Here is a 140,601-nt window from a genome sequence, read left to right as displayed (position 1 = left end):
GGGCAGAGCACTTGCCTAGCATGCCTGGGGACCTAGGTTCAATGCCCAGAATTGCAGGAAAAAAGAAAAAGGCTGCCGAACGTGGTGGTTCAAGCTCAATCCCAGCACTGCAGAGGCTGAAGCAGGAGGATCGCCGTGAGTTCAAGGCCATCTGGAGCTGCAGAGTGAAACCCTGTCTCAAAAACGAAAAAATAAAAATACAAAATAAAAGAGGAAGAGAAAGAAAAGGAATGGCAGAGAAGAAGGGAAGGGACTAAGAAAAGAATTCTCTTCTGTCCCAGGCTCGGGACTGCGTTGGAGCCAGACCACAGGGCTCTCATTTTCTGCAGATTTTTCCGCCAGAGGCAGGAAACGTTGTCCCCTGGGAAACTCCGAAATAGCTGAGCTCCAGTCCGGCGAGGCTGGGGGCGGAGGCCGCGGCCAGCAGGGATTTACACCCCTCTCTGCAGCGCCTGGAGCTGAAGAGGGCTGCGGCTGGCGCCAGTCAGCCTGGGTGTGAGCCCCCCGGCCGCCCGCCTGCCTCTGCGCCCCTCACTCAACAGGGATAGGTTACGGCAGGGGCATGGCTGCGTCGAGGCGTTCTCAGCTCACCGCCAGGACTCTCTCTTCCGCCATGCCAGGCCCCTGGCTTCTACCTCACCCAGGCAGTGTGAGTCCCCCATATCCAAGCAAAGAGAACCCCACATCAGGAAAAGGTGAACCCAACATTCAGGCTTCCACCCTCACGGAGTTAGTAACCCCAGTTTAAATAAAAAAAAAAAAAAGGAACTCTCATAAGGCCAGCTAAAAATTCCAGGCTTGGTTGTTATTGGCTGAGAGGATGCAGTTCTCTGATTGGTCAGTCCTACCCTAAGGCTGGTGCTACCCCCACCCAAAACCTTTGGACTGAGACCCAGAAAAAGGAGAGATGGGGGATGGGTGTGGTAGAAATCGATATCAGATAGCCACTAAGGGGGTTCACAAGGGGAAAAACTAAAGTGAAGGCAATTTGGTGTTTATTGAGCATTCAGCATGCTCCAGACACTTTACTGAATGTTTAAGCTGCCTAACAGGGCCTATCCGGAGGCAGAGGCCACCAGAATCACCCTGGCTCCTATACCCTGCTCCGTGCATCGGCCCTCCTGCACCCTGGGCCCTCCTGCACCCTGGGCCCTCCTGCACCCTGGGCCCTCCTGCACCCTGGGCCCTCCTGCACCCTGGGCCCTGCTCCTGCCCCCATACACTGGCCTTGTACCCTGGGCCCTGCACCCTGGACCCTGCACTCTGGGCCCTGCACCCAACCCCCTTCTGATTTCAGCCTCCATAGATTAAAAGATGGCAGAAATGGACTACAGAAACTTGTTTGCATATTTGAAAGAGGTTTCAGGTCCTCACCACTGGCCCTGTCCCCTAACACTGCCTGAGGGCACGGGTCCCTTTAGGTACTTGTCCAGGGTCCCACAGCAGGAAGAGTCTGGTTCTGGGGCTGCCTGCTCTCACCAGTGGGGCCAAGGAAGGAGTCAGAGGTACTCACACCCCAGAGCAGACTACCTTCCAACAACCTTGAGGACCCCAGGCCACATCAGCTGCCCTAGGTGTGGTGACCTCATCTGCTGTGGTGACACCGTCCTGGTGAGACAGGCCGCTCTAGTCACTGTGAAGCAGGCTCCTTCCTGGCCTCCAGAAACTTCCACCTAGTGTGAATGAGATGCATCCAGATGCTAGCTTTACCACTGCCCAGAGACAGGGAGGTGCAGGATTATCAGTCTACTCTCCATAGGGGAAACCGAGGCACAGAAGGAGGTGGCATAGTAGGTTTCCCAACCCAGGCCTGGAGTTGTGGCCCTTACTGCCAACAGGTAGGTGGCAAAGCCGGGATGGACAGAACCCCACGTCAACCTTGTTGGGACAGAACTGTGTCACTGAGCCACACCTCAGCCCTTAGAGCCACAGCCTTGGTCCTGGCCCAGGGCCCTGCAGACAACCAAGGTCAACTGCCTTTATCACCACTGACCTTGTGGCTGGTGACAGCTGCCTGAAAGTGTGAACCAAAGTCTCCAGTATTCAATTCTAAACAGTCACCCTGTTAGAACACTAAGGGACACTGAGGGGCAGAGCCAGTGTGTGCGGTAGGCAACCCTGGGGTCACTTGTAGCCTCTCAGGGCAGCAGCATCTCACCCAGCCGGAACACCCCCACTCCACACACACACACACACACACACACACACACACACACACACACACACACACACTCGAGTCCCCTGTGAGGCTGAGGCTGCCTCCGTTGGCTCCACGCTGGCTGCAGGACATTTGTTATAGTGTCAGCTTCAGGTCCCACCCCGATGGGGGGCCTCAGGCAGGGGGCTTCCTGGTGCTGGGAGGGAGGAATGCACCCCCCGCCCTCAGCCCCATATGGCCTGCATCCTGGCCCATCTGCTTTCCATTGCCCAGCACCCGCCAAGGGGCTGCCGCAGCCCGCCTGCAGGGGTGTGAAGTTTATGTGGCCGGGTTTGGAGCCGGTGGTGACAGGGCCACACACACACATGCAGACATACACTGGACATGCCCTACCTTGCTATATGTGAATGTGTCAATCAAGTACCTTCATATTCTCACACTCACATCACCCAGTACCAGAGGCTGCTCCAACCCGAGACCCCCCAGCTCAGACGTGAATGCCAGCAGCAGCCACAGCACTTACACACACACTCACTTACTCACACACTCACTCACTCACACTCACACACACTCACACACACACTCACACTCACTTACTCACACACTCACTCTCACACACACTCACACACACTCACACACACACTCACTCACTCACTCACAGTAGTTCACTCCAGAATACATCTCTGTACATGCAGAGGTGCCCACTGACACACCCACCGACACACAAATGTGCTCCTCACTCACACCTGTCTGCCACGCACATCTCTACACCAGCATACACACACTTAGCCAAGCCAATGCAACTCAAAAATAGTGAGTGACTCACACACAGGCCCAACTCAGAGCAGCTGCCAGCTCCTGAGCCTGTATGAGGCCGCTTCTACCCGCCATTTTCACTTCTGTGTCTCCCACACCCCAAACCTGTGCGAGCCCAGAGTCCCACACCTGCCTGACACATATCATACCCCCTCAGGCCTCCTCAGGCCTTCCCAGGGCTCTGGGCTTCTCCTCCTTCAGGAGAGACCCAAGGCTGCAGCAGTGCCCCCAGGGAGTGTGTGCAGAGCCAGGCTCGGACTCAGGCCTAGTGGTGTCTTCACCAGGCACTTTCTAACGACGCTTAGGAGATTCTCCTCTGTTTAAGGCAGAGTCTATGTAGACCAGGTTGGACTTAACCACACAGCAATCCTCCTGTCTCAGCTTCCCTAGTGCTGGGATTACAGACATTAGATACCAGGTCCAGATGAAAGGCGCATCTCTTCCCCTCTTAGCAGACTGGGACAAGCTTCACAGGAGGCAGACTGTGGCCTGTCACTCCACACCCCACTTCTGCCGTCTCTGCATGTCTGAAGAGTGTCCTTCTCCCAGGTCCAAGTCACTCTGGGGCTGCTCAAGGGACAGTGTGTGCTATCTGGATGAACTGAGGAGCGGACTTAGGCCCAGATCTCAGCTCAGCGCCTTGTTCCCAGAAAGAGAATTACAGCGTCGGGGAGGCCCTGCCACACACTCATCCAGGCTGGAAGCTGGGAATTTCTGAGCTAGCCCAGACATAGTCCAGCCAGCTGCCCCGCCAGAAGGGAGCTGGAGCCTCCTTTACAATGTGTGAGAATTCTCACTGGCGTCAGGCAGTGTGGCAGGCTCTGGCTCCCAAACCCCACCCGGCTAGGGTGCTGGTCCTGCAGCTGAAACCTAGCTTTCCCTTGCTAGGAGGCCAGCCTTCCATCCCTGTTCCTCCTCTCGCATGGCTCTCTGCCTGTCTGTAACTCAGGAAACCTGTCCCTTGCCAGCCAGAAACCGAGTTGCCAGAAAGAAAGGAGACAGCGTTGGCCTCCACCCCTGGCATTGTGCAGTCACCAATTTGTTTTTCCATTTATGAGCACCTACTGTGTGCCAGGGCGGTGGAGAGGCTATGGTGCTTTCTTGGCCCCCAGGCAGGTGGACGAGTCAGGTAAGAAGCTAGTGTATAATATGTACATAACATGACCTGGTGAGGTGGCACATGCCTGCAGCCCCAGTCACCGAGAGACAGTCAGGATAGCTGGAGGCGCTCATATCTACGATCCATACTATCCCTACTGCAAGTGGGAAGAGAGAGGATTCCCCAGAAGCTAATGGCATCCGATGGCCATGAACAAGGAGGATACACTGTCTCAGACAAGGGGGAACCTGGAACCAAAGCCTGACGCTGTCCTCTTACACAATATTGTACCCATACACATGTATACACATGTGTGAAAACACACACACACACACACACACACACACACACACAGTTAAACAGAGTTGGAGAGATTGCTCAGTGGTCCAGCACCCACATCAGGTGGCTCACAAACCACCTGTAATTCCAGCTTCAGGAGGATTCAGTTCACCTGCACACACATGCACATACTAACACAGTCATTTTAATCTAATGAGACATTAAAAATTTTAAAATGTTAAGTTAGCTAGGCGGTGGTGGTTCACGCCTTTAATCCCAGCACTCGGGAGGCAGAGGCAGGTGGATCTCTGTGAGTTCGAGGCCAGTCTGGTCTACAAGAGCTGGTTCCAGGACAGTCTCCAAAGCCACAGAGAAACCCTGTCTCGAAAAACCCAAAAATAAATAATTAAATAAATAAAATGTTAAATTAGCCAGGCGTTAGTGGTACACCTCTTTAATCCCAGCACTCAGGAGGCAGAGGCAGGCGGATCTCTGTGAGTTAGAGGCCAACCTGGTTTACAAAAGGGAGTTAGTTCTAGGACAGCCAGGGCCACACAGTGAAACCTTGTATCTTGAAAAACAAATAGTTTAAAGTGTATAATGTAATACAGAGTGGTGACCAGCAGAAAGGCTAGAACCACGGCATGGGGGGAGGGAGCCAATCCAGTTTAGAAGACCCCTGGATCTCTGTGAGTTCGAGGCCAGGCTGGACCAACAGCCTCCAAAACAATACAGAGAAACCCTGTCTTGTAAAACCAAAAAAAAAAAAAAAAAAAAAGAAGACCCCTGGAGACTGTGAAGTGAGCGCTGGGCTGTGGTGAGTTAGCAGGGGTGAGGACCTGGTTCCTGGCACAGAGCACAGCCCGACCAGTTCCAGAGGACCACTGGTTTCCATCTTGTTAGGATTTTTTAAAATTTAATTTTGTTGGACAGCGTCCTACACTGTAGCCCAGGCTAACTCAGAGCTCACTTTTTTTTATATTTTTATTTTATGTGCATTGGTGTTTTTGCCATGGGTGTTGGGTCCCCTGGAACTGGAATTACAGACAGTTGTGAGCTGGTGTGTGTGTGTGTGTGTGTGTGTGTGTTAGGAATCGAACTCTCAACCCTGAAACCATCTCTACAGCTCCCAGACTGGCCTCTTAGGGAAATTCTGCTTCATCTTTCTGAGCACTGAGATTGCAGGCAAGTACCACCAGGACACCTTACTTTCTACCTTCCTCCAGTGTAATTCTGGAACAGGAATTTGGAGGGCGTCTTGTTCACACACACACACACACACACACACACACACACACACGACACCTCCATCCTGGGCTCACCTGCCTTCCTCCTCCTCCCATCCTCCCACTCCTCCCAGCCATGCTGTTAATAGTACAGGCAGACACACACGTGCCAGCTTGGACATATGTCTTGGCACCCAAGAGCTATGGTCTAAATGTGGTTCTTTGTGCAGTGGTGTTGGGTGAGGGAGCCCGATACCGGTTTATGTGATGAGGACTCTGGGATTCATGTCTCTGTCGGTAGGGTGGGGCTTCTCTTTGTTCTTCTCCAGAGGTGACCCGGCACAAGGACCTCATGTGGAGGCCACCAGAATCATGAACAGAGCAAGTGTCTTTGATTTATACATAACGCTGCCTCAGGCATTCCGTTCCAGCAGCGCAATTAGATGAAGAAGTGAAGGGATTCTTCTGTGCACCCCCACCGGGCAAAGGGGCCCGCGGCGTCCCGGGCTGGTGGATCATTCTCCCTTCTCTCAGCATGGCCGGGCACTCAGCTCCATCCAGACCTCAGTCCTACCAATTACTGGGCAGGCAGTGGCCGCTCCCACCCACCACCCTGATTTCAAGTGTGGCTCAGCTTCCCAAGTCTGCGGGTGCCACCCTGAAATCTAGCTGTGCCAGTAAGTGTTTGGGAGGTGGAGGTCAGGAGGATCAGGAATTCAACGTCATCCTCCTCTACACAGCCAGTTAGAGGCCGGCCTGGGCAGTCTCCAAAAACCGAGAAAGCAAGCAGGCAATGCGGATGCGCGGCTGTGTCACTCGGCGAGTCGGCCGCGGCTGTGCTGGCCACCCTGTCGACATCAGCCCTCTCCTCTCCCGCCTCCACCTGCCGGCGACGCCCCCGCGCCTCCCGCCTGCGAATTTTCCACGCAGGGTTAGGCTGGCGGCGCGCTGTCTGCGGCCCATAAAGGCGGCCGTGTGCTGCATTCGTCTCGCTGCGCCGCGGGCGGCCCGGGGCCGGAGGGGGCTGCGCTCTGGGACCCCACCGCTCGCTGCCTCTCCTCCCCTCCCCTCCGCTGGCCCTGACAAGCCTGGGGTTCAATGAAGAGTAAGTTGTCACACACACACACACACACACACACACACACACACACACACACACACACACACACACCAAGAGTAAGGAGCGGTGGCCATCTCCAGTGAAACCAGCACTAGGGAATGGGGACGACGAGAGGATAGAGGGGATCCCGTCTGCCTTGGGTACATTGCAAGTTTGAGACCAGCCTGGGTTACAGGAAACTTTGTCTCAAAACTGACAAAAAAGAAAGGGAACCTGGGAGGGAAGGAGGGGAGGAGGGAATGAGAGGAATGAGAGACTCCCAGATGGCTCAGTGGGTAAGGTCGCCAGCCTTATCCCTAATGACCTAGTAGGATCCACTCCTGAAAATTGTCCACTGGCCTCCACACTGGTGCCCTGACACACAGGCCCACACACACGCACGCACACACATGATAAATAAATAAACAAATATAAATAAATAAATGTAAGAGAAAGCAGTCACCCGGGAGGCCATGGGACTTCTCTGTGGTACTCTGTCAGGTACCATCAGAGATCAGAGACTGGAGCAGAGAACAGGTCACCCAGCCTCCTGCAGTGACACGTTCCCTGGGAGAGCCAGACATGGCCAATCAACACCTAAAAGTGGTGCCAGATGGCAGTCAGGGTTGTGGGAGGAGGCGGCATGTGAGGTGCTGAGAGGGACCAGAGAGCTGGGGGACATTCAAGAGTTCCAGAATGGTCAGGGGACAGCTGTGGAAAGACTGCAATCAGAGGGCATCCAAAGGTGTTCTGGGAAGTGAAAACACCCTGTGCAGAGGCCCTACCATTCATTCACCACCGGTACCTTGAAGCCTGGCTACTCCAAGCATCTCTCAGTCCAGCTGCCCAGACAAGGGAAGAGACCTTGACAAGGTCCTCAGCAGGCTCCTGATCACTCTCTCTCTTTTCCTCTTTTAAGTTTTTTGTTAATAATTTTTTATTATGTCTGCATGCATGCCTGCAGGCCAGATGAGGGCATCAGGTCTCATTATAGAGGGTTTGAGACACCCTGTGGGTGCTGGGATTTGAACCCGGGTCCTCTGGAAGAGCAGCCAGTGCTCTTAACTGCTGAGCCATCTCTCCAGCCCCTCTTTTCCTCTTTTAAGTCAGCCTTTCACGTATCCCAAGATGCCATCCACCTCACTGCACAGCCAAGGATGACCTTGAACTTCTGATCCTCCTGCCTCCACCTTGAGTTACAGTAGGATTGAAGGCATCTGCCACCACATGGGATGTATACAGTTCTGGGCTAGAAACTGGGGCTCCGTGCATACTAAGCCACCACTCTACAACTGAGTCATCCCCAGGCATAAGAAAGGGTGTTGCTGTGTAACACAGGCTACCTGAGATCCTTTCTCAAAACAAAACCCTCAAAATTCAATAAGGACCGTTTAAAATGAGCATAAGATTTGAATACTATCTGTCTTCAGTAATTGAGATAGGTGAATTGTGTTGTAAATAAGTCATAGAAAAATGCTGAGGAGTATCATGCATTAGGAAATGCAAGTTAAGATCATGAGATAGGGGCCGGAAAGGTGGCTGAGTGGTTAGGAGTCCTGGCTGCTCTTCCAGGGAGCCCTGGTTTGATTCCCGGAACGCACTTGTTGGTTAGAAATCACCTGTAACTCCAGTCCCAGGGGACTCTGTAGGTTTCCATGAACAGTATACATATACATGGTGCACAGACATACATTCAGGCAGGACACCTATACAAATAAAATTAAATTTAAAACTATGTTTTGTTTGTTTTTTTTTTTTCGAGACAGGCTTTCTCAATACTCATGTCCACTTGTCTCTGCCTCCCGAACCCTGGGATCAAAGGCGTGCACCACCACCACCCAGCTGAAAAACAATTATTAAAAGCCAAGTGGTGGGCCGGGCAGTGGTGGCGCACGCCTTTAATCCCAGCACTTGGGAGGCAGAGGCAGGTGGATCTCTGTGAGTTCGAGACCACCCTGGTCTACAAGAGCTAGTTCTAGGACAGCCTCTAAAGTCACAGAGAAACCCTGTCTTGAAAAACCAAAACAAAGAAAAAAAAAAAAAAGAAAAGAAAAAGAAAAAAGCCAAGTGGTGATGGCACATGCCTTTAATCCCAGAACTCAGAAGGCAGAGGCAGGTGAATCTCTGTGAGTTAGAGGTCAGTGTGGTCTACATAGGGAGTTCCACGACAATTAGAGTCACACAGTGAGAACTGTCTGGTAAAAACTGTATATATACAGTTTTTACGCCCAGCCTGAATTCTTTATTTAAGAAGGTGCCTGAACTGGACTTGGTGGCGCACGCCTTTGATCCCAGCACTCGGGAGGCAGAGGCAGGCGGATCTCTGTGAGTTTGAGGCCAGCCTGGTGTGCAGAACGAGTTCTAGGACAGGCTCCAAAACAATACAAAGAAACCTTGTCTCAAAAAACCAAAAAAAAAGAAAAAAAATTCAGAACCTACAGTTTCTGTGCTATGACCACCACTAGGTGTTGGTCTCAAAACAAAACAAAGCCAAGAAGAGGCAGACAGATCTTTGTGAGTTCTGAGGCCAGCCTGGTCTACAGAGTGTGTTCCAGGACAGCCAAGGCGAAACAGAGAAACCCCGTCTCAAAAATCAGAAAAAAAAAGGGGGGGGGGGGGAAGAGGGCTTGGGGCAAGACATAGCTTGGTGGGTAACCTGAAGACCTGAGTTTGGCTCCTGGATCTCACAGTAGGAGAGAACCGACTCATTTAGGTTTTTGCTTGATCTCTACATACATGAATTGCATGTGAGTGCCTGCACTCAAGCATACACAATAATAAAAACTTAATACTAAAATGTTGAAAACTAAAAAAAAGAAATGTAGTTGTGTTTCTTCTGGGGTGGAGGAGTCCTAGGTCTACGACATCAGTCCAAACACCTTCCATCCACCCTGCCATGGCCCTGTCCCCCCACCACGATCCAGTCCTGTCTAGTCACAGAGACACCCGAGGTCCATTCTCACTCAACTGACTGGCCTCTGTCATCTTCCACTTCCTTCGGGTGGCTCAGTGGCCTCAGCCTGTTTTCCACGTGAAGCCTAAGGGACTGTGTCACCCTCCAAGTGAAATCCCCTGGTGGCTTCCTGTGGCTTAGAATAAAATCCCAATGCTAGGCCTTGGCTATGACCCTTCTGGGCCTCTAGGTCCAGCCAACCCTGTCCGCCTCTCCATTCACACTGACAGAATGGCTGACATTTCTTTTTTCGTTTCCTTTTTCTTTCTTTTCTTGTTCTTTTTTTTTTTTTTTTTTTTTTTCGAGACAGGGTTTCTCTGCGGCTTTGGAGCCTGTCCTGGAACTTGCTCTGTAGACCAGGCTGGCCTCGAACTCACAGAGATCCACCTGCCTCTGCCTCCCAAGTGCTGGGATTAAAGGCATGCGCCACCAGCGCCCGGCTTCTTGTTCTTTTTTGAGACAGGGTCTCACTATACGTAGCCTTGGCTGGCTGGAACGCTCTACAGAGAACCAGGCAGGCCTGTAACAGCTCACAGAGATCCACCTGCCTGTATCTGGAAATAATGGTGTCTGCTACTACTCCTGGCTTTATTTATTTATTTATTTATTTATTTATTTATTTATTTTGGGTTTTTTTTTTTTGTTTGTTTTTTTGAGACAGGGTTTCTCTGTGGCTTTGGAGGCTGTCCTGGAACTCCCTTGGTAGTCCAGGCTGGTCTCGAACTTACAGAGATCCGCCTGCCTCTGCCTCCCGAGTGCTGGGATTAAAGGCGTGCGCCACCAACGCCCGGCTTATTTTGGTTTTTTGAGACAGGGTTTCTCTGTGTAGCCTTGGCTATCCTGGAACTCCTGCTATAAACCAGATTGGCCTCAAACTCAGAGATCCACCTTCCTCTGCCTCCCGAGTGCTGGGAATAAAGGCGTGCGCCACCACCACCTGGCTGTTTTTACTTATTCATTTATTTTTATTCATCTCAAACTTTATTATGTGTATGTATGTGCACGACAGTCCTGTAAAAGGCAACTTTCAGGAGGGTGTTCTGTGTTCTCTCCTTCCGCCATGTGCGTCACTGAAATCAAACTGAGGTCTACAGGCTTGGTGGCAGACACCTTTATCTTCTGAGGCATCTCATCCACCTCATTTTATTTTGTACTTGAGACAGGATCTCCTGTAGCCCATGCCTTGAACTTTATGTAGGAAAGGACAGCCTTAAACTCCCCATGCGCCTGCCTCTGCCTTTGTAATACTGGGGTTCCAGGCATACACCACCATGGCTGCTTTATGAGGTGCTGGGGATGGAAGCCAGGACTTGGTACATGCTAAGCCGGCATTATGCTGACTGAGCCACACCCCCCAGCACCCTCCTCCTGTTTCTGGTCACCCCAGGCCTTTGCACCAACTGGTCTCTGTGATCTCTGCTGAAGGTCTTCAAGGAAGTCTCCCTTCAGGCCCCTCTCCTGTGCCTGGTGTTTTTCCTGTGTTTCCCAGGGTGCCTGTGTGCTGCAAGTCCTCTCATGATGTCATGACAACCACAATTCTTAGGTTCCAGAGCCAGGCTGGCTTGTGGCACGATGCTCAGTGACATCGTTTGTGTCACACCAGCTGGGAGTCCAGGTGGCTCACATCTGGTTCTTTACAGCCCCCACTAACCAGTACCCAGTTCTGAGCAGAGACCCAGGGGGACCCAGGCGCTGAGTTCCCACAGAGCCTCCAGGCCCTTAGGGAGAGCCCAGATCAGATTCCTCCTGGACAGTGATGGCCACATGCAACTACGTTTCTCCAAGAAGAAGAACAGCTCACCAGATCACACACTACACAAGGCATCTGAGGGAATGACTTCATACACACACACACAAACACACACACACACACACACACACACACTCTCTCTCTCTCTCTCTCTCTCTCTCTCTCTCTGTCTCTCACACACACACACTCACCTTGCCTCTTGAGTGCTAGGATTAAAGGCGTGCACCACCATCTCCTAGCCAACCTAGGGATATTATTGCCACTCTGTTTCAATAATAAAAAGGAGCCAGGCTCTGGTGGCACACTCTTTTAATCCCAGCACTTGGGAGGCAGAGGCAGGTGGATCTCTGGAAGCTTGAGGCCAGCCTGGTCTACAGAGCAAGTTCCAGGGCAGCCAGGGCTACACAGAGAAACACTGTCTCAAAAAAACAGTAAGTAAGTAAATAAATAAATACAAAGTGAAAAAGGACTCTGTGTAGTGGTGTGCAACTTTAATCCCAGCACTTGGGAGGGAGAGGCAGGTGGATCTCTGGGAATTTGAGACCAGCCTGGTCTACAGAGCGAGTTCCCGGATAATCAAGCATACACACATAAACCCTATCTTGGAAAAAAGAAAAAGAAAGAAAGAGGGAAAAGTGTAAAGGGCAGGCTAGAATCTCTCTCAATAGTATAACACTTGCCTAGCACGCCTGAGGACCCTGCATTCAACCTTAATACCACAAATAATAAATAAGTCAATAAAGACTGAGGATGCTTCCAAGAACGGGCAGTTAAATGTCCCCTGGGTTGTTTGCAGGTCACACAAACAGGCACAGGAATGTTCTCCGCAGGGTTTTCCCTAAGAGCAGAGGAGAAAACAACCCAATCGCTGATGTGTGGATAATATGTATCCATGCGAGGGAATATTATTCAGTCTTAAAAAAAAAACCAAAAACAAACAAAAGCCTCACCCGCAAAACCACCTGCCTGGGCCTGGAAACATGGGTAGTGAGAAAAGCCAGACACAGAGCGGGACATGCGATGTGTGTGACCCAGTTTATGACTCTATGTATAAGAAATGTCCTGAACAGGCAAAGCCACAGATACAAAGCAGATGGCTCTCCAGAGGCGGGGTGGGGGGGAGGGGGCAGTGGGGGTGGGCAGGAGAAGGGGAGGGCCTGCTCCTGGGTCTGGGATTTTGTTTACTGGTGATGGAATGTTCTGGGGTGGAGAGTTGGGCTGGTGACACAACCTAGGGAACATGGGAGAGCCTGCTGCATTGTGCCCTACCTAGAAAGCCATTAAAAACTCCAGTATGTCACCACTTCCTTGACAGCTGTGTCCTTGGACAAGTCCTTTGTCCCTCCTGACCTCAGTTACTGACTTCTCAAAGGGGCTGTCACCACCCACCTCAGGCCCAGCAGTGACTGAGTCACCAGCCAGGGCTGCCCTGCTCTGTGTGTGTGTGTGAGTGTGTGTGTGTGTGTGAGTGTGTGTGTGTGTGTGTGTGTGTGTGTGTGTTGTAGTCCCAGACTCCCAGAGACCCAGAGACTGAGGATGGACAGCCCAAGTGACCGTATCTCAAAAATCAAACAGGCCTGGGAGGGTTTAGCCCATAAGGAGACTGCCTCAAAAGTATGATAATCCAAATCCCCCCAAAGCCACTCAGATAAAAAGCCAGGTGTGGTGTGGTGGCACACCTGTAATCCCAGTGCTGGGGAGACAGAGACAGGGCATCCCGGGGGCTCCCTGGCCAGACTCTGTCTCAAAAGCTAAGGTGGAGCACAAGAGAGGGAGATATCTCTGGCTCCCACATGCATGCGCACCTGCAGGCATGTGTACACGCATACAGACACGCATGACACAAATCAAGCAGAAGCTCACACAGAATGGACTGCCTCCGTCTCTGTCACCTCCACCTGGTTTCAGTGTTACCAGAGCAACAGGCACACACCCTTCCCTCCTCTCCCCTGTACGTTTCTCTCCTTTTCTTCCTGCCAGGACCTGTTTGCTCACTGGGCACTGAAGATGCAACCCTCAGCCACTGAACCTCTGGGGAGGGGGGTTCACTTGAGTGTTAGCGACATGTCACCGCTTTCCTATGCTCTCGTTCATGCATGTTACTATTAATAATAATTATTTTTACATCCCAGGGGTCAAACTCAGGTCACCCACGGGTGAGTTTGCCCCTCTGTAACAGTCCTGCGGGGCTTGAGCACACAGGATCAGGACGAGATGTGTTCGATGTGTTCGTGGACCTTTCATCTTGACTCCAGTCACTAGCTGACTTGCGGAAGAAGGACTTTGAGGGCAGGGTCACCCAGAGAATGTCTGGTGGGACTGAAGTCTTCAAGGCGGGGTTGAGAGCCTCAGGAAAGCCCCCTGCCCAGCCTGGGCTATTTCCTGGGGTAACGGTGGGTTTCCTTGGGGGATCCCCTCCCCAGCAGTCTCCCGGGTAACGTGGGTTTCATTTCTCCTTGCTGCTGTCTTTTCTGTCTGTTGAATCGATAGAAAAGGAATCAATTTTGAGACACAGGCTACCCTGAGGCTGGCAGTGGGAAGGCTCCAGCCCGGTCAGAACCTCTCCCCAGGCCCATAAAATGGACATGGTGACATCTTTGTCTGCGGAGGCCTCTGTGCAGGCCCACACCTGCAATTCACTAGAGCCACTCTGGGAGGGGGAAGCAGACACTCAGGTCATGCCGCTTGCTGGGGCTCACACAGGGAATCAGATGTGAGGCTGGGATGGGAATCCTGCCAATCTGGCATCATGCTCTTTGCTGAAGGCCACTGGCAATCTGTTTAAAACAGGCGATTATTTGAAATACTATTACTTGCCTTATGGAGTTTGATTTTCTTGTTTTGTTTTAAAGATGGGGTCCCCTGTAAACCCAGATTAGCCTCAAATTCACTCTGTGGTGCAGGCTGGTCTTGAACTGGAGATTCTCCTGCTTCAGCCTCCCAAATGCTGGGATTGCAGGAGTGAGCCACCACACCTGGCTTACTGGGTATTTGCTTCCCTCCCTGAATGAAATGTAGAACAGGCCTCACTCTTCTCCCCTTCACTCTTGGGACCTAAACCCCCTGGTGCCTGGACACAGGCTGTGGCCTCCTCCTCAAGAGCTGACCTGGCTGCCAGGCTTGCTCCTGGCACCCTCTCCACAGGATCTCCCTCAAGAGGGTCAGCTCTCATCTCTTCCTCAGTCACACCCCCCCAGGGCTCCCCAGTGTGCCCTAGGACAAGGCCCTCCTGGTCCCAGCAAACCTTGCTCATCCACACCCTGGTGCCTGCTAACCCCATGACCTCTAAGGCCAGCACCCGTGGGGCTTTGCTTAGGGCGTCTCTCTCCCAGGAGTCACACAACACAATCCTCTGTCTTCTCCCCAGCATGCCTTCCTCAGGCTGGCTTCCTGACTTCCCACAGGGTTTGGTGAGTGAATAACAAAAATTGCATGGTGGTAGATGAGCATTACCGGGAGGCAGAGGCAGGAGAGTCTCTGAGCTCATGGCCAGCCTGGTCTACAGAGCAAGTTCCAGGACAGCCAGGGCCACACAGAGAAACCTGTCCCAAAAAAACAAACAAATTATGTGGTGGGGATGGAAAGATGTTTAAAAATATCAGTGTTTAAGAACACTTGTTGTGGCCGGGCGTTGGTGGCGCACACCTTTAATCCCAGCACTCCGGAGGCAGAGGCAGGAGGACCTCTGTGAGTTGGAGGCCAGCCTGGTCTACAGAGCAAGTCCCAGGACAGCCTCCAAGATAATACAGAGAAACCCTGTCTTGAAAAAACAAAAACAAAACAACAACAACAAAAAAAGACTTATTGCTCTTTCAGAGGACCTGGGTTCAGTTTCAGGGGATCTGACACCCTTTTCTGATCTTCAAGGGCACCAGACCTGCACGGCTACAGGGACATACATGTAGGCAAGATACCTATACACATAAAATAAAATAAGTCTTACTATTTTTTTTTAAATAAAAGGTCATGGATACTTTGGAAAGACCTGTCTAACTCTTGGCAGCTGGCTGAATGTTTTCTTTAATTTATTTATTTTTAATGCATTGGTGTCTTGCCTACATGTATGATTGTATGAGGGTATTGGATCCCCTAGAAATGGAGTTACAGAAAGCTGTGAGTTGTCATGTGGGTGCTGTGAATTGAACCTGGACCCTTTGGAAGAACAGCCCATGCTCTTTTTTTTTTTTTTTTTTTTTTTTTGGTTTTTCGAGACAGGGTTTCTCTGTGGCTTTGGATGCTGTCCTGGAACTCACTTGTAGACCAGGCTGGCCTCGAACTCACAGAGATCTGCCTGCCTCTGCCTCCCGAGTGCTGGGATTAAAGGCGTGCACCACCACCGCCCGGCACAGCCCATGCTCTTAACATACATGCCTGCAAAACACCGGTGCAAATAAAATAAAAATAAATAAATTATTACAAAAACAAAAAAGACAGATGCAGTAGTATAGACTTAACCCCAACACTTATGAGACTGAAGCAGGAAGATTCGAGTTCAAGGTCATCCTCACCTACTTAAGGCTGACTGAGGAGACCTTGCCTCAAAAAACAAAAAAGGGAAGGGCCTGGGGAGCGACAAGATTGTTCAGTGGATAAAAGTACTTGCCACTGAGCCTGATAATCTGATCCTTGTAAAAGTGGAAGACAATTTATGCTGTGAGGGTGTCCTGTGACCTCTGATCTCCGTTTGAGTACCATGGCACCTGTTTCCTGTGATCCCAGCACTCTGGAGGCAGAAGCCAGGAGGCTGCTTCAAAAGCCTGAGGCCAACCTTGTCTACTGAGTGACTCCCACACCAGCCAGAGCTACATAGAGAGCCATGTTCTAATTTCTGTTGCTGTGATACAGCACTCTGACCCACAGCAACTTAGGAGTGAGAAGGGTTATTTCAGCTTTCAGGTTACAGTCCATCTTTGAAGGAAGTCAAGGCAGGAACTTGAAGCAGAAACCGTGAAGAAGCAAGAGTTGCTGGCTCTATACCACACTCAGGATCAGCTAACTTTCTTTTTTTTTTTTTTTTTTTTTTTTTTTTTGGTTTTTCGAGACAGGGTTTCTCTGTGGCTTTGGAGGCTGTCCCGGAACTCACTCTGTAGACCAGGCTGGTCTCGAACTCACAGAGATCCGCCTGCCTCTGCCTCCCGAGTGCTGGGACTAAAGGCGTGCGCCACCAACGCCCGGCTCAGCTAACTTTCTTATATAACCTAGGGAATGGTGCCTCCCACAGTGGACTGTATTCTCCTACAATTAACAATCAAGACAACCCCTATACACACACACACACACACACACAGACACACACAAACACACACACAGGCACACACACACAGACACAGACACAGACACAGACACGCAGGCACACACACAGCTACATTGGGTGTTGGGTGGAGCTGGGGGTAGTTCAATGGTAGAGCACTTACCCAGCAGGCAAGGCGGCCCTGGGTTCCCCTCCCAGTATCCTCCATACCCACCAAGTAAAGACAAGTGCAAGTCCTAAGCACAGGACTCAAGAATGCAATTTTATTTGCAACAGACTCTTTGCAGAGCTTGTGCTGGGACAGATCTGAGTTTGACAGGACCCAAAAGGAGGAGATGCTCTCAGAAACCTAGATTCCAGGCAGGCTTCTCCCAAGGGCCCCAGAGGCTGCACTCTGAGACACCTTCCTTTGGGCTACGATCAATGACAAAGTCTCACTGTTTCAACCTGCCCAGGTCACAGTGTTTCCAGAGAAACTGTGTAAACCTGTGGCTCACCCAACATGAATGTCCAGAGAGGTTCGAGGCCATGTCAGGAGAGCAAGGTGAGGAGGGAGTTGTCACTCTCGTGTCTTGCTGTGGAAGCTTTTGCTCTCCAGTGGCCACAGAATCTCCTCAGCCCTCAGGTTTGTGATGATGTCCTTACCCACTCTATAGTCACCTATGACTCTGGCTCCCCAGTTGCAGAAGGCTGGGCCTGTAACAGGGGTCCTAGGAGACGAGTTCAAGTGTGTAAAAGATGCAGGCTGAGTTTGTCTTCATTTAAGACATTCAGAAGTAAAAAGACGCAAATGGCAACAGTAACTAAAAAATCAGGCTTCAAACCCCAGGACTGCTACTGATTGGCGGTGTGGCTCTGGGTTAGTCGTTCACTGTCTCTGTGACTCTGCCTCTCCTTAGGTCAGTTGTGAAAGTCTGCTGCATTAGTCTCAGTGTTTGACAAGACAGCCAACAGGTCAACAGGACAATGAACAGAGCAAGCAGACCAGACCCCCGGTGCATGGAGTGCATGCTCTGGCAGGGAGAGGGCCAACAGGGGCTGTGAAGAGGGAGATGTGTGTTGTATCAGATGTTAATGGAAAGGGCTAAGAAGCAAAATATGGCAGGAGGGACTGTGGTACAAAGAGGAGGAGGAGGGGTGGTGGGAGGTGACCCTGTGGTCCCCTGGGCAGTGTCCCTGCTGGGGAGGACACCAATGTCAGCCCCCGCCTGGAGTACCTGAAGGGGATCAGGGAGTACGGGGTCTGGGAAGGCAGTGGTGAGGCGACTGTGCAGGCCCCCGAGGGACGAGGAAAAAGAGACTTGTTTTTAGCTTGTTTTTGCCATACTAGGGACGACACCCAGGGCTTTGTGGAGGGTAGGCAAGTGTTCTTTTTTTTTTGGTTTTTTTCAAGACAGGGTTTCTCTGTGGCTTTGGAGGCTGTCCTGGGACTCGCTCTGTAGACCAGGCTGGTCTCGAACTCACAGAGATCCACCTGCCTCTGCCTCCGGAGTGCTGGGATTAAAGGCGTGCGCCACCAACTCCCGGTTTAGGCAAGTGTTCTATCAGTGAGCTGTGCCCTCAGCCTGTCTGTCTGTCTGTCTATCTATTTTTACATTTTACTTACTTTTCTTTTGTGGGCATTGGTGTTTTGCCTGCATGTATGTCTGTGTGAGGGTGTCAGGTCCCCTGGACCAGAGTTACAGACAGTTGTGAGCTGCCGTGTGGGTACTGGGAATTAAACCCTGTCCTCTGGAAGAGCAATCAGTGCTCTCAACTGCTGAGCCATCTCTCCAGCCCTGTCTACCTACCTACCTACCTACCTACCTACCTACCTACCTACCTATTATTTTTGGTTTTTCGAGACAGGGTTTTTCTGTGTAGCTTTGAAGCCTATCCTGGCACTCTCTTTGTAGACCAGGCTGGTCTCAAACTCAGAGATCCACCTGTCTCTGCCTCCCCGAGTGCTAGGATTAAAGGCATGTGTCACCAACGCCTGGCCTATTTTGGTTTTTCGAGACAGGGTTTCTTTGTAACTTTGGAGGTTGTCCTGGAACTCGTTCAAAAGACCAGGCTGAACTCAAACTCACAGAGATCTACCTGCCTCTGCCTCCTGAGTGTTGGGATTAAAGGTGTGTGCCCCGCCGCCGCCGCCGCCGCCACCACCGCCGCCACCACCACCCAATTTATTTATTTATTTTCAAGACAAGGTCTTACTGTGTGGCCTGGTTGGCATAGAACTTGCTACGTAGCCCAGGCTGGCCTCACACTCATAGAGATCCACCTATATATGCCACATATCAGGGTTAAAAGTATATACCATCACCACTTGCCAGGCATACACACCTTTAATCCCAGCACTCGGGAGGCACAAGCAAGCAGGTCTCCGTGAGTTTGAGGTCAGCCTGGCCTACAGAGCGAGTTCCAGGATAGATTCCAAAGCTACACAGTGAGACCCTGTCTCAAAAACAAAACAAAACAAAACAAAAAAAAACCAACCACAACAACAGGTGTATACTACCTCCAGGCAATGGTGGCACACACCTTTGATCCCAGCACTCTGGCGGCAGAGGCAGGTGGATTCCTTGAGTTTGAAGACAGCCTGGTCTACAGAGTGAGTTCCAGAACAGTCACTGCTACATAAAGAAATCCTGTCTCAAAAAACAAAAGCAAACAAGTAAGCAAATAAAATTGAGAGACTATAAATCAAGTTCTTCATGACATATGGACCGAGGACAGGCACCAGGAAAGCTGTAGTGGCCTGGGTCCTCATGTCTCCTCTCTCCTCTCTCTGTCTCTCATATTTTATGGGTGTGAATTCTTTTGCTGGCTCATATGTATGTGTATACCATGTGCATGTGTGGTGCCTGGAGAGTTCAGAAAAGCTCATTGAATCCCCTGGAACCATAGTTACAGACAGTTGTGAGCCACCATGTAGGTGCTGGGAATTGAACCTGGGTCCTCTCCAAGAGTAGTTAGTGCTCTTAAGTGCTGAGCCATCCCTCCAGCAACATTTTTTTTTATTGAGGACATAAATTCTTACCACATTTGCGAAATTGACCATTGGAAAGCATGAGAAAAAAGGTCGTTGTAGAGCCCAGCCTGCTGGGATCCACACATCTCAGTCTAGGGGACACTCCTGAGCAGCTGCCAGGCCACTAACAGGGCCCAGATGTACCCAGAGGTGGCTTTGGCTCCAGACCTGCCTGTTGGGATACTCACCCGGGGGTGGCTTTACAGCCAGTTTATTTCCTGGAATGACCCAGCCTGATCCTGCTGCCCTGGCCAGCATCTCCGCAGGCCTGTCTCTTGAGCTGCGGCCCAGAGAGGGGCTTGCTCTTGGGCAGGAAGTCAACTGACCAATGCAGTTGGGATGGTTGAGTCGGAAGGGCTCCATTTTGGGACCACCGTGGTAAGTGGGTTCTTGGAGGCAGAAGCTCAGGTTGGCTTCCAACTTAGTTTTTACAAATGACCTTGAACTCCTGAGCTTCCTTCCTTCCTTCTCTGAGTGCTGGGATTACCTGCAGGAACCATCAGGCCCCATGAATGCAGTGCTGGGAACAAGCCCAGACAGAGCCTTAGGCATGCTACTCCAGCCCACGCCCACTGAGGCACACCCCGTCCCGCTGCGGCAGCTAGTGATGGGTCAGCCCAGAGCCCCAGTGCAAGCTGAAACTGGTGACAGGAGGCAGAGCAGGAGCAGAGTGTCCCCAAGCTCTCCTGAGTTCATGCAACTGCATGGAGGCGTGGCTGCAGCAGCTTGACCAGGTGGCCGAGTGATACCAGGGACGAGACCAGGGACATGTAGCACTTATAGTACCACACACTGAATCTGGCACAGACGCAGATGTGTCCTGCAGCTGTCCTGCTGGGAGTGTCCAGCCCAGACTCAGCTGTGAGGAAGTGCCAGGACCACTCAGAGGGATGGCCCACAGAGCTCCCGACTTCTGGCTTGATCTTTGAGACCTGCTGCTATGTAGTCCTGACTGGCCTGGAATTTTGTCTTAGTTTAGTTTTCATCGCGGTGATGGACACCCTAACCAAAAGCAGCTTGAGGAGGAAAGGGTTGATTCCAGTTTCCAACATTCAAGTCACATCGCATCACAGAGAGAAATCAGGGCAGAAACCGAAGGAGAGGCCATGAGGGGCGCTGCTCACTGGCTTGCTCCCCTTGGCTCGCTCAACCTGCTTCCTTCTGGCACCCAGGACCACCAGCCCAGGGGCGGTACCGCCTATAGTGAACCGTCAAGAAAACACACTGCAGACAAATATCATGGGGCCATTTTCTCAACTGAGTTACCTTCTTCCCAAATGACTCTAACTTGTGTCAAATTGACATAAAACTGGCCAGTACAAACTTGGTTTCTACATCAGGCTGGTCTTGAACTCACAGAGATCCACCTGCCTCTGCCGCCCAAGAGCTGGGATTAAAGGTGTGCCCCCACACCTGGGCTATTGTTTTGTTTTCTTCCTTTTTGAGACAGGTCTTGCTCTGTAGCTCAGGCAGGCAGTGAACGCTTGACCTTCACCTTAATCTTCTTGCCCTAACCTTCCGAGCGCTAGCGTGAGCCTCACGGCCTAGGTGGCCTTGTACTTTAAAAAATGCCAACATCATAGACAGGGCTGTGGTGGAGCACGCGCCCAGTGTTAGGCGAGGGCTTTGTATCCCCAGAACCACGGGAAACCACAGTGCTTATAATGCCTTCGTTCAAACTGCAAAGGCGGAAGGCTAACACGTTTGAGGCTAGCCTAGTCTACACAGTGACACCTTCTCTTCAAAAAAGGGAATGGGGCCGGGCGTTGGTGGCGCACGCCTTTAATCCCAGCACTCGGGAGGCAGAGGCAGGTGATCTCTGTGAGTTCGAGACCAGCCTGGTCTACAACAAGAGCTAGTTCCAGGACAGCCTCCAAAGCCACAGAGAAACCCTGTCTCAAAGAAAACCAAAGGGGAAAAAAGAATAAATAAATGCTGGGTGTGGTGGCGCCGCCTTTAATCCCAGCACTCAGGAGTCAGAAGCAGGTGGATCTCTGAGTTCTAGGGCTGTCTGGTCTACAGAGTTCCAGGAGAGCCAACACTACACATCTCTAAAAACCAAAAACAAAGAACAAACACACACACACACACAAAAAAAAACTAAAAAGAAGAAAAAAATCCCAAACATCTCGTCTCTCCTTGGCCTGCTCCCTCCTAGGCCTTTTCCCTTCCCGTTGTCAAAAACTGCACATCTCTGTGAATAGTGCTTTGCTGTCCTCACCCGTCTGTTTGCCCACTGGAGCTCCCTCTGGGTCAGCGCCGTCCTCTCTCTCTCTCTCTCTCTCTCTCTCTCTCTCTCTCTCTCTCTCTCTCTCTCTCTCTCTCTCTCTCTCACACACACACACACACACACACACACACACACACACACACACACACACGAGAGTCCATTACCAGCCCCAAGTAAGCGAACCAGGCCCCAGGCAGGGTGGGCACTAAGTCAGTCCCCAAGGCTACCACAGCCCTGGTTCAGGCCATTTGTCACCTGCTATCTCTCACCTGACCCTGGCTTCTCCTTCCTCCCAAACCCTAATCTCTGCCCCCCCCCCCGCAGTGGTGGATCCCGGCTCCCCGGGGAGCCAGCCCCTGGCTTTCTGGTCTCGCTCAGGGGCAGCTCCTTCCAGGCCTGCAGCCTGCTCTTCCCCTGTGTCCCCCACCCGTACCTCCCCGACTCCATCACTCCATCCTTCTCATCGTCCTCCTCCCCCTCCGTGGAATGTCAACCCTCCTGAGGGCTCTGGATGCCTTGGTGGGAACCCCGCCCGCCCGCCCGCCTGCAGCAGCTCTCTCTCCGGCTCTCCAGCCTCATTCCATCCTGGCACCGAGGCAGGAAAGCAGGGTGTTTAATCCTTGTTTGTTTTCTGTCTCCCCCACTAGAACAGAAGTTCCTGAGTGCAGCGACTGTTCACAGGGCCTGGCACACCCCTGCTCACAGTACCCACTGAATGAGTGAAGGAATGTCTCCGAACAGTCTCCAGAGACAGACACTGTTGCCTCCGATTTCTAGAGGCAGAAACTGGGCCTGAGAGCTGAGGGAATCTGGCAATGAGAGGTGAGAGTCAGGGCCAGGAGCCAGGCCTACCTGACTCTCAGCACGCTCGGAGCGAGGCTGACCAAGTCCTAGGCGCAGGACCTGGGGCCAGGCCCTCAGCGCTGAGTCTGGTCCTGGAGACCCATCCCATCCCTCCAGGCCCGGGTGAAGTCACTCACTCATCAGCCTACTGTGGAGAAACCTTTTGGGGACACTGTAGGCCTTTAGCCAGTTGGTGCCCAGCCCCCAGCACCCACCTCACTAACCTCCCTTCAGGGAGGCCTGCCACAATTTGGCAATTGTTAGAGAACTTTTTTTTTTTTTCCCTTTTGGGAGGAAAGCTGTAAGTCATTAGGCTGCTCCCGCCTGCGGGTCACCATTTCCTGTTTAGAAGACTCATCTCTTCTTTGGAGCTGGAAGCTCCCCACCCCCCGCCCGGCTGGAGCTGGGCTATGCTGAAGCTCCACAGGCGACGCCTGCCCTGCTCCCCACAGGAAACTGGCACCTTCGTGCTCAGGGGGTGCCACTCATTTTCTCTGGGCCCCAGGAGGCCCTCAGTGGAGCTCACCAGCACCAACTAGCCTGAGGTGAATTGCCACAGTTCTGCTTCTGTGAGCAGGAAGCTGAGTGACCCCTACCCTTTGGCCTGGCTTCTCACCCCCTTGGCTCCAGCCAGCCCATTTCCTTGCATCAAAGGCCATTTGGTACCCAGCAGCCAGACGGAGGTGTGGGCCTGCTTGACAGGGAGGCCCTTGGGAACAGGAAAGACATCCTCCTTCAGCTGGGAGGGGCAACTAGTCCTGCCCCAGAGACCAGCCACAGTGGAGGCACACACAGCACAGCACAGGGCCAGGCTGTAGATAAGGCCTTGAAGCAGTTTCCTATGCTAGAGGGCGGAAGAGTGTGGGAACGCTTGCACAGTACCTGGATTGGACTACAGCCCAGTCCCCGAATTCCTGACACTCTTACAACTCCAAAGCACAGGCCTTAAGACCCCGACCAGTCTCTCCCGTAAGTCCCTTTAATGTGTCCCCTTCAACACCAGTTTTTAGTATAGTATATAAATTAACCACTTTATTGAGTATCAATAAACTATACACATTAACTATACAAAACGCTGCTTACAATATAAATACCTTTAAAATGTAAACATCTTCCTCCCAGGGCCACCTGTTGGGCCCCAAAATAGTTCTGGGAGACACGTAGGCCAGGCTGAAGCACCCCACTTAGCCCTAACAAGTGACAGCCATTACTCATGGTCCCTTCTCAGACAGTTAAACTGTGAAACAGGTGTCACCAGGGCAAATGGGGGTGGGCTGAAACAGCTGGCCCGGTCCAGGGGCACCTGGACATGTGTCCAGCAACCACCCCGCTGAGGCACAGATGAAGCCGGGGGTGGGGAAGACTATTGCATAGTCTATTGTACCTTGAGGAAGTTGGCCTGAAGGGTCCTTGGGGGAGGTAGGGAAGTAGGGGTCCCCTGAGTGGGGTTCAAGCTTCCCAGCCAGTGGGTTGGCTTTAGTCCTATGGCTCGAAGCAGCTGTGTCCAGAGGCTAACCCTCATGAATCCTGAGGGGTGGCTCAGGGAGGGAACCAAGGCACTTGACCCTCCATCTGTTGTCTGTGGAAAAGGCCACCAAGAGAGCCAAGCAGGAACCAGGGCCAGACATGGCCTCCACAGGTCCCTGGACCGAGGCTGGACGGAGTCCTGGTGGTGAGGGCCAGCTCCAGGGAACCAGGGAGATGCCGGAGGAAAGGGTGCTGAGACGGCAGGGTCAGTCAGCGTGGACCTCCGGAGCAGCCAGACTCCTGGTGTTTGTGAAGCAAGGACATCCGGGAGAAAGTGCGGGCGCATGCCTGGCAGTGGTATTTCTTCACATCTGAGTGGGTCTGAAGGTGGGCGCGCAGGTTAGAGCGGTCCGCGAAGGCTCGGCTGCAGTGGGAGCAGGAGAAGGGCTTCTCACCTGGGGAGAGACCACACAGCGGTTAGGAGGGTCTGCTCTTGATCAGCCCGGATGCACCTTGGGAGCCCGAGTATACCCAGGCCCGGGATACCTACTGTGCACAGGCCTGTACCAGGTGAGGTCTCTGGATTTCCTGTGTGTAGCCCTGACCACCAGATTTCTGAGTCTCCAAACTCCCTCCCAGAGTAGGGTCAACTCAAAGTCCTGTCCAGTTTGGCAGGCACTGAACACCTCTGATTATTGTCATCTGACCCTTCTGCAGTCCTATTAGAGATAGAGAAACTGAGGCACAGAAGGCAAAAGCAGGTTCCAGGTTGCCCTCCAGGCCTCCATAGCCCTTGGTCTTAACCACGGCCTTAGGCAGGGGAGGCTGTGGTTGGTGCTCTATTATCAGCCTTGAAGTCGTTCTGTGATTTACTCTGTCTGGGACACAGCTTGAGAGGCAGCCTGGAGAGGCCTCCCCACCCCCACCCAGAGCCAGTGAGGCCTCTCTGCACTCTGCCTGCAGCCCACAGCACTGCAATCCCAAATCTTGGCTATTTCCCCATTAGACCAGCAGGGAACCTCTCCTCAGCCCACTTTAAGGCCCAGCCCGTGGGCTTACAGGCTTACAGACACCCCATCGGCAAACCAGCCAAGACTATAGTGCACAGGGGCTATATTGTTTAACAACTGCTTGCAGAATTAATAAGTGTGTGTGTGTGTGTGTGTGTGTGTGTGTGTTTAAAAGTAAAAAGGACCCGAGTATGGTGGGCCACACTTGTGGTCTCGGCACTGGAGACAGGGAAGAGGGACTCTGGTTTGAATGAATCCAGACTAGCTAAGCAGCACAAACAAATACCAACAACAAAACCAAGTATCTGTGGCACTCCTACTATGTGCCAAGCGTGATGCTACAATGTGGACCTGCTGCTCTAAACAAAGCAAGGCAGCCCTCCCTCGAGGCCTGCTAGCCCAGAGGCGGTGCCCTTTGGTTAGATTCTAGTGCTGGAATTCAAGGGCTGATGAATGGCTCCTGGGTGTGCTGAGCCTCTGGGTAGAGGGAATCTCGGCAGGGTTCCTGTGGGACCCACCCACTCAGCAGGTATTCACTGAGCAGAGCTGCTTCCAGCCATCCTAGGGGGCACATACCCACAGAAGCCTGTGGCAACCCAGGTGGCACTCCGCAGGGCTGGGGAAGGGAACCAGTGTAATGGAGCCACAGGGACCCTCCATCACTCCTCGGCAACTCAGTGCTGCTGATGCAGAGGTCTGCAGGCCCCTACAAGTCAGGGGTGCTGACCTGACCCCTCCCAGCCACAGGCTGAAGCACTACCTGTCCCTTTAGCAGGGAAGGGGTGAATTTAAGCAAATCTTAACAAAGGGGAGGGGAGCGGACAACAGGGTGAGATGGAGTTGGGGGGTCTGAGGACATGTGCAGGAGTGTAGACCCCCACTCCTCACACATCCCCGACCCCCAGACGCCTTTACAGTGTTCCTGGCAAGTGTGAAATCGGCACCAGGCCGGCTGGGACAAAGGCCACCGAGGGGTGCACTGTACACGCGATACCCCCTGGATTAAAGGGGCCTGCAACGCAGTGAGCCAGCAGCTGCGGTCAGAACAGGTGCTGGGCACCGCTGCCCCATGCACCTGCTCTAACCCTGCAGGCCCCCACCCCCTGGGCCACCATTAAGACACACAATGGGACTCCCTGAGAACAGGGTGGTGCATTTCAACAAGGGTTTTGTCTGAGCCATGCCTTTACATCAAAACAAAGTCCCTCTGGATGCAAGGCAGCCTAGGACCCCTGCGGGCTTCAGCTCTCTCCAAAGCAGAGCCCCTTGGCTTAACCGCCATGCAGGAGAAAGGCCAGGCTGTTAGAACTTTACAGGTTAAATCTGAGGCAATATGCGTCCGGAGGAGGAGAACCGGGCGGCCATTCATGTATAAGGATGTCAGTGAGACCTGCAAACGGCACCCCCACCTCCCAGCCTCACCACTCCACCGCTGGCTGCTCACAACAGGAAATGCACAGCTCCAATGGCCAGATCACACCCTAAAGCCTGATAGCTGTGGCCCTTGAAACTTCAACACTCTTTCCAAAGATTACTCCTAACCAGGGATTCCCACCATCAAGGACAGGCTGTGCTGGAAGCCTTCCACACGTTCTGAGGTCGAGAGACCAGCAAAGTCATTTCTTAGCTTAGCATGGTCCCTATACCCAGGACTTCACTACGTACAAAACCCCACAAAGTGTTCTCAGGCATTTCAGAAATGGAAAGACAGAGCAAAGTCTCAACCCAGGATTCAAGGCTGGGTGGGGAATCTAACAATATCCTGAGCCAGTCGGTGGTGGCACACGCCTTTAATCCCAGCACTTGGGAGGCAGAGGCAGGTGGATCTCTGTGAGTTTGAGACCAGCCTGTTCTACAAGAGCTAGTTCCAGGACAGCCTCCAAAGCCACAGAGAAATCCTGTCTCTGAAAAACAAAATACAAAAAAAAAACCACTATCCTGTCTGGCATGACTCAGAGTCGGGAGCTGGGGGTGCTCCCTCCCTCCCTCCCAGCCCTAACAGCAAGGAGCAGGGTGCAGGGCAAGTTACATCTACTTTGCCATCTGCTTGGCAGCATCAAGAGCAAATGCTGAGTCCACCAGTGCCAGGGGCCAAGCACTCAGGGCGGCGGAGAGATGTGAGGCAGCTGCGGGAACACTCACCAGTGTGGGTGCGGACGTGGCCCTGCAGCAGCCAGGGCCTGGAGAAGGCCTTTCCGCAGGTCGTGCAAACGCAGGGCAGCGTGTGGCTTCGGATGTGCATCTTCAGCGCGCCCAGGCTCAGGTACTCCTTGTTGCAGTATTTGCAGTTGAAGGCCTTCCTGGACTGGGGGTCCTTGGCTACCGAGAGCCTGGCTAGCTGCTTGGGCAGTTGACCCAAGCCGGGAAAGGCGATGAAGGCCTCGGCCTCCAGGGATGAGGCCGAAGTGGAAGAGAAGGACGACGGCGCCGGCGAGGGCGGGCTGGGTGGCTGGGAGCTTTTGCCGCTGTCTTCATCGGACAGCGAGGTCAGCTCTGCCGCCCTGGGGCTCTCCCGCGGCGGGAGGGTGGCCCAAGCAACCGGTTGCACTTGGGGCACCAGGAGCGAGTCCCAGATGAGGGTGGGCAGCGAGGCGGCGGGGTTGAGGACCTCGGGCGGAGGGATGGCGGCCAGCAGGTGGGCCTGGTCGTAAGGCTGCTGGAAGACGAAGTCTGCGGGCAGAGAAGAGAGAGAGAACGGAGGGTCAGCTGGGCCGGTTCTCGGGGCGCCGGGTGGAGGGTCTCCCCGCCCCCCACCCGGACTCCGCGGGACCACCTTCGCTCGGGTCTACAGTCCCGGAGCCTCCCCGCCCTGGGCCACAGACCCCCTCCGTGGACCCCAACTGCCGAGACGCGGAGCTCCCGGTCCACCTGTCGCGCCCGCAGAACCCAACTTGTCCCTCCGCACCCTCGGAACCCCCCCGAGCCGCCCGCGTCCCGCACCCCGCCACGCACCCACACACGCGTCCTGCAACTCGCTATAGTTGGGCTTCCGGCGGGGGTCGGTCGGCTTCCTAACCAGGAAGGAGCGCGGCATGGTGGCCGGGGCGACCTAGGTAGCCGGGGTCACCGGGTCACGTAAGGCCGATAGGCGGCAAGTCCGCTCGCGAGGCCCGGCCGCGGCACTACGATTCCCCCTCGGAGCTGCAAACTCTTTAAGTAGGAGCGCTAGGGGCGGGGCCGCGGCGCTGACCACGCCCCTTTGTCAAGGCTGCGCCAATGGCGGGCGGCGGCGCGGCCCGAGACCGCGACAGGAGCAGGTGCGCCGGGGCTGGAGGGGCTCCCGCCGCGTGGCGCTGAGATGCGGCTTGGGTTCCTCCCGGGCCGGACCGGGCGGCGTCCGAGCGTCTCCGGCGCCCCCTGGTGGCCGCGCCTGGCCTCTGCCGAGCGCGGTGACCCCCCCCCCCCCCCCGCAGACCGGCGCCCCGAAAATGAGTTGATCCACTCCTGAGCACGTGCTCGGGGAGCGCCCAGTCTAAGTCAGGCTGAGTTCTGGAGCTGCCTCTACAGCCCTGAACAAAACACTCAGAGCCCTACGGAAGGATGGGGGAGACAGACGGGGTAAACAGAGGATTCTAATGCAAAGGGAGGCGTGCTTTGATGGAGAGAGGTGGGGACAGACAGCTGTGACTGTCAAAGGACGGTCACCTGACGGGGGGGGGGAACTCTATGACTTCCCGGGGAAGTGAAAAAAAACACGGAGGGGAAAGGCCCGAGGTAAGAGTAACCTCTGTCTGTCCGCCCAGCCTTTGAGAGCAGCTCCCAGGGGTGGGGGTGGGGTGGGCCGGCCCCGAGGGTCGGATTTGCTGGCCTCCGGCCCTCGAGGAGTTTGGACTTTGCCTTAAGGGCACTGGGGAGCCACGGAAGGACTTTCAGCTGAGGAGGGACCTGCTTAGAGTTGCGTTGTGAAACTCCACTGAGGGCGAGTGCGTGGCTGAGCTCCCGGCTTCCTGAAATCGTGTTGGAAGGGTCTCAGGAAAGAAGGGTACAGTCTGGCACCAGGGTGGCCCCGGAAGTCAAGCCCACACCCCACAGTATGGGGTTACAAGCACCTGTAAAATGGGGAGGGGGCTGCGGAAACCTCGGGCCCCACGCTAGAAGAACAGTTGAGTCTCCAGGCGCTGGGGGTAACAACGGTGGATAGAATCATCCTCCCAGCACGGGTGAGAGGGCGATCAGACAACAGACGAGCATCGCGCAGAACGCTCTGTGTTAATTGGTTCTTCCACATCTCTCCTTGAGTCAGAGGGAGAAGGCAGCCCCCACCCTTCCGTGCTTGTCTCGGTTCAGCAAGCCAGGTCTTGACCTTTCTCCCTCCTCTGGGCACAAATGGCCAGGGCTTTCCTACCACAGGACCTTGGCACCTGCCTTCCACCCTCTGCCTCCTGCTCTCTCTTCCCGATCTACACCTGGCTAGGCTTCCTTTCATCCTTTGTTTCATCCGCACCACCCCCCAGCCCCCAACTCCCGCCCCCAGCCTCCTTAGTAATGTGGGAAAAGAGAAAAAACAAATGAAGCCCACAGGGAAAGGCCGGTTCACACCCTCACACCTGCCACTTGGTCAAGTGTCATGGGTGCTGGCCAGTCACTTAGAAAAGGTGTGACTCATCCCGACAGGTGACAGGTGACTCCTCGTTCCCAGGAAGCCATCTTCCTAGGCCTACTGCCACCCAGGGCTTTGCGGTGAAGCTTTTCCTCAAGGGTGTCTGAAAACACCTAAGCCGCCTTCACCTGCAGACACATCCTGATTTAATTATCTAAGGCGGGGTTGTTGGCATCCGCTTGTAAGAGGACAAAACGACTGGATACCTCTAAGGAGTTACCAAAGCTAAGATACATGTGGCGCCCTCTACCCTCTCTCTCTCTCTCTCTCTCTCTCTCTCTCTCTCTCTCTCTCTCTCTCTCTCTCTCTCTCTCTCTCTCTCTCTCTCTCTCTCTCTCTCTCTCTCTCCCTCTCTCCCTCTCTCCCTCTCTCTCCTTCTCTCCTTTCCCCTCTCCCCTCTTCCCTGTTTTTGAAACTAGGTTTCTCTTTGTAGTCCTGGCTGTCCTGGAACTCCCTCTATGGTCCAGCCTGGCCTTGAACTCAGAGATTCACCTGCTTCTGCCTCCCCAGTGCTAAGATTAAAGGTGTGTGCTACCACTGCTCAGCTGACACCTATGCTTTTAGTATCAAAAAAGAAAAAGAGAAAGAAAACAGAAAGAACCAAAACAGCCCCCAAATCACTCAAATGTATATCAACAGAGGCTGGATTAATAACATGGACTGGCCGGGAACTCACTCTGTAGACCAGGCTGGACTCGAACTTAGAGATCTGCTTGACTCTGCTTCCCAAGTGCTGGGATTAATGGCTTGCACCACCACCACCTGGATATATTTTTATTTATTTATTTAATTTGTTTATTTATTTATTTATTGGTTTTCGAGACAGGGTTTCTCTTTGTAACATTGGATCCTGTCCTGGAACTTGCTCTGTAGACCATGCTGGCCTTGAACTCACAGAGATCCTCCTGCTTCTGTCTCCCGAGTGCTGGAACTAAAGGTGTGTGACACCACCACCAGGCTTATTTTTTATTTATGTTTATGTGCCTGTGTGAATGAATACCACATACGCAGATGCCCTCAGGGACCAGATTCCCCTGGCATTTGAGTTACAGTGGTAACCACTGTGTGGGTACTGGGAACCAAACCCAGGTCTTTTGTAAGAAATAGCCATTGAGCCGTGCAGGGGTGGCGCATGCCTTTAATCCCAACACTCTCGATACAGAGGCAGATGGATCTCTGAGTTCGAGACCAGCCTGGTCTACAAAGAGCTAGTTCCAGGACAGCCTCTAAAGCCACCGAGAAACCCTGTCTTGACACCCCCCACCCCATCCTCCACCACCTCAAAAAAAAAAAAGATCCAATGCTCTTAGTTACTGAACCATCACTTCTGCTTTTTTTTCCTACTTTTTGTTGTTGTTGTTACTTTTTCAAGATAGGGTTTCTTTGTGCTGCCTTGGTTGTCATGGAACTTCATGTGCAGACCAGGCTGGCCTGAAATTCATAGAGATCCGCCTGCCTCTGCCTCCCGAGTGCTGGGATTAAAGGCTGAGCCACCAATGCCCAGCCTTTTTTCTTTCTTTCTTTCTTTCTTTTTTTTTTTTTTTTGGTTTTTCGAGACAGGGTTTCTCTGTGGCTTTGGAGGCTGTCCTGGAACTAGTTTTTGTAAACCAGAACTAGCTTTTGTAGACCAGGCTGGCCTCGAACTCACAGAGATCCACCTGCCTCTGCCTCCGGAGTGCTGGGATTAAAGGCGTGAGCCACTAACGCCCGGCTCCAACCTTTTTTCTATTTTTGAGATAGGGTCTTCTTGACCTATATGCAGTGCGGGGGTCAAAGCCAGGGCTTTGTGAGTTACATCCAGAGACCTTAACTTCTTCTGCTGCTATTTTCGATATTTTTTACACAGGGTCTGGTCTCAAACTAGCTATGTAACCAAGGATGACCTTAAGCGCTTCATCCTTCCCCTCCCCCTCCCAGGTGCTGGCTCACAGGCCTCGGGAGGCCACCGAAAGCAAAGGTGTTTGCTTGGAAGGAGAGAATTAAGATTTGTTTCCCAGGCAAGTCGCACACCTTTAATCCCAGCACTCAGGAGACAGAGACAGGTGGATCTCTGTGAGTTCAAGGTCAACCTGGTCTACAGAGTGAGTTCCAGGACAGGCTCCAGAGAAACCCTTGTCTTAGAAACACACACACACACACACACATTTATTCAGCGGGGCTGGAGAGTTAGCTGTGGTCAAGATCACTGGTTGCTCTTACAGACGACCTGGGTGTTAGGATAATTCAGAGGGGAATTTGCTGGATTCATCCATGGCAGAATGCGTTCCAGGACAGCCTCCAAAACAATACAGAGAAATTCTGACTCGAAAAACAATAACAAAAAAAAAAAAAGAAGAAGAAGAAGAAGAAGAAGAGAAGGGAGACAGGAAAAGTCCTGTCTGCCCCAGGGGAACAGCAGGGAAAGAGAAGAGTAGTAAGTGTGTGGCTGGGGGGAGAGTCTATCTTTTTATTTTTTATTTTTTTTATTTTTTTGGTTTTTCGAGACAGGGTTTCTCTGTGGCTTTCGAAGCTGTCCTGGAACTCGCTTGGTAGTCCAGGCTGGTCTCGAACTCATAGAGATCCGCCTGCCTCTGCCTCCTGAGTGCTGGGATTAAAGGCGTGGGCCACCAACGCCCGGCTTTTACGTTTATTTTTATTTATTTTTTTATTTTTTGGTTGAGGGTCTATCTTTTAAAGGGGTCCTTTGCTCCTTTGTGCAGGCTTCGAAATTGGAACCCTGGGCTGACCAGGGCACTGCCTGGGTGCATTTTGTCAGGTGACAGAGAGGCAGGTTCAGGTCCTACACGGCAGCTCACAGCCATCTGTAACTCTGATTCCAGGGAGTCTACTGCCTTCTCTGGTCTCCACAGGCACTGCGCGTGCATGATACACAGAAATCCATGCAGGTAAAACACCTGTACCCATGAGTGTATACATTAATACATGCAGGTATATATATTTATACATGTGTATATATATTTATACACACACATTTAGAGAGGAAGAGCTATGTAGTCATGGCTGTCCTAGAACTTGCTATGTAGACCAGACTAAACTTGAACTCACAGAGATCCACCTGCCTCTGCCTCCTGAGTGTTGGAATTAAAGGTGTGGACCACCATGCTACCACACCCCCAGCCTCAACAAATAACTCTTTGAAAAGATCTTAATTTTCAAGAGGCTCTGTGTCAAATCTCGTGTCCCCACTTCCAGAAAATTCTCTTCTCTGAAGCTCACAGAACTGGCACCTACCCTCAGTGCCTGTTCACATCCCCTTAGGCCCTACTTGCAGTCAGAGCTGGGCTCAGGGCCCCAGGCCAGAACGGGGGGAGTGCCTCCAAGTCTAGGTGGGCTTCTCCAGGTGGAAGGTACCTAGCCTCTAGCAGCCTCAACTGTAAAACTAGGTGGCTAGCCTGGTGTGTCCATGCATACTCACATGCCTGTAATCCCAGCACTCAGCATTGACATCATTGTCACTGGCAGAGTCCAAGGCCAACCTGGGCTACAAGAGACCTTGGTGGCTGCTATCTCCTGACGATGTCAGAACAGGTGAGTGAGACTAGAGGCCCGTCCTGCAGAGGCACCTGCTACTCAGACCTACTTTCTGTAGACCAGGCTGGCCTTGAACTCACAGAGATCCGTCTGCCCTCTGCCTCCCAAGTGCTGAGATTTAAGGCGTGTGCCACCATCACCTGGCAGCTTGTATTTTGGTTTTGTTTGTTCTTTTTCGGGAGGGGGGATTTCGAGACAGGGATTCTGTTTACTCTCTCTCTGTAGACCAGTCTAGCCTCTGCTTGAGTGCAGAGATTGCAAGTAACTCTTTTGAGTCTCCCACAAGCTCCCTGAAGGCTCCCCCGCCGTTTTTTTTTTTTGTTTTTGTTTTTTTGTTTTTTTTGTTTTTGTATCTCGCCTGGGGTGCAGTCCTCCTGCGCCCCCTGCTGGCCAACATGGCTCCCTGCATCCCTGCATTTCCCCTTCCAAGGAGAGCAATCAGGGACCACTTAATGGTGGCTGTGTGTGTGTGTGTGTGTGTGTGTGTGTGTGTGTGTGTGTGTGTGTGTGAGTGTGAATACATGGCTGCATTTCTTTTGTTTTTTCGAGACAGGGTTTCTCTGTGGCTTTGGAGGCCGTCCTGGAACTCACTTTGTAGACCAGGCTGGCCTCGAACTCACAGAGATCCGCCTGCCTCTGCCTCCCGAGTGCTGGGATTAAAGGCATGCGCCACCACTGCCCGGCGGTGAATGCTTTTTTCCTTCTGAACCATCTCACACTTTCACTTTTAAACAAGATCTGGGTTAATTGCCCAGGCTGGGCCTGAATCTGTGATCTTTCTGCCTCAGTCTCCCAAAAGTCTGGGATTACAGCCTGTACCATGACACCCCATTCCAAACTTTTTATTCTGTGGATTTTGTTTAACAAGGGTACTTGGTTGGGAATTCAGATGACATTTTTTTTTCTGAGACAGGGTTTCTCTGGATAGCCCTGGCTGTCTTGGAACTCACTCTGTAGACCCAGGCCGGCCTTGAACTCAGAGCCCTGTCTGGCTCTGCCTCCCAAGTGCTTGGATTAAAAATGTGTGCCACCATGGAATGCCACTTTTTTTTTCTGCCACAAATAATGGAGCAATTTCAAGGAGTGATCCTGCCCATCTACCTAGCACTGTACTGCAGACGTAGCCAGTGTGTTCCGTAAAACTAAATGTCTTCCAAAAAGGTTAAGTTGAATTCCCTTCAGCAGGGAGTGGAGGATTCCTTTGCAAAACTTTGCAAAGCACGTGCTATTGTCTCCTCGCTTTTTATCTCTCCTGTCTGAGATCGGGCCTCTGGGCTGGGATTTGCACTTTGCACAGCCAGTGTTGGCTTCTTCTGGGGTTTGTCTGATCCAACCTGGGCATTTACATCCAGAGGTTCTCTTTTATTTTTGTTTATGTTTTGCTGTTGTTCTTTGTGTCTTTCATCTCATGCATCTCGATCCCATTCATTTTTCATTGCTGAGTGTCTGCCCTCTGCTCTTGCGGCCCCCACCCCTATAAAACCTAAGATGAAAGGGGGGAAATATCATCATGGAAGCTGCAGTGTGACACAGCAAGTCACGCAGTAAACCCTTCCATCCATGTCTTTCCTTGCAGGTGTTCATTGCAAAGAACCATTGGTCTGGTTCGAGGCCTCTGGTTTCTGCTATACTACTGATGCTGGGTCCTCACTGGGACTCCTCTCGGTTATCCTGTGTTCCCCGGTGTTGTGGAGATCCTGCAGCTTTGGGCCTGCAGGACCAGTCCCTTCCGTGCTCCAGCAGATCCCAGATGGGGTGGATGTTGGCGTGGGTCAACCCAGAACCCTGGTTCTGGGCCTGGATAGTTGCAGGGTTGGTCAGGCCAGCAGCTCTCCCTTGTCCCCACCCCGGGGTGAGCTCTCCGGCTTCGCCCTGGTGAGTTCGCCCCTTACAGAGCTCCAGGGCCAGTCTTCCTGCTTTCCTGACCTGGGGCTGGCTCTCACACACCTACATCTTCAGGGCCAGACAAGGACAGGGCCTGCTCTCACTGCCTTCTGACCTCAGGGCCAGCTCTCCCACCTGCTTCAAGCATTGAGGGGGCCATCTCTCCCCTGCCCATGCCACCACATGACAGATGAGTAACAGGGACAGCTCTCCCATGCCCAGAGCTGTTTCTCTTTCTTTGTATTCTAAACTACTTTTCAAGTCCTTTGGTCAACAAGTTGATAACTTCTTTTTCTTTCTTTTGTTTTTGTTTTTGTTTTTCGAGACAGTCTTGACGGTCCTGGAACTTGCTTTGTAGACCAGGCTGTCCATGACTAGCTGAAATCTGCCTGCCTCTGCCTCCTAAGTGCTGGGGTAAAAGGCGCGCGCCACCACTGCCTGGCTTTTGGCTTTCTTTTTCTTATTTATAGACAAGGTCTCACTGTGTAGTCCTGGCTGGTCTGGAACTTATAGATCAGGCTGGCTTAGAACTCGAGAGTTCAGCCTGTGTCTGGCTTTGTTGTTTTGTTGTTGTTTCCAGGAGAACTGGAGAGTAAAGCTAATCAGTCACCTCTGACATATGTCCCCAACCCGTTTCCTTTAAGCATGTGTGAGTGAAGTTTGAATGCCCCCGTGCCGCGTGCCTTTCCACGTTTACTGAAACGCTGGCAGCAAGTCCCTCCACCCACGGTTGTTGTCCCAGGGCCCCTCCTCTGACTTTCTATTCTGGGGAGTTCTCATCACTGAATTTGCTCAGGCTGACCTTTCCCATTGACCTGCCAGTCACTGGCCATGGATACAAACTGCTTTGGGCTGGCTTCTGGGTCAGGGGACTCCTACCAGCCTTCTCCTTCTCAACAGTGAAGCATCAGATGGGCATTGGTGGTGCACGCCTTTAATCCCAGCACTCAGGAGGCAGAGGCAGGCGGATCTCTGTGAGTTGGAGGCCAGCCTGGTCTACAGAGTGAGTTCTAGGACAGCCTCCAAAACAATAGAGAAACCCTGTCTCGGAAAAAACCAAACCAAAATGAAAAAACCCAAACAAACAAACAAAAAAACTGAAGCATCTATCTGCTGGGACCAGACTCTGTGGAGGAGGTCCCTACAGCATTTCAAACCAGCCCACAGGAGGCCACGCACCCTAAGGTCCTATAGCCCTGCAGGAGGAAGTTCCAGGCTCCACATTGAATGGAAGTGAACGCTTCAGCTTTGTGATCTAGGTGACTGCAGCACAATGGGTCCTTTGCATATGAGAAGGAGAAACTGTTAGGCAGGTAGAGACCTGAGAGGCTTTCCTGCTGGGACTAGAATGTGGTGAGGATGTCTTTAGGGAGGGAAGGTGGTGTGGAGGGAAGACCTTTGCTACACGACAAGCCTTTCTGTTAGTAAGTTGTATTTATTTCTGTGGGTACTGGGTAAGAGTTCTGCCTACCAGCTACAGCTTCAGACACATGGTTCAGGTGCTTCCTTGTTGCTGCTGTGATGTAATTGGCATGTGTATATATGTGCACCACACATGTATGCATGTGCACCACACATGCACGCATGTGCACCACACATGTGCACCACATAAGTATGTATGTGCACCATATATGTATGCATGTGCACCTGCTGCTATCAGAGGTCAGAAGCGGGTGTCAGATGTCCTAGAACTGCAGTTATAAATGGTTGTAAGCCTCCATGTGGGTGCTGGGAACTGAACCCATATCTTCTACAACAGCAGCAAGTACTCTTTTTTTGGTTTTTCAAGACAGGGTATCTCTGTATTGTTTTGGAGGCTGTCCTGGAACTTGCTCTGTAGACCAGGATGGCCTCGAACTCACAGAGATGGGCCTGCCTCTGCCTTCCGAGTGCTGGGATTAAAGGTGTGGGCTGCCACCACCCAGCTTAAAAGATTTAGTGTGTGTGTGTGTGTGTGTGTGTGTGTGTGTGTGTGTGTGTGTGTGTGTGCGCGCGTGTGTGTGGCCAGTGCAGGCCAGAGGCATCAGCCACCCTTGAGCTAGAGCTCCAGGTGGTAGTGAGCTACCCCATGTGGGTGCTGGAGACCAAACTCAGGTACATGTCTCACCACCTGAGCCATTTACAGCCCCTCATAGTGTTGATTTTGAAGTGGGAAGTTCACCACAGAGGGTTTGTTAACCAATTAAAAGTGTAGGGCCACAAGCCGGGCGTTGGTGGCACATGCCTTTAATCCCAGCACTCGGGAGGCAGAGGCAGGAGGATCTCTGAGTTTGAGGTCAGCCTGGCCTACAGAGTGAGTTCCAGGACAGCCTCCAAAACAATACAGAGAAGCCATGTCTCAAAAAAAAACAAAAAACAAACAAACAAAAGTGTAGGGCCAGGAAATGCTGGGCAGGTAACAGCACTCGCTGTCTGTTGACCGGAGTTTGATCACTGAAACCCATTTAAAGATGGAGGTAAGAACTGACTCCACAAAGTGTCTAGTGGTTCCCACAAGTGTACACCAGCACACACATCATATGTAGATATGATCATAATAAATGAACTTTAAATTCTAAAATAAGCAACAGCAGTTGGTGAACTCTTTCTGCCACTGCACCTTGGACACCCTCCTTGTGTGCATAAACTACCCCACTTCTGTCTCCTAGAAAAGCCAACAAGGACCTAAGGATACACAGCTCACACACACACATACACACACACACATCATACATACACACACACATACAATGCACACACATATACTACACACACGATGTACACATATATAATACATACACAATGCACACACATACAATAAACACACTATGCACACACATAATATATACACAAAATACAGACATATCCATCCATAAAACACACACATACACAGCCACACAACACACATACACTCCCTCATTGAGGTCCCTGTCACTGGGTATGCTCTAGCCTCAGGGACACTGCATCTAGGGCTCCCATCTGTACTGTGATCTTTCCCAGAATGTCACAAAGGGCTCACCAGCTCCCTCTGCAACAAGTGTGCCTGGGGCCACCCCTCCACCCTCCTCACTGCCTCGCTAGGGAACCCATCCTAGGCTGGGCTTACTTTGTTGTCACAACTGATAAACTCCAGTCAAGTTTGCCCCATGGCCATTCAGCTAAGACAGTCCCTACAGTGAGTTTAAGGAGTGTCTGAATTTGAAACCCTAGTTACCAGGTAACCTAATTAGTGTCAACCTCAAGAAAAAAACTCAGCACAGCACACGCTTGTAACAGTAGAGGCTGGAGGACCACAAGGACAACCACGTCTCAACAAACAAAAACCTGTCACTGCGTGTACATGGCATATAGACATACATGCAGGGAAAATACTCATATACATACATTTCTTTCTTTTTTTAAAGATTTATTTACTTATTATGAGTATAACATTCTGCCTCCATTTATGTCTGCATGCCAGAAGAGGGCACCAGGTCTCATAGATGGTTGTGAACCACCATGTGGTTGCTGGGAATTGAACTCAGGACCTCTGGAAGAACAGCCAGTGCTCTTAACCTCTGAGCCATCTCTCCAGCCCTACATACATTTCTTAAATATCAAAAGTGAAATGAATAGCTGGGTGATGGTGGTGCACATCTTTAATCCCAGCACTTGGGAGGCAGAGGCAGGCTGATCTCCTGAGTTTGAGGTCAGCCTGGTCTACAGAGAGAGAGAGAGAGTTCCAGGATAACCAGGGCTACACAGAGACCCTATGTCAAAAAGTCAAAAACAAACAAACGAAATCCACAGTGACTCTCTGCCCATTTCCACAAGGAGAGGAGTACATCTCATCACTGCCGGGATGTAAACGTTGACCAAGGTCTGTGTACTCCTTTGTGCAGGGATAACAGAACCTGGGGGAAACTCAGGAGCCCCAAGAAGCCCAGCTGCAGAGAGACAGGTAAAAAGCAATCCTGTTTAAGAACTTTTTCTTTTTTGTTTTTTTTTTCAATACAGGGTCTCTCTGTGTAGCAGCCCTGGCCTGGCCTCTTTTTTTTTTTTAAGATTTATTTATTTATTATGTATACAGTGTTCTGCCTGCATGTATGCCTGCAGGTCAGAAAAGGGCACCAGATCTCATTACGGGTGGTTGTGAGCCACCATGTGGTTGCTGGGAATTGAACTCAGGACCTCTGGAAGAGCAGCCAGTGCTCTTAACCCCTGAGCCATCTCTCCAGTCCCTGGGATGGCCTCTTTAACTCTGAGATCCACCTGTCTCTGTGCTGGGATTAAAGGCATGCATCACCACTGCCCGGCACAAACCTTCTCTTTTGTGTGTCTTTTGGGGTGCCCAGAGATTGAACTCAGGTTTCTCCTGCATTCAGTCAGGCATGCTATCGAACATTGCTGAACCACAGAGGGCAGGAGAAGGGATGCAGGGTGCTGAAGAAGCGAGGCTTTAAGCATTCCCTGCACAAAGTCCTGAGATCAGTCCCCAGAAACCCACCTCCCCCATAAGGCAACGGTGGGAATAAAAGGATGAATGTATTTGGGTTTAGGAGTTTGGGACCAGCCTGGGCCACATAAGCAGACCCCACCTGTCTCAAAGAGGGGGTGGTCTGGAAAGATGAGCAGAGCTGTGTTCCCAGCTCCCATGCCTGGCATCACAACCGTCTGTAACTCCAGCTCCCATGCCTGGCATCACAACCGTCTGTAACTCCAGCTCCAGGGTCTGGTCTGGACTTTGAGCACCTGCACTCATGTGCACATGTCACACAGGGGCACACACACACATGTCACACAGGGGCACACACACACATGCACACAGGGGCACACACACATGCACACAGGGGCACACACACACATGCACACAGGGGCACACACACACATGCACACGGGCACACACACACATGTCACGCAGGGGCACACATACACATGTCACACGGGGGCACACACACACGCACACTTTCAAAGTGAAGCTGGACATGGTTCAATACCAGCACACAGGAGGCTGAGACAGGATTGTCCAAGTTCAAGGCTAGCCTGGGCTACATGGCAAAGCCCTTCTTCAAAGAAAAACTCTAAAAAGAAGGGAGGGAGGGAGGAAAGGAGGCAGGGAAAATAACAGCCAGTGGCTTTCTTCTGAAAAAAAAAGTATTATTTCACAATTTCACACATATGAAATGGACATATAATTTGTATAATATATAAAAATGTACTTTGGTCCTTTGGTCTCATCTTTTTTTTTTTTTTTTTTTTTGGTTTTTCGAGACAGGGTTTCTCTGTGGCTTTGGAGGCTGTCCTGGAACTCGCTTGGTAGTCCAGGCTGGTCTCGAACTTACAGAGATCCGCCTGCCTCTGCCTCCCGAGTGCTGGGGTTAAAGGCGTGCGCCACCACCGCCCGGCTTTGGTCTCATCTTCTTTTAGCCCCTCTCATGGATAGTCAATGATTTTCCAAGGTCATAGTCTGCTCATGCCACCAGACCTGTCCTTAGAGCTGACCCTCGTTCTGTTCCTGCTCACAGGCCTTTGCTGGACCACAGATCTGCCCAGTGAACAAGCAGTTCAGAGATGCCAGTGTCGCCTCCAAACCTGGCTGAGGGGATGGGGTACCGTGGTAAACCAGGCGAGCCCAGCTGAGGTGTGGGTGTCCTGTGGTTAGGGCAGTGGTGCAACAATAAACCCTCGAGCCAGGAAAAGAGAATGTTCTGGAGGCTGTGAGGCTGAGGGCAGAGGGCCCAGGAGCCCTGCTTTCTGAGCCTGGGTTCCTCAGCTGAGGATGACCTTGACTTCTGACCCAGCCACTACCTCCGTGCCTGACCTACTGCACCCGGTTTATGCAGTGGTGGGGATGGAACCAGCTCCTGAGACCTGGTCTTAAAGTGAATGGAAGGGCTGTGTGGCCGGGGGAGGTACAGCTCTCACCAGGAGGAGCCCTGAGCTAACTGCACCCTTCAGCCTCTTATCTTAGAGATAAATTTGCCAGATACAACACAGATGCACAAGTTGAATTACAATTCCATATAGATAAGGAGTAAGTTCTCGGCATAAAACTACAGAGAACATCTTAGCTGAATCCAGACTTAACTGGGACCTTCCATAGTTTTATTTGTTCAATCTTGGGATCTATTTAGAAACTGGTTCTAATGCGACTTACACCTAGACACACAATTCTTGGTGGGTAGAGGCAGGTGCCCAGCCTGGGTTACATAGTGAGTGCTGGACTAGGGGAGAGAGGAGAGAGAGAGAGAGAGAGAGAGAGAGAGAGAGAGAGAGAGAGAGAGAGAGAGAGAGAGAGAGAGAGAGAGAGAGAGAGAGAGAGAGAGAGGAGAGAGAGAGAGAGGAGAGAGAGAGGAGAGAGAGATAGGAGAGAGAGAGGAGAGAGGAGAGAGAGGAGAGAAGGAAGAGAGAGGAGAGAGAGAGAGAGAGAGAGAGAGAGAGAGAGAGAGAGAGAGAGAGAGAGAGAGAGAGAGAGAGAGAGAGAGAGAGAGAGAGGAGAGAAGGAAGAGAGAGAGAGAGAGAGAGAGAGGAGAGAGAGAGAGAGAGAGAGAGAGAGGAGAGAGAGGAGAGAAGGAAGAGAGAGAGAGAGAGAGAGAGAGAGAGAGAGAGAGAGAGAGAGAGAGAGAGAGAGAGAGAGAGAGAGAGAGAGAGAGAGAGAGAGACAGAGAGAGAGAGAGAGAGAGAGAGAGAGAGAGAGAGAGAGAGAGAGAGAGAGAGAGAGAGAGGAAAGAGAGAGAGAGAGAGAGAGAGAGAGAGAGAGAGAGAGAGAGAGAGAGAGAGAGAGAGAGAGAGAGAGAGAGAGAGAGAGAGAGAGAGAGAGAGAGAGAGAGAGAGAGAGAGAGAGAGAGAGAGAGAGAGAGAGAGCATTTTACAAATGGCATACACTTGTCTCAGACTCAGATCTTGGGAGGTGGATGCAGGAAGGTCAGGAGGGGATCAGGGCCAGCCTGGACTACATGAGACCCTCGAAGAAATCAAGCAAACGGAAGAAAAACAAATAGTCCTGAACAGCAAGACAGTTCACTGAGTAAAAGATTAACCCGTACCAGCCTGACTACCTGATTTTAATCCGTGAAACTCAAAGAAAGGAAGAGAACGGTGGCGGCGAGTTGTCCCATGGCACTCACATGACCACCTGCACTCATATTAACCACCACACATTCGCCCCCCACATCCACATACACACACCACATACACACATATACATACATATGCATACAAGTTCAGGATGCATACACACATACATGCATATGCATATAATACATGCATATGAGCTCACACATGCACACATACATGCGTACACACTATGACACTCAGGGACCTATCAGCAGCCATGGCTGAGCCCCACCTTGCTCTCCAGGAATAGGCGCTAGTGGAAATCTTTGCTCCTAAGAGTCTGGCCCCATCTATGTTTGTCTGTAGGATGCGTTCCTGAGTCTCTGAGTCACTTTCTGCTGGGATTCCTGTGGCCAGGCTTGAGGACCCCTCACCAGAAAAGATCCCCATATCTCTCTTTCTCCTCTCCTCTTTCCACCTTGTACTTCTCTCTCTCTCTCTCTCTCTCTCTCTCTCTCTCTCTCTCTCTCTCTCTCTCTCTCTCTCTCTCTCTCTCTCTCTCTGTCTCTCTGGCGCTCAGTCTCCTCTCATTGGCCGGTGGGTTGCGACCCTGTTGACAAACCTCTATCTTCAAAATACTTACATTCTGACTCATAGTTACGTTATGAAGTAACCACGAGACTAATCTTATGGGGGGGTCTCCACCACATGAGGAACTGTACGAAAGGGTCCAGGCTTTCACTCCTCTCAGCCTCTCAGCTGTCGGTTCAGCAGCTCTGCACAGATCTGGTCGCACAGGCAAACATGCAGTGTTTATGGACTTGCTCCCTGCAGTGCTCACTACAGCAGTGTCAAACTGGAAAGCTCACTGAAAAAAGGAGTATCCTTGCCAGGTGGTGGTGGCACACACCTTTAATCCCAGAGGCAGGCGGATCTCTGTGAGTTTGAGGTCAGCATGGTCTACTGAGCGAGTTCCACGACAGTCCAAAACACCAAAAAAGTAAAACCACTCAAACAACAACAACAACAAAGTATCCTCCATTTGTGCCCAGCAGTGCCATGCAGCCCTTAACGTTGAAGCTTCAGAGCTGGGTGCAGTGACACATACCTGTGACCCCAGCAGCTGAGGCAGACACTGGGGATCCTAGGATACATGGGACACCTGAGACAAGACAGAACAGAAAAGGGCCTGAGGTGTAGCTCAGTTGGTAGGGGGCTTGCCTAACGTACCTCAAGCCTGTTTTTTTTTTTATTTTGGTTTTTCGAGACAGGGTTTCTCTGTGGCTTTGGAGGCTGTCCCGGAACTCACTCTGTAGACCAGGCTGGCCTCGAACTCACAGAGATCCGCCTGCCTCTGCCTCCCGAGTGCTGGGATTAAAGGCGTGTGCCACCAACGCCCGGCTTCAAGCCTGGTTTGATGCCCAGCACAACATACACAGATCAAAGTGATGCACACCTATAACCTCAGTACTTGGGGTTGAGGCATGGGAATCACAAGTTCGAGATTACCCTGAGCTACTTAGGGTTAGCTCAACCCCAGACACAAGAGACCTTGTCTAAAAAATAAAGAATTTTACTGAAACGATCTTCCTAGCTGTGTGTGGTGGCATGTGCCTTTTATACCAGCACTTGAGAGTCAGAGACAAGGTAGATCCTAGTTCGAAGCGTGCCTGGTCAACATGGTGAGTTTCAGGATCATAATAGAGAGACCTTGTCTCAAAAAAAGCGGGGAGTGGCTGGGCGGTGGTGGCGCACGCCTTTAATCCCAGCACTCGGGAGGCAGAGGCAGGCAGATGGATCTCTGTGAGTTCGAGGCCGGACTGGACCGACAGCCTCCAAAACAATACAGAGAAGCCCTGTCTCGTAAAAACCAGGAAAAAAAAAAAGCGGGAGTGGTGGATCTGGCATCCTCACATATAAATGTAGACAAAACACCAATGTGGCACATAAAATAAAAATATTCAAAAAATGGGGAAAAATACTAATTTGGGGTGTGTGTGTGTTAAGACAAGGTCTCATGTAGCCCAGATTGGCCTGGAACTTGCTATATAGCCGCAGATGTCCTTGGCCTCTGATCTTCCGCTTTCACTTGAGTGCTAAGGTCCCGGGGGTGTGTCATGTTGTGCTCAGTTTCCTAATTCTTTGTGTGGATTCTCACACTTCTAGAAGGAAGTCACTTCGGGAATCTCCGTTGTCAGATGCCAGTGGAGGAACAAAGAGGGCACACGGCTGGTGAAGGTGAGGCTGGGAAGGGAGGCCTTGTTAGACTCACCTCTGCATGCTTCCCAAGCCCCGAGGCCCCCCCCCCCCCCTCCTGGCCTGTATAATCAGAATGCGTTAGTAAAGTCCGGCAAGAGGTATCCAGGGACCACATGGAGGACCTGACAGGTCAAAGCCCATCTGGGGAACCCCCTTGGCTTGGTCTTGCATCTTCTGTGTCACCCAGCTTCAGTGCTTCAGGATAAGAATGCCCCTGCCTGGGGGGCCTGGGACACACCACCCCTTCATGCTTTCCAGCAGGCTGTGCCTGGCTCTCCCAAGCATTGAACAGTTCCCACAGAGAAGTGACCAGAGGGAATGGCCCCACATAGTTCATTTCAACTCTTGGATTTTTTTGTTCTGATTTTCCAGATAGTTTCTCTGCATAGCCCGGGCTGCCTTGGAACTCATGCTGTAGAACAGCCTGGCCTTGAACTCAGAGATCTGCCTGCCTCTGCCTCCAGAGCCACCACTGCCTGGCTGGAGACCGCTGCTCAGGAGCTCAAGTTTGATTTGGGAATAACGGGGAGCTGAGAAGCTAGAGTTCAAGCTGCTGTTCAGGTTAATTCCTGAGCAACTAGACAGCAGATGCAAGAACAGAACCTTGAGGCAGCGGAGATGCCTTTAGCTTGAGGCTGGCCAGTTGGGCAGGGAGTGGGGTGACGAGGGGCATGTCAGAGAGCCAGGCTGGCCCTCTGTTAACTGCACAAGGCTCTACAGCTCCAGGTCTTGTCTCTTCTGGACACTGAGGTGACGTTCAGCTCCTAATTCTAGCACTAAGGAGGTTGAGGTAGGTGGACTGCTGAGGCCAGCCTAGGCTGGGGAGAGCTTCTTTTCTCAACATAGCGAACAAACCCCAGAGCAGCTGTGATCAACGTAACTGATTCCTCCCAAATCACCCTGGAGCTTAACTCCCACCTCTGCTTACCCAGCCTTCAGGGGCAATCATGATGTTACTCCCCAATGCTTGCCGACACACTGCACGCCTTCCAAACACGCTTGAGCTGGTGAGACCAGCTCAGGTGCAACCAGCACACCGTGACTACTTCAGTGGTTGCTTCTTAGTCTGCTGTGTCCAAGGAGCCTCTCCTGGATATAAACCGGGCCATATCCCTCCAAACACTCAGTGCAAGGTCTCAGCCAATGAACCCCCCTGCAACCTGTCCAATCTGCCTCCTACCTATGGTCAGTCTCCTCCACTCCGACACCCCCCACCCCCACACCTTAGCAGTGTTTCTTGAGTAGTAACATTTTCTCACCATATGCCTCTGGACTCAGTTCAAGTTTTTTTCCCTTTGAGACAGTCTTACTATGTAACCCAGGCTAGTTATCTGCTTGCCTCTGCATCTCCAGTGCTGGAATGAACGACATTGTGTTATGATGCCTGGACTAATGTCGCTTTTGGATCTAGTATTACAAGGGATTTTATTCCCAGTGTCAACAGACCTCAAGGAAACAAATGGACATAAATAGAAACTGGAGTTCAAGATTCAACTGGAATGCAGTGTGGCACTTGGAGATGTTACAATGAGCCATTTTCAGCCACCTGGGCTGGGTGTTTCTTCTCAGAGTTAAGTAGGCAGAACAGGGTAGAGACGGATATGCTGAGACCTCTGGGTCATATTCGGGTCCCTATGTTATCAGGATGGGAACAAAGCCCAGAGGATCCCAGGCAGCATCAATGCACCATTCTGCACACTCCTTTAGATGGCTCATTACATACCATGACCCCATTCATAAGGGGTCAGGCACAGTGTACACACATCCAAACGGACCCAAGTTTGAGCCCTTGGAATGAGCCCCTTAACTGTCACACCTAAGTCTAGAGCCTGGCCTGCTGTGAATTCCCCACTCAGAAAGGAGAGGGGGGATATTTCTGCTGTTTTTCAGAAAAGACAGGCCCAGCTGCTGAAGCCTCAGAATTGACAAGAAGCCAGGCTGACTCAGAGGCAGACAAGAATGTTCCCCTGGAGAATAACCTTCCGGAGGCTGACAGGTCCAGACCTGGGAAAAAGCTATTTAATGAAAACACATCACAGCTTGCTGATTGGATAAATTATGAAATTTATTTATAGTTCACCTTTTAAAAGCCAGAACATAACCACCAAGCTTTCTGGAAAGCCGTTCTATTAGAAATAGTGGACGTGATGCAGGACACGAGGTTCCTGTTGCACAACTATGCCCTTCTCAGTCCCTCAGGTCAAGGCTGTGTCAAACTTCCCTCCTGGAGTCTCCTGAGCAAACCTTTCCAGGGGGTACTATGAAGTGGTAATGTCTGGGCCCTTCCAACAACTGACACCGGGAAAGTGATCTGCCCGTCTCTGCTGGATCTGAGCTAGCCTTTCCCTGGCAGGCAGAGGCCTCGGTGGAAGTACGGCGTCAAAAACAGACTATTGCACGCAGTCTCAGCTGGACCAGAGCCACACGACAGGAAGGACAACTTACCCCCAAAGCCCTAGGTCTGTCAGAGGGTCTGGTTCTGCAGATTGGCCAGCTGCCTGATGGTGCCCATACTGTATTTTGTAAAATGTGCTGGACTTGCAGCTTTTAGGGCTGCTGTTGACAAAGCCTCCAGCAGACCATCTTCCTTAACTTCTGCAGGGGCCTAACTTTCTTAACTTCCCAACAGGGGTTTTGAAGAGACACGTGAGGTATGACCCTGGCTTTGCCACAGCCTTTGCACTGAAAGGCAGGGTTTTAAAACACACACTTGAGCAAGGAGGTCCATATGACAGCAATAATGCTCAGGTTCAAGTTATCAAGCTGCACATAAACAGTCAGTGCCCCGCCCCCATCCCCCAAGGCTCTTTTTCTTCAGAGCAAGAGTATCAGCAGGTACACAACAGAGGGCACGTGACCCAGCCACCCGGGAACACTCATCAGTGTGGGAGAGAATCAAGTCACACCCCCACTTTCTGCCCACCTACAGATGAGTGCACCCCAGCTTCGCTATCCAACACTTCCATTCTGTTTCTACGGGGATACCCTATCCTAAAAAGGCACTGTCAGGCATTTAAGACAGAAGCCATCAGTTCTACGAATGTGCAGAAGGTGTAGGGAAACTAGTAACCAAAACTTCCAGCATCAGTTTGCGAAACCCCAAGGTCATTCAGGAAGAAGAGGGGAGCGCAGCCCTGGCCTGGTATACAGCAGAACCAGGTACCTCAGGGCCAGGGAAAGGAGTCCCTGTTTAATTGTGCTATTCATGGCCCGGGGAAGGGGCTGGCTGGCTGGGAGGACCTAAGAGATGAACACTGGACAGCAGGATGAATGTGAAACAGGAACATGCGGGAACAGAAGCTGGACTCTTCTTAGAGGCGGCAGTAGCTGGGGAGTGTGAGAGCAGACCATGGACAAACAAGGTTATCAGTGGGGAAGACAGTGCCAACAAGAGCCCAAAGGAAACAGGGCTCTGCCCTAGGGCCCTGTCACCCTGGGAGAAGTGATCCTGTCTGGTGCCATGGCTCATTTCCAGATCTGCATTACATGTGAGGTGCAGGAGTCAAGTGCTCACACCCAATGCGTAATGGAAGCTCTAGAATGAGTGGACCACGAGGACCCTGCTCACTGGTCAATGATGGATCGTTGCAACACCTGGTTCATCATGTCATCTTCATCAACGTCATAGTCCTGAGGACAGAAGACAGCAGCCTAAGTGACTGTTCGCAACCACAAGATTCACCTTCAGCAGGAGCCTAGAGGGTCTGGAGAAGGCTACTAGGGGCCCCAGGCCACTGTTTAGATGCTGTGTAACTGGGAAAATGACTTCATCTCAGTGTCTCTGCTGTGTCACCATTAAATAAAAATTAACAGCTTGGGGCTAGAGAGACAGCTCGGTGGTTAAGATTAGTGATTGCTTTTCCAGGGGACCCAGGTTCATTTTCATCATCCATGGTGGATCACACAACCACCGTTAATTCCAGTCCCAGTCCCAGTCCCACAGGATCTGGCCCCCCCCCTTTTTTTTGGGTTTTTCGAGACAGGGTTTCTCTGTGGCTTTGGAGGCTGTCCTGGAACTAGCTCTTGTAGACCAGGCTGGTCTTGAACTCAGAGATCCGCCTGCCTCTGCCTCCCAAGTGCTGGGATTAAAGGCGTGAGTCACCAACACCCGGCTGGATCAGGCACTTTCTGACCTCTGCAGGCACTGCACACATGTGGTGTACATAGATACATTCCTGGGGCTGCAGAGAGGACTCAACTGGTTAAATGCCTGCTAGGCCAAGCACAAGAATCCAAGTTCAGATCTCCACCACCCATGTAAAAAATTGAGGTGTACACCTGTAATCCCAGCACTCTGTAGTGGAGACAGGGATCACAGAGGCCTGTCCTACTTAACAGTCTAGCCCAAGTGGTACCCACCCACCCACAAAGAGACACTGTGCAGCTTCCCTCTGGGACCAGAGTTCTTCAAGCTTGAATAGTGCACATGCTGCTCCCACTCCCAGGAAATTGGGCAGCAGTGCTACCCCCTGGTGTGGGTCCAGACTCACCACAAAAGTGTCATAGGAAAAGCGGTGTCGGCGTTGGATATGCTCCATGAAGTTGGCGCTGCGGTAGCTGGGGTCTCCCCAGGGCATCGAGGCACATATGGGACAAACCTGTTAGGAGGAAGCAAGGTGCTGTGATCTGATGCCTGAGCTAAATCAAGCCCTCTGTGACCTCTGCTCAGCCCCCTTTGTGCTAGGACAGCTTTATTGGTACAAGGCCTGGTTACTCTTCTCCATAAACATGAAGCAAACCAGAAAACACTGTCTATTTAATTCAAGTAGCAGGCTCTTAAAATGATGGGTGACAGCCTGGCGGTGGTGGCGCATGCCTTTAATCCCAGCACTTGAGAGGCAGAGGCAGGCGAATCTCTGTGAGTTCGAGGCCAGGCTGGACCGACAGCCTCCAAAACAATACAGAGAAACCCTGTCTCGTAAAAACAAAACAAAACAAAACAAAACAAAAAAAAAAAATGATGGGTGACTTATTCCCAACAAAGTAAAATTCAGCCTTACAAGAATGAGAACAAAGTAATAAAGGCCCAAATAACAGGGATAAGGCCTAAAGTGTGCACATGCAAAGTCAATCTGAGCAGGCACAGAGCTCATGCCAGTAACCTCAGCACCAACGAGGCAGAGGAAGGAGGGAGTTCAAGGCCAGCCGGGCTACAGGAGTGATGTGGGGGCAACAGCAGAGCGTGCTGCTCTGGCTCAGGTCAGAGTGAAGCGGCACTGGGACACCGCGTGCAGCTCCCGAGTCTCCCTTGACTTCCGCTATGTTTGATAAGCTCGACAGACAGCAGCCTTCCTCACCTGCAGACCAGTCAGCTTCTTCCTTAGTCTAGGAGGCAAACACCGCTTCTTTAAACTCATAAAGGCCAAGTTTGCTTCCTTGAGTCCATGCCGCCAACTCCATTTCAGCAATTCAAGTTCACATACCCCTGCAGCCTTAACCAAGCCGTGACCACCTATTTATTTCCAGGCATTTCAGAGGTCACCTTTCACTTTGGAACCTGGAAGATCATCTTTAGCTGGAGCTGGCCTCCCCTTCTTGAACTGAATGCAGACCCCTGGATAGATGTTGGGATGGTCAAGTCTGGAGCATCAGCCATGAGCCGAGCTAGGTAAGGAGGCAGAGCTGCTTTCACCTCCCTTCTGACTGCTATGAGCAAGAGACCAGCTTGAATAGGTCTGGGAGCTTGGATCACCTCTACCAGTTCTGACAGCACCACAGCTTCTGAGTTGGCAAAATGGCTTAATGGTCAAGCAGTTGTCTATAATAGGTAAGGCCAGGGTTCAACCACCAGCACAAAAAAGAAATAAAAACACACAAAACTAGCCGGGCATTGGTGGCGCACGCCTTTAATCCCAGCACTCGGGAGGCAGAGGCAGGCAGATCTCTGTGAGTTTGAGGCCAGCCTGGTCTACAGAGCGAGTTCCAGGACAGCCTCCAAAGCCACAGAGAAACCCTGTCTCGAAAAACCAAAAAACCAAAAAACAAAACAAAACAAAAAAAACACCAAAAAACCAAAAGCCAAAAAACAAAAACAAAAAACAAAAAACAAAAAAAAAAACCCACACAAATTATCTATCTATCTATCTATCTATCTATCTATCTATCTATCTATCTATCTATCTACCTACCTACCTACCTACCTACCTACCTACCTACCTACCTACCTACCTACCTACCTTACCTACCTACCTACCTACCTACCTACCTACCTACCTGGGCAGTGGTGGCACACGTCTTTAATCCCGGCACTTCAGATGTGGAGGCAAGGGGATTTCAGTGATTTCAGGGCCAGCCTTGTTTAGAGAGTGAGTTCTAAGACAGCGAGGATTGTTATACAAAACACGCCTCCTCCCCCCCCCCCCCACCCAAAAAAAACCCCAATACATATATAGAACACAGTTAAGCAAATTTGGCAAAATGCTGTTAGGTGAAGGGTTAAGACGTCACTACACAGTCTGGTAATTTTTTGTTTTTTTGGTTTTTTTTTTGTTTTTACGAGACAGGGTTTCTCTGTATTGTTTTGGAGGCTATCGGTCCAGCCTGGCCTCGAACTCACAGAGATCCGCCTGCCTCTGCCTCCCGAGTGCTGGGATTAAAGGCGTGCGCCACCACCGCCCGGCCAGTCTGGTAATTTTTTGTATGTCTGACTTTTTACCTAGTCAAAGAAAAGGGAATTCTTACCACAGACTTGGTGTCCATGCTGTGTGATAATTTGCAGTGCTCCACAAGTCCTTCCTGATCAAAGTTCTTCTCAGGACAGTAAGGACAAGGAAAGGTGTACCGGTTTGGGACGTTTCTGGGAGGTGAGATACAGAAGAGCACCCTAAGAACCATCCACACCATCTCAACCACCGCACGCTCCAAAGAACCAAGACCACTGTGCATCAGAGTTGAGTGTTTTGAGTTTTGGTATCAGTAGCATAGCTAACACATGAAGACATCCCCCCACCCCAGAACCTCTCAACCTTATCCAATTCCCCAAATCCAAACACCTAAACCCTTCCGCAACAAGCATCCCACATCTTTCTGGGGGAAGAATAGGTCATTACCTTGGCTGAAGGGACGCATCCTTGGTGGTGGCCTTCACACCTTCCATGATGTAATTCTGGTATTTTGAACATGAAGCCACGTGGGCTCGGATCTTAGATAGGACGTACTTGGATAGAAAGAGCGGGACCAAGAGTTAGTAAGGAACTATTAAGAGGTGATCCCAAACCAGGGGCAGGAGAAACTGGACCACACACTGGGTTAGCAATCACACATGGGTCAGTAGTCACAGAACTCCTGCTATGCCAGTGGGCAGACAGCAGGCTGCGGTTCTTCACCATGCCAGGACGGCTGCCTCACTTGCCTATATCTGCTTTCCCTGTGAGGGCACTCTCACCGTCCGCTCTGCTCACTGACCGTCCCCAAATCCAGTGATGATTTAAAAAGCATTCCACACTCTATTTTGTGCATATGTGCGATCTTTGTGGAGGCCACACAAGGTGCTGGTCCTCACTTTTCTACCTTGCCAGAGATAAGGACTTTCACTCCTACATAAGACAGACTGGTTGTCACCCCACAAGTTTCTGCTGATTCTCCTGGGGATTGCAGATGATTCTGCTATTGCATCTATCCGAACTCAGGTCTCCGGAGTTAGGATTAGGCAGCAAGCACTATTACCTGCAAAGTCATCTCACTGGCCCTACACTCACATTTGAATTTGTCTCTTACTTAGGCACAGTGAGTGGTACACATCTGTGATGTCAAGGACTCTGGGAGGGTAAGGCAGGAGGACTACCAAGAGTCTCAGGTGAGCTTAACCCACACAGAGACTGAATAGTACTTTGGTCTGCCTCCAGCTGCATTTTTGTTGTTTTGCAACAGGGTCTGGCATTTATTACCCAAGTTGGCCTGAAGAAATCCTTCTCTCACCCTTCCCAGGAGAGAATATAGACATATGCTAACACACCTGTTTGAGAGCTCTTAAAGAATTATATAGAATGAAGAAAGGAGAGATGGGGGAGGGGCATATCTACCGTACAACCATCAATTTTTATTTTGTTTTGTGACAGGGTCTTATATAGCCCAGGCTGGCCTTGAACTTGTGATCCTCCTGTCTCCACCTTCCCAGTGCTGACATTACAAGCATGTGCCAATGACACAGGTTTACTAACCTTGCAAATGGAGAAAATTAAAGCATACAGGGGAGCAAAGTGTGCATGAAAAAAAGACAAAGATCAAGGCCAGTTTGAGATTCAAAATGAAACTCTAAGGAGACAAGGTTCTAATAATCCCAGAACTGTAGGCACCGGCCAGAACACACTGACTCGGCTGCCAACCTAGGAGCTGGAGCTGGCCCAGAGCACTCAGACTCGGCAGTTCACTGAGGAGCCTGAAAATAAATGTCAGAATGGGCTTGTATAAACATTGTAAGAGTCTCACTGTGCACCCAATACTAAACCCCTCTGAAAATATGGAGTGGAAAAGATACATCCATTCTATGGTCATCTACACTATGATGCTCAAAGTTCAGAATTCAAAGTTATTCCTAGATATACTGAGTCTGAGGCTAGTTGAGTCTGCAAGAGACCCTGATTTGTAAAAGATGAAAGAGGAGAGCTGTAGAGGTGGTTCAACGGTTAAGGACTGCTCTTCCAGAGGACCCAGGTTCAGTTCCCAGCACCCACATGACAGTTCGTACTGTCTATAGCTACAGTTTCAGGGGACCTGGCACCTTCACACAGACATAAATGCAGGCAGAACACCAATATACATAAAGTAAATAAATCTTAAAAAATAAATAGCCAGCCTGGTCTACAGAACAAGTTCCAGGACAGACTCCAAAACAATAAAGAGAAACCCTGTCTGGGGGAAAGGGGAACCCCCCCAAAAAAACAACCAACCAACCAAATAAATAAAAGGGAGGAGGGAAAGAAGCTTGCTAGGTAAGACTTCTCACATTTGTAATCTCAGCACTTCAGAGGTGGAGGCAGAAGATCAGTTTAAAGTCAACCTTGGCCACATGAGACTATTTAAAAAACAAACCACCAACTTGGGCATGGTGGTGTAAGTACTTAATCCCAGCACTCTGTAGACAAAGGCTGGTGGGTCTCCATGAGTCTCAGGTCAGCCGCATCTATATTTAGAGCTCTAGGATAAATAATCAGGACTACACAGAGTAACCTGTCTCAAAAAAATAAAAACAGAACAGAACCCCCAACAAACCAAGCAAGCCAGCCAGGGGTAGAACTGAGATTGCAGAAGTAAATGAAAGAGATAATGAGACTCAGCTGGCTGTGGTGACTCATGCTTATTCATGTTGTAGCTCTTGAGAGGCAGGTGGAACTCTGAGTTCAGGTTTGGCCTGCTCTAGATAGCAAGTTCTGAGCTAGCCAGGAATACACAGTGAGACCTTGTCTAAAAACAACAACAACAACAAAAAAAAAACAAACAAAAGATGACATACAAAGCTATCTAGGAAGTAAAACAAAAATTTCAAATATAAAAAGACAAAAGAATATAAGTAGCAGGGGTGTGTCCTCACTGTGTTTGTACACATTTACACCTAAAGGTACAAGGTGCTGAGCGGACTTTTAAATGTAAAACTATCCTCTGGCCTCAGGCTAGGTGCCAGGGTCACCAATGTGCAGGACCACACAGTCAACTGACCCACCTTTCAAGAGGGATTGGTGGAGGAACAAACAGGGGTGTTTTATTTATGTTTTTACTGTCTGCAATAAACAACTGGAATGACTTAAAACCAACAAGGAAGATAAAGTACTAGTTATCTGTGCTCCCAGCAGCAGTGAGCAGGGCAAGCAAGCACAGCGGTGCAGCCCTTGAGATGGCACAGGCAGGCACACCCACTGGTAGGTAGACACTGCTAATGCACTCTCTGCCTCACACCCCCGACTCGGGTCTTTCAAGGGTTAAAACAGAGCCAGTGCATTTATGAGCCCAGAGACAGGTTACAAAGCTTTTCTTTTTTTTTTTCTTTTTTCTTTTTTTGGTTTTTCGAGACAGGGTTTCTCTGTGGCTTTGGAGGCTGTCCTGGAACTCGCTTGGTAGTCCAGGCTGGTCTCGAACTTACAGAGATCCGCCTGCCTCTGCCTCCCGAGAGCTGGGATTAAAGGCATGGGCCACCAACGCCCGGCTACAAAGCTTTTCTTTGAGCTCAGTGCAGATTTTTCTTTTCTTGTTTTGAAACAGTCTCATGTATACTAGGTTGGCCCTGAATTTGGGATCCTCCTGTTACCACACACAGTGCTGGGATGGAAACCAGGGCTTCCTGCATGCTAGGTAAGCACTCTATTGAACTACACCCCGAGTCCCAGGTGTTTTGAGACCCTAGCTTCATTTTATATACATTTTAAAAGATCATGAAATACCCTTGTATTCTAATTAAAACAGAAAGCACATGAGAGTTTGCACTTTGAAGTAGGTCTTCGGTAACCTATGCTGGTTCAGGGTCCCTAGCTTTACTGCCTTTGTCCCCAAGTGCTTAGAATAGAGGTGTGTACTCCCCAGCCGAAGGTGGGTCGTTTATGGGGATGGGGGTTTATTTCTATGGATTTCAAAGGTAAAATTTATAAATCACTAAACCAAAGCTCATGAAAAAACAAACAAGCAAACAAAAAAGCCCAGCAAGGTGTGGAAAAACAAAACCCCAGCAGCACAGCCACCACAGAAGCAGGCATGCACTTGTGCTGTTAGTCACTACTCCAGGCTCTAACTGTTTTACCATCTCATCACCCAGAGACAAGGACTCTCCATGTTATGTCCACATACAGTCTTACGGCAGCCATGGCAAGAAGTTTCTGTGCTCTCGATCTGTCGCTCGAGCTCCACAGCTCGGACGCCAGGTGCCAGAGCGCTTCGACACACCCCACAGACAGGTTTCTTCGGCTTCAGACATTCCTGCAGGCATGCAGAGCAAAAGCTAGAACAAGACATACAGAGAACCTCTGTCATGCAAAGAGACAAGACAACAAAGTGGATCAACTCTTTAAAAGACACCAATGAATAATGGATTTGAACAGTCTATTTCCTACTCTTACTCAAATAAAACACTAATCCCATTCAGAACAGAGGAAAAACTGTAGCTGGGGCTGGGGACACTATGGAGAACACACGCTCACGCACTCACTACGTGGAGAAAGGCATGCTTGAGCCTTCAAAGCCTAGTTCCTGTCATTAGGGAGTCTTGGTGGGGCTTCCTGACCCCATTTTCTTGTGTGTCGAAGGAAGGTGTCATACCCACCTGGAGGACTGCTGGAGAATGGGCCATGTACAGCAAACACTTAACTGGAAATCTATCTAGCTCGTGTCAAACAGGAAAGGGAACTGCTGCTCTCAGGGGTGAAAGCAAAGCATGGGAACACACAAACACAGAGGAGCTAATTATAACCCCAAACAGGGCTCCTCAGACCTCAGAGGCAGCCTCTGGGCCAGCCTTAAAAGATCACAACTGGCTGACAAGGGAAGAATATTCCATGACCTCAGCTAAAAAATTATTTTCAGTTTATGCTTGGTGAAAAAAAGGAAAAAAAATTGTTTGGTCTCAGAACTTAAGAGGAAGAGGCAAGAGGCTCTTTCTGAGTTTGAGGTCAACCTAGTTTATGTACCAAGTTCCAGGACAGTCAGAGCTACATAGAGAGACCCTGTCTCAAAAAACAAAGCAAACAAATACCAACCCCAAATTCAAAAGTGTCAAGGGAACTTTACTCACAGGCAGGCAAATTAAACATGGGAGATATGGGAGGGAGAGAGGCTCAGGTTGACAATTCTCTAAGGAAACCAAATTCTAGAAAGTGTTTCTTGGCAGGTGGTGGTAGAGCACACCTTTAATCCCAGTGCTTGGGAGGCAAAAAGTTTTTCTCAAAAGCAGGTCCCAGTTTTTTTCCCCCTGGGGGGGGGCGTTTGAGACATGATTTCTCTGTGTAGCCCTGGTTGTCCTGGAACTCACTCTGTAGACCAGGCTGGCTTCGAACTCACAAAGATCTGCCTGCTCTGCCTCCTGAATGCTGGGATTAAAGGTGTGCACCACCACTGCCTGGCTAGATTAAAGGTTTAAAGCAAGATACTAATACCAAATTCAAGTTTCAGGAAATTGATTCTGGTGTACTGCAGACAGCAACACACTTTATTTTTTATTTTTTTAAGTTTTTTGGAACAGGGTTTCTCTGTGTAGCCCTGGCTGTCCTGGAACTTCTTTTGTAGATTAGGCTGGCCTCGAACTCATAAAGATCCACCTGCCTCAGATTCCCAAGTGCTGGGATTAAAGCCACCACTGCCCAGCAACAGCATGCTTTTTCAATATGAAGAATGAGGGGTAGACAGTGCAAACCTAACACGTGACTCCTGGCAAGCACTGTGTGCCACAGATTCGAACCACGATCCTGAGGCAAAGGCAGCGCCGGCTGGCTCACTGGGTGGGAAGACAAGGTGACTGGTGGGGCCGCACAACAAAGAACAGCTGTGAGGGCCCAGGGCACTGGACTACTCACCCACCCTGACAGACTTCACGCTACACTATCGAAACCTGATGGAGCCAGGGTATGTACTTAAAGCAGAGCTGAACCATGTTTACTTTAAGAAATCTTTACCATTTCTGTTAGGCAAAATTCTAGTCCAGGCTGGGAGATTTACCTGAGGGTAGAGTGGAGACACAAGTCTCTGCTTATGATGTCTGTCTGTCTGTCTCTCTCTCTCTCACACACACACACTCACACACACACACACACGTCTTTGTTATCTTTTCTTGAGACAGGGTTTCTCTGTGTATCAAACGGCCTTTGCTATCCTAGAACTCTGTTTATTGATCAGGTTGACTTTGAACACCCAGAGATCCACCTGACTCTGCTGGGATTAAAGGTGTGGACTACAATGCTATATTTTTAAATTGAAGAAAACACAGTAACTTCACATGGTGATGGAGAATAAGGGTAACACCACAGGGTGAGCACAGGAAGCACCTGAGGTGACACTGAATTGCAGGCCACAAAGGCCTGGACAAAGACAGTGCCACGAGATGACACCAAACACGAAGGAATGTGTCAAGTGAAGACATGAAGGCCGTTGGGACAGTGATGCGGCAGATCACACAAAGAAAAGGCAAGGCAGGCAGGCCTTTGAAAAAGCACATCCCCAGATAACTCAAGACAGCGGAGGAACCCAACCCAGCATGCAGACAGACACAGCTTCTTCAGTGGCCTGTCAGATGCTCACCAGCCTGGGTAAGACTGAGTTTCCCCCTGCCTAGCCTAGGAAGCAGCCAATAAGCGGACTGTGCCTGGAGCTTTCGGTTTCTACTTCCCAGCAATGGGGATGTTTCTAGTTCAGCCTTCCTGTCAGTGCTCTTTAGCATTGGGTATCTGCATCCAGAGGGTGTAGCCACTCAGGGTTTGACCCGAGTTTCATAAAAATCAAACGTTCCAACCACAGCTGTGGGACTCTCCAGCTCCACAGGCAAACATTAAAAATCAACTGAGTAGAGGCTGAGACGTCCGATGCTCTCACCAAAGTGTGTGACTTCAGACAGTATCAGACTGCTGAGTACTGGGCTGGTAATGCTTGCTATGCCAGTGATGTTCCTTGACCTCTGACCTCGGAAAGTTAAGGAAGCCTCCATTTGGTTGCTTTTCAACAGTTCACAAACAGCTCTCACACCGCTCTCCTACTGCAGAGTGACCTACATCATAGCTTGATCACTCATTAGTGCTTCTCTAAAGAAAAGTGTGTGCGTGCCTGCATGCAAATGTGTATGGCGCTGTCGAAGCTTCCACCGTGTGGCTCCTCAGGAGTAAATCATCATCAGGCTTGGTCACAAGTGCCTTCACTTTCTGAATCCTCTCACGGGCCACCGTTTACTATCAGCTTCCTGTAAACCTTTCTCTAGCCCAAAGCCGGCACACAGAGGGCATGCAGACACTCCCGTTAAGTTGACTGCCAGGTCTAAGGATGCCCACAGTGCGCAGCTCTGGATTACATTAAGGGGCAAAAAGGACATGGCATTCTGCGCTTGTGGTCCCTACGTGCTGCTCTGCGTAAGGAAAAGGCAAGCAAAGCCGCAGGAAAGAAGTGAGAGGCCGTGCTTGCGTGGTGGCGGGGAGGTGATGGGTCCAGGCTGCCTATGCCCGAACTCAAGCTGGAGGGTCTTGTTCCTGGAAGCAGCAAGCGGCTCGCGCTGCTGGGAAGGCCGGCCCTGTCTTGCCCAGCGCAGGCAGCGTTTCCGGACTGAACCAGACCTGACAACACAGCTGGGGATAGTCTGGCAGGTGAGGCTGACCCAACAGAGCCCTTCAAGTTCATTCACCTGGAAAGAGGGCCGCAGTGGGAATGTCTGTGGGTCCCAGAGGGTGCTGGCGTTTCGGGGTCACCAAGACCAATGCCCAGGTAACAATCAGTAAGAGGGGTCACAGAGAAAATGAAGCAGGTGGTCGTGTGTCCCCAGCCTCTTCAGCTTAGGGGTGTCTGGATGTGCAAGGGTGGAATTCGAATCAGGCTATAGGGACACAGCACCGAGGGGAAGCCCAGGTCGCCCTCGCTCAACTCCTGAACCGGCCGAGACAGCCTGGACAAGTGACATCGGGCCTCGGGCCACGGAAGCTTAAAGCCCGAATGAGCGCGCCTGGGTGAGCAGCCCGCACCCGGTCCGCGCGCGGCTAAGGCCGAGCCTCTCGACACTTCCCTTTTGTTCCGGGCTAGCCCGGCGCCCGCTGTCAAGACCTGCCGCCCGCTGAGAGTCTTGACCGCCTGGCGGTCACGCGCATACTTCGGATGCACAGCCCGCGGCGGATGGGGCGCGACGCCGAGGCTCGAGGGGACCGACCGGCCGCCGTGCTCCCGCGTCAGACGCCCCGGCCACCCGCGCTCCGCGCCCCCTCCCGTCAGGCGCCCGCCACTTACACGTGTCCGCAGGGCACCTGCACCGGCTTCTCGAACACTTCCAGGCACACGGGACACGTGAAGCGGCCGAGGGGGTCAGTGTCTGACTCGGGCTTCGCCAACTGCGCGGCTCCATCGCTGGCTTCCTGCTGCGCCGTCGCCATCTTGCCGCTGAGGACCGTCGCGCTGCCAGAGAAAGAGCCGCTGAGGGGGGCGGGACCTCCCGCGTCTGCGCACGCGCAAGGGAGGGAGGCGGGGGAGAAGGGCGGGGTCTACAACCCCAAGCGCCTGAAAGCCACCGCCCATCCAGGTAAGCTGATGGCAGCCTGGCGACGGTAGGCTCTCTCCAGGAGGTGACTCAGCCACTCCGTGCCCACAAGAACTCAGACCATGAGTGTTTATTGTTATTACAGTTGACCTTGGCCAACTCACCAGCTTGACCAGGCGAGCTTTGAACTTTCCAACCTCCTGCCTCAGCCCGCCACAGTTGGACTGCACCATCCGGTGTAGCCAGATGATTTTTATCACATTTCTCAAGATTTTTCTTGACTGAAAACGAGGAGGCGGTATTTTCTGTAAGGGGGTACATGTGTATCTCACATACTCATCTGGTGGTGGACACCACTTATCTTAATTCTTCCAGGTCTCTAGAGGTACATATTGCCCTTTCTCTATGGCTTGAATAGCCTGAAAAAATAAAATAATACAATAAAATAGGACAGAGGCTTGGACTGGAAGGAGGTATAACAGGAAGACACCGTACTGTGAACGACCAGCCAGTAACTTCTAGGTGCCGAGTTGTGGCAGCTGCTGGGTACTGGCAGTAACTGATTTCCAGTATCAACAAAGGGTCGGTTACCCAGAAAGTGTTGTCTAGGGCTGGGTGTGGCCTAGTAGGTGGAGTTCTTGCCTGGCATGCACACTGGGCCCTGGGTGGTAGTGCACACTCCTGATTCCCAGCGCTTGAGGGGGGAAGGCAGGAGGATGAGAAGTTCAAGGGGTGACAGGCTGCATGGAGCTTAGCATCAGGAGGCCTGGAGTGACAGGCTGCATGGAGCTTAGCATCAGGAGGCCTGGGGTGACAGGCTGCATGGAGCTTAGCATCAGGAGGCCTGGGTGACAGGCTGCATGGAGCTTAGCATCAGGAGGCCTGGGGTGACAGGCTGCATGGAGCTTAGCATCAGGAGGCCTGGGTGACAGGCTGCATGGAGCTCAGCATCAGGAGGCCCTCGGTTTGAGCCCCAGCTTTTAAATAAAAGATACCTGGCTCATAAAGAATGCGTAGTCTTTGCTTGACATCACATTCTAGTCTTGGAGGCATTCTTGGGGATACAGTTAATCCCAGTTTACTATCAGGGAAATGGAGGCCCGGAGTGGCTACATAGCTTGTTCCTGGCAGTTTTGAGCCACCTCATGTGGGTGCGGGGATCTGAACTCTGGTCTTCAGCAGCAAATGCTCCTGACTGCTGATTCATCTCTCCAGCCCCCTACTTCCCCTTTCTTCCTGCCAAGGGATGATACTGATATATAACAAGGACACTGAGTGTGGCTTTTCCTTGCTTGCTTCAAGGGACAAAGGTGCTTGCATTCTGCAAATGGCTCTTCGAAGCCTGGTGCTTGGAGGGCTGTACAGTACAAAGTAGAAGCCATGACCTCCAGGGACTGTTTTCAGAGCAATTAAATAGCATCCAGATGAGATTAAGATCCAACCCTGTGAACTATGTTTCCTTGGAGGTGGGTTGGGAAGGATGGATCCCCAGTAATAATAGCTCTTAGCCTTTGGACTTGTGGGTGGCATGAGGGCTTTGAAACACTGGCAGTTAGGTGTATATTTAGGGAGAAAAGGGGAAGTGCTGTGAAGGAGCCAGAGAACACACGTGCCTGCTTTGGGGCAACGGCGTTCTCCAAGTCAGTGAGTTCTCAATCCAGGCCTCCAGCCTCCAGTGAATTCAGGTTGAACTAGGTCAGGAAGCCTCACGGGGTAACACCTGCTGTAGAGCTCCTTGGCAGGCTCAGGTGAAGTTCTTCCCTCCTGGAATCTCATCCAATGGGCAAGACAACCTTCCGAGGGTTGGGGAAGTGGCCCAGTTGGTGGAGTGCTTGCCTGCCAGCCATGACCCAGCATGCCATAAACCAGGCAAGGTGGGGCGCTCCTCTAATTCCAGTTATCGGAAGGGAAAGGCAGAAGAGTCAGGAGTTCAAAGTCATCCTTGCCTGCACAGCAAGCCTGGGATCCATGACATCCTGTCTCCAAAAACGAAGACAATCAAACCAAATGAAGATAGCTTTGAGGAAGGGACTGTGAATACAGGTTAAGGAACCTCGGTTTGGAGAGATGATTCCACACGTGGTCTCACAGGAGACATACGCTCACAATGATGAGACAACCTACAAGCACTCAATTAGAAACTGGCTCGACAATGTGAGCACAGAGCTCAGCATTTATGGTCCTTTCAGAGGACCTGAGCTGGGTTCACAGCACCCACATCAGGCAGCTCACAACCAACTGTTTAACTCTAGCCCCAAGGGACCTGACCCCTCCTCTGTCTTTCATGGGCACCAGGCACAATGTGGCACACAGGATATATGCAGGCAAAACATGTATACACGTAAAAGTAAAATGAATACATCTTTAAAGAAATTTAGGGGCGCCGGGCGTTGGTGGCACACGCCTTTAATCCCAGCACTCGGGAGGCAGAGGCAGGCGGATCTCTGTGAGTTCGAGGCCAGCCTGGTCTACAAAGTGAGTTCCAGGACAGCCTCCAAAGCCACAGAGAAACCCTGTCTCGAAAAACCAAAAAAAAAAAAAAAAAAGAAATTTAGGGGTTGGAGAGATGACTCAGAAGAGAACTTATTGTTCTTGGAAAGGATCTAGTTTCAATTCCTGGTCCCCACATGTTGGCTTACAACTGTTCATAACTCCAGTTCCAAGGAATCCAATGCTCTTCTGACTTCCATGTGCACACACACGGTGTGCACACATACATGCATGCAAAGCACACAGAAAACAAAGCGAATAAATTTAATTGAAATTATTAAAAAATAAATCAAGGCTTATCCCCCAGAGGGAAGGTCCTTGCAAGATGTGTCAGGGGTATTTCATTCAACCAAAAGGACAGTCAGATTTCAGGACCCACACCTATGACGTAAACAGGCAGAAGCAGCAGAATTGCCTTGAGTTCAGGGACAGCATGATGCTGCATAGCGAGTACTCAGCCTTGGTTACAGTGTAGAACTCCGAAGGAAAAAGAAGCCTGTAACAAGCAGTGGGGTGGTAGAATGGCTATCAGCTCCTTTGCAGGGATGGGAACGAAGAAAGACGGAGGGTTGGCAAGGTGGGATGGGTGCTTGATGACCTCAGTTGGATCCCCAGGGCCATGGTGGCAGAAAGTGAGAACTGACTCCATCAAGTTGTCCTCTGACCTTCACACACACGCTGTGGTATGCAGAAATACTGTCCAGTCCCCGCCCAGTGCCCACCAACACAGTAACTAAATGTAAAAACAAAACAAAAAACCCCGCTAAGCTGGAAGGTGGCTGCACACACCTACAATCCCCCCACCTAGGAAGCGGAGGAGGCCTTCTAGGCCAGCCTAGGATACATAGCAGGTTTCAGGTGAGCAAGAGCTGTTACCAACCGACCCCAACAGTGACAGCTGCTGCTGAGTGCTTAGTCAAGTGCTTGTGGGGACCACCTGGTGTCAGTGGCGTCCAGTGGGTGCTGCTGTCATCTGGAAGCTAACAGATGAAGAGCCCGTGGCACAGAGACTTCAGGCTCTCTAGTGCTCATTATGCACTGTGAGCTAGTGCTCTGGAAGATGCCATTTCTACTGTGCCAGGCTCTGGACTCTCAGTACGTCATTATGTGCTTGCCAGCAGCTGAGATTTCATCTCCTGGTTCTTTCTTGTCTGACTGCTTTCTTCCCTTCAGGTGAAAGGAAGGCCAGACCTGTGCATAAGCTCAAAACCCAATAAACAAACTATGGAATTAATACTTGAGTACTGGGGGTTGAACCCGAGGCCTCATGCTGAGAGGCAAGCACCCTACTACAACAAAAAGCATGCAGGCTGCTCTCCCAAAGCACTCAAGTTTGGTCCATGACTGTCTGTAACTCCAGTTCTAAAGAATTTGAACACCCTGACTTCTTCTGCCTCTGTGGGCACTGGGAATGCTCACAGTGTATGCAAGCAAAATACCCAAAACAAATTTTAACATGTTTTTTTTGAAACAGGGTTGCTCTGTGTAGTCCTGGCTGTTCTGCAACTCACTCTGTAGACCAGGCTGGTCTTGAACTCACAGAGATCTGCCTGCCTCTGTCTCCTGAGTGCTGGGACTAAAGTTGAGCACTGCAACACCTGAGCAAGATTTATTCTTTATGTGCAGGTAGGTGTCAGAGTCCCTGGAACTGGAGTTACAGGAGATTGTGGGCTTCGCAATGTGGTTGCTGAGAACTGAACTTTGGTCCTCTGGAAGAACAGCAAGGGTTCATAACTGTTGAGTGCCTTCCCTGCCCCCTAAACAGATGACTTTTCACTGCTTAGGTCTCAGGCTGGAATTGAACTCCAGTCATTCTCTTGCCTCAGTACTAGGGCTGAAATGACTAGGGGAAACAGGCATCTGGACTATATTCCTCTCTGGTTGGCTTTGGATATTTACATGAACCTAAGCTCAGTGATACTGACCAATGCTTGTTTTGCTTGTTTTTGTCCCACAGCGTGTCTTTTCCTTGCCCAGCATGTTTTGAGGCATCATGCAGAGTCCCATCATCCCCTGCAGGTGCAGGCTGCTTAGGGAGACACTCCACTCATCATGCTGCTGTTTGGAGCCGACCCCCCCTCCCCCTTTGTTTGCCACTGAATCATACAGCTACCTGCACTTCTCCCAGAGGCCAAGAAAGCCCACTGCTGGGTCACAGAACTTCTTTCGGTTTTTGTTCTGCGTGCTTCTGTATTGTTGGAATCCTGCTAGTTTTGTGGGGGGGGGCATAATAAAAAATAGAAAGAGGTAGGTAGAGTGTTGGCTCCTAAAAAGTGAGGGTGCCTGGTGGTTGTCACATGATCATTATGTAACCTGCTAATCATTATGTAATGAAATTTGGACACCAAGCACAGAAGTCACAAGTCTTCATTTGTGTAGAGGATGAGAAATGTGCCTTTCTTGAGACCTTGGGTCTTTTCTGACAGGAAATGTCACATGTTTCCATCACTAGGGCTTTCCTCTTGGCTGTCACAGAACCACAGAGATGGAAGGGACTTTCTTAAAGCCTCATGTGAAAATGCAAGCTTGATACACTTGCTGCCAGGGCCTTTTGTCCCCTTTCCTTGTTAAGGGGATTGAGACAGGGTCTCGTGTAGCCCAGGCTGGCCTCAACATACTATTAGCAAGAATGGCCTTGAACTCCAGATTCTCCTGCCTCTATCTCCTGAGTTCAGAGATTACAGGCATATACCACCACTCCTGGCTTGAAAAAGATTTATTTTTACTTTTTAATTTGTGTATATGTCTGCCATGTGAGTGCAGGTGCTCTCAGAGGTAAAGCCAAAAGAAAGTGTTAGATTCCCTGGAGTTGGAGTTACAGTTGAGAAGCCTGATGCGGGAGCTACAAACTGAACAGTTTGTGCGTGCACTTAACCTCAACTTATATGTGGAATTACATCAGGCTTTCTGACTTTCTTTTGTGGGTGTCACCCTGGTTCTAAGAGTGTTACCCTGGTTCTCTACAACCAGAGAACACCAGCTGGATGGCTCCTGATGAGACTGCACAGGGCCCCGGGGGACACAGATGAAAAGGAGGGTGGGGCCTGGTGCGGCGTCATGCTGCCCAAGTGTGTGACCTGCAGGACTAAGAGCCGAGCTACAGCCACGGTGAGTGTTGTGGGGGGTCAGGAGGGGAAGGCTCTGGCTCTCTTAGCTGGAGGAGTCACAGAACTGCAGGAAGAAAGCAAGGCTGAGTTGAGGCTGGACGCCAGCATGTAAGACAGGGGGAGGAAGGGCGCCAGAAGGGTGTCCTAAACCAGGCAGCAGGTGGAGAGGCCGGAGGCCTGAAAAAGCCACGCGGTGGTGGTGCACGACTTTGATTCCAGCATTCGGGAGGCAGAGGCAGGCAGAGCTCTGTGAGTTTGGGGCCTGCCTGGTCTACAGAGTGAGTTCCAGGACAGTCAAGGCTACACATCCAGATTGCTTCGAGAAAACCCCGAAATTCCAGCCAATCAAAAATGATGCTCCATACCTTACCTGTGTCTGGCACTTGTCAAACTCTAGGGATTTTGGGGCAAATCAAAGCCCCGCCCCCTCTAAGTTAAAAACTTTGTGTATATGATTTTTTTTTTCCTGAACGTGTGACTGTGCACCACACGCATGAATGCCTCTTAGAGGCCAGAAGAAGGTGTCTAATTCCCTGTGTCTGGCAGGGTGTTCTGGGGAACTGAACCCAGGTCTTCGAGCAGCCAGTCCTTAAAGGCTGAGCTGTCTCCCCAGCACAGCACCTGGAGTTCATCTCTCAGGGAGCTCCCAGTCAATGTGGCAAGGAGGAGTTTAGAGAAACCTATGGAAAGTCGAGGGGCAAGCTGTCAGGACACAAGCCACTGTAGACTGTGTAGCTCCCGAAGGGAGATGGGAGGATTGCACCGGCCCCTCTGGTTTCCATGGTTACACAACTGAGGGACGCCGGCTTCATTCAGGAGACAGAGACAGGCTGAGCTCCACAAGTTTGAGAGTAGCCTGGGCTACAAGTGAATTACAGGCCAGAATACATAGTGAGCGCTAGACCAGCCTGGGCTACTTGTCTCAAGCAACTTCTTTAGGTCTTAGTCTGGGCTCACTATGTACTAAGCAGTTTCTGTGTAGTTCATTCTGACTACATCTTACTCGGCAGCTGCCATTAATTATTATTGCCATTATTACTGCTTTTAAACGATATTATGATGAGGCTCAGAGAGGTTAAGTGGCTTGTTCATGGTCACCCTGCTAGTAACCAGTTAAAGTTAACACTAGGAGCCTCCCCGTCCTGTGTGTCCATTGTTGGGAACTGAACGCAGGGAGCACACACCGGCTAGGCCAGGGTTCTAGGAATGGGTATAGCCTCAGCCTTCTATTATTTCCTTCTAGGCAGGAGCTCGCCAAATTGTGGATGTTAGCCTTAAACTCACACTCCTCCTGACTCTTCGGAATAGTTGAGATTATTGAGCCGCGCCCTGAGGTCCAATCTATGGATTAATGGGAATGATTGATTCCCATTATTGTTATCACTCGAGACAGAGTTTTGCTGTGTAGCGATTTATTTTTAGTTTACGTTATGTGTTGCTTGCATCTATGTATGTATACCACGTGCGTGACTAATCCCCGAGGAGGTCTGAGAGGGCATCAGATCCCCTGGAACTGGTGTTATGGATGGTTGTGAGCCTCCACGTGAGTGCTGGGAATCGAACCCGTATCCTATGAAGGCAACAAGTGCTCCAAAACGCTGAGCCCTCCCCTGAGCCTCCCTTCACGCCCCATCCGCCCCAACCTTGGTCGCCAGTGGTAACACCCACGGTCCTCTCTCCAGTCTCGGGTGACCTCCGCGTTGACTCTACCCTCCGCGGTTTCGTCTTTGAAATGGGATCGCGGGTCCTGACGTCACTCGGGCTCTCAAGCACTGTCCTGACCAAGGGGAAAGCCGGCCAGGTGGAAAAACCAATCCCCCGGCTCTGGAACCCGTTTCTATGACAACCCGGCTAACCAGCGTCTGCGGGCGGAGCGCTGCTTGTCACTTCCAGCTCATTTGCTTCCGGGTTCCGCTTGGGCCTCCTCGACTGCCCCTGAGGGGTGAGGTTGGGTTCCGCGGAGAAGCGCTCCTCCCCTCCTCCCGTCTCCCGCTGCCTCGTCCCCGAACGGTAGCCCCTCATTCCTCCTGTTCACCTGGGGGCCACCGGCTTCCGCCGCTCCTTCCCAGGCTCAGCGCGCAGCCTCGATCCGGCCTCTCGCAGGGGCCCTCCGTTGACGTCACTTCCGGGCAGAGTGCTTCCGGGCCGCCCAAGCTCCGGTACTGGTCTCGGTCCCTGGAGCCGGCGGGAGCGACGGGGCCGTGCTCCGGCGGCGCTCGCTTGGCTGGCGGGCAGCGGCGGGTGAGTGCGGGGCAGGCGGGAGGGCGGGTCCCTGCGGGCGCCGTCGCTGTCCAGGTCCTCGGCTCCGTCCCCGCGGCCGCAGCTGCTATTTGCGCCGGCCGCAGCCCTCGCTCCGGGTGAAACTGCTCACGCGCCCCCGGCGCCCCCGGGGACAGGCACCGCGCCGTGGCTCGCAGCCGGGAGGGGAGGCGGACCTGGCTTTGGACTCACCGAGTGACCTTGCCTAAGTCGCTCCGCCTCGGGAGCCTCGGTCTCCGGGTCTGTGAGGAGGGACGCGACGGACGGCCTTCCGGGGCTGCGGTGGGCGTGGAATGAGGAGGACGCAGGCGTTGCACGATGCCGGGGTACAGCAGGTGTCCAGTGACAGATCCCGGCACTTCATTGGCAGACGGAGGGGCGTTAGCGAGAGCTTGCACAGCGTGTCCGATACCCCTGGGCTCTGCCCCAGTTCCCGGTACCACCTACAAAACGACCCTGTGCGCCTGCCTTTGAGCCCGGGGCGTTTTCCCCGCCGCTATGGCGGTCAGGGGCCGGCGGCTCACCCAGCAGGGAGTAGCCGCCGCAGGTTTATGACCCCTGCAGGAAAGGGGCATAGCTCCTGTCGGAACCCCCAAGAGAAGCAGCTGTGGGGAGGGAAGCCATGTTCCAGCACAGCCCACGTTGTTTTCAGAGCTCTGGAAGACCCCGTGACAGTGTTTCTGGAGGCTAGTAGTGCAGAGTTCCTGTAGTGTTCTACAGTCAGCGGGGATGGTGCCGATAAGTCTGGGAACCTCTTGCTTAGAATGATTGCATAGAGGTGAGCTGGAGAGAAGAGGGATGGAGCCGCGTCTCTGATTCCGTTTGGAGGATGAAGCTGAACCAGGGGTGTGTAAACATGTAGATTGCAGAGTTGGGACCCAAATAGCATCTGCCAGTATAGGGAGAGAGTGCCTTTCAATGCTGCCACGGGGCATATTCTGCTTGAATGGGCCAGCAGTGGTAAAGCCGAACCGATGCTCTACTTACCACATTATTTGGTTTCCATTCAGCTGAACTTTAAACGCCTTCGGCTTTCTCCATTGGATGTTTAAAGAATAATTGTTGGTAAAGCCCTCTGCCTGTGCACTAGCTTCGTCTTCACTGTCTTGCTTTAACAAAGGGGCCCAGATTGTGGATTCAGGAGGTGCCACCCAGAACCGATAGCACTAGGCATCCACCCTTCTGCTTCCGTGTTCTGGATATCCAGAGAGCTGTATTTTTCCCCCTGCCAGCCTGGATTGGCTTGGCATTCCAGTCTTTGGGTTGCTTAGAGAAATTAACAGCTTCTGTCACTGGGCTGTCTTGCTCTCCTGTAACCAGGCTGTGTTTTGCAGAGAATGTGTGTTTTTGTTGTGCTTTCCAGAGTGCTGGGAATAAATTGCTGGCTCTGTGCTCAGAAAAGACAACAGTTAGGGCCAGCCACAAGGCAGCCTGTATTCTTAGGAAATGTATTCAGCAGGGATGATGTAACTGCCTCACTGCTGGCTGGTCTCTGGCCAGCCTCTCTCCTGGGCCCTTGAGCTTACATCATTAAGAGGCTGGTGGCTCTCCCAGCCCATTCAGTGTGGGAAGATGGCAGTTTTGCTACTATGAGACTAGTATTCTGGGCTGCAAGGCATTTTGACTGAACAAGCCTTTCCAGGAGCCCACCCCAGAAGATGTAGCCAGATGGCTTTTGCCTAGGGTTAGATTCAGGTTCAAGTCTCAGATCCATGACTTGTCTCGACTTAGGACAAGTGAATTGGCTCTCTGCTCAGTTCCCTCTTGAATGCTGGCTGTCCTGTGGATCTTACTGGTTTTTGGACAGTTGGCACAGGGACTTGCATATCCTGATCTCTTTGTAATTGATACCAGTTATAGCCAGAAATGGGTGAGCTGAAAGGGAGAACGCCAGTCCTCGGGACCTGTTGGCCCTTTTGGCTCTGCTGATGTTGAGTGCATCTCAGTGTCTTCAGCTGCTGTCAAGATGAAATGGGAGATGTGATTAAAGTGGAGAGCCTGTCGTGTCACTTGGAACATAGTGGGTCCCTAGTCATTATTTCATTCTCTTACCCTGTGGTGTGTGGTGTATTTGGGTCTGTATCTGTAGAGGACGCCAGAGGTTACATGACTTTCTCTTATCTCTGCACTTTAAGAGTTTTTAAATTTTTATTTTTATTTATGCGGTTGGGTGTTTTTCCTTCATGCATATCTATGGACCATGTGTATGCCTTGGAGGCATGAAGACGGTGTCAGATCCCCTGGGGTTGGAGTTACAGACAGTGATAAGTCTGGTAAGCCCCCATGTGGGTTCTGGGAATTAAATCCAGGTCCTCTATAAAAGCAACCAGGGCTCTTAAGCTCTTAACCACTGAGCCATCTCTCCATCTCCCCCCTTAAAATAATAAAAAAAAAAACTGTGTGTGAGTATTTTGCTCGAATCTGTGTCAGTCCACATTCTGGGCATGCCAGGTGCACACAGAAGTAAAAAGAGCATGTCAGATCCCCTGGAACTGGAGTTATGGACAGTGGTGAGCCATCATATGGGTTCTGGGAATTAAACACAGGCCCCTGCAAGAACAGGTGTTTTTAATCACTAAGTTATCCCTCTAGGCACCACCACCACCTCCTTTTTTTTTTTTTTTTTTTTTTTTGAGGTAGGGTATTACAGTGTAGCCCTGGCTGGGCTGGAACTTACAGAGATCCACCTGCTGGCCTGCCTCTCGCTGCTACCAAGTATTGGAACTAGGTCCTCTTCATTTTATTTTGTTTTCTAGACAAGGTGTCTTTGTGTAGCCTTGGCTGTCCTGGAACTCACTCTTAGACCAGGCTGGCCTTGAACTCAGAGATCCACCTGACTCTGCCTCCTGGCCTTGGGATTCAGGGTGTGCACCAGCATTGGAGGCTCCCTGTTCTTGCTAGGTGGGCTGTTGATCAGGCTCTTAGAATTGTCCTGTCTTTGCTCCCCAGTGCTGATGCTGCAGTGTACACAGTGAGTGAGTTCTTCATGCTTGCACGGAGAGCACTGCTGAGCCCTCCCCCCATGCCCCTCCTTTTCTCATACAGGATCTGAACTCTCTACCTCAGGCTGACTTTGAACTCTTAAGAGATCTTCCTGTTCCAACCCTCTGAGTGCTGGGATTGCAGGCATTCATTTTCTTTTGCCTTCCCCTCCCCCCTACCAGCCCTGTTGAGATTTTCTTGAGAGTAATCCAGACTGAACTTAAGTGCATGGCAATTCTCCTGCCTCAGCCTCTAGGCTGGGTTTCTAGGTGTGTGCTGCTTCTCTCAGCTTCAGGATTCTGTATGTTTCTCGCCCTTATTTTAGGACTGTGAGCACTCACTGAAGCTGTGAGTTTCCTTTCCTTGTTTCTTGTTTGCCAGCCAAAAACAAGGGTGTGGAGTGAGGAGCCATTGCAAAACAGCACCTCTTTGCTGAGTTGGGCAGGAGGATGGCTCCCTTTGCAAATGTCATCTACCTGGAGCTAAAGGCTGACTTCCACAGAGAGGAAAAAAATAGCAGTGTTTAGGAAGATGCATGGTAGCCACCCACTGTTGCTGTCCACCACAAAAGACGGTTTCTATATAACCCTGGCTGTCCTGGAACTCACTATCAGGCTGCCTCTGTTTCCTAAGTGCTGGGGTGTGTATGACCGTGCCTGTCTTATTTTATGTGTGTGGGTGGCTTGCCTGCATATAGGTCTGTGCACCATGTGTGTGCAGTGTCCGCAGAGGTCAGAAGAGGACATCAGATCCCCTGGGACTGGAGTGACAGGGACAGATAGTTCTGTGTTGCTATTTGAGTGCTGGGAATGAAACCTGGGTCCCCTACAAGAGCTGCCCAGACCATTTAACTGCTGAACCATGTCTCCAGCCCCCAGCCCTTATTAATATTTTACCTCGGCACTTGAAAGGCTGAGGCAGGAGGATCAGGAGTTCAAGGTCACCCTCAATGGTGCAGCAAATTTGAGGTCAGCTTGAGCTACATGAGACCATATCTGGTGCTTAAGATAGGATCCAGGGTCTCATGCATGCTAGGCAGCTGCTCAACTACTGTGTCACCCACCCCACCCTCTTGATAGTCTTTTTGGTTTTCTTTGTTTGGTTTTTCGAGACAGGGTTTCTCTGTATTGTTTTGGAGGCTGTCCTAAAACTTGCTCTGTAGACCAGGCTGGCCTCGAACTCACAGAGATCCGCCTGCCTTTGCCTCTTGCGTGCTGGGATTAAAGGCATGCGCCGCTGCTGCTGCCGCCACCACCACCACCACCCAACCTCTTTTTTGTTTTCAAACTTAACGAAAACCATCTCCTCATAGGTAAACCCCATGTTTATTATCAAGAGCAGCTGCAAATGTTCTCTTTGGCCGCAGTGGGTTTGTATTGAGAGGATGTGCATGCTTGGGTGGCTGCCGAGCTGTTCTAGGTAGCATTGGTCTACACTGTCTTCACCGATAGCCTCTACAGTTCCTGCTCCCCAGCCTTATCCAGGCCAGGTAGAAGGCAGGTGCTCTGTAAAACACTGTGGGATGTGGGCTTCAGGGTTGTCCGGGGCACAGAGTCACCCTAAGCTTCAGGCTGCATGGCATGCCATATTTGTCACTCATCCTCCAGCTGCTCTCGTGACCCTGCTGAGAGACCGAAGGGTCACTCTGTGTGTGCCTGAATTCCTTATATCATGCATTGCTCCAGTGGTATTAGGTACCTACTTGAAACTGCATCAGTGCTAATTACTGTGGTGACCTCTGACTTCATCAGAGTTACAGGTTATGGGGTGAAACTTAGAGGAAGCTAGTAAAAGAGTAAAGCCAGCAATTTCATATTGTGGCAGTGAGGGACTGGGAAGGTGGCATTTACTCGGCTCTGCGTTGGAACTGAGGCCTGGTGGTTCTGTGGACTGTTGATGGTGCCAGAACACAGATCTGCTGGAGGACTGCACAGGCCAACCCCAAGCCCCTTTGCCTCCCATAGTCTCAGTGATGCTGATGAGTCTTGCCTCACCTGGGCAGGTGCAGAGGTGAGCTTAGAGTAAGGTGGTCACCACCCATACTCTGGGATTCTGGCCAGGAAAGTGTCAGGTGCGGTTCATACCCACTCTGCTGGAGCCTTCTTGAGAAAGCCTGATGTCTTGAGAGTGGGCCCCTTGCCAGGGCAGAGAAGATCCTGTCACCATCTCACTAAACTGAGCATAAGTCCTTACTTACTGTGCAGAGCTGCGTGTGCTCATGAGGTTCATAAGTAAAAGGACTGAGGGGCTGTCCCAAGTGACTTGGACCAGGGCTCTGAACTCAGGCTGTGGAGCTCCTGCCTTGCTGCCTCACTAGCACTTACCCTTTTGAGCGCTGTTTGCCTGCAGTGTGTGGCAGTGTGAGTGTTGCTCTGTTTACCCAAGGCTGGCTGTGAGCTGCTGGGCTGGTGTGCATTCTGGCCCCGCCTTTTCTTCTCCCAGAAGCTGTAGCCCCTCTAAGGTGAAGGGGACAGCAGTCTGCCTGGTCTCTGTAGTCCCTCTTCAGACCCTTGAACTCTGCTGTGTGTGCTTTGGGAATGGGACGAAGGGTCTCTCATACAAATGAGTACAGTCCCAGCCTGTGTCCTGTGAGTCAGCCTCCCCCCCTCTTTGTGCCTGGTCTTTAGCAGCCTCCTTTGTGCCGGTGCCAATCTCCTTCCTGCTCCAGGAAAGCAGGGTGTGGTGGGCTGGGCTTGGACTCTGGAGTCTGCCTGGGCTCTGACCTTTGCTTCTCCTTGGGAGCTTTGTGGCCCTGGGTACTTTTCTCAATAACTGCCTGTCTCCAGGGGCACAGTAGCTTCTGTGCCCCCTTGCTCAGAAGTAAGGGGTTGGTTTCTGGGACCTGCTCTGCTGAGCCAGCTCAGCCCCTCCCTCCTGCCACCTCCAGTGTCACACCCTGGCCTGGCAGTGCTTCAGGTTTAACTTTGCCTGGGGCTTTCCCAAACTCCTCCTCTGTGACACCGAGGCCAAGCAGTGTGTGCCAGCTCTCTGACCCTGCCTCCGGGGCATTCGTCACTCCTGTGAGCTGCTGAGCTGCAGGCCTGTGTGTTCTCACCACCTTGCCCCTGTGTGTTCCATGTCTGTGCCAGGCGGAAGAGCATATGGAGGCCATCTGTGCTAAAGAGCCAGCATAGCCTAGGCCAGCTCTGGGCTCTGCTGTCCTCAGCATTCTGAAGCTGGGGTAGGGACCAGTCAGATGGGTGATGGCTTCTTGTTCCTCCCTTTTCAGAGCATGCGCTGGCCCGTGGGTACCATGCCAGTTCTTCATGTGATGTGCCAACCTCCAGTCCCAGAGCCATGGGGGAGATGAGGTAGCCCTTGGGTTTGATTGGGGAAGCCCAGTTCAATGGATACGAAGTACAAGGATGATTTATTTCGGAAGTACGTGCAGTTCCATGAGAGCAAAGTGGACACCACCCCTGGCAAGCAGCAGCCTGGTGGCGATGAGTACCTGCGAGTGGCAGCCGCCACGCTGCTCAGCCTGCACAAGGTGGACCCCTTGCAACGATTTCGGCTGATCCGCTTTTATGAAGTGGTGGAGAGCTCCCTCCGCTCACTGAGCGGCTCCAGCCTGAGCGCTTTGCACTGCGCCTTCAGCATGCTAGAGACGGTGGCCATCAACCTCTTCCTGTTCCCCTGGAAGAAGGAGTTCCGCAGCATCAAGGTGAGGTGGGGTGGCTGCCTCTGCCCGCTGCCCTCTCCTGAGCCCTGTTCTCATCCCAGGGTCTCTGAGCATCTGGGTGCTGGTGTGGGGCGGGGTTAAGAAAAGATTCTGTACTTTCCATAGCATGGGAACTGGGGGCCAGGGGTGGGGGGGTGGGGTGTAGGGAGTAGAGGCTGTACCAAGCCAGGCTGGAACCGTGACATGGTCTGTGTATTTATTTATTGTAGTGGGGATTAAAGCTATGGTGCATGCGGTATCCCAAGCTATATCCCCAGCCCTAATATGTCCCAAAAGGGACATTCTCTGGGCTTAGTGTCACACTCTCTATAATCCCATCCCCTGTACTTCCTTGTGGAACAAAGCCTTCATACCTACACAGAAAACTGATGGCCTCATGTGCCCCTTGCTTGGTGGTGTGCATTTAGTATGTTCTTGCCTAGGTGGTCTACAGGCAGAGACTCCCCATCTCTCCCTGCTAGTCCCGCTCTGCACTTGGTGTGAACAGGCGTCTCTGTAGCATGCCTCTTTTTCTTTTCTCTCTTTCTTTTTTTTGGCCCACTTTCTCCCTAGACCTACACAGGCCCTTTTGTTTACTATGTCAAGTCCACATTGCTGGAGGAGGACATCCGAGCCATTCTGAGGTTCATGGGCTACGAGCCTGAGTTGGGCACTGCGTACAAACTAAAGGAGCTTGTGGAGTCCCTCCAGGTGAAGATGGTCTCCTTTGAGCTCTTCCTGGCCACGGTGGAGTGTGAGCAGATGCTGGGGATCCACTCGAAGGTGAAGGACAAGGGCTACTCGGAGCTGGATGTGGTGACCGAACGCAAGGGCAGCACAGAGGACGCGCATGGGTGCTCAGATGCTCTGCGGAGACGGGCCGAGAGTCGGGAGCACCTGACCACTTCCATGGCTCGTGTGGCACTTCAGAAGTCAGCCAGTGAGCGGGCAGCCAAGGACTACTACAAGACCCGAGTGACCAAACCCTCCAGGTCGGTGGATGCCTACGATAGTTACTGGGAGGGCAGGAAGCTCTCCTCAAAGGTCTCCTCACTGGGTCTGCGAAAGGATCCCCTGGCCATGGCTGTAGGGGATGACCTGAAGGATGAGATCATCCGCCCGTCCCCCTCCTTGCTGACCATGTCCAGCTCCCCCCATGGTAGCCCTGATGACCCTCCATCCATCTCCCACGTCAATGGCCTTGGCCTGCTGCGCAGTACGTACTTTTCCACTCAGGATGACGTGGACCTGTATACGGACTCGGAACCCAGGGCCACCTACCGGAGGCAGGATGCGCTGCGACCAGATGTGTGGCTGGTTAAAAATGATGCCCACTCCATTTACCACAAGCGTTCACCCCCCACCAAAGAGTCAGCCCTCTCCAAGTGCCAAAACTGTGGCCTGCCCTGCAGCTCCTCCCTCTGCCAGCGCTGTGACAGTCTACTCGGCTGTCCTTCCGCCTCCAAGTCCAGCGCCTTTCCCAGTAAGGCCTCTGCTCACGACAGTCTGGTCCATGGGGCACCTGTGCGGGAGAAGTATGTGGGCCAGACTCAGGGCTTTGACCGGCTGCCACCTGTGCACTCAAAGCCCAAGCCCTCCACCACAGCCACCTCCCGCTGTGGCTTCTGTAACCGCGTGGGTGCCACCAACACCTGCACTCAGTGTTCAAAAGTCTCCTGCGACGCCTGCCTCGGCGCCTATCACTACGACCCCTGCTGCAGAAAGAGTGAGCTGCACAAGTTCATGCCCAATGACCAGCTCAACTACAAGTCCACGCAGTTCTCCCATCTCGTGTACAGATAGGTCCCACCCCACCTCCTGCTACAAGGGCTACACCACTGACCTGGCTTGGTTCCGTCAAGAGGTAGCACGGCAGTGTCAGAGGCGGAGGCCTGAGCTTGACCATGGAAGCGGCCAGGGCTACTGTTCCTTCACACGCGAGTTCACTTAGCACTTGACACGCCCCCGCAGCTGCTGTGTGGGCTGAGGGACAGAGTGGCACCTCATCCAGTCATTTCACTCATCTCTCCACTCCCTGCTTAGCTGGTTTGGGTTTGGGTTTTGGTTCTGGTTCCTTTGAAAGAAGGTCTCTGTCTCTGGGACTCTCGCCATACCTACCCCTCCCACTGCAAAGCCGGTTTGGACTGGGAAGGGTCCTTTGGGTCACCTTCAAATACCCACGAATGGCGAGCTAGAGGCCTGCTGGCTTGTGAAATGAGCCCTCCTGCCATACCAGCCTCTCTGATGGCTCGCCTCTTCTCCTGCTCTACTGATACAAGGATCCCTAGGCAGATGTCCCCTCCCCCTACCTCTCCCCAACCAGTTTCAAAGGGGAGCCAAGTCCAGTATTAGCTGAATGCCATCTTGCCAGCTCCACTCAATCAGCCCACAGTGTTGGCGAGCTCTGCTCAGCAATTGGAAAGTGGACTCCACAACAGCACTGATGTCCCTCCTTGTTTGCACCCCCTTATTGTACTGTATGTACAGTTGGAGGTTTATTTGCAAGTGAGTATTCAACTTACTGTGTGTTTCAACATGGTGAAAGGAATAATGATATGGTATATATAAAGGCACCCTGGGTCCTTTAGTCTTCCAAGCGGGGGTGCTCATGCCCTTTCCTAGGTGGTCTCCACTTGCTAGGGTGGAGCCGAGAGCCTCGCTCGGGGTAGGGGACTGACAGAGCCCATGTTTCTTCTCACGTGAGAGCTGCTGCCGTTCCCTATGGTAAATATTATTATACACCTACCTCCAGTGTGCACAAGGGGTTGGCACGGTGCCGAGGTCTGCAGTGACCCCAGTGACAAGTTGGAGACCTCAGCCTTCACATCTGCAGCTCTGGTCTTGGTGCCTGCTGAGCATGAATCTTGCACCCCAAACCTCGAGTTTCATTTCAGAAGGAAATTCAGGTGGGGTTCCCTGCCCCATCTATGCCTTCCTCACTGGTTCCCAGGGCTCTCAGCAGTGGCTCTCAAGTTTTTTTGCACTAGGGTGGGCAGAAGGGGTGGGGTGTGTGCCCTGCAGACAGATGCTTCTCCAGTGCTCAGCTGAGGGGCCAGGAGCCCTTGTATAAATTACCTGCCTCTGGGTTTTCCTTTCCGGGGAGCAGAGCCAGGAGTAGGCAGGAATTTGAAACTTTCACTTCCTTGTGAACTGGTAACACACTTCAGCCATAGGCAGCTGTGATGGCCACTGTTTGAGATCATGTGCTAGTGGGATTTCCCTAAGAAAGGCATTCAGCTGCGGAGCAGGCTTGACCAGCCGGACCCTGAGCCACTGTGAATTTGCTGGTGTCCTTCCTATTTACTGGAGTGATTTTAAGGTTTCAGATCTTACACGGCTCTTTTGTATCTCTAGCTGATAGATCACATGTAGATAGGTGTATATACAGCTAAATTTGAGTACTTTTATTACTGAGACTAGCTTCCCTGGGCAGCGGCCTTTGATGTTCCTTCTACACTCCAGAATTGTTTATGCCTGGCCCACTCCTGAGAGCTCTAGTTTTCCATTCCAGTTTGCTCCAGATTTGCAGGGACTCAAGATGGAGGCCAGGTTGCCTGAGTTAGTCCAGTATGCTTTCCACCAGGAAATATTGTGTGTACAGACTGGCATGGCCTCATCCCTCCGTGTGTCTCACTGTGGGAGATTGCTGTGATCCGAATAGTTGAGTAAATGCTAATTTAAAAATGCATATATTTTGCATTTGATTTCTACAGAGTTGAAATGTTCAGAGATGATTTTAAAAAACCAAATAAAGTGTCTTCCATTGTTAAAACGAAGTGTTTATGGCGTTAGCAGTCACTTTCTGCGGCTCCCCTCATTTGCAGCACACACAGGACGCTCGTCCCCAGGAGATGGGAACCAGGCCCAGGGGTTAGCTGCCCATTTCCCCACAGTGGGCTGTGTCCTGGGAGAAACAGTTGGGTGCTGCAGACATTATTAAGACCCCCCCACCCCTTTTATTCCTGCCTCCAGGTTTCTCTAATTAAAGGCACGTTCCACCACACCCAACCAAAAAAATAAAAACCAAACTTGACAGGTAGTGAGATATCACTATGGTTAAGAATACGGGCTGCTCTTCCAAGGACCTAGGTTCAATTCCCAGCACCCACATTGTAGTATAGTTAGAATAGTAGAATAGTTACAACTATTTCTAACTCCAGTTCCAGGGGATCTGACACCGTCTTCTGCAGGCACCAGGTATGTACATGGTATACATACATATAGGCAAAACACCCATACACAAAATTATTTTAAAAATTGACTCGTGTGTTTATTTTTGTTTCCACCAAGCTCAAGTCCCTCACATTTCGGGGTATGTGGCGGTGTTGAGGTCAGGGCCTAGGGTATGCTAGACAAGTGATGTCTCTCTGAACCAGCCAGACTGATTACCTTTAAATTGCCATTGCCTTTGCTACTGAGGCTGCCTGCAGAGCGTAGGAGCCCTAGTGTGTGTGTGTGTGTGTGTGTGTGTGTGTGTGTGTGTGTGTGAGACAGAGAGAGAAGTATGCATATTTACATGTGCACATGCATGAATGAAAGCCCTTGGCTTGAGTGCTCTCTACCTTCATTGAGGTAGGATATAATGGCCCTCAAGAAGCTGGTTTGACAGGCTTGCCAGTGTCTGAGCTTTGCTTACTTAGTCTGTCCAATTGTGCTATCACATGTTCTAGTCTCTTGATTTCCTAAAAACTGGTGGTCTCTCCCTGATTCCTACCTGTTGTCATGCATTGTTGCTAGGTGCTATCATGAGCTGAGGACAGTCCCTTATAGTGGGCCAGCTGAGTGCCTGAGGCCTGCCCAGTTCTGACACTTGAGTCCCCGTTGGCAACATCTCAGGGCCTGTGCAGGCAGGTGGGAGGGGGTGATGTGGGATTGCTGGGTCAGGCAGGGCCCAGTTCTTTTGTTTTTTTTTTTTTTGTTGTTGTTTGTTTTTCGAGACAGGGTTTCTCTATGGCTTTGGAGGCTGTCCTGGAACTCGCTCTGTAGACCAGGCTGGCCTCGAACTCACAGAGATCCGCCTGCCTCTGCCTCCCAAGTGCTGGGATTAAAGGCATGCGCCACCAACGCCCAGCGAGGGCCCAGTTCTAATTTATGTGTGTAAGGCTTGTTTCTCTCCCTCCCTCTTTCCTCCCTCCCCTCCCCCTCTTTTTTTTTTTTCTTTTTTTTTTTGAGACAGGGTTTCTCTGTGGCTTTGGAGGCTGTCCTGGAATCCACACTGTAGACCAGGCTGGCCTGGAACTCACAAAGATCCACCTGCCTCTGCCTCCTGAGTGCTGGCATTAAAGCCATGCATCACCACTGCCCAACTTAAATTTTTTATTATGTGTATGGGTGTTTTTGTCTGTGTATGTTTGTGTATTTGGTGTATGCAGTGTCCATTGAGGCCAGAAGAGGGAGTGGAATCCCTTGGAACTGGGGTTACAGACAGATGGTTGAGAACCAGATGTCCTCTGTGAGAGCAGCCGGTGTTCTTAACCACTGACCCATCTCTTTAGTCTCTCCCTTGGGAGGTTTTTTTTGTTTGGTTTTGGTTTTTTTTTTTTTTTTTTGAGACAGGGTTTCTTTGTGTAGCCCTGGCTGTCTTGGAACTCACTCTGTTGAGTGCCTTTCTTACGGAAACATCAGGAATGTTCTATATCACTTGAAATGACCATAGTTTTATCTTCCCTTCTGCTGATAAGGAGTGTTGTGCATACATGCTGGCTCTTCCGCATTGCTCAGAAAGAGAGGGAGAGGGCAGAGAGGACTGCTTCAGCAGGGGGCTCGTGTGTTTCTGCCCTCTGGGAGAGTCAAGGCTGTAACGACCTCTTTCCCTCATACTAACATGCAGACTCCACTTGTGTTTAGCAACTGGATCATCGCTATCACGTCTATAAAAGGACCTCCCTGTGGTGCTGGTATGGATGCAGATGTGTCACACAGAACTGAAGGAACACACCACGTAAACAGTTTCCTGGTTTTACAAGAATTTTACTCTAGTCATTGTTAGCTGGTGTTCACCATGGAGCCCAGATTGGTCTTATACTTGAAGCAATCCTCCTGCCTCAACCTCCCAAATGCTTGGATTTTAAGTGCATACTACCATACCTTAGCTTCATGTGAAACAAATTGTTCTGAGGAGATGGCTCATTTGGTTAAGGGTTTGCCTCACAAGTATGAAAATCCAATTGGTTCCCCCAGAACCCAACTTAAATGGGTTCTTTAGTGGGACTAAAGAGACATCTTCATAGTGGGGAGTGCTTGCTGTGCTTTCAGAGGACATGAGTTTGGTTCTTATTACAGCATCCACTTCAGGTGGCTCACAGCTATCTATAACTCCAGCTCACGGTGGCATGCCTTTAATCCCAGCACTCGAGAGGCAGAGGCAGGCAGATCTTTCTCTGAGGCCAACCTGGTCTACATGAGTGAGTTCTAGGACAGCCAAGGGTACAGAGAAACCCTGTCTCAGAACACAAACCAAAAAACATGCTTCCTGCTCAACTATTCTCATGATCTCCCTGCTGGGCTTCAGAGTGAATGGCTGCAGTAGGTGCTGGTTTTACACCTGCACGTAAGGGGGAGGAACCATGAGTAGCTCTCCAAGGTGCTGCACTCTCTTGCCATACTGGGTTAGAGGACTTCCTCAACAAGTAAAGGGACTGACTGATGGGGAATGGGCCTAGCTCTCTTCAAAGCAAGTCAAGTCACCCACCTATCAAAGCTGAATGTCCAGGGAAGCACTGGTGGGCACCATGGAGAGCTCAAGTGTTTGTAGTATGCCTCGGATTTTTGTTGGTGTTGTGTGTGTGTGTGTGTGTGTGTGTGTGTGTGTGTGTTTTAATAATTTTAGCCTATAGTCAAGGCTGGGTCAAAATGGAGGTCATCCTCCTGTCTCACCCTCTTTTGTGTTGGGATTATGATTATATACCACTATACATGGCCGCAAGTGTTTTTATTTTTGGTCTCACTGTGTAGCCTTTGTTGGTCTGGAACTTGTTATGTAGGCCAAGCTGGCTTCCAACTCAAGAGATTCCCATCTCTGCGTCCCAAGTGCTGGAATTAAAGATGTGCGTCCCTACACCCAACACATCATGTTTTTAGTGTGTACTAAAATGTCTCTTCCTTAGAGTGAGTTCCTTGATGGGATGGGTTGGGGCTCTGGGACCCACTCTTTTCTCCACAGCTTCTGGTCTCTGAGGAAGTTATTTCTTCCTGTTTTATCCCTCTACCTTGAGGACTTTTTCTGGAGCCACCCAGGTCATGTCCGTCAATGGGACTGAGTCCTTTCCTCCAGGCTGGCACTACTCAGAAAACTCCCAGCTGTCTTCAAGGCCAGGGCATCCTGAGTATGGTGTCTGTTGTTCATGAGCGTGCTCCTTGACTTCAACTAGTTACTTGGACATGTCAGTCAGACAGCTCTCCCTGACGGGCCCAGGCTACACAGAGGAGCCTTATGTCCTGCATCCTCGGTGCATCTTCAGCCTGCGGCTGGCATCAGGTTGGTACCGGTGCCACTTCACTCTCTTGGCTGCTGGTGTGGGTGTCTCAGGGCTAGAAACTAGGAAATCTGGCTTTTGCACTGTGTATGTGCTTGCAGAACCTTATATAAGGTCTCCCTTTGTGAGCTGAGGACCAGATAGGCTCTGGCTCCTTAGTTGTGTTGATTTTTGCCCTCCCACACCCAGACTGGTTTCTCTGTATTACTTTGCAGCTTGTCCCAGAACTCACTGTAGACCAAACTGGTCTCTGACTCAGAGATCGCCTGCCTCTGCCTCCTGAGTTCTGGGATTAAAGATGTGTTCTACTACCGCCCGGCCAGTTGCGTGGATTTAATGGAGAAGTTTTCCATTTTCTGCAGGTAGACAGCTGTCAAAACAATGTGCAGCCAACCAGCAGCAGGTCCTGAGAGGCCTGGAGCTCTGGATTCCTGGCACCTGGGAGGCAGTCATGGTTGACGTGAGCATTCTGCCTCAGGTGTGGCTCACTGAAGGCCAGAGTTGTACTCCTTCCTAATAGCCATCGCATTTCTTGGAATATGTCTACTGCTTTCTGGAGAGCTGTGAGCAACCAGAGCCACATCCAGGAGTGTGCAAACCCAGCTTTGCAAAGTCACTTGATGCAATAGAGGCCAGCTCTGATTCCACAGCATTTTATTTCTAGCTGTCCAGTGATGTGACCTCCCATTCAGTGGTGAGTGGGAGGGAGACAGGCAGGCAGGCAAGCTCCAGAAGAGTGAGAGTGACACCCTTTTTTTGTTTTCCCTTGTGCTCAGGTCCCTGGGACCTTACACAGATGGCTCCTAGCCAGCCTCCTTAAATCACAACAGAAAACAAGCGCCTCCAAAACCTTCCACTGTCAAAGAAAGGAACCCAGGCTGGTGGGAGCAGGGAGCTGTCACCAGTCTCCAGGCTGTGTTACCATGGCTCTAGAGCAGGGTTACAGCCACCAAGGGTGGCCTGTCCCACCACCACTGCACACGGTTGTGCCCGGGTGAGGGGGCCATGGCACTTCTGCCTTCTGAAACGGGGTGAACAGGTGGGACGGCAGGGTGGAGAGGCACGGTCACCTGGAGACCCTCCTCCCACCATGCGGGTTCAGTTAACAGTGTGGCCCCAGGGCCCTGAGAGAACCCAGTGATTTGCCACTGCTGCTTGTACCAGGTTTCCTGGGCACCAGCCAGCAGAGGAATCAAGCTGCTATTTCTGAGAGAATTGGGGAGGGCTCCTGTCTCCATGCGGCATCTTGGAAGCCTCATGGGTGGTAGACAGCTACTGAATTCCTCCTCACTTGGGAGCCAGGAACAGCTGACCTCTACCATATATACCTCTATAGCTAAGGGGGGAAGGGCTGGGCAGTGGCCACCCAGCCCAGAACCTACCATGGGCATGTGGACCTGGTAATTCTTAGGGCGGGCTTTAAGAAGGCTTTCTGCTTAGTCTCTTAGCATTCAATTGCACAGAAAGGAATCTGCACACCAAGTCCTCAGCCTGTCCGGTTTTACCCCAAGATGCTAGATGTGACTGTTTGGAGGAACCCTGTGACCACAGCACTGCAGAAATCAGGTCACCGGCTCCAAGAACTGGCTCATAGACTGCAGGGATGGGCCACCGGGAACTACAGGGTTGGATCTGCTTACTGGCTAAACTGCCAGATTCTCAAGGGCACCCATGCCCCTCACTCTGAAGGTTACCTTCTGTGTGCCCAGCTGGCCTGTCCCTTGGCCTAGACCTGAAATTTGGAGCACAGCTGGGTCACTACCATTTCACATTTATCACTGCACACAACAGGACTAAGGGTCTGAGAAGGTGGCGGCAGCAATTGGTTTCTCATCTGAGAAATGCCCTCCAGAGCTTTGCTCTCTGGCCATGGGCTCTGGAGAGCTGGGCACTCTCCCAGGTACTAAGGCCACATTCCCCAGGAGAGGGCAGAGCTAGTGCCTACTGGCGCTCAGGGCTGGCACAGCAGCCCTCCCTCCCTCTCACCAAGCTTCTGGGAGCTCACTTCAGGCTCCAGCTAAAGCAAGGGACCAAGAGTGATGTGTCAGGGACATAAGGCCTGGTGACAAGGGGCTGAGTGAACAGTACCCTGATGTTTACTGCTTAATCTATGAATCTCAGGTTTAGAAAGGAATCTTGGCGAGCACTGAGCTTGGAAAGCAACCTCCATCTCAGAGACGGAGCACAAGAGAACAAGCCAGCCTGACCCCAGCCTTGCCCCCAATTGCACAAGGCCACGGGTGACTCCAGCTCCAGGGTTAAGGTGAGAGACAGGGAAGAGGACCTGACTGCATCTTGGCTGTGCCAAGGATAAGTGACCTAATGTATAGAAGCAAACTACATGTTTCCAACTCTGCCGCCTTCTGCAGCACAGCGAGGTGAGGCCTCAGAGCCACAGCACCTGAGGTGGGAAACACCTGTGACTCGCACTTAGGCCCAGTGTCCCCACCATGAGCCAAGGCCACACAACAAAGCCGCCTGGGGTGCAAGGAGAGTCTAGGGCTCTGGGGTCGTGGTGGGGTAGACTGCAGCATTTATAAAAGGGCAGGTGAGGACATTAGGCAGTAACTGCCTGTGGTGTGATCTGGCGCCTCAGCCTGAGACATGCATGCGAGTGTTTGTGTGACCCAAAGTCACCAGCATCCTAAGTGGCAAGTGGCTGGAGTGGGGAGCACTGGCGTTGGCTCCTGTGCCCTGGCCATTGGCCCAGTGTCTTGGAGAGCTGGGGCCTGGCATAGAGGGCAGAGGACCCAAGTTCCAGGAACTGGTAAAAGGCTCTGAACAGCAGCTGGGTGGAAGGAGCTTCACACTATGGGGTCTAAAAGGCCTGTGGGCAGAGGACAGGAATGAGGGAGGAGGTTGTGGTGGAGAGCAGAGAGGATATGGAGTGACTCCACACTTGGGAAAAGTACCCCCTAGGACTCTGTGCTTCCAGGGTCTAAAGACCCCCTTTGTCTCTTCAGAGAGTACTGCAAACTCAGGCCACCACCTTCCCTGGAAGCCTGCAGGCTGACCCCTGCCAGACACCAGTGTAAACATTTGCAGTGTGCCCACAGAGGGCTGCAGCTGCCTGCCCAAAAGCAGGCTAACAGGTGGCCAGTTCCATGTCAAGAAAAAAGGTCCTTCAGCCTTCCTCTTTGAGAACACAGGTCAGGGACTGTGAGTCTTTCAAAGGCTCTTGGCCTTGGCACCAGGTAGAGGCTGCCGCCGCTGCCAAGGCACCTTGACAATGAAGAGACAAGCGGCAGATATGCCTGCTGGCAGCTGCGAGGAAGGCATGGTCCAGTCATGGTGTTCTCTGGTCTGGCACAGAAGCAGAAAGGAGGCTGGCTGCCGCCCTCTTCTGCAGGCCCAGAAACAAGGCGGGGCAGGTCACACTTCTGAAGCCAGCGTGCTCTGAAGGCCTGAAGCTTCCCAGCCAACACTAGCCCTCCACCTACCATCTCATGTTCTGAGGAGGCTGCATGAGGCATTTTCTACCAGGCCCACGGCATTGTGGGCTCAGAACAGCTCCTGCTCATCGTCCTCAGAGCCCGATGGACCTTGGCGGACCTCCTCATACCACTTGTTGGTGAGGCTTTTCATCTGGATGCGCCCGTGGTGGAGGTCCTGGAGCAAGACACGTAAGAGTCAGTGACAGGGTCATCAGTGACAGGGTCATCAGTGACAGGGTCAGGGGACAAGAGGCTTCTGTGAGCCTATGGGTCAGAGGTAACAGGAGGGCTTGTTGAGAACTGAGGGGGTTAGAGGGAACTCTTTTCCCCTGGATCTCAGTTTCCCCAGCTGTCAAGTGAGATAACATGTTTTGCTGCTTAGCTGTTGGAGGACATGGTCTCGGGGGTGTGAGGGGCTGTTGTGGAGAGGTAGAGCAGCCAGAAGAGCCCTGCCCACTGGCGGAGGCAGCTACAGTGAGTGCTGATCTGAGACTTCTTGGCCATTTCCCACGGTGTACGGGGAAGGAAAGGCAACGGGGCAGAGCTGAGCTCCTCAGCAGCCTTCAGAAGTGGCTTCCCTCCCCACTCCTGGCCACTGCAGGCCTGAGGGGAGGAAAGGGGTTCTACATGCTCACCTCCTGTGTCAGCCGCCGTGTGAAGAAGGGGTTCAGGTACTTGGCATCTAGCCACATGAAGCCTTTGAGGTCCTGCTGTCTGATGTAGTGGGCTTCATATTCCTCCTCAGTGAGCTCAGACAGGTGTTCTGACTCGATGGCATTGCCCTGCATGACAGAACTGGCCATGTCAGCAGGTACTTCCCTGGGAGCCCTCACTCTGCCTTCCTGTCAGAATGCCACCTCTAACACACTCTACCTTACTAGAGGTGATCATAGGCCCAGACCTTTTTGGGCCCCCAAAGCCTACCCTCTGTAGGGAGCTCCAATGGCAAGAATGGAGCATAGGAGTCTCCCAAGTTGCAAAGCCCTGCTGGCCTGGGCCTGCAGTGCAGAGGAAAATGGAGGCTGTGCATGGTCAGTGTCTGGGGTTTGAGAAGCCTGATGATACACACTTTAGCCACAGCTGTAATGTCTGTGACAACAGGTCAATGGCGGGCCCACCAAACCTACACACTTAACAAGCGCCTATACTGCCGCCACTCTGGCGACCATCCTCTGATGTCTCTGTGAGTGCAGGGTCTTGACTGGAACCTTTTTTGTGCCTCAGGGTTCTCCTCACCTGCAGGATGGTGACTATAAAAGTCCCTGCTTCCTATGGAGGCCAAGGGCTTTGGCCACAGTGGTGCATTATGACTGTCCAAGAGTGGCTGTAGCTTTGGCATAAATATCAATCTACACAGGGCTCCCGTCTGTAACTCCCAGGCCTTGGGAGGTAGAGGCAACAAGATTGCCGGCAGCTGGAGCTACAACATAGTCTTCAGAGTGAGCCCATCTCAACAAGCAAAAATGGGCTCAGTGGTTCTGAATACTTGCTGCTTTTCCAGAGGACTCGAGTTTAGTTCCCAGTGTCCATGTTAGGCTCATAATTGCTTGTTGTTCCAGTTCTGGAGAATCTAGTGCTCTCTTCTTGCATTCATGGGTACACATGTGCATACACACAGCACACATGCATGCAACACACACACACCTAGCATGCGTATAGCATGGCATGCACATACACAGACACATATATACTTAAAAAAGGTTAAAAATAAGGAAACAAGAACAAAGCAATCACAACACAACATCAAACAAACTGGTTAGCTGGGAGCTGGGAAGCGAGGGCTCTGAGCATGGGAAGTACCTGCACAGCCTGAGGTTAGCTACTGAAAGAAAGGCCTGGACCAATGGTCCTGCCTCTCCCATTCTCAGATGGCACTTTGGTGACTGACCCAAGTTGCTGACATCTCAAACAAGGAGACTAGAAGGCAATTGGTCTCAGAATGAAGGAGGGTGGGGTAGAGAGGTGGATCAGAAGCGAGGGTTGCTGTAGGAGGGGAGGAGGGACAGGGAGCCAATGCCTGAGAGGAGCCGGCCCACAGAAAGTAGAGGTGGGCAAGGGGGCACAGCAGCCTCAGGTTCCAGTGTGGCTGGGCCCTGAACACCTATCCCTAAACCATGACCCTCTGTCCTTGAGGATGCCACCCTGCTTACAGCCCTCATTGCTGCCAGAGCTACCAGAAGCTACCATCCTCTTGGCCTTGATCACGAGGTATAAATGCACACTGAAGAATCCCTCATTTTGAAATCTCTTAGTTCCTACCTGGCCTTCTGGCTCAGCTCCTGGCACTCTTTCAGGACTCTGGCATAAAACCAGGCTCTACTTCAAATGTTCTGAGCTACAGATGGCACCAGCAGGTCATAAGGCTGTCACACACCCTACCCCAGAGAGCCATGCTTCAGAAGCCAAGTTGCAGCACCTGCTCTCAGGCCTACACTGCTGGCCCTGAGATGAGGGAATGCAATGCAGCCCAGCCCCCAGGAGCCTGAGCTGCTCGCCTGGGCAGACAGGCGGCAGGGCCCACAGCTGCACTAACCATCTTCTCAGTCTTGCTGAGGTTGACGTCCTTTTTGCTCCTGCGGCGTGCCCGGGCATCCTCAATGTCCACAAGGCGGATGAGGGGCATGGTACTGCCGCCCAGCAGCAAGATGGTGAAGAGCACAATGACAATGGTGGTGGTGCCGATGAGCTGCCGCTTCTCCATGGACTCCAGGCCCAGGTGCAAGCTCAGTGCATACGGGATGGCTCCACGAAGGCCTGGGACGGTAAAGGAGATTCAGAGCCAAGCAAGGAGGAGGGAGCTGAGCAGCAGTGTCACATGGCTTTAATCCTGGCGCTCGGGGAGTCAGGCAGATGGATCTCTGAGTTTGAGGCCAGCCTGGTCTACAGGGTGAGTGCCAAAACTGCTTCACAGAGAAATCTTGTCTTGAAAAACCAAAAAATAAAATAAAATAAAAAAGGAGGGAGAGGGACAGAGAAGAGAGTGGCGGCAGCTCAGCACCACTAACAGCAGGACCTGGACCTGACAAACGACCTAGGATGTGACAGCAGGCAGCGGCTGGACAGAATGAATCCCTTGCATGTTCTGCATGGGCTGGGCCATGCTGCTGTGTGGCACGTGTATTTGGGGACCCATCAGATCTGTCATGTAACAGCTATGGTAGCTGAGTCCTCCCTGGTGCTTCAGGCCCCTAACTATGTGCTCTGTGCATAGATAGGGCTGCCTGCCACAGAAACCTGCCCAGAAACCTGTGTCCTGCTCAGGGCCATGCAGCAGACACAGACAGTAGTGAGGTATGGTTTGTCTTGTGACTCTCCTCCTTGTTGGTGACTAAGGGTATGGACAGAGCTGGGGAACAGAGCAGGGGATCCTGAGCCCTGCTTTTAGAAGCTTCCAGAGCAGCTAGGAGAGACAGTAAATACAACACTAAACTAAGAAGAGTCACTGGGAACAGAGACCACAGCGGGGTGGCTCAGACATGGGTGACGAGAAAGACTCTGAGAGGGCCTGGCGACTGCAGCAGTCCAGACCTGAGATGTCAGGGAGGCTAGAGTGGGGGATTCAGAGACATGAGCAGGGGCGCTACTCTTCTCCAAACCCATGAGGGGACCTGACATGTGTGACAGGCTCAGTGTACACATATGCCTAGGAGTGCCAGTGAAGGGAGCCATATAACTGACCCACCATGCTGTTTCCCATGAAAGGCAGAGCAAGTCAAGCAGTAGGCAGGCAGTGGGCTCTGGCTCAAGAACTTGCTGTGGTCCATACCCCCAGAAACAGAGGAAGGGCTGATATGGAGAGCTGGATGGATGGAAAGGCCAGATCAGGGGACCAGTACTGTCAGAACACAGGTACAGAAGGAGGTGGGGCCAGGACCCAGGGTGCCATTGTCTGGGGTCAGAGTGGGAGGCTCTGGGTGGGAGTCTGGGAAGCCCCAGGGGCAGTGTCTTAGATGTATGCAACAGTAGTAGTAGTAGGGAGTCTGAGGCCCAGCAGATACACTAGGTTAGGGCTGATGCCGCAGAAGCCACTATGAGCTGATCAGGGCCAAGGCCACCATGGCAGAGGGGAGCAGCAGTGGAGAAATGAGGACAGGGTGAGAGATGGGAAGGAGCCAGGGCAGGGGAAGTAGCACTGGTCTCTCCTGGGAGGAGTCACTGACTGTTTAAATGGTAATTCCAGCATTGCAAGGCAGAGGCAAGGGGGATGGCTGCAAGTTCACACCTGGACTCCACTGCCAGTTTCGGGTCAGCCAGACCTCTACATGTTTATGTGAGACAGGGTCCACGTTGGACTCAAGCTAGGAATCCTGCCCTGTTCTTCCAAGTAGCTGGCATTACAGTTAAGCACCAGTGTACTTAGCTCACAATTTTTTTCCCCAAGACAGGGTTTCTTTCTTTTTTTTTTTTTTTTGGTTTTTATGAAACAGGGTTTCTCTGTATTGTTTTGGCAAGACAGGGTTTCTTAGCTTACAACTTTTAGAATAAGGCCTTTTTGAAGAAAAGGATTATGAAGCAAATTGTAGTGAACATTACGGAGCACTTCATCCCACATGGAAATATGCAGTTATATTCATTTATTTATTTTATTTTTTGAGATGGTTTTAATCTGTAGCCCTGGCTGGCCTGGAACTCAGAGATCTGCCTGCCTCTGCTGCGATCAATGCCTGTGCCACCACACCTGACTAATGACACTTAGATAGGAAGAGTATGGAGAGTTAAGATCATAAAGGGCTGGTTCTTTAGAGCTGAAGATTGACAAACTCATTCCCGTCTTGAGAAAGTAGAGAGGCGTGACTGACAGATGTCGCAGTGCTCAGATTCTGCTCCAGGATTGTGCAGTGGAAGGAGAAATAGCCTGGGTTGAATCGCGGTCTTTAGCACCACCCCACACAGCATGCTACATAGGTCTGCCAGGGGTGTGCATGGAGCTGGACAGGTCCTTGCTTTGTCTCCAAGGGACCCTGAATGCTAGACATGGCCTTTGCTGTCCCAGAACCTGATATCCTGATCCCAGGGATAGAAAAGGGCCAACCACTTGGTGGTTGATGCTGTGATGAGGGCGCCATGTGGTAGTACCTGTTGGAGCCTGGCTTCCCAGGGGCCCATGCGCACAAGCCCAGGCTCAGACCCACGCCCCCGGCTGCCACTCACCACTGAACCACATGATAAACATCATCTTGGGGGTGATTTTGTGATCTCGGAAGAAATTCAGCAGGTAGGACAGAGGGAAGATGTTGACGGCTCTGCCGAACAGTACCAGCACCTGTTGGTGTCAACACACAGTATAGGTGGTCCCACTGTTGTCTCAGGCAACCCTGCCCTCAGCCAGAGACACCCAACAGCACGGCATGGGTGGAGACTCACACAAGTGCTGCTGCCTGGCTCTGCCTGAGAAGCTTTTTGGCCTGACCTTTCGTCTCAGATGCTACAAGAGACTAGCAAGCATCATCCTGGGCTTTAGTCATAGCCTCAGAGCAAAGGCAGCCGCACTCAGCTCCTAGGGGCCTAGAGACAACCAGGACTCCACAATGGGGTGGAATGGGGTGGGCTTATGCTAATCTTCCCCACTGGGGCACTGTGAGGGAGAGGGGACCACACACAGGTCCTCTGCTCTGGGGTCTGGCTCCTCAGAGCAAGGAGGGTGGGCTGAGTGAGGGCTACCTGGGAGGACAAAGGTGACTCAAGGCCTGGGCCTGCTGGGGGTAAAGCCTCCAGAAAGGGTTCCCACTTAAACCAACCACAGCTCCCAGGGGTGGAGGAGGGGTTGAGGGAGGGGCTGGGGACAGAGCATCTGCACAAGGCCCTGGGTTAGACCCCAGCAACTCAAAAACCACTACAAATGTCAAACTTCCAAGGCTTCTCCGAGCCCTGTGCTCACAGGACAGAACTGACATAGGCAGGCAGCCACTTTGAATGGAGGCCACATGCAGATGGGGAAAGGACTCCAGAGGACCTAAGAGAACTGGGTTCAGGTGATCACGTTTCTCCTTTGCTTTTTTTGAGGCAGGATTCTGCTGTGCAAGCCTAGGCTGTTCTTGAACTCACCATGTAGCTAAAACTGCCCTTAAAACTTTTTATTGGGGGCCTGGAAAGATGGCCCAGTGGTTAAATGCACTGGCTGCTCTTCCAAAGGACCTGGGTTCAATTCCCAGCACCCATATGGCAGCTCACAACTGTCTATAACCCCAGTTCCAGGGGATCTGACACCTTCACACAGACATACATGCAGACAAAACACCAATGCACATAAAATAAAAATAAATTATTAAAAACAACTTTATTGTCTTTTTTTGAGACAGGGTCTCACTGTATAGCCCCGGTTGGTTTGGAACTTGCTCTATAGACCAGGGTGGCCTTAAACTCACAGAGATCCAATGGCCTCTGCCTCCTAAGTGCTGGGATGAAAGGAGTCTGCCATCACACCCAGCTAGCTTAAACTCTTGGTCCTCCTGCCAAGTGCTGGGTTATAGGCACCCACTGCCATGCTCTGACTAGAACTGTTTTAAGGTGACCGCACCATTCAAGAACACTGAAAATGTAAAATGTCTAGATCCTTATGCCTAGGATCTTTTAAATGAAAGAAACTTTCAACAGAAGCATGTCACTGTAGCTGCTGACTCTGAACTGGTAATAGTTACATAAATGGTTCCAGACCATGTAGTTGCTATTCTAAAAATAAGCACTCAATAAAAAAACGAGAAAAATACTTACTATGCACCAGATGACAAAGGAAATTTCAAACTTGTGAGGGAAACTAAAAATGGACAGGCCAAGAAAGGCGAACACACATGTTTCTGAAAGAAACCAAAGAACGGGTTGCTCATCCCAGTTCCTTTCTTACAATTCAGTAGTGACTTAAGCAAGCATCCCCAAAGCACACCAATAGCCATCTTATTTTCTGGAAAGTTCTTGCAATGGATAATGTGCAGCCCCAGAACTAAATGCTAATTAGAGCTGGTCCGGGACACAGGACAGAAGCCGTTCTCTGCTCCACCCTGTGAGGGCCAAGCAGAGCCTTTGGCCAAGGCTTTTCTGGTATGAGCTGTGGATCAAACAGCCATGCGGCACTAGAGGCCTGTCTTCTAGCTTGCTCCTTGGCAATGGGTTATCTGGCCTCTCCTCACCCAGCCCCTCCCTACCTTGCACAGATAGCCCTGCCATCCAGGCTCCAAAGTGAAACAGGGTCCCTTATCACCAGACGCTAAGATTGCCACTAAGGCCTAGACCCAGGATAAGTGTAAGTGTGTGTGTGTGTGTGTGTGCACGCGCGAGTGTGCGTGAGCACACACCTTTACTCCAGAGTGGGTACATGGTAAACAGAAAGGGAGGAAACTCTGTCACTGCTTAATAGAAAGACCTCATATTCATTTGGGGGACATGGCTCTAGAGTTCCCCCAGTGCTAGGACACCCTCACTTAGAAACTCACAGTGCCCTAGATGAGACATGTTAAAATGGAGTCTGATATCCCACAGGGGTGGGGTCATTTAACCATCCTCAGCATCATTTCCAAGGAACATCTGTGGAGATTTCCACATTAACATCTAGGATGTCTAGGAGTAGTTCTGTCTTTGCCCATAAACTTCAGGCACCAAGCGTCCACTTCTTAAGCACTGCACATCTTGTATGGAAACCCAAAACCATAGACGCCAGCTCAGGAGGTGGGAGTGTGGTACTTGCTTGGGCTTGGAAGGATTTTGAGCCATGATGCCAAGGAAAAACCCTAGCCTACACCCCATTAGGGTAGGAGTCCCAGTTTGTGTGGGCACTCAAAGGTGGAACTCACCACACAGGAAGGCCACAGTCCGGAGGGTCTGCTGCATGAGGATCTGGGTGACTGGGGAGAGGTTATGATGTGTGTAGTGTGACATCACGATACCAGAGAACAGGATAGCCATGATACCTAGAGATAGGGGGCAGATGTGACAGAAAGCACAGGGACAGGCATGCAAATCAGACCACACTTCCTAAACTCCAGAACCCCAAATATTAACAGTTGAAGAAAATGGAAGGGGCTGGGAAGATGACTCAAAGGTAAAGGGCAGCGGCTGCTCTTCCAGAGGACCCACGTTTGGTTCCCAGTGCCTACAAGGCAGCTCGCAACTGTGTGTGACTCCAGTTCCAGAGGACCCTACACCCTCTTCTGGCTTCATGAGCACCAGTACAAAGACATACGCTCGGGCAGGACACCCAGGCATATAAAAGGAGAGAAAAGAGCACAGAAACAGACAGGATGGACGATGCGTGGGTGAGGTGGGTGAGCCTCAGGGTGAATGGGGTAAACTAAACTCAAAAGCTTCACTTCTAATAATTTAGAAATAAAGGGACCAGACCCTCACTCAGCCCCTGCTTTAGTGGCCATGACAGGCTACAGAAAAGACACATAGGCCTCTGACATAAGGAAACTCCAGATCCTCTGGCCTCCTGGAGTCTAGGGCCAAAACTGAACACAAAGAAACTCCAGATACCCCCGCCCCCTGCCTCCTAGATGCTGGGTTCCTGGGAACTGTTTAGCCACAAAAGATACTCCAGGGAGGACCAAAACCTCCCATGTAGTCTCCAGGATATAGTTCTGATAACTATTGGTATCTGTGTACAACAGGCCACCTGCAAGTAACAAGACAAGGTCATAGAAACTACAGAATGTTCCTTCTCAGCACTGACCAATGAAAATAATTGGTATATAGGTATTTCATGCCAAAATATGACTTTGAGAAATTCTCCTGATTGTTCCCAAATGTCATCCAATCCGAAAACGTCCCGTACCTACTGATGTAATCCTGTAACTTTTGTCTATAAAACCTAGCAATAGATAAGGAATTTCACTCCCTCTGGAGGCTGCTGCGTCAACTTGCTGGAGGGGGTCCCTGTCATGGTTAGATAAGCAATCATTAAACCGTACTTTTGCAGTTTGGTGGGTCTTCCTGGAGGTCTCTGGGTACTTTGCAACTTGGGCACAACAAGGGTAGCAATAGACTAATAGAAATGGGCTAATTTAAGTTATAAGAGCTACTTAGAAACAAGCCTAAGCTATCAGTTGAACTTCCATAATTAATAAGAAGTCTCCTTGCTATGTTTTAGGAGCTGACTGGCCGGACAGAGAAGACTCAGAACACACAGTACCAGGCTCTACAGCTGTGAGCAGTCACTGTATACTGACCCTTAGCTTAAAGGCTGAGGTGAGAAGCTGTCGCTGTCATCCACAGGTAAAGAGCCTGATAACCTGGATGTAAAGGGTGAGGTGGTCTCATGGACCTTTAAGAGACTCTCTTCTTGGTTGTGGGCTAGAGAGATAGCTCAGTGGTTAACAGCACTGGCTGTTCTTCCTAGAGGACCTGGGTTCAATTCCCAGCAACCACATGGCAGCTCACAACTGTCTGTAACTCCAGTTCCAGGGGATCTGGGACCCTCACACAGATGTATATGCAGGCAAAACACCAATATATATAAATAAGAATAAATAAATCATAAAAAGGATACTCTTGTAATTTCCCTATAGTCACCAAATACTACTGTTTCTTCCAGGATGCACTTGTCTGTGCTCCCCCATCAGGCCTGGCAGCCGCTCCCCTCACCACTTTTTTTTTTAAAGATTTTATTTATTTACTTATTTATTTATTATGTATACAGTGTTCTGCCTGCATGTATGCCTGCAGGGCAGAAGAGGGCACCAGATCTCATTATATATGGTTCTGAGCCACCATGTGGTTGCTGGGAATTGAACTCAGGACCTTTGGAAGAACAGTCAGTGCTCTTAGCCTCCCCTCACCACTTGGGGGCTCCATACAAGTTCTTTTTAGCAGAGCCCCATCTCAACAGAAGGAAGTTGAGATTTTTAAAAAAGCCACTGAACAAGATACCAACATACAGAAACGGCAAGCCAACTTTATAACCAAATTTTAATTCACTTGCACAACTTTGGAAAAACAGTTAAACTGGCTAACTGCACTTGTACAAGGAAAGATCACATAGCTGTGCCACACACTAGGGTCTGCTGTGTGCATGACAGAAGGATTGGAATGCTCTATCTCCAACTTCCTGGGAAGTAGCCCTTTCCTTCATGCTCCCATTCTGCTTGCAAAGGAGTAAAGAGGTACTCAGAGCAGATGGTCAGGGAGGGCCGGCCAGCTCACTTGCTTCCTGAGTACAAAGTGGGCTTCCCAGGGCTGCCCAGCTTCCCCTAGATTCTTCATGTCCCCACAGGTGTTCTCCAGGGTGGCTGACCCTCCCTAACCTTGAAGTACCACAACCATCAAAGGTGACACTAGGAGGCTGGCAAGGTGGCTGTCTCAGTGCTTAAGAGTACTTGTTGCTTTTGCAAAGGACCTGGGTTTGAGTACCAGCATCCACATGGTAGCTAATAATCACCCACAACTCCCAGGCACTTACATGGTGGACAATCATATACAAAAAATAAAATCTATCCAGGCATGGTGGCAAGCATCTTTAATCCCAGCACTTGGGAAACAGAGGCAGGCATTTCAGGAGAGTCAGAGCTACATATTAGAAAGATCCTCTTATCAAAAATCAAAACAAACAGTCGGGCGTTGGTGGCGTACACTTTTAATCCCAGCACTCTGGAGGCAGAGGCAGGCGGATCTCAGTGAGTTCGAGACCAGCCTGGTCTACAAGAGCTAGTTCCAGAACAGCCTCCAAAACAATACAGAGAAACCCTGCCTCGAAAAACAAAAACGAACAAACAAATAAAAAATCAAAACAAGCAAAAAATAATCTAAAAATAAATAAATAAAAACTTACAAAAAGTGCGGCCCTGGGCCTGATGCCCAGCACTGCAGCATCTGCCAGCACCAAGAAGCACTTGCAGACTAGGAGGGAGGACATAGTCAAGCTCTCTGATCCTCCTAAGTCCAGTGCTCACAGGGCTGCCTTAGACAAGGGACATCAACATGCTTTTCATCTTGATGTAACCCAAGAGGACACCAAGTTACAGTGCCATCATCAGCTGAACCACCACTCCAGCCATCCTACAAAGAGACAAGCTGTTGTGACTGCTCCAGAGAGCAAAGGCTCCGGGTGGCAGCCTGTGTGGAAACTCTGGGGTCTGTACCAGGGCAGTGCTGCTCAGCTCCAGCAGGGGGCAGTCTAGACAAAGGGCTGCAGGTAGCCATGGTGCACTGGGCCAGGGAGGAACACCAAGAATACTTGGTATGGGAGAGTACAGGGCAGTGACCACCAGGATGAATGCACAGCTCATTAGGCTGCTGCAACCATGCTAGGCAGGCCTGCCTTCACTTCTGAGATGACGGACTCTCTTTCCTTCCTTCCTCTCTTTTTTTTTCCAAGACAGGGTTTCTCTGTTTAATCCTTGCTGTCCTGGAACTCACTTTGTAGATCAGGTTGGCCTCAGTCTCAGAGATCCACCTGCCTCTGCCTCTTGAGTGCTCAAGTGCTGGGATTAAAGGCGTGAGCAACTTCTAAACTTCTAATGATGGTGACTGACACAAATTTGTCTGTGTGGACAAACACATGGATGCTGAGTTTGACAACAGCTGTTCCTTGTGCACTTGATTCCTAATGCTGGAAATGGCCCAGAAGCATGTTACCCTGGCCTAAGGGAGAGGATGGGCACCTGGCCAGTTCTGGGGCTATTGGAGAGTCCAGATGGGCACTCCAAGGGACCCACGAGGCCTCTCCACACAAAGGCCACCACCTGACACTTAGACAACTTCACCTACTAGAATCATCCATCACCTGTACAGGCCTAAAGAATCAGAGGTCGGGGATGGTGCCACTGAGGCTCACTTTTGGAAAAATACATGAATTAGCTACATAAAAAAAAATACTTGAACACAAGTAGCCCTGGCTGTCCTAGAACTTGGTCTGAACCAGGCTGCCTGCTTCTGCCTCTCAAGTGCTGCAACCAAAGGCAGGTGCCGCTACCCTCTGGCAGAACTGCTCACTTTCAAACACTCAGCAGTTCTTTACAAAGTAAAACTGGTAAGTATCACATGACCTAGCAATGTCATCCTAAGTATTCACCCCACATAACTGAAAACATTTGTGAACGTTCACAGGCCAAAAGTGGAAAAGCCTGATCACCCCCTCGAATGAGAAGGGAGTGTGGTAGTGCTTTCTGCACCACTATCACAGACAGATCAGGTACCAACGACTACATGTCACACAATTTCATCTAGTGACATCTGGGAAAGAACTATTAACAATGAAGATCATGGTGACCACAGAAGACACAGGGATCTGACCAGGGCCTTGTGACTGCACCCAGCTGTCAAACTCAAGAGAACCCCACACATGGATGGCTGTTTATTGTAGGGTATCAATCCTATTGCAGTTTAAAGGAGAAGCCTTCCCATAGCAGAGCTCAGCCTGGCCTGTATGGTACTTCTCTTCTTCAACAGGTCTCTGTCTACAGCCCTTACCTAAGGGTGGAGTCCTGGTGTCAAGGAGAGCCCTCCCCATTCAGCTGTAACTGCACCTGGGAACAAGGCATGGAGCTTGCTCTAGACCTGTAATGCTGGTGATCTTACAACTTGACAAATAGTGGGCACAGGATCCACACCACTTGAGTGATGGGGGATGCCCTTCTGTATGCTTGTGATTATGTTTCTCTTATTGGTTGATGGATAAAGCTATTTCAGCCAATGGACAGGCAGGATTTAAGCAGGTGGGAAATCCAAACAGGGATAGAGAAAGGCAGTAGGCAGAGTTAAGGAGACACCATGTAGCAGCTGAGGAAGCAAGAGACCTGGACATCACCGGTAAGCCAAGACCACGTGGAGGTACACAGATTAATAGAAATGGGTTAACAATTAAGACAGAGATAGCCAAATAGAAGCTTGAGCCATCAAACAGTTTATAACTAATATAAGTCTGTGTGTTTATTTGGACCGGGTGGGATAGAAACTTCCTTGTAAACTTGGGACAGGTAGCTGACAGATGGGCTGCTGACTGGGCCCACAGCATGGAAGGCTGTAGGAACCAGTGCTCAGTGGGCAGCCCGTCCTCCTACAGCTGTGACGTGTGCACCTTCTTCCCTGGGGTGCAGGGAAACCTCCTACCCTTGAGTAAGGAGTCAGCTGGGTGCTCACTCCAGGGGATAGTGAGGTTAGAACCTGAGTGCCAGTCAGTGGGGAGCACACATCTGTCAACTCAGCTACTAAGGAGGCCGAGACAGGAAGATTTCAAGTTCAAAGCTAGCCTGGTTTAAATTCCCACTTCTAAAATCAAGACAAGGAATACATTTCACTGTGTCTGAGAAGCTTCCCTAGACTATGGAGCAGTCACTTTGTTGCAGTGTGTGGTCTCATGAGAAGCTCCTGGAGGAAGTTGGTTAGGAGGGTTCTGAGCCTCAGACATCACTGCTCTAATTCCAGCTGTGACAGCGGCAAATGTTTTGTTTTGCTTCTGTGCTATGTACACTGTATATGCATGCTCCATATGAGCATCTGCACGCATGTTTGCATGTACGTGCATGTGGAGGCTGGAGTTTGACCCCAAGTATCTTCCTCTATTGATCTCATCTTTAGGACAGGGCTTCTCATTGAACCTGGAGCTCATCAATTCGGCTAGACTGGCTGACAAGCAAACTCGAAGAATCCTCATGTCTCAGCACACCTGAGTTATAGCATGCTGTTACGCCTAGCGATGTGCTACAAACTCACACCCTCACACTTTCACAGCAAGCACTTTACTAACTGAGCTATCTCTCCAGCCCCTGCCTTTTTTTTTTAGATTTATTTATTATGTATAAAGTATTCTGCCTGAAAGCATGTCTGCAGGCCAGAAGAGGGCACCAGATCTCATTATAGATGGTTCTGAGCCACCATGTGGTTGCTGGGAATTGAATCCAGGTTCTCTGGAAGAACTATCAGTGCTCTTAATCTCTGAGCCATCTCTTCAGCCCCCAAGCCTGCCTTTTAAAAAAGATTACATTTATCTAGCTACTTTGTCCTTTGTCTATGTGTATGTGAGTATGTGTACATGTGGAGGGCAGAGGACAGATGCTGGAGTTAGTTCCCAACCTTCCACTATGGAAATTCTGGGGACCAAATTAAGGTCATCAGTTTTGGTGGCAATTGCCTCCACTTGCTGAACCATCTCACGAGCTTGATTTTGTTTCTGAGGCAGGATCTCATGGAGCCCAGGCTAACCTTGAATATACTAAACGGTAGAAGATGACGTCTGCTTGCACCCGCCCCCCCCCCCAAGCATATTGCTCTTCTTCAACTTCAGATTTCCTTGTGGTAAAACAGAGGCCATCACAGTACCTTTGTCTCTGCCAAGAGAAAGTAACTCAACTGACAAAACCTCTATCATCAGGCAAAACACTGAGCCACGGTCACCATGTGCTGTTTACTTACTGTCTCTAGCCATGGTCACAGTGTGCTGGCTACTGTCTCTAACCATCTCTAACCACGGTCACAGTGTGCTGGCTACTGTCTCTAGTCATGGCCACAGAGTGCAGGTTACTGTCCCTTACCTGAGAGTGATATTCCCTCTGCCAGCCCATAAGGCAGGTAAGCAAAAATGATCATCATGCCAAACTCCAGGGAAGGCGTTTTCCTCAGGTCAATGTGCTTCAGCACGTGGCACAGATGTCAAGGAAGGAGGACAAGGGCACTGGATGGACGTGTAGCAAGACAAGACACATAGAGCAGACAGCAGGACAGAAGACACTGAACTTGGCACAGTTACAGGGCGGCATTTCTCACTACAGAATTTTTTCTTTGTAGAAACAAGAATCTGACATGACATCAGAAACACTGACTTAGCTGCCTGTTGTCCAGGGACTCCTTGCCCTGCTGAAAGGCCTGCCTTCCTGTCCCTGCAGAGCACCACACTCATGCCCCTGGGAACAGGGGTCCATGTTCCCACGGCCTGGCATCATTGCAGTGCTGTCAGAAGGGAGCCACGTGCGCTGCCTCTGACCTTGTTTTCTTCTCTGCCCCCTCCTCCTCCTTTCACCTCTCTTTCAGACAGGGTCTTGCTATGTAGCCCTGCTGGCATCGAACTTGTGGGAACCCTTCTGCCGCGGTCTCCCTCCTGAATGCTGGGATTACAGGCATGCATCACTATCTCTGGCATGCTTTTTTTTTTTTTTTTTTTTTTTTTTTTTGGTTTTTTGAAACAGGGTTTCTCTGTGGCTTTGGAGGCTGTCCTGGAACTCACTCTGTAGACCAGGCTGGTCTCGAACTTGCAGAGATCCATCTGCCTCTGCCTCCCGAGTGCTGGGATTAAAGGCGTGCGCCACCAACGCCTGGCTGTTGGCATGCTTTTTTTAAATTTTTACATTTTATGTGTATGAGTGTTTTGCCTGTATGTCTGTGTACCACATATGTACAGTGCCCAAAGAGGTCAGAAGAGGGCGTCTGATCCCCTGGAAGTGGAGTTTCAGGTAGTTGAGAGCTGTCATCTGGGTGCTGGGAACTGAACGTGGATCCTCTGTAGGAGCAGTGAGTGTCTTAACTGCTGAGCTGTAAGTCTGGAGGATAGACAATGTCATCCTCACTCTGCTTATTGAGAGCTGTCAACTAACTCAATCAGCCTCTGGACAAAGGAACAGAGCAGAACATCTCCAGGGTGGTGGGAAACATACTCAGAACCAGCAAGAGAGTTCCAGCTCGCTGAGAGAAAAACTGCCCCAGGAGGGCCATGTGGCCATTCTGGGGACATGGGCCGGCCAGCTGCAGAACTACTCTGGAGCCTGTCCTATTTCCGTCTGATACCTCGTTCTCTGCTGACAGGCCTCAGCTGGTAAGCAGTTCACAGTGCAAACCATGTGGGTGGCACTTCCTGAAAGCCCTTGCCACCCTTCCAGATAAACGCTCACCTAGGGACGGACTGCCAGCACTCCACACTTGTGGGCTGGAGATGGCTCTGTGGTTAAGAGCCGCCCCACTGACTTCAGTTCCTAGCACCTACAACTGCTCTCTCTCTCTCTCTCCCCCCCTCTTCCTCCCTCCCTCCTTCCTCTCTTTTTTCTGAGACAGGGTCTTTCTACATAGCTCTGGTTGTCCTGGGACTTGCTTTGTAGACCAGGCTGGCCTCGAACTCCAAGATCCTCCTGCCTCTGCCTCCCAAGTGCACTACCACCAGCAGCTGGCTACAAAATCTTAACAAAACAAAAACCAAACAAAACCCACATGCAACCTACAGTGTCTAAGAAAACTGCCAGTTTTCTGGGTGTGAGAACCAAGGCAGTGATGGAATGATGTCATCTGTCTGTGATTCTCACCCCAAAGCAGCAGCACAGGATATCAGATCAAATCTTCCACCCAACAGCATGCTTTGAAAATGGCATCCCTGCACATGCCTTTAATCCCAGCCCTTGGGAGACAAAGGCAGGTGGATCTCTGTGAGTTCAAGGCCAGCCTGGTCACATATACTGAATTCTAGGATAGCTAGGGCCATGTAGAGACCCTGTTTCAAAAAAAAAAAAAAAAAGAGAGAGAGAGAGAGAGAGAGAATCAAACAAAACTGGTGGACCTGTCATTTCAGCAGGACAAAAAGCTCAAGGCCATCTGAGAGGACCCTGCTGTCTAGAGGAGAAAGTGTCTTCTGACACGTTAGAGGTTGAATTTAGGAGTCCTTGAGTTTAGAACATTTCTCAAACTACAGCTTAGCACAAAACTTTCCTTTAATCAAAACTTGAGATTAAAGTTGGGCCCTTGAGGAAGGAGAAAATAATGAGAGTGGATGCTTGCGCCTTAAGCTCCCATGTTAAAGGATATCAATGCAGAAATCAAGCCAGTCAGTGTGCCAAGTGCCGCAGAGCCAAAGAACATTTTGAGGAAGTAGCCGAGGGCCTGTGAGAACGTTTGCCACCCACTGACATCCGACATGTGCTTTTTTGATAGACCTTCAGCCGTACTGGGAAAGGAGAAAACAGAGAAAGTTAAAGGGCTATAGGCTGAGTCCTTAGAATCAGCGCTGAGCGTAACTCACTGCTCCATCCAGAATCCCCTCCTTCCCGCCATCTGGTCCATCACCCCAGGCTTCTGTGGTCACCTACTTGTCCAGGCACTGAGGTAGCTTCTGGAGCTCAGAGGCGAGGGCAAAGGCAATGTCCTCAGGAGCTGGGTAATGAGGGGGAAGGGCCAAGGGCTGTGAAGACAGGGTGGGCATCTAACTCAGACCGGGGTAGAGATATTTGAGGAAGGTTCTCAAGGCAACACAGGCTGGGTTTCCATTTAGGAGAAAGGGTTCTCAGACTGAGGAAACAGTGCCCAGGGGTGGGGAGCTTGAGTGGGAACATTCAAGTGTATGGAGGATACAGGTTGGGGAGGATGTGGGAGCAGCAGCCAGTGCAGGGCTCACGGGTGATGGGGGGCCAGCGGTTCACCCTGCAGGTCTCACCTGTCAACAGTTCTGAGAATAGGGATTCTGCCATAAAACCCCAGGCGGGGCCTTGGGCTGAGAGGAGGACGCAGGGAGCCCTGAGGTGAGCTGGAAGGTCCCTCCCTTTCACTGCCTGCAAAGCAGGTATGGGAAGCCAGTCAAAAGCTGCTTTGTCCCCAGAGGGAAGAGTATCATTAATAGAGCTGCTCTTGATAACATCACACTCTCTGTCCTGGATCCATCTACTCTCAGACTGCAACTCCAGCCCCCTCCAAGCCCTTCCAGGTCTGCACCAGCAGTAGAGGTGACCCCTACACACTGGCCAAGGGACAGCTGCTCCACAGCTTCTGCATGGCCTCTCTGCCCAGGCTCTGCCGTCTGTGCTGGCCTACATGGACACAGGCGTTTCTGTGCATGCCATTCCTCACTGTCCCTCCTGTCCTTTAGGATAGTACCCTACGTCCCTCAGACACCTATCCTGAGCTGTCACACAGGCCAACCTATTTCCAGGTCCTTATGAGCCAGCTCCTGCTTCAGAGTGGGTGGCAACCACAGAGGCATTCTCTCCATCCTGTTCTCTGAGTGTCCCGGGCCAAATCATAGCCCAGCCTATCAGACACTCATACATGTCTGTGGAATCAGTGTACAGAACTAAGAACCATTCAGCTTCACTAACTGGTATTCCATCTGAAAGGAGAAGGATCTGTGATGAAGAGACAACTTGGCCAGGTGACCTCAGATCCCTGGTGACATAATGAAACAGTTCTGCGAGGTCTCACAAATAAAAAAAATCTGCCCTCAGAGGCCAGCAAGATGGCCTAGAAGACAAAAGTGCTTACAGCAAAAACCTGAGGGTCAACTGCTGAAGGATGTGTTCTGAGCTACACACACACACACACACACACACACACACACACACACACACGCACGCACGCACGCACGCACGCACGCACGCACGCACGCACACACACTCGTGCACACACACACAGACACACACACATTAAACACAAGAGTTAACTGCGGGTTCTCCTCACACGAGCTTCCTGGGCTCCTGACTTCCATCGCCTTCACTTCCTTCTTTCCCAGCAGATCAACTGGGGAACGTGGGAGCAACAAGGGATCTCATGGAAGCTGGTTTAGCTGACCCAATCCCCAGCGGACTACAACACACAGGGTGTGCAGGAGTGCAATGGGGGAGTCCAGCTGCTGCTCAGGACATGCTAGTGGCTTCTCCCCTCACAATCACCTACAGACACCCTGCCGAGACACTGGAAGTCCCTAGATAGCAGACTTCCCTGAGCCAGGGCCTGTAACCTGGAAAGTGAGTTGACATCAAAGAGGTATTGGTGGCTCCCACTTCCACCTCTGCCTCCTGTCTGGGAATCAGAGAACCTTATGCAGGCTTGTGCTGTGAAACCTCCCCATCCTCAGAACTTCTGCCCATGCATTGACTCCTCCTGACCCTGCGATGGCCTCTCTGATGCTAAAGCCTGAAATGTCCTTGGAGCCTCCATCATGGACTTGCCTCTCTGTCCATGGTGTTAATAGCTTTCTCAATAAACTACTTATTCCCCTAGTGATCCATCTCAGCATACCTCACGGACACATCCCATTTCCAATCTCAATGTGCAGTCAGCACCCTTTACTTCTGGTTGGAACACACTGATCCTGCTGCCTGTTTACTAGAGCAGGCAGTGGAGTTCTACAGAATAACTGGTTGTCATAGCTGAAGACCAGCAGGTGGCTTGGGACTGCCAAAGAAATTAAAGCAGACTTATACCCTCAGGGCATAAGACAGGGTTTCCTCCCCAGCAACTGACAAAAGAACAAACTGATAGCAGCAAATTAAAGCCAGAAACCAGCAACTGGGAGGTCTAGGCAGAAAGAGCAGCAGTTCAAGATGAGTCTGGGTTACAGGAGACTGTCTCAAAAACAAACAACAAAATCATCAAACCACTAAGTGAATAAATAAAGCTAAAAATAACCCAGGAGTTAAAGTTCTGGCAACATCCAAAAGTAGGCCCTTCATTTGTATACTTCCGTTTGCAAACGTCCTTTGTATAGGTGAGATGCCTGACTATTTTGGAAAAAAACTGTTGACAGGCATCCCCTCAGAACCCAGGACAGACAACAGCTATGTTTTGGTAGTTCAGAGGCCACTGAAAAAGGGGACAGGTCTTTTATCCCGCTTCTATCCTGATCACAGGTATGTGGTGCCATGCACACTTGTATGTGGATTACAGGTATGTGGTGCCATGTACAGTTGTATGTGGATTACAGGTATGTGGTGCCATGCACAGTTTTATGTGGATTACAGGTGTGTGATGTCATGTACAGTTGTATGTGGATTACAGGTATGTGGTGCCATGCACAGTTTTTTGTGGATTACAGGTGTGTGGTGCCATGCACACTTGTATGTGGATTACAGGTATGTGCCACCATGCACAGTTACATGTGGTGCTCTGGATAGAACCCACGACTGTGTACAGGTTGGGCAAGCACTGTTATCAACTAAGTTAAACTTTGGCTTCTGTCTGAAAATGCTCACTGGTCTGGAGCATAAGACAGCCTTTCTGGAATCCTCCATGGCATTCCTGCCTCTCTCTTGCATGTCACTTCTCTCTGGCCCACCATAGACCAAGAAAGTCAGATACAACTGGAATTGAAACGGCATGGGCGACCCTTACTTAGAGCGTTTGTAGTCCAGAGAGCTTGACTGTAGTGGAGGTGGTTATGACAATGGAAAAGGCTGCCCATTCTAGACATACATAATCCAGAGCCACCTGCAGGAAGCGTTGTGGGTGGCCTTCGAAGCCACTCTTCCAGTAAGATGTGTAATGATGACATCTTTTCCCATTTGTTTCAAAAATATCTCTTCAACTTGGCAGTAATGTGGCAGAAGCCTCAGAAAACTGACATTTTCCTACCGACAGATTTTTTTTTCAAGGAAATCAGAGGCAAAGCAATTGAGTTCTGCTCCTAACCATAAAAATAGCTCTGCCATCACCTCCAAGCAGGCAATTCTTTATACAATGTTAGTGTGAACCAGGAGATGAGATGCCAGCAAAATCCAGAGCTAAGAAGTTTTCAGAAAAGAATGTGTTTGGACACAGGGAACCATGTAGCCCAGGCTGGCCTCAAACTCCTTATGTAGTAAAGGATGGCCTTTAACTTTTGATCCTCCTGCCTGTATTCCCCAAGTGCTGGGATTACAGGTGTATGTTGCCATGCACAGTTGTATGTGGATTACAGGTATGTGCCACCATGCACAGTTGTATGTGGTGTTCTGGATTGAACCCACGTCTGTGTACATGTTGGACAAGCACTGTACCAACTAAGTTAAACTTTTAGGAAATAGCTTACAGAAGAAAACCAGCTGCAGTCTATGTTCTAAAGGTCTTAGGCATTATGCTCAATGATTTCCTAACTGAAACTGCAGACATTCCTATCAAGAGTGGTGTGAGCAAGTCAGTGAGAGGGCAGTGGGTGAACATGTCTGTAAGGTGATACCCAGTAAATGATGTTACCTTAGACATTTTTTTTTAATTTCGTCTTTTGAGACAGGTTTCTCTGTGTAGCCCTGGCTATCCTAGAACTCGCTCTGTAGACCAGGCTGGCTTCGAACTCAGTGAACTCTTGACCCTCTTGCCTCCACTTTAAGCATTACAGGTGTGTGCCAACAGTTTCTATCTTTTATATGAAGAATATGTATTGGCCTTAGAATAAGAATAATTCTGAAGTCTGGCTCTGCTGTAAGGGAAGGAGGGTTCTTGCACTTGAGCACTGCTTGGCGAGCTCTGCCTCAGCAGCTGGTAAGAAGGTGACCTTGTAAGCACAGTGACGGGCTAGAGGTGGAGGCCGCCTCAAAAGGGCACTCCATTTACCCACCCAGTCGGTCCTTCACATTGTAACTGCGGGACACACTCTGTCGGGGAGGTCAGAGAGAGGCCGGAGCAGGTCCAGAGTCACACGGCCGGGTGAGGTGGACAGGAAAGCTTGTGCTCTGCATTGCAGCATGAGTTTTATTATCCATCTGTAGTACCTTGGATCCCATCAAAGGCAGCAACCCCAGTGAACATAAAAAGCCTCACAGTTTTAAGCCTTGTGGTGGAGCAGGACTTTCACCCCAGCACTTAGGAGGTGGAGGCAGGAGGAACAGGAGTTCACAGTCATCCTTGGCTACATAGTGAATCTGATGCTTGCTTGGGTGAGACTTTATCTCGTAGCTGGGGGGAACCGGACAGATGGCTCAGCAGTTAAAAGCTCTTACTGCTCTCTCAGAGGACCCTCGTTTGATTCTCAGTATCTGTACTGCAGTCCACCATCATCTGTAACTCAACTTCTTCTGCCTTCCATAAGCTGTCTGTCTCTTTGGAACTAGATACGTCACCATGGGCTCTAACAGGGTGAGCAAGCCCTCAACACTGACCACGCTGTATTCGCTACCGCAGCAATGCTGCCCAAACACTAATCCCTCCCTTGGCTGCCACTGGTCATCAAGGGAGCATACCATAGACACCACTTCACAAGAGACTGTGAGGTGGGACCTGGGAGTCGGCTGTGAGGAGCCCTTCAAGGATGCTGAGAAACACAGGTCAGAAAACACAGACACAACTCCCTGCAGCAGCCTGACTGTGACACAGTCCTGTGGAACAGACCCTTGTCAGAGTGGCAATATGCAGAGACAGCAGAGAGCCGATCACATGGAACCAACCTCTGTACTGGCATCAACGTACTGCCAGAACCTTCCAAGCTCTCCTACTTACTTGGTTAGGACAATGGAGACTGCATCGTTGAGAATGCTTTCTCCAAACACCAGCATGTTGAGCACAGGGTCCACGTGCAGTGCATTGAAAATTGCGATAGTGGCTACTGGGTCAACCGCAGATATCAGGGAGCCAAATGCAAAACTGCAAGGAGAGAAGCAGGCAGATTCTGTAAAGCATGGAGCTGGGTCCACATTGCAGAGACGGCAGCTGAAGGGCCGGGAGGGAGGGTGTGCTTTGCCACTGACCCCTGCCTAGCACAGGAACGGAGAGGCTTAGACGCAGTGCTCAGAGTGCCCGCAGCCCGGCAACAGTGTTGCACTGTTCTGTCCAACACCGCCCAGAAGACTGCTTACCCTAGCACACACTGTCCAGCTTTCTCAGCCAGAAAAGCCTACAGACTGTTGGCCTTGACCTCTGTTCTGCCACCAGGTCAATTGTGCCAGAAGCCAGCAGCCAGTGGAGGATGCTGCCTGGAAGCTGGGTCCTTGGGCCTCACAGGCAGCACTTGATCCTATGGTCCACCGCCACCAATAGTGGGCACCTGCCTGCCAGCTTTTCAGCCCCTGGAGCTCACCAGCGAGCATCCCCTTAGCACAGGGGCTCTGGCCCCAAGCCCTTCCTTCACCACTGACTGTCTAGCTCAGAGCCAGTGCCCCTGGCCTGGAGGGTGGGTGCAGGAATAAGCAGGGCCCAGGTCACCTTAGGAAGCGCACTCCTGGGCTGCGCTGGAGTGTTAGCTAAGCATGCTAGAGGCCCTTAGTTTGATCCCAAGCATCACAAACCATGTGTGGGAGCACACGGCAAGTTCCAGGCCAGTTTGAGCAGTGAGACTGTCTCAGGAAACCAAAGACATAAGAAAATGGCAAGTACAGTCAGGAAGGAAACCCAGCGAGTAGAACTGTGACCACTAGGAAGAGGCAGGACTGGAGTCATCTGACTGGTGTCACCCAGCAGCCCTTCAGAAGTATTGCCGGTAGGAGGAAGTCTATGAAGCAGGCTAGTCACTCGCCCGTTATCAGTCTATAAGGTGGCTGTTCTCGGAGTGATGGGTGCAAGTCTGAGTGAGGCAGCCAGGAGAGAACCAGACCCCTTAGGTATCCAGCTCCCAGATCTGTTCCTTCCTTAAAGCAACCACATGCATGTGAGCTGCCCATTGTCCCCGCTCTAAGGTCCCAGGGTGGATGCCATGTTTTCCCCTTGACCGTGTTCTCAGGATCTGTGCCAAGCACAAGCCAGGGCCACAGACAGAAGGTAAGTGGGGGTAGGGAAGAGGAATGAGGGAAGGTAGCTCCACCCAGCAGCCAAGTGGAAGAGGCCCTCAGGCCCTTCACTGCCACCAGACCTAGACAGACTCTCCACCTCCTGTCCCACAGGAACAAAAGGAAGAGGAACAGCTCAACTGTGCCGCAGGCGGCCACAATGGGCTGTGTTCTGCAGAGGGTTTGCATGGAGTACATTAGACAGTCTCTGGTCTCACGGCCCAGCACCCACAGTCTCAAGCTGCTCTCTACTTTCTCTCCTTATGTGGCAAGGGGCTCCGGGTGTAGGCACAGTGCATGCCATTGGACTAGCTTTACCAGGTCACAGGGAGAGGACTAACCCTTAGTGAGGAGCACCTGGAGCTGTCTGTGCTCCACGTGAGGAAGGGGATGTGGACAGCAGCGAGGGGAGAGCTGGTCTGAGACCCCTGAGGAGAGTGTCCCGGAGGGTGCTGTGATAGGAGCCATCATGCTTCAGACACTTCAGCCCTATAAGCCAACAACCCTTCTTGTTGTGAACTTCCTCCCTACTGGGTTGCAGATGCACAGTGAGAAGCCTAGCCAAGGTACTCTGTTGCAGCTACTGCAGCCTCTTAGCCAGAACTCTGGGATCAGGGTCCACAGGCATGCCTGGAGAGGGATAACAGAGGGAAAGCTAACACAGAAGCTGGAGATGCAGGGGGGAGGGGAAGGTTGCAGGTGCTCACTACACAGGATCTCGTTTGAGTTACACTCTTCAGAACACAAAACTGAGGAGATGCCTTGTGGAGAAAAGCCAGTGTATAACACTGGGACCTGGCGGGAAAACTCGGTTGTCAGGGATCCCAAAAGCCTCAAGAGGTCTGGGCCTGGCCAGCAGTGGTTCCACAGTCGCTGTTGGAACCAAGTCCTTGAAGGACTTCAAGCAACTGACTCATGCTAAAAATACGTTTCTTTATTCCCTCAAAGCTAGCAACACTACCAAAACATGAAAAGACGGACAGGGTGGGACTTGGGGAGGAGCAGGGATAAGCTGGTGAGGTGCTGCAGCCTACTCAGGACAAACCCTCACCAGCAGAAATAGCTGTGGCCAGGTCCATGCCATGAGGCATGGCTGTGTTCTCTGAAGAGCAGAGAGGATATGGGCAGTGTGGGTCTGTAGGGAAAATGGTGTTATCAACACTCAAAAAATGGAGCAATGGGCTGAGTATGGCACACTATTAATGCCAGACAGAGGCAGAGACAGAGGCAGGCAGACTATCTCCATAAGTTCCAGTTCAAGGCCAGCCTGCTGTATAAAGTAATTTCTAGGCCAGCTAGGGCTACATAGTGAGACCCTGTCTCACAAAGCAAACAACAAAACTGAAACAAGACACAGTGGTATATGTTTATATTCCCAGAACTTGGAAGTGGGAAGCAGGAAGATCAGAAATTCAAGGTCATCCTTAGCTACACAGTAGGTTCGAGGCCAGCCTGGGCTACACGACAGACTGTATTAACAACATCAAAAATCACCTAAAAAAAGAAGCCAACTGAAACAAAATTAGAAAACTTCCCATAAACATCTATAATTTGGCTTTTAAAATCCATTTTGGGGGGGGAGAGGGGAGAGAGAGGAGAGGAAGGGAGGGGGAGATGGAGAGGGGAAGGGGGAGAGAGAGAGACACACAGAGATAGAGACAGAGAGTGAGAGCGAGGCAAGCTGACTCGTCTTTTGGTTAAGAAACATAGAAGGTGTCTGTCTGTCTGATCTTTTCCCTGAGACAGGGTTTCTCTGTTCTGGCTGTCTTGAAATTCTCCCTGTAGACCAGGCTGGCCTCAAACTCACAGACATGTGCTATTATGTCCAGCTGGAGGGTTTTTTTTAAAAACAGCAGTAGCATCCAACTAGCACAAGAGGTCCTGAGCCCCACCTCCAGCAAAGAAAACTGTAAACATCTAGTAATTGCAGGCCACGTGCTCACATGGCAGTCAGGAGCTGAGGAGTGCTGTCCCTTGCAGAGAGAGCAGTGTTATCCTGTGGCCACCGTTAGACCACCATTCCCCTGACAGCTCCCCTGTGCTAAGGTTCTGCTGTCCTACCCATCTGATGGACAGGGCCTCCAACAGAAAGGGAGCCTCTGCACAGGGTGTGCTGGCCAGAGTTCTACCCACTCAGCCATAGGCGTTGCTTTGTCTCTCCACCCAAATGACCGTTCCAGGCTTTAAGTCCACTCCAGACAATGATCAACACTGTGCTTCTTCACAAGTATCCTCCAAAGCACACAGAGCCCTACACCTTCCTTAATGTTAACAGCACTCTGGGTATTTCTTTCCCTTACAGCACACCTGGAAAACACCAGGTCCCAGTTCTGTTGTCCTTCAGGCTCCTGTAGGAAGGAAGGTGACTCAGGCTGCTTGTCTATGTATCAGACTTTCTAGGCTGCTCACACATCCATAATCCCAACATTTTTGGAAGGCTGAGGTAGGAGAATTGCCTCAAGTTTGGGGGCAGCCTGGGCTATATAGTGAGTTCCAGAGCAACCTGGGCTACAGTGTGACCTTGTCACAAACAATGAATACTTTTTTTTTTTTAAACACAACAAAAGCTTCAATTTTCCTGCCTGGGGAGGGTGAAGGATGGGCACTGTGGACCAAGCTTCTTATCAGTAGTCCATTTCCATGAGCAGGTTCTGAGGCTATGGTCTGAGATGCTACATTGCAGCTAAAGTCTGACATTGTCAGTTCATAGGAATGATCTAGAACTGAGTGCTTGGCCCTTTCCTCAGCTTCCCACCAAGCCACAAGACAGGTGCTCAGAGTGGACACAGGGACACAGAGCAAGGCACAGTACAGACTTCTTGGCTGCAGTGGGCTAGGGTCCTTTGGGAACTCTAACCTGGTGCTTTCTGAGAGAAGCCCAAGGTGCTGCTCCCAGTGGACTAAGAGTCTAAGAGCCGCCTGAGCAGAAGGTCACTACAGCGTCTACTACAGTGGCTTCAGAGCAAGAAGGTGTCAATCCCAGGCCAGGTCCTGCCTGCTTCCTCAAGTCTCGGTGGGAATTCCAGAGTCAGGATTCTCACCTCACTCTCTCCCATTCCACACTTACTGGGAACACAACCTCCTTCCACAATGGCTATAGAGAAAACTGAGCTTTTGTGTTTGCTTTTACAGTGCTGGGGATCGAACCCAGGGTCTTGTAAGTGTCAGGCCAGGGCTCTGCCACTGAGCTACACATAAGTCCCCAGCTCTGGAGACAACTCCTAAGGAAAGGACAGGAGTGTATGATGTGACCGGGATGCGGGCGGGTAGTCAGCTGGCCAGTCATTCTCTCCAAAGATCAAATGAGATCAGTCATTTCAATCAGCAATGTTGTGACCAGGGGTCTTCAAAAGTCTCAATATGATTCTGATTCATTTCAGAGACAAATTAATTCACAATAGATTTTATACTGCAAACATTGGCAAGCCAGGCAGGGGGAGCGGAAAGGATCACACCCATGAAGCCACGTGCAGAAATTGTCCCAGGCCTGAACAGCAGTCGCATGAGGGAATTACAGTGTGGAAGATTTACCTGTCTGTCATGTTGAGCTTAGAGATTACATCAGCCTGTAAAATAAAACACACAAACACACAGACACACACAAAAAAATTCCCTGGAGAATAGCCAAGAAGATTAAAATGTCCATCAGTGCTTTCTTATCAACTAATAAGGACATCATCTTCAGTCCCCACTGAAAACAAGGAAACCCCCTAAGGGCTGCTGTGAGCATGCGTGGGCATCTAGACCCGAGCGTGGGCACCATTCTCCTTCTTCCAGCCTGGCACTGTAGTCCTCTGCTATAAAGGTGACTCCCCTTGGCCCCAAGGGGACACTGTGAAGGATGAGCATCTCGGAAGGCTGCAGGGCAGACTTGGTTTTGGCTGCTGAGCCAGCCATGAAGGTGACAAAATCAGCAGAAATAGGCTGCCTCATGAGCAGCAATCTGTCTCACCCTCAGCTTGGTTTGTTCTCAGCACTGGGGTGGCTAAGCTTCTGCAAATAACACAAGAACGGGCGATGCACATGGGGGTCTGAGTGCCAGCTTCCCAGCCTTACTCTGGTTGAAGTACACTGACGTGACGCCCAAGCCCACAGCATGCACTAATGCCCCATCAAAGGGCTGACAATGGCATGGGGTATCATGGGAACTGAGAGAACAGATTCATAGCCAGCTCTGGTTTAAATGCAAATCTTCATCCAAAAACAACTTTCAGTCCTCAATCACCCTGAGAACACAACTGACACTTGAAGCATTTCAAGTTGCAGTACTGCACGCTACTCGGGTGATTATAGTCCCCTCAAATCGAGATGCCCTAGTCACATACATGAGTGGGGATGTCCTCCTAGGAGGGCACACGTTACCAGGCAGCTCCTGCCCCACCCTCCAATAGAAGAAGATCTTTAAGGTCATCAGGGGTGCGTTTCTTACCTGACCCAGAAAGTAAATTCCTCCACCTACTACAAAAGCAGAGATGGTCGTTCCAAAGACAGCAAAGAGAGTGATGGAGCCGATGTTCTGAAAGAAGTTCCCCTGGGAGGCGGGAGCAGAGGGACAAGAGGTAACTGGTGAGCCAGGGAAACTCAATACATACATGTGGAAAGAACCAACCATGTCCATGTTTGGTCTCAGTCAAAAACCCACGCTATCCCAGTTTTCTTCTTAATTAAAAGGTGCACTTTGAAAAGGTACCCAAGCTCTAAGATCAGAACAATGGTCAGTGTTAGGTACCAAAGAAACCTGGGACAAATGGCTCAGTGCCTATTACTACATCAAAGCAGAAGCTGGCTCTTCTCAGTACTTCTCATCCAGTCCCTGAGCTTCCCTTCCCTTCCCCAGCTTCTCTTTCCTACGTAACTCAGCCATTTTGTCTTCCTTCCTTCCTTCCTTCCTTCCTTCCTTCCTTCCTTCCTTCCTTCCTTCCTTCCTTCCTCCCTCTCTCTCCCCTCCCTCCCTCCCTCCTCCTCTCTCTCTTTCTGGTTTTTTTTTTTTGAGACTGGGTTTCTCTGTAGCATTGGAGGCTGTCCTGGAACTCTATCTGTAGACCAGGCTGGCCTTGAACTCACAGAGATCTGCCTGCCTGTCTCCTGAGTGATGGAATTAAAGGTGTGCGCCACTGCCTGGTGAACTCAGCCATTTCAGTCACAGGCTCTTTCAGCTCTGCTCTTGGTCAGCTTGCCCCTCTCTTCTCTTCCTCTCTGCTCTCCTTTTTCTCTCCTCTCATGACCCAGTCTACTCTGCTACCCATGTTCAGTCTGGGCCTTTCTAGAAGCCTCTGGTTGTTCTCTCCCTCATATCTACAGTAAAAACCTTCTCCTTAGCCATACTGCTCCTAGGTCAGTCAGGTCCTTTATGCTGTGTCAGCATCATCAAATAGACAGGCAGAGAGCTCAGCTGGGTGTGTGTATGAGGGTGGGGTGTGTATGTGTGTGTGTAAATTGCTGAGTGCTTGCCTAGCAATGCATGAAGTCTTGGGTTTAACCCCAGCACCGCATACACCAGATCCTGGGCCACACACCTATAATCCTAGCACCTGGGAGGTGTAAGCAGTTCTCAGTCACATAGAAAGTTCCAGATCAGCCTGGGCTACATGAGACCCTATCTCAAAAGAACCCAAACCATAAAAGAGAGAAAATATTTGAGTTCCAGCAGCATGGAAAATTCCACATTTCCACATGATGAAGGAAATGAAGCTATAGACCCTCACAGACTCCACTCAGGAGGCACCACCAAGATTTTTAACAATCAAAGTTTCTGTTCCTTGTTTTTAGGGACAAGGTTTACTTCAAGAATATCCTCGGGGTTGGGGGGAGACATGGCTTAACAGTAAGAGGATGCACTGTGGCTAGGTGTGGTGGTACACACTTTTAATCCTAGCACCCAGGTTCAGTAACTACACAGTGAGATCTTATCTCGTGCAGCTTGCTGTCCCGTCCATAGTCCTCAACCTTCATGCTCACCCAGAAGCTCAGATCACCTGTGCAGGGTCAGCAAGGCAGTCTCAGTTCTTCCCAGGAAGGGGTGGCCACTGCTGTTAAAGGAGCCTGCCCCATGGACAGGAGCAGCTGTCCCCACCTGAGCACCGCTCCCGGGGAATTTTACCTTGTGCAGTGAATATCCCGACTCAAAGATAATAGGTGGGAGCAAGAGAAGGAAAAACATGTTGGGGCGAAACATTTCTTCCTCCTGTGAAGTCAAAAAGGGAGGACACTCAGAGGAGTGGGATTGTACAACCATGAGACCTATCCACCAGTCAGTGAACGCTGAGGAACCCTTTGCTCAGGGCCTAGCTTGGCAGAAATGCGTAACCCCGAAGCAGCAGTCAGGTGACAAACCAAGCACAAACAATAAGTCACTGACTGCCTCTGACATACAGCACAGGGCTAGAGAACAGCTCAGGGGCTGAGGCACTGGCCCTGAGTCTGACTCCAGAACCACAGTGAAGGGCACCGCCTGCTTTGAGGGTGAGCAGCTAGCTCCTGGGAAAGGAGGAGCTGTTTGCAGTGGGGTTGCAGTGTCCCCCTCCTCCAGGCCAGTCCACCAGGAAGTTCAGACTGTGATCTGACTTGGAATAGGTCTTTGAGGGTCAGGATAAGTATGTAAATGAGGAAAGGACGGAAGCAGACCACAGAGGCACAGACCCACAGACAATGTGTTTGCTTTGCTTCATGTTTTCTTGGTGCTGGGGATTACAGTGAAGTCCTTATGCTCACTGAGCTAAGGGAGCCTCCTGCAAGTCAGAGGACAGACCAGAAGACCCCACGGGAAGGGCCCACGCACCTTTTGGCCATGTCCCAAGACTGGTCTAAGGTGACTGTGGTTGGAACTTGAGCAATATGGGTCCAACACCACTACCTCACAGACAAGGAAACTTGGATGGTTTTTCCCTTCAAATTTGCTTTCTTTTCAGGTACACACCTTTGATTTCAGCACTTGGGAGGCAGAGGCAGGAGGATCTCTGTGAATTCAAGGCCAGCCTGGTAAGCAGCTAGATCCTAGACAGCCAGGACTACATAAGAGACCCTGTCACAAAAAAAAAAAAAAAAACAAACAAAAACCCATAACAAAAAACCAAAAAACAAATTTTGTTTTCTTACTTTTCTTGTTTTCAAAGATTTGTCCTGGGACTAAAATGACATCTCAGGGGTTAAAAAGCACTGGTTACTCTCGAGGACCCAGGTTTGAGTCTCAGCACCCATGCATATCAAGGCTAACAACTCTTTGTTATTCCAGTTCCAGGGGATCTGATGCTCTCTTCTGGCTTCTGTGGGTACCAGGCACATATATCAAACATGGATATACATGCAGACAAAACATAAATAAATCTCAAAAAGTAGGTGTGCGTATGTGTGTGTGTGTGTGCGCGCGCATGCGCGCGCACGCGCGTGTGTAGACCAGAAGAGGTCAGGTTCCTGGAGAGCAACTGGATGTTTGTGAACTACCTGCCCAGCATGGATACTGGGATCCAGTCCTCACAATAGAGAACTTAACCACAGCCATCAGCACCTTAGTCTGGAGCCCAGGCCACACACTAGGCTCTGCCTCTCCAGCAGTCCCTGACTCCATTTGCATCTCATCCACTTATAAAGCAAATGTAGGCTGCAGGGCTGCAGCTCAGGGGGAAAAGCCCATGCTTAGCATGCTAAAGGTCCTGAGTTCCATCCTCAGCACCAGTTTAAGCGAACATCCCCCAGCAGGGTTCATGACATTCCTTCGTCTTACTTGGGAGACTGAGGCAGGAGGACTGACAATTCCAGGTAAGCCTGGGTACAAAGGGACCCTGTTTCAATAAAACAAAACAAGCCAAGTATGTTGGCAACTTAATCTCAGCACTCAGGAGACAGAGGAGGGATCTATCCCTGGCAATTAAACATAAAGATAAGATGCATACTTGGAATCCCAGCACCAGGGAGGCAGAGACATCATGGTTCCTGGGTTTCATGGCCTCCTGGCCTGGCCTACATAATGAGTTCTAGGCCAGTGAGAGATCTTTTCCAAAAAATAAGCTCCAGAAGAACATGCAACACAGTCTCCATACATGTTACATGTGCTCATGCATGAACACACACACACACACACACACACAGAAGCAAAAGCTGTGATTATGTCAAAACGTCAAACCTACCTTCCAATTAGCCAGCTTTTTAAACTCTATAATTTTTATAACTGCTCCCATGAGAATACCTGGAAGGAAAAAGCAAAGTTCAGAAGAGACAGCACCAGGTCACTTGGCTGGACTGGGCGATACTATAGACGGGGCACTCTCTACTCCAGCAGGCTGCCCTAGAGTTCTACAAGTCTGTTTCTGAGAATAAAGACAGGAATTACCACGAAGCAGTGCAAATCACTGTTAGTTTCCCACTCTTATCTCAGGCGCACACCATGACAAAATCTAAGATCTGTGGGGAGAAGAAACACCTACCTGTCACTGTTGTGCCTGGTGTGGAGGACACACAGCTGGTCACCTCCCTGTACCAGCCAGTTTCAATGAAAAACAGCAGAGGGTTATCGGCCAGGGTTGTCCCACACTACTTATTCTTATTCCTGCTGTTTAAACATGGTGGTTGGGGATGGGGTGGCACAGGTGGCAAAGGCATTTACCATTAAACACAATGAAATGAATTCTAACCCAGGGCCCACACGCTACAAAGAGAACTCCCAAAAGTTGTCCTCTGACCTCTACATATGCAAACAGCAGGAGCACACACAATTGTGTGTGGTCTATAAAGGAAGGCAGGTTGAGGTGAACAGAGAGAGTCAGGTCTCAAACTGTGTAGCTAAGGAGAGCCTTGAATCCCTGATCCTTCTGTCTCTGATTTTTGTTTTTCACTTTGTTTTCTGCAATGTTATTCAACTTTGTGTCCTTCTATTTTTTAAAAAACTCACTGGCCATATAGTGACTTACACCTTCTATCCTAGCACTTGGGAGGTAGAGGCAGATGGATCTCTCTGAGTTTGAGGCCAGTCTGGTCTATATAGTGAGTTCCAAGACAGCCAACACTATAATAGTGAAAGCCTGTCTTGAAAAACAAAACCATCAAGTTCATACATGCTATCCGTAAACACTCTTGGATATGTGGCCTTTTACTGGGGTCACACCTCTTTAAAAAGTCTGCCTTGCCCTCTCCCAGCAGCTGTAGCTGTCTGGAAGGAACAGAGATCAGCTGAGCAGCCTGGAAATGCCAACTCTACCTGTTAAGCTGCTGGCAGGCCAAGTGTACCCCAGGTTTCCTCTTTGTGAGTTGTCACCCATGCTGGGGTGGGCTTTGGTGGAATTTGAGCCATTTCTGCTCCTGTGAGTGATGCCCCCAAACACAGAGATACCCAAGGACCAAGGATCAAGGAACCGTGCCGGGTGGTGGTGGCACACGCCTTTAATCCCAGCACTCGGGAGGCAGAGGCAGGGGAGCTCTGTGAGTTCAAGACCAGCTTGGTCTACAAGAGCTAATTCCAGGACAGCCTCCAAAGCCACAGAGAAACCCTGTCTCAAAAAAAAAAAAAAAAAAAAAAAAAAAAGGATCAAGCAATCCTCTTCTGAACATACAATTAGAACTGTTTCTATAGCAAGTGAAGAGACAGCTAGGCTCTTATTCAAAGAACAGTGAAGTGGAAGAGGAAATGCTTTTTAAGTGTGGACGGAAGTCCTCTTAACCTCAACACAAAAGGCCACTCAATACGCACTAAGTGATTGCAGGCCACACATACCCAAGGGGACAGGCCTGACTCCTTTCAGCCTCACATGGAGCTGTTCTTGAAGTGGCCACCTCAGTACTATGACACAAGGAATGCTCCAGCTGGAGAAGGGTGGTCTTTCCATTTAAAAAATAATCAATTCATTTTGTGGGGGCGGGGGTGTCCATGCTATAGTGTGTGGAGCTCGAAGGACAACTTGGAAAGTCAGTTTTTCCTTTCACTCCATGTGGAAAGCTGGGGATCAAACTCAGGCTGAAGGCTTGGTTGCAAGCACTTTTACCCACTGAACCATCTCCCAGCCCCAGGTTATAGTGGGCCATCAGTTCAAGAAAACAACAAGACACCAAGACACCGGCTTCCCATGTCCCCTTGGCCATACTCAGTATTCTGGCTTTTGTCATTTGAGCAAGATGACTACAGTGCTCCAGGCATCACATCCTCAACTGCAGCATCAAAGGAAGGGAGTGGGGGTTAACTTTTCTTGATTCTACCAGGAAGGAAAATGTCTTTTTTTCCAGCCCCTCCTCATACTTCCCTTTGGCCCAATTCTCTTATCCCTCTCAACCAGTCACAGCAAAGAAATATGTGATGTTACTATAGCCAAGATCAAGCACCCCTTCCTCCTTGGGCCCTACAAAAAGATGCCCAATCAAAACGAGAATTCTGCTGGGTGGTGGTGCACACCTTTAATCCCAGCACTCAGGAGGCAGAGACAGGCGGGTCTCTGAGTTCAAGGCCAGCCTGGTCTACAGTGGGAGTTACAAAACAGCCAGGGAAACCCTGGGAAATAAAGGTGGGTGGGAATATAGCTCAGTGAGAGAGCACCCACCAGTCTAGCCCCTGTGGGACCCTGGGCTCATTCCCCAGCCACAAAGGGCTCTCGCCAGGCAGCCATGTCTGCAGTGCTAGTGTCAGGCAGCCACCAGCATTTAACACTCTGCCTATATATGGATGTGTGCACATGCCCACAAGTAGGTAGGTGGTGGACCCTCTGAAGTCACAGCCAGCTCTGAACCACCTGATATGGGTGCTCAGAACTCAGCTGTGTCCTCGGGAAAAGCAGCAAGCGCTCTTAATCACTGAGCCACCTCTCCTGCCCCTAATTTTTAATTATTTTTAAGGATTCGCCTTTTTGAAAACAATTCTATGTGTGGATGTTTGTGCACTACAAGCATGTCTGCTGCCTAAGGACATCAGATTCCCTAGAACTAGAGTTACAGATGATTATGAGCTACCACGTGGTAGTGGGAACTGAATCTAGCCCCTCTGTAAAAGCAGTTAACAAACACTCAACCACTGAACCAACTTTTATTCTCTCTCTTTTTCTTTCCTACACAGGGTAGCCCTATGTAACCCTGACTGTCCTGGAACTTGACACACAGATCAGGCTGGCCTCAAACTCATATTAACCTACCCAGCCAAATATTTATTCTCTTACTATGCAAATGAGTGTTTTGTCCTCGTGTATGTATGTGCACCACCTGTGTGCAGTACCCAAAGAGGCCAGAAGGGGACAGCAGATCTCCTAGAACTGGAGTAACAGACAGTTGTAAGCTGTCATGTGGGTTAACTGGGAATCGGACCTGGATGCTCTGGAAGAGAAACCCGTGCTCTTAACTGCTGAACCGTCTCTCCAGCCCCCCCAATAGTTATTCTTAATAAATGGTAAAACTACCCAGGAAACTGTCAATTCCCTGAAGTAGCTTTGTAATCCTTTTCTGAAATGCCCCAGAAAGGGAGGGAGGGAGAGAGGAAGGGAGGGAGGGAGGGAGGGAGGGAACGGAGGCTCTGGTGCTACAGGAGTCATTTGCCATCTGTAAAGCTAGGGCCCTCTGGCTGTCACAGTGACTCTGCAAGCTAAAGACCAACAACCACCAACTTCAGTAGAGCTGGACACTGCCATGGGGAGAAGCAGGAGGTCACAGAAAGAGCCACTGGTGATCGCTGGGCTTCTCTGTCACCCTTAGAGTGTCAGCACCCTTCTCAGACCCCCACCCCCCCGCCCCACTGTAAAATGGACTCTAAGGCCCTGTGGCAAGCTTCAGAAAGGATGGCAGAATTGGGAAAGTCACACATCTCTTACAGATGTGGGGCTGTGGTGGCCCCAAGAGAAACAGCACTACTGTGACGGTGTAGTGTTCTGGAATGGACTGCCAGGATCACTTACCTAGAGAAACAACAGCCACACTCTCAGGCAGGAAGTGTAGTCGGTACCGGATCAGCAGGTGCACCAGGATGATACAGATGGCTGTGAGAAGCAGAAGCACTGTTTAAAGCTCCATCAGGTAAGAGACAGCAAGCTCAGGGCAGTGACTATCTGAGTGACTATCTGGGCCTGTCAGCTAACAGACACTTGGCAAGCAAGCAGTCAACACTGCCATAGTTTTAGTGTTTCCTTCCTTTTTTCTTTTTGGTTTTTCAAGACAGGGTTTCTCTGTGCAGCCCTGGCTGTCCTGGAACTCACTCTGTAGACCAGGTTGACCTTGAACTGAGAGATCCACTGGCCTCTGCCTCCTGAGTGCTGGGATTAAAGGCATGCACCACCAGTGCCAAGTTTCAACAACAATAACAACAAAAGACTATTTATAGAGCCCGTGAGATGGCTTAGCAGATAAAGGCACTTTCTGATAAACCTGATAACTAGAGTTCAAGTCCCATGACCACCATGTAGGAGGGCAAATTCTACTTCTGAGGGCTGAGCCCCACCCCACCCTCAACCCGCGCCACACACACACACACACACACACACACACACACACAGAGAGAAAAGCCTGCCTGCATGTATGCATGTGCAACATGTGGGCTGCAGTATCCAATGGAGGCCAGAAGAGGGCACTGGATCCCCTAGAACTGACGTTATGAGAACCATTGTGTGGGTGCTGGAATTTTGAACTCTGGGTCCTTTGAAAAAGAAAAAAAAAATGCTCTTCACCACTGAGCCATCCTCAGTCCCACAAATGGTTTGTTCTTTGTTTTGTTCTTGAGACAGGATCTTACTATGTAGTCCTCATTTGTATGTAACCCTGTTATCCTCACTAACACATCTTTGATCCCAGCACTCAGGAGGCAAGTACGTGCCACCACTGCATGGTTTTGTTGTTTTTGTTTTTTTAAGCATTGGTCTCAGGTTGCCTATGTTGCTATACTTGTTATGTTCAGGGGTATGGGAGAATGACCTTGAATTTCTGATGTTTTTGCCTCTACTTTGTTGGAGGAAGTGCTGTCATTGCGGTAGGCTTTGAGGTGTCCTATGCTCAAGTTACACCCGGTGTCACAATTCACTTCCTGCTGCCTGGGGATCAAGATGTAGAACTCTCAGCTCCTTCTCCAGCACCGTGTCTACCTGCATGCTGCCATGTCCCACCATGATGACAATGAACAGCTGAAACTGTAAGCCACCCAATTAAATGCTTTCCTTTGTAAGAGTTGCCATGGTCATGGTCTCTTCACAGCAACTGAAACCCTAAGACAAAAAGGCATCAGCTTTCCTGGAGCTGGAGTTACAGGAGGCTTTGAGCTGGCCCATCTGGGTATTAGGAACAGAACTCAGGTCTGAAAAAGCAGCCAGTCCTCTTAACTGATTAACTTTCTCTCCAAACTAAGTTTTTAAAAAATTAATTTAAGCCGGGCGGTGGTGGTGCACGCCTTTAATCCCAGCACTCGGGAGGCAGAGGCAGGTGGATCTTTGTGCGTTCGAGGCCAGGCTGGACCGATAGCCTCCGAAACAATGCAGAGAAACCCTGTCTCGTAAAAACCAAAAAATAATTAATTAATTATTTATTTATTTAATTTAAGGGCTGGTAAGATGGATCTGTGGGTAAAGATACTTGTTGTGTGACAATGTGTGATCCCTAGAACACATACGGTGAAGGAGAGAACTGACTGCTGCAAGTTATCTTCTCATCTCCACACAGCATATGTACCATCCCTCTGCACACAAAAAATTACATGATTAAAAAATTATGTATGGTAACACACATCTTTAATCCCAGCACTCTGGGAGGCAGAGGCTGGCAGATTTCAGAGTTCAAGGGCCAGTCTGATCTACATAACAAGTTGTAGGACAGCCAGGGCTACATAGTGAGACTGACTCTAAAACAAACCAAAAGCCAATGATGATAGGAAGACATCATCACTGGTAACAGCATACAGACTGAAGCCCTAAGGAACCCTAGGCCTTTATCCCCTCCTGGGCATTTAAGCAAAAGAAACCAGTAACACTATTCACAACAGCCAAGAGGGAGAGTGCCCACAATCTAGAATAAAGTCAGCACTGGACACATGGGACACTCTACAGCTACAAGCAGTGAGTTCTTGTGTAACACAGGTGAATTTTCAAAGTCTTCCTTATTACACTTACTTATTTAGTGGGAGGGAGGGAGTATGTAGGGTCAGAGGACAATTTTAGAAGTCGGTTCTCTCATTCTATCATATGTGATTTCAGGAACTGAACCCACGTTGTCAGGCTTGGTGGCAAGTGCCTTTATCCACTAAATCACCTCCACAGCCCCATAATGTCCTGAAGACACTGCCAAGTGACTCAGCCACATGTAGTTCAGTTCCATTTACAGAGGCTAACTCACTTGGTAACTCCCAGAGACAGCATGACCAACATGCTGACTTAGGGAGCAGGAGTGTCCTATCACAGCTAGCCATAGCTGGGACTGAGGCCTCTTCTTGGGTGATGAGTTTTCTAGAAGCAGATGGCAGGGACTGTTGTGGAATATTTGTGTACACTGTAAAGATGTATCTTTGCCTAAGGTGCCTTCTGATTGATTTAATAAAGAGCTGGATGGCCAATAACTAGGCAGGAAGAGGTTAAGCAGGACTTCTGGAGTAAAGAGAGGATTCTAGGAGGAAAGGTGGAGTTGCCAGCCGGATACAGAGAAAGCAGGATGGACAGTACAGAGATGAGGTAGCTGAGCCACATGGCAAAACACAGATTAATATAAATGGGTTAATCTAAGATATAAGAACTAGTTAGGAACAAGCCTAAGCTAAGGTGGAGAATTCATAATAAGTCTCTGTGTTGTTATTTGGGAGCTGGCTGTGGGTATAGAGAAAGACACATTACAAAGGATAGCAACACTGTGGATGGGATAAACACTAATGAATGAGGATACTTTGGTGGTTAATGTTACATCCAAAGGAAACTCCAATTCCCCAAACTCCAAAAGGCAGTCCATTAAGCTCAACCTGGACTACAGGAACATTTCTGGGTAAACAGAAGGATTGTTACTGAATAAACAAGCCTTTAGGCAGGTTTCTGTTTAGCAGAAAACCAGATCTTCCTAAATTGGGTTCCTGGCTGTCATGGATACCCTTAATCCTCCAAGAACCTTTCTTAACCTTGCCCCAAAGGTCAACTGCCTCTAGCAAGGGCATCTAGTCCCAGTCAATCCTAACACTCTATATTAACTCAGACCCCCCACCTGCTGACTGTCATATGACATATTTGCTTTCCTACAGTTTAATTTCCTCTTCTCTCTGCCCCCCACTCAATGGCTTTATCAATTTGATCCCCAATAACCCTTTCTACCCAGGGAGCAGTCCAGTTTAGTAGTTTCTCCGCATCATCAGATATATTTGGTGTTGAAACCCGGGACTGACCCAAGTAGCTTTAGATTGTATCACAGCTAACCATTTGTCTCTCCTTGCCTCACTCTAGAAGCTGCCTGCTCTGTCTCTGCCCTCTCATTGGCTTGCTGGAGCCTGCTCTCTCTGCCTCTTGGCTCCTGGAGCCTCCTCCACAGAAGTTTTGCAGGTAATCAGGCAGCTTCTCTATGCCCTCCTGGGGCTCTACCATGTTGGAATCCCTGCTCTGGCAGAGTTCCTGTTTGTGACCCTTCCCTAGGCCTCTCCCACCTCCTCCTCATTCTGTTTCCACCAAAGGATGCTCTTCTGCTCGTGCGCACGCGATCTCTCTCTCTCTCAGCTTGCTCTGGCCTCTAACCACAAGCCCTCCCATACTGAAGTAGACTCATGACTCCTCACCCGCCGCCTCTATTCTCTTCCTCTCCATTAGAGCCTCGCTATCTTACTGCAAAACGCTCGGCCTTAGTACAAACTAGATAATCAACCTCAATGGCCAAAACCTAGCACATTCATTTCCAGCTTCTCCCAACTTCTGCCACACACAAGCCAATGATTCCCAAACCTCTTACCTCTGAGCCTTCTCTGATCTCTGATCAAGTCTCTACCTCTTTCACTAAATGCATTTTACAGGGATTCAAATGTCTTTGGATATAGCTAACATTAAAAATTCCCCCATGCCATTCTACTTTATTAAAAAGGCTGACTCTGGAGCTCAGATTTGGCCCTCCTTCTTCAGACCCAAGCATGCTTGTTTAAGTGTTCTCCAAAGTCTCTGTCCTGGGTCAGGCTGGTCACCTGACTCTGTGACAGGGAGAAGGAGAGCAAAACAGAGTGGCCCAGGAAAACAAACTATGTGCTTAAAACAGCTAAAAAAGTAGACTATTTCCAGTAGGGATTGCTGCTGCTTGTCTCCCGGCTCTGAAAAATGTCAAAGTATAATGTTTAACTCTCTGAATATACCCACAATAACTTTAAAAATGTTTGCTAAAGTATAAACTTCTGTATCCTCTGTATCCCAGGATTTATAATTCATTGGGTGTGGATTAAAAGATCTATAAAATCTGAACTTTGACTCAACTCTTCTTTAGGAAAATAGATGTTTTTGAAAAGAAAAGGAAGGAAAAGGAAAGGAAGGGAAGGGAAGGGAGGGAGGGGAGGGGAGGGGAGGGGAAGGGAAGGGAAGGGAGGGAGGGGAGGGGAGGGGAGGGGAGGGGAAGGGAGGGAGGGGAGAGGAGGGGGAGGGGGAGGGAGGGGAGGGGAGGGGAAGGAAGGGTCTGTGATGGGCTCACATGGAGTAAACAGCAACCATGGCCTGCTGCCATCTTGACTGATGACCTCATCAGGATGGAAGTGGCCATGTGGCCAGCAGCTGTCATCACTAAGGTTAAAGAAAGGGCATGCCATGTGACCTTACTACCATCTTGGCTAAGGTGACCACATGGTATAAACCAACTAAAGCAGCACCAATAAAGCAACTAGTCCCATTGAGCCCTCTGGTTATCACTGCATTTCCCTTTTTAGACTCAGAAGGCAACACTAGACCTCCAAGATGGTTTGTTTTATTTTATTTTCCCTACATTCATGAGGCAACAGCAGGCCTTCAAGATATTTTGGACAGATTTTTGTATGATGCTTTTTGCCATGAGTGAAAAATAACAGATGAAGATAAAATCATGAACAAAGTTTATAGAAAACAGGACATAACAACACAGATTTGATCATTAAGGCTTTTTAATTCCTAAAGTTATAATGGTCTACTCAGGTGTGCTGTTTTGTGGCCTGATCTTGTGGAAAGCTCAGGGATTAGTGGGATTCTGTCTGCAGACTTTGGGGCAAGGTCCGGGATTGGTGGGATTTCCTGCTCAGTCACATCTACTGGGAGCTAACCAGCTTCTCTGCCTTTCTGCCCAGAACACTTGGTGTGAACTCAATAACTAGAATGTTTGTGCCAGACAAGGTTAAATGGTAACTGACTCACTGTTTCCTGTGGAACCAAAACTCAGCGAGGGTGAAATACAAGGAAAAGCCCCCCTCCTCAGCCAAGGGGCCATGCTGGACTACTATGACAAGCTCTGTGACAAGCTAGGAGAACACCAGGGTACAATTCTAATGACTTCACTCAGAAACAAAAGTGGAGGCTGTATGGCCGGAAGGGGGTTCCCAAGGTCTAGAAAACACTAGGACACTAGCCACCAGCAGGTTACAGGAGGGTCAGTGAATTCTTCAGTCACTTATTAATAGTTTCCTCTTATCAGGTTGGCTTTGTTTGTCTGGAAACCTCATCAGGAATGGCTGTCGATAATACAGGACACAGGAGAAACCATGCCTTTAGAGTCAGGGGTAGTGTCACAAGCCAGTGATCCAGAGAGGTGGAGGCAGGAGAATTAAGGAGTTCAAAATCACCCTAGGAACCCAGCCTGGTGGCTGACACTTAATCCTAACACCTGGGAAGGCAGAGGCAGTTATCTCTGAGTTCCAGACCGCAGTGAGACCCAGTCTCTCTCAAACAAACAAACAGCCAGCCAATGACCCAAGAGAACCTGGAGCCTCTGAGCACAGTGCAGCCCTTTCTGCCTCCAAGGGGATTAGCAGCTGCAAGCTAGAGTAAAAAGTACACTGTGCAGGTCAGTTCTGTGGTCACAACCAAGCCAAGTTTAAGTGCTCCACACCCTGAAAGTGACCTTCAACACCTCAGCAACAAAGAAGCTACAAAAGCCCTTTCCAGGCATGTCTCATAGCCATTGGTCAACATCCTCCAAGAAAACTTCATACACTGAAGATTTGCTGTTCCAGGGCTGTACCAAAAGACAGGGTGTGGTGGTGCCTGCCTACCCACCTGCAGTCCAGCACAGGGAAGGAAAAGGCAGGTGGACCACTCGGAGTTTGAGGCCAATCTGGGCCTCACAAAAACAAAAGACCATATGGTCTTTACTGTGGTGTTCAGTTCCTTGACTATTTACTACAGTCTGAATATAAATGTGAAAAAAAAACTGTATTTGTCTTCAAAATCTAGTCCTAACAGACATCAGAAAAATACTCAAACAGGACATGGTGGCATACCTATGATCCCAGCAATGGGAAGGCAGAAGCAGGAGAATCAGAAGTTCAAGGTCAGGTACCCCCAGCTATGAAATTGGGGGCCAGCCTGAATTACTGAGACCCTTTCTCAAGAAAGAAAATACTTAAAACCCAGTTCTGCCTTCTGTTCCCCTGGAAATGTCTGGTATCACCAAAGAAGAGCAGAGCGGAGGGTAAGTAAGGCCTGGAGTGGTAGTACATGCCCACAATCGCAGCACTTGGGAGAAAGGCTGATAAGTCCAGGTCACCCTGAGCATCATGGGACTCTGTCTCCAAAAACACGGAAGGGAAAAAAAAAATGGCAGAATCGTAAATACGGCAGCTTTACTATCTGGAAAGGACAGACTGGGTCCCACCCCTTAAGTGTTTTCTTCCATAGATCATCTAGACCAGGGTTCTCAACCTTTGCAGTGCTGCGGTCCTGTAATACACTTCATGTTTTGTTCACCAACAGCGACAACATTATTTTTGCTGCTACTTCATACCTGTGATTTTGCTACTGCTATGAATCGTAATATAAATATGTGTTTTCTGGTGGTTTTAGGCAATCCCTGTGAAAGGGTTGCTTGACCCCTGAAGGAATTACAAGTGCAAGCCACCATATCTTTCCAGATCAAAAGCTCTTTCTTAGCCAAGCATGGTGGCACACACCTTTAATCTCAGCACACGGGAGGCAGAGGTGGGTGGATCTCTGTGAGTTTGAGGCCATCCTAGTCTACAAAGAAAGTTCTAGGACAGCCAGGGCTGTATATAGAGAGATCCTGTCTGGGGGGGGTTGTGTGTGTGTGTGTCCCAAGCTAAGACACTGCACTAACAGCTTTTCAGAACTGCTAGGCCTCCGAGTTCAGGAAGCAAAAGTCTTGACAGGTAACAGACACCTTTGGGCTTATTCACCTAGGACGAGAAGGCTGAAGAAAATGGTCATGCCACTTGACTGCTCCTCCTGCTGGGCCTGCTCCCCTGTCTGCACTGGGAGGATGGGCTTGGCAGGTGTCGGGAGCACCGGCTTCGTGGTGACGCCCAGAGTAGTGTGAAGGGTGAAGTTGAAGCTCCCATGGGTTGTGTTGGAGAACCTATTGGAAACACGCAGGCAGTAGTCAGATAAGAAGAGGACCAAGGCATCAAAACACACACCTTGACTGATGGAGACCTAGCAAAGCCCCGAGGGTGCAAACAGCAGGCAGGCCTTGAAGGGGGAAGGAAGCTCTGCCTGCAAGGTACCAGGTGCCAGTGGCCATCCAGAGGCCAGGAAGAAGTTGGGGGGGGGGGAGTCAGGCTTGTGGAGAAAGAAAGTAAAAGGCTGAGTCTAGGGCCAGGGATGTGGCTCAGCTGGTAGTGCCCAAAAGGAGGCCCTGGGTTAGATCCCCAGTACTGCATAAACCAGGTGAGTGCATGTGACAGAGCTATGATCACAGCACTCAGGAAGAAGAGGAGAGTGATCAAGAATTTGAGGGCATTTTCAGCTGAAAGACCAGCTTGGGCCACATGAAACTCTAACAAAACAAAAATGCTCAGTCTAAGGCTACCAAACAGTTGATTAGGCAGGACCACAAGTTAAAAGCCTGCAGGGGATAGTGAGTTCAATGCCAACCTAGAAAACTTAGTGAGACCCTGTCTCAAAATAAGTAAAAGAGGACCTGTAACACCAACAGAGGAGGACCACAAAAGTTTGCCACACGGTGAAGCTCTGTCTCCAATAAATTAGTAAAAACAGCTCCGCAGCAGAACACTTTTGCAGCACACACCAGACTACAGGTCAACCCTCTTTCTCCCCACCAAAAACAACTAAGAGGAAATGCTGTCTGTCCTTTGAACTCAGTGAGGGTAGCAGTGTATGGTAACCCATGCCTGTAATCCCTGCATTGGGAGACAAAGGCAGGAAAATAAGGAGTTCAAGGTCAAGGGCCCCCTAGGCTACATAGCTACACACAGTGAATTCAAGACCGCCCTGTGGGCTACACGAACCGGTCTCAAAAAGAAAAACAAAATAAACTGGGGGGGGGGAGGTGACGGGAGTCTCCCCATATCCCAGATAATTCACTTGGTGCCTTTACCTCCTGGTTTACAGTCTCCTTGGATTTTGCATGCACTGTTTGTGTTACTGGAGATTGAACCCAGGACTTTGTGTGTGGCAGGCACTTAGATCTCAGCCCTTCTGGGATTATTTCCATGAATAATGAGTTTGCCCAGCTGTGTTAAGAATGCCGTACCCTACCGTGCCAAACACTTCTTGAGTTTCAAAACGCGCAGGTTGCCTGCTCTGGAACACCCCACACCACCCAAGACTTTGGTCCTTGCTCTCAGTGTTAGGTTTGTGTAGTTAGGTTGCTGTAGTGACACAGTTGTGACTGTAACAGGTGGCAGTCAACGAGCCCTGCCCACTCCAGGATCTAGTAACATAGCATCTCTTGAGACTCCAAACACAACTTAAAACCATTTGACTCTACATTTTCTCTTTTTGGCCTTGAACTGCCAAAGCCTACTTTAGTGTCTGGGACAGCACAGATACACAGTGAGTTAATGACTTGGTACCAGACTGGCCAAGAGATACCTGAAATGGAATGATCCCAGTACAAGCCCAGGGTCATTTAAGGGTTCCTGGTCAACTTTCAGGAGCTCATTCCAAAGTCGGAATTTGTAACACACCACAACAGACGTGTCCCTGCCACGTATGACAACGTACTAACGGCGGCATATGCCCAGAGAGCTGGAGCCCTACACTGTCAACCAGCATCACTCCAAAGTACTCGCCCTGTCCCCTTTCCTCCCGGAAGGGCTAAGGACTGGACTGGGGACTCACTGAGCTACACCTTCCTATCTCTCCCGTGCACTCAAGTGTCGGGTCACACGACATTTTTCTTCAGGGGCCGACTCCTCGCCCCTCACACTATTCAATTTTCTCTCAAGCGTTTGGCAGGATGGGAAAACACCCTGCCTCCACACAGTGCCCTGCTACAGCAGAACGGTCAACCAGCAGTCAATGAACGAAACCTTCCGGGCACAGACGTGAACGCTGAAGGTTGCTGATGGTTAAGGAGGACGCGGGCGGCTTGTGTGGCAATGGGAGGGCTTCCTGGAGGAGGAGGAGGAGCGCCCGGGACACCTCTGATAACCGGAAATAGGGCAAGGGAACTATGTTCACGCTTCCGCCCGGCTATGCTACGGAAGGCCCATGTATGACCTCGGGCAAGCCGCAGGGCCCGAGTCCCAATCCCGCCCCCACCTCCCACCGCCGACCCCGGCCGGCTGGGCCAGAGCCACTCCACCCGGGCGCCCGAGGCCCGCTGACGCCCACCGGCCCGGCCCTGCCGCCTCCGCCACCCGGAGCAGCGCACTCACTCCTCCTCCGCCATCTTCTCGCCAATGCGCGGACCTCCGAGACTATCGAGTCGGGCGCCGCGGGGCTAGCGGGGCCTGCGGCTGCTTCCGGCTTCCGCTGCGGGCGGGGGCGGGGCTTGGCGGCCCCGGGCAACCCTCTGCCGCGTCGTTTCGGTGGCCCGAGAGAGGGACGACCTCGGGGACTTTCTGTGGGTCTGTTCCGCCAGAGCCATGTGACGATCTGGCTTCTGGACAGTCCGACTTTTTCCAGTCACCGGGCGGGGAGGCTTTGGGGGAAACTCTTCTGAGATCCCGGTGACTCAGCTGTCAGCACAGGCTTCCTAGGCTGTGCCAAGGGGCGCGTCCCGAGTCGGCCTCAGTTTCCCCAGCTGCGGGAGGAGTAAAGCAGAGGGCCTTTGAGACACCAGACAGTGACACCCCTATGAGTGCTGGGATGTAGGGGTTGGGCGTTCACCATTGGCTCTTTGGTTTGTGTGGCATATGTGTAGTTGGGGAGATGCAGAACGACTCGAGGGCTTGGATTCTCGCCGTCCATCACGTGGGTCCTCGGTATTGAACTCTAGTAAGGCTTGGCAGCAAGCACATTTACTCATCGAGCTATCTCACCACCCCAACAAATTCTTTTTAACCTGTGTGTGTGTGTGTGTGTGTGTGTGTGTGTGTGTGTGTGTTGGTGCACTAGGAGGCCCGAGGGGGTCACTTGTCTTCTTCACTCCCGATCTACCTTAATTTGTGAGACAGAGTCCCCGCTGAACCTGGAGCTGCTACTCTGACATACTGGCTGGTCAGCACCTTACAGGGATCCTCCTTTCTCGGCCTCCCTAGCCCTAGGGTTACAGATGCCAGCGGCTGTGCTTGGCTTTTATGTGGTTGCTGGGGATACGAACTCCAGTCCTCATGCTTGCCCAGCAAGTGCTCTACCCACCGGACTTTAAACACAGGGTAACTTTACTTTTTTTTTGAGACAGTCTTCCTCTACTTCCTCAGCCGGCCTGAGCTGCTGAGGTCTTTAAAGGGCCTTCTGGGGATTCCTTCTCCAGAGCCCCTCCCACCCTGGGTAGTTCTTTCCCCCTGAATAAAGTTCACTAAATCTTAATAAATGATTGTTCTGGCTCCTTTCCCCAAATGGTCCTTCTCCCTTAGCCGCTGAGTAGTTGGGATTTGAGTGTGAGAGCCCCTCCCACTCAGGCACCCATCTGTCTACTCTCCTGTGGTGCAGGGAGTGAGCCTAGGGCAGCCCACAAGGTAGGGAAGTGGTCTGCTGCACTAACATGCCCAAGTTCTGAGTAGAGACCTACTGTGTGCTTAGGTGTACCTTCTGAGGTTGAGGCTCAAGGAACTAGGTAAGCAGGTATTAAGGCAAGATGGAGAAAATTAAATTAACCTGGGAAGGCCATGCAGAGTCGAAACGAAGCCTCCCACCTGCTGAGAATGAGAATTCTAGCACAATTAATGTTTGCCAAGAAGGCCTCCCACATAAAGACATTTTCAAATGTGAATGCTAAAAATAGGACTGCCAAGATGACTTTGGATAACAGGGCTTGCCACCAGCCTAATGACCCTGCTATTCCTGGAACACACGCGGTAGAAGGAGAAAACTAATTCCTGCAAATTGTCCTCTGACCTCCCCACTCGTGAGGTGACACATGCGCACACACGCTGTGCTAGCTAGCCTTCCGTCCACTTATGTCAAATAAGCTCGGTCATTTGAAAGGAGGGAACCTCGGTTGAGTAGAGCACTTTTTGAAATCAACAGTTGGTGGGGGAGGGTCTAGCCCATGGTGGGTGGAACCATCCCGGTGCTGATGGAAGTGGGTTCCGTAAGACAGAAGACTGAGCGAGACAATGAACAGTGCCCTCCATGGCCTCTGCATCAGCTCCGGCCTCCAGGTTCCCGCCCTGACTTCCTTCCATGATGAACAGTGATGTGGAAGTGTAAACCAAATAAACCTTCCTTCCCTAAGTTGCTTTGGCCATAGTGTTTTGTCCCAGCAATAGAAACCCTGACTATGACACACATACCAAATACATGCAATTTTTGCAAGGAATTTGAAAAGGCAGTGGCACACACCGTTAATCCCAGCACTCAGGAGGCAGAGGCAGGTGGATCCATGAGTTCAAGGCCAGCCTGGTCTACAGGGCGAGTTCCAGGACAGTTGGGGCTACACAGAGAAAGCCTGCCTTGAGGGGAAAAAAACAAAAAAAGTGATAATAATAAATAAAGAGGGTTATAGAGGCTGCTCACTGGCTGCTCTTCTGGAACTTGGGTTCCAATCCTAGCACCACTTAGTGGCTCACAATGAGCTGAAATGCCATCTCTGAGAGATTTGGCACTACCTTCTGGCCTCTGCGGGCACTGCATGTTACATGTAGGCAAAACACCCACAGACATAGATAGAAAAATTAAAAAACAATGGAGGCTGGAGAGATGACTCAGTGGTTGAGAGCATCGGCTCCTGTTCTAGAGGACCCAGTTCAATTCCCAACACCCACATGGCTGCTCACACCTGTCTGTAACTCCAGTTCCAGGGGATCTGGCACCCTGACACAGACAGACATACAGACTAAACCCAATGAATATAAAATATGAATAAGATATACTGGGGCCTGCATGTGGTGGGCAGAGACTCCCTTGTGGAGTCATTTTTCTCCTAGGTCTGAACTCAAGTCTTCAAGCTTCGCTCATATAATAAGTGGTTTTAGCTTACCACCTAAAACCACAAGCCATCTCTGTAGCTCACAGCAGTAAAGTCTTCTTAAGGCCTGAGCATAGATTACTGTAACTATGGCTTCACTCCCTACTCACAAGTTTTCTGGGACTCTCCCAAAATTAAAGTGAAAACACTCAAATTTCCAGTGCAGCCCTTGGGAAGGAGGGTTTTACCTGATTGGCTACAATCTCATCCTTGACACATCAGGAACCAACCATCCAATGATGTCCTCCCCCCAAAAAGTTCCTTAGCCACCTGTGAGCCCTGACTTCGGAAGTCACCAAAGCTGGGTTTTGTAAAAACAGCCAGCTTTCCGGAGAAGCCCAAGCCCACACTTTTAGGTGGGCCTCACCCTTCCCTAGGTACCTTTTTTGTTTATTTGTCTGTTCCGTTGGTTGGTTGGCTTTGGTTTTTCAAAACAGGATTTCTCTGTGTAGTCCTGACTGTTCTGGAACTTGCTCTGTAGACCAGGCTGGCCTCAAACTCAGAGATCAACCTGCCTCTGCCTTCCGAGAGTGTGCCACCATGGCTGGTTCCTGGATGTCTTTATTAGATCCTGAAAGACCCCTACCCAGGGCCCCCCTAGGAAAAGAAAAGCAAGGCCAGGCCGTTGCCTAATGAAAGAAACCCAGACCAGGTGTCTCACCCTCAAAACAGGATGTCTGTGATCACTATAGCAGTCATGGGACCCGGATAATAATTGCTGAAGTGTGCTGGGAACTTTCATATGACAATACTAGAAAACCTAGTCCTTGGCAACTACCCTGGCCCCCAATTGTGTCTGATCACTATAGCAATCATGGGACCCGGATAATAATTGCTGAAGCGTGCTGGGAACTTTCATATGACAATACCAGGACACCTAGTCCTTGGCAACTACCCTTGCCCCCAGTTGTGTCTATGATCACCATAGTAGTCATGGGACCAGGATTATAATTGCTGAAGTATGCCTGGGTCTTTCATAAAGTAATACCAGGAAACTTAGTCCGTGGGAACTACCCCTGCCCCCAAGATGAGCCAATGAAATGCCTGTTACTTATGTAACCATTGAAACTCTATAAATATTGTACTCCCTGAAAGCCCGGGATGCTCTGCACCCGAGTTGCAGTAGCATCCGCAGGCGCCTGTGTACTCAATAAATCACCTCTTGCATTTGCAGCCAGTGGTCTGGCCCCGGTTCTTGGGCAGAGGGTTCGGTTCAGTGCCCGGCGCTTTGATGCTGAGGTTTTTCAATCCCTCTAGAGAGCGCTCTGTGTGTGTGTGTGCATTTAAAAGTAAATTTCTAAGGAGCCAGTGAAATGGCTTAGCAGATGCCAAGTCCTTCAGAAGAGAACTGACTCCTAAAAGTTGACCTCTGACCTACACGTGGGAGAGTACACACACAAAAATGTCAAAAAAAACCCTCATCAAACTCATCTTGAAATTTTTCTGTGGCTGAGTCAAAAATCCTGGGGTGAGGTTGGGGGGGTGACTCAGTGGGTTAAACACACCTGCTGCCAAGCCTGGGGACCTAAGTTTCATCCCTGGGCCCCACATGATGGAAGAAAAAAAACCACCCAAACTTGTGTTCTTTACCCTCTGAATGTGTGCCATGTGTGCCTGTACACCTCCCACACAGTAAGTAAATGCGATTTTCTTTTCTTTTGAATCTTGGGTCTGAGCATCTAGTTCAGTTGACAGAATGCTTGCCTAAGTGTGTGAAGTCCTGGCTTCAAGCCCTAGCCCTGGGGAGACTGAGGCAAAAGGGTCAAAATTTCGTGATCAAAGTTTAGTGTTTAGTGAGGCCAGCCTGGGCTACTTGAGGGAAAAAGAATTCGTCCTGGACTTATCTGCCAGGAAGTCTCTAGAAAGAGCTCAGACTCCAGCCACAGTAGTATGAGAACCTACACCTCTCTGTAATCCCAGAACTCTGGAGGATGAGGTCAACTGGCCAGTGGAGAAAGACCCTATCTAGAAAGTGGGGGAGGGCATGGATGTTGGGCTCCCATATCTACCACTTAGAAGCCAAATCACTGCAAGTTCAAGGTCTACCTGCTGTAAGTATCTGGTTCCAGGCCAGCCAGGGTTATGTGGCCATTATCTATTGCCCCCAGAAGCCAAAAGAGGACTTCAGGCCCCTGAGCTAGAGTTATGGATGGATGTGAACCACTATGCAGATGCTGGGAATGAGACCCAGGTCCTCGGCAAGGCAAGAGCAACAAGGGCTCTTACCCACCGAGCCTTCTTTCCCGCTCCACAGAGTAAGTGTAAGTGAGGGCATCCTGGGTGTGTTAGGGAGTGAAGCAAGGGGCTGGGGAGATGGCTCGGCTGTAAAAGGCACTTCCCAGAGAGACAGCAGCCAGGGCTCCATCCATCAGAAGAGTAAACGGGGAAGGGGAGCCAGCTCCACAGAGCTGCCTCTGACTCCCGAGAGCACACTGCAGCACGACCCCCCCCCATGCTCACACAACTGCAAATAAAATGTAAAAACAAGTCAGCCAGGTGTGGTTGCACATGCTTTTTAGTTCCAGCACTTGGGAGGCACAGGCAGGCAGATCTCTGTGAGTTCAAGGCCAGCCTGGTTTACAGAGTTAGTTCCAGAACAGCCAGAGCTGTGTAGAGAGACTTAGTCTCAAAAAAAAAAAAAAAAAAAAGTCATGGTAGGGTTTGCTTTGGAAGAGAAGAGAGAAATATTGACCTTGGCTGCTTAGGGAGAGTTGATGGGGGGGGGGACCTAGGATAGAAGCCCCAAACCAAGAGGCCTGCACAGTGACCTACGTGACACAGAGGTTGGTGGAGGTGGCAGGAATGAGTGGCCTCCTAATGCAGACGAAAGTCAGGGTTGGGCCTAGTGGCTGACACAGCCTCCTGCCTGCCAAGGCTTCATAGGACTGTGGTCAATACCACATTGGTACAAGTGATTAAGATCTGCCAACTTGACACTTAGTCCTTCCTGTAGGTGTGGTATTCTCTATTGTTTCCTTAATTCCTTATGAATCACCCCAGCAGATACTAATATGTCCAAAAGACACAAAGAAGCCAGGCTATCTACCTGCTGTCCCACTATTGTAGCTGGGATTCAGTTGCAACCAGGTATTGACAAAATGTTGCTGCTCAATGCTATCTTAGTTTGTCTGCCTCTAAATTGGGCCTGGGAACTTTCTTCCTTTGGCACTATGCTAGCAGGATGTAGGTTGGGCTGTGAAGGGTGGAGACTGGGTCTCTGGCTTGTCACGCTTGTTAACTGTGGGCATAAGGCTGTCACTCATTTTTAGTCTCAGAGACCTAGCTGGAATTCCCCAAGGGTTGCCCCTTCTACCCACCCACTGACTGGGTTTATGTGAAGACCACAGGCCTCCCAGACATACCTCTGCTGGGCCTGGCACCAACCCCAGCCAACCCTGGGCTGCTCTGCACCTGTACTCTGGCCTAGTCATAAGTCCCAGGCTCTTCTCACCTATTCCTGGGTTATTGCCCCAGGAAGGCAAATAGAGTCATTGAACTTGAGCGTGTGCTGTGCCAGGCGGAGAAGTTACTGTTATAAGAGCACAGCCAGCCCTGGCCCCAGGCACTGTTTCCCAGCCTTGGCCGCCACAGCAGCACCAAAGCCCTACCCTGACACGCTCTGACATCCCTCCCTAGAAGGCTGCCATCCGGTCACAGGCAAGCTCTTGCCTGTGTTCTCTGCCTGGGCTTCTCTGCTCCCTTTCTTGTCACTAAGCTTTTCGTGGTCGCAGTTGAAACGTCACCACCTCTGAGAGCCTTCCCTGACTGTTCAGGCCGAGATTTGTCTCTGAAGAGCTGACAGGAAGTACTGTGGGATTTGGGGCCCGGTGTCCTGTGGGACATAGCCTCTACATCACAATGTGTAAACACCCAATGGATCAGCTTGTTTCTGATAAAAACTTTAAGCTCCATGGTAGAGTTCCTGCCCAGCACTCATGAGGTCTTAGGCTCATGAAGAAAAAAAAAAAAAAAAAACTCCAGCACGAGATACAATGACACATGTAACATGAAAATAAAAACCCAGAGATAGGTATTGGGGTTTAAACTTCAAGCTGAAGATCGAGAAGCAAGGCAGCCAGCCACTAGCTCTTACCTCTACCTCAGGCTGAAAGGTTGATCCTGTCTCCATGAGCTCTCCCCAAGCCTCAGACTGCTGCCTCTCCTCAGTGTGGCTGGAGAATCCATCTCCACATGAGACCCTTTGCTTTTTATACCTCCCTAGTGCTGGGATTGAAGGCGTGTGGTCCCAAGTGCTGAGATCATTTTTGTTGCCCCTCCCCGCCTCGTTTTTAAAGATAGGGCTTCTCTGTGTAACAGCCCTAGCTGTCCTGGAACTCGCTCTGTACACCAGGTTGGCCTCAAACTCACAGAGATCCACCTGCCTCTGCCTCCTAAGTGCTGGGAATAAAGGTGTGCGCTACCATCACCACCGAGATCATCTTTGTGTGAGCTTTTTGTCTTTAGGACTGGGTCAGTTCCGTGTAGCTCAGTGTGGCCTTGCAGAGATCCATCTACCTCTACCTCCCAAGTGGGATTAAAGGTGTATTCCACCATCGCCTGACTTCTATAGCTAACTAGAGTGGCTGACTTTGCTTTCTGTACCCTCGGGTGAGCTTTAATAAATCATAAATAATATATCACCACAGCATCCCTGTGAAGTGAAGTTCAGGAAAACTGCCCTTGCATTGAATGTTCTACAGCAGAGAATCAACTAAGGAAATCTTATTGATTTTGGGGAGCATGGGTTGTTGCAAATCCTAAATCAAATCACCTCAGGGTCTGGTTAGTCTCCTTATTAGCCACTCATTGCCCATGTCTGTGTCACACCTGACATCCTTGTGACTATCACATGAGAGCTCTTGAACTGTATTGTCAGAATCCTGGCTTCCACTAACCCCAAAGCCAAGAATGTCATCATATAGCATCCCTGGCCTGTTATAAGGGTGTCTCTGCTTGGCTACAACTGCCTACTTCAATGGTTTTAACCAGTGGGTTGTGACCCCATTGGGTCGAAGAACCTTCTCACAGGGGTCAAATATCAGATATCCTGCATATGAAATATTTACATCACAGTTCATAACAGTAGAAATAGCTATGAAATAATTTTATGGTTGGGCTCACCACAACATGAGGAACTGTGTTAAAGGGTGGCAGCATTAGGAAGCTTGAGAAACACTTGTTGGAAGCTTGTTGTGGGAACTTGGTCCATTTAGCAAAACAAAAACAAAAACAAAAACAATACCCTACTAAACTAAATCAGCCTGTGTACTTCAAGGATGTGTTGACCACAGAATGGAAATCAGGATATATGTTACGTTGGGGAAGGGGTTTCTCTTTTGTTTCCACAGGAGAAGAAAAACTGTGGATACCATCAAAATTAATAAAGATTCAATTCAAACAGGACAGACCTCTTAATAGGAAGTAATAACTCATCAACTGATGAGATAATGCAACATGCCAACAAAAAAAACCCTCACCCTATAATGTCAGGGCAGGGTTCTGTTTTTTTTTTTTTTTGTGGGTTGTTTGGTCTTTACAGGAAAACAGAAATACCCATCTTCAAGAAGTCAAAAGACCTCTAGGTTTCCAAAGAAGAAATAAATCTATCCAAAAAATTACCAAGCAAAGACAAATCTGACCTGGTGGTACTAATCTTCTCTACAGGGTTAAAATCTCACTACCTCAAAATTAATATCTCTATTTCTCAAAAAGGTTGAAGTCCTGATTCAATTAAAAAAACTGGCTTTGGATTTGGGCTGTGGCTCCCTACTTCTATAAATCCAAAAATGTTGTTAAAAGAAAAATTCAGTCTCTGTCTCGTATCAGAAGAGCCACCTGGTATGGGACAAAAGAAAACCAAAGTCTAGGCACTATTGTCACAAATCTCTTTCCCCTCATACTTATTTTTGACTCTTTTGAACCTTTCTTTAGATATAGTACTATATTAAAATTTAAATCTTTTTTAATATTAATTTGTTTAAGTTTTCCACAGTGAACAATAAATTTTCCTAACAGCAGTCTCTAAAGTCTCCAAAAAAGATGATGGGGCCCTACAATAACGACTCTACCTGGTCCATAATGCCATTGATATAATAATAAATACCACTCAAAGATTGGCTTTGGATTACAAACTGCTCAAGACAATTCCAAGGTGGCGAGCTGAGATGGTCCACCTTTTTACACCACTCTAGCCAGAACTTCAGGTAAGCCTTATCCATTACTCTGAGACTGGCTACAAATGTTACAGCCAGTCCTCATGAGACTTAACCATTGTTTCAGTTTTTTACAGGATCCTATAGAGATATTATTGTCCCCCAGACAGCTAGAAGTAATTCTAAGAAAATGAGTCCCCTCTCCCAACAAATGGGATGGATATTTTTTGTTTTTCTCAGGCTTATGAATAATTGTCATTTGTAAGGGGTTGGTTAATAGTTGTTACAGGGTTGGAAGCAGAACAATAAAGATTAGACTCAGGAATCTCATTTGAAATAAAAAAAGGAGGGTAGCTAGGATAGGACAGTAAGGTAGATTATTATATCTACTTGTAGACTAAAATAGCAACTATCAGTCTTAGACAATTTGCATTTCTATAGATCCTTGTATATTGATACAAATGTAAAATTATTTTTCTATTCCTGTTTGAGATAATGTGTATATTTATATGAATTCAAAATTATATTTGTCATATTGTATATATGTTTCTACTTCTGTTTAAAACATTTTTGTGTATTATTAGAAATATAAGACCACTTTCATCATACTCTATGTTTCTACTTCTGTTTAGGATATTTTATATATTGATGCAGATTAAGGATATTTTTGTCATATTGCAATATACATTTCTACCTCTGATTAAGATATTTTTATATACTGTTGTAATTTTGAGATCATTGTCCTTATGCTGTACACATGTTTGAAGATTGTTTGTTTTTATAATGTGAAGTTTTGGTCTTTAAGCTATATAGGTTATTAAGAATTATAGGTTAGTAGTCATCCATGTATCTCATAGTTATGCTAGTTAATCTAGATGCATAAAGATGTATTCCATATAGATAGGTAATCTTCAAACACTTCAAAAACCTACAGAATATGGCATTTAAATGTTTTAATAACTTAGAATTCTGTTGACATGAGACACAACTGTTCTGCAGCACCTATCTACTCTGGAGAGAATGATGGGCACCAAAACAGTCCATATGGAGTTTGTTTTCTTCTTGGCAAAACTGTCCTATTAGACAAAGAACTGCCCTTGCTTCAGCTACTGACAATAAGAACACTGTCCAATTTGGACAAGCAGGATATAAGGAAAAGCAACTGCTGAACCTTGCCAAGACAGGGTAGGACAGCCTTTTGAATCTTCCTGTTTCTGAAAATGGTCTGTCAGGTATTCTAGGTCTTAGCCGAAGGAATGCGTCAGCGTTGCAGAGGAACGTTGGGTGACTGTCCAGACAGACAGCTGTTTCTGTTATTTCTTGGAAGTGGCTTGCTTGTACTCCTTGCTTACTCAGGTGATAATACTTTCCCTCCAAGGTCTTTGATGGGGTTGAAGACTAGATAGCTACAGTCACAATCCTCTCATATCTTAGCAAAGGACATATTAGGTACACACTTGGACACTTCAGGATAGGACAGCTGTTGTAATTGTTAAGAGAAGCTTTTTCTTTGCTAGCCGCTTTGGTTTATTCCCCGCCAGCCGCCTGGGCTCTAGAGCCGCATGAGTCCCAAATAAACACACAGGAGGCTATATTCATTATGAAGCTGTTGGCCTTGCTTGTCTCTTACTGGCTAGCTCTGCTTTAAGTAATTACCCCATAATTGTTAATCTAAGTAT

The 140,601-nt window shown here is 50.3% G+C and overlaps 4 protein-coding genes and 2 long non-coding RNA genes across 8 annotated transcripts; 2 read left to right on the top strand and 4 right to left on the bottom strand.

Moving 5' to 3' along the window:
* Positions 1–23,729: 23,729 nt before the first annotated feature.
* Positions 23,730–28,339, bottom strand: Snai1 (snail family transcriptional repressor 1). Its single transcript, XM_005074428.4, has 3 exons — positions 28,147–28,339; positions 27,337–27,864; positions 23,730–24,639 (listed from the first exon to the last, which is right to left on the bottom strand). The coding sequence occupies exons 1-3, from the start codon at positions 28,226–28,228 to the stop codon at positions 24,455–24,457; spliced, it is 795 nt and encodes a 264-aa protein (XP_005074485.1). The 5' UTR covers positions 28,229–28,339; the 3' UTR covers positions 23,730–24,454.
* An 8,130-nt stretch (positions 28,340–36,469) lies between these two features.
* LOC121134463 lies at positions 36,470–50,304 on the top strand. The gene is made up of 4 exons (XR_005871547.1): positions 36,470–36,633; positions 39,070–39,128; positions 44,390–44,461; positions 49,949–50,304. It is a non-coding gene; the product is annotated as an uncharacterized LOC121134463 (long non-coding RNA).
* On the bottom strand, positions 46,530–59,564 carry Rnf114 (ring finger protein 114). The gene is made up of 6 exons (XM_005074427.4): positions 59,375–59,564; positions 55,256–55,406; positions 51,532–51,638; positions 51,164–51,278; positions 48,973–49,080; positions 46,530–48,112 (listed from the first exon to the last, which is right to left on the bottom strand). The coding sequence occupies exons 1-6, from the start codon at positions 59,515–59,517 to the stop codon at positions 48,047–48,049; spliced, it is 690 nt and encodes a 229-aa protein (XP_005074484.1). The 5' UTR covers positions 59,518–59,564; the 3' UTR covers positions 46,530–48,046.
* A 7,049-nt stretch (positions 59,565–66,613) lies between these two features.
* LOC121134464 lies at positions 66,614–68,989 on the bottom strand. Its single transcript, XR_005871548.1, has 2 exons — positions 68,465–68,989; positions 66,614–67,835 (listed from the first exon to the last, which is right to left on the bottom strand). It is a non-coding gene; the product is annotated as an uncharacterized LOC121134464 (long non-coding RNA).
* Positions 66,901–77,896, top strand: Spata2 (spermatogenesis associated 2). 2 transcript variants are annotated; one of them, XM_005074426.4, is made up of 3 exons: positions 66,901–67,459; positions 73,689–74,123; positions 74,694–77,896. In XM_005074426.4, the coding sequence occupies exons 2-3, from the start codon at positions 73,806–73,808 to the stop codon at positions 75,921–75,923; spliced, it is 1,548 nt and encodes a 515-aa protein (XP_005074483.1). In that variant the 5' UTR covers positions 66,901–67,459; positions 73,689–73,805; the 3' UTR covers positions 75,924–77,896. The 2 variants fall into 2 exon arrangements, with proteins under 2 accessions (XP_005074483.1, XP_012972147.1); XM_013116693.3 differs by lacking the exon at positions 66,901–67,459 and adding an exon at positions 67,823–68,323.
* A 4,336-nt stretch (positions 77,897–82,232) lies between these two features.
* Positions 82,233–130,423, bottom strand: Slc9a8 (solute carrier family 9 member A8). 2 transcript variants are annotated; one of them, XM_005074424.4, is made up of 16 exons: positions 130,075–130,420; positions 127,630–127,808; positions 120,230–120,310; positions 116,495–116,553; positions 114,472–114,555; positions 112,801–112,902; positions 111,903–111,937; positions 107,110–107,253; positions 101,737–101,875; positions 99,486–99,591; positions 92,814–92,930; positions 91,741–91,823; positions 90,181–90,292; positions 87,563–87,783; positions 85,665–85,811; positions 82,233–85,204 (listed from the first exon to the last, which is right to left on the bottom strand). In XM_005074424.4, exons 1-16 carry the CDS (start codon positions 130,086–130,088, stop codon positions 85,097–85,099), a joined length of 1,731 nt encoding a protein of 576 aa, XP_005074481.1. In that variant the 5' UTR covers positions 130,089–130,420; the 3' UTR covers positions 82,233–85,096. The 2 variants fall into 2 exon arrangements, with proteins under 2 accessions (XP_005074481.1, XP_012972111.1); XM_013116657.3 differs by lacking the exon at positions 114,472–114,555 and having other exon boundaries at positions 130,075–130,423.
* Between the last annotated feature and the right edge of the window lie 10,178 nt (positions 130,424–140,601).

This window comes from Mesocricetus auratus, unplaced genomic scaffold (genome assembly GCF_017639785.1).
Source record: "Mesocricetus auratus isolate SY011 unplaced genomic scaffold, BCM_Maur_2.0 Super-Scaffold_100028, whole genome shotgun sequence".
Taxonomy (NCBI): Eukaryota; Metazoa; Chordata; class Mammalia; order Rodentia; family Cricetidae; genus Mesocricetus; species Mesocricetus auratus.
The sequence above is the reverse complement of the archived record's forward strand: the minus strand, read 5'-3'. Positions and strand labels throughout refer to the sequence as shown.

What these genes read in the sequence shown, in the direction of transcription:
- Snai1 (XM_005074428.4), bottom strand. Translation starts at nt 28,228, where the DNA reads ATGCCGCGCTCCTTCCTGGTTAGGAAGCCGACCGACCCCCGCCGGAAG. An exon ending in GTTGCAGGACGCGTGTGTGG is followed by an intron (nt 27,865 to 28,146) that starts GTGCGTGGCGGG and finishes CTCTGCCCGCAG; the next exon opens with ACTTCGTCTTCCAGCAGCCT. An exon ending in CCACGTCCGCACCCACACTG is followed by an intron (nt 24,640 to 27,336) that starts GTGAGTGTTCCC and finishes GTCTCTCCCCAG; the next exon opens with GTGAGAAGCCCTTCTCCTGC.
- Rnf114 (XM_005074427.4), bottom strand. Translation starts at nt 59,517, where the DNA reads ATGGCGACGGCGCAGCAGGAAGCCAGCGATGGAGCCGCGCAGTTGGCG. An exon ending in GCATGGACACCAAGTCTGTG is followed by an intron (nt 49,081 to 51,163) that starts GTAAGAATTCCC and finishes TCCTCCTAACAG; the next exon opens with GTTTGTCCCATATGTGCCTC. An exon ending in TTTCCTATGACACTTTTGTG is followed by an intron (nt 48,113 to 48,972) that starts GTGAGTCTGGAC and finishes TTCTGTCCTCAG; the next exon opens with GACTATGACGTTGATGAAGA.
- Spata2 (XM_005074426.4), top strand. Translation starts at nt 73,806, where the DNA reads ATGGATACGAAGTACAAGGATGATTTATTTCGGAAGTACGTGCAGTTC. An exon ending in AGGAGTTCCGCAGCATCAAG is followed by an intron (nt 74,124 to 74,693) that starts GTGAGGTGGGGT and finishes CTTTCTCCCTAG; the next exon opens with ACCTACACAGGCCCTTTTGT.
- Slc9a8 (XM_005074424.4), bottom strand. An exon ending in TGTGGCTGTTGTTTCTCTAG is followed by an intron (nt 116,554 to 120,229) that starts GTAAGTGATCCT and finishes TTTTCCTTCCAG; the next exon opens with GTATTCTCATGGGAGCAGTT. An exon ending in CCTTTGTCATCTGGTGCATA is followed by an intron (nt 90,293 to 91,740) that starts GTAAGTATTTTT and finishes TGACACCAACAG; the next exon opens with GTGCTGGTACTGTTCGGCAG.